The 121,896-nt window shown below is 37.2% G+C and overlaps 5 protein-coding genes and 1 pseudogene across 8 annotated transcripts; 4 read left to right on the plus strand and 2 right to left on the minus strand.

Moving 5' to 3' along the window:
- The first annotated feature begins 55,062 nt into the window (after positions 1-55,062).
- LOC121328094 (hydroxyacid oxidase 2-like) lies at positions 55,063-62,860 on the plus strand. Its single transcript, XM_041272578.1, has 8 exons — positions 55,063-55,151; positions 56,411-56,560; positions 57,299-57,450; positions 58,454-58,737; positions 60,026-60,244; positions 60,725-60,883; positions 61,890-61,959; positions 62,686-62,860. Exons 2-8 carry the CDS (start codon positions 56,430-56,432, stop codon positions 62,739-62,741), a joined length of 1,071 nt encoding a protein of 356 aa, XP_041128512.1. The 5' UTR covers positions 55,063-55,151; positions 56,411-56,429; the 3' UTR covers positions 62,742-62,860.
- Positions 62,861-65,515: 2,655 nt separating this feature from the next.
- On the plus strand, positions 65,516-74,373 carry LOC121328008 (kelch-like protein 13). Its single transcript, XM_041272427.1, has 8 exons — positions 65,516-65,666; positions 66,812-66,855; positions 69,447-69,585; positions 69,946-70,078; positions 70,666-70,862; positions 71,149-71,944; positions 72,106-72,219; positions 73,681-74,373. The coding sequence occupies exons 2-8, from the start codon at positions 66,851-66,853 to the stop codon at positions 74,169-74,171; spliced, it is 1,875 nt and encodes a 624-aa protein (XP_041128361.1). The 5' UTR covers positions 65,516-65,666; positions 66,812-66,850; the 3' UTR covers positions 74,172-74,373.
- Positions 74,374-77,722: 3,349 nt separating this feature from the next.
- On the plus strand, positions 77,723-93,422 carry LOC121327540 (annotated as a pseudogene).
- Positions 93,423-93,502: 80 nt separating this feature from the next.
- Positions 93,503-102,691, minus strand: LOC121327996 (popeye domain-containing 2-like). Of its 2 annotated transcripts, none has more exons than XM_041272409.1 (4): positions 101,661-102,625; positions 99,776-99,884; positions 97,970-98,351; positions 93,503-94,706 (listed from the first exon to the last, which is right to left on the minus strand). In XM_041272409.1, the coding sequence occupies exons 1-4, from the start codon at positions 102,152-102,154 to the stop codon at positions 94,621-94,623; spliced, it is 1,071 nt and encodes a 356-aa protein (XP_041128343.1). In that variant the 5' UTR covers positions 102,155-102,625; the 3' UTR covers positions 93,503-94,620. The 2 variants fall into 2 exon arrangements, with proteins under 2 accessions (XP_041128343.1, XP_041128342.1); XM_041272408.1 differs by having other exon boundaries at positions 94,615-94,706; positions 97,834-98,351; positions 101,661-102,691.
- A 4,032-nt stretch (positions 102,692-106,723) lies between these two features.
- On the minus strand, positions 106,724-112,051 carry LOC121328123 (cytochrome c oxidase copper chaperone-like). Of its 3 annotated transcripts, none has more exons than XM_041272623.1 (4): positions 111,962-112,051; positions 111,242-111,392; positions 109,291-109,412; positions 106,724-106,927 (listed from the first exon to the last, which is right to left on the minus strand). In XM_041272623.1, the coding sequence occupies exons 2-3, from the start codon at positions 111,364-111,366 to the stop codon at positions 109,328-109,330; spliced, it is 210 nt and encodes a 69-aa protein (XP_041128557.1). In that variant the 5' UTR covers positions 111,367-111,392; positions 111,962-112,051; the 3' UTR covers positions 106,724-106,927; positions 109,291-109,327. The 3 variants fall into 3 exon arrangements, with proteins under 3 accessions (XP_041128557.1, XP_041128556.1, XP_041128559.1); XM_041272622.1 differs by lacking the exon at positions 111,962-112,051 and adding an exon at positions 111,570-111,939; XM_041272625.1 differs by lacking the exon at positions 111,962-112,051 and adding an exon at positions 111,597-111,935.
- A 931-nt stretch (positions 112,052-112,982) lies between these two features.
- LOC121327695 (potassium/sodium hyperpolarization-activated cyclic nucleotide-gated channel 1-like) lies at positions 112,983-121,695 on the plus strand. Its single transcript, XM_041271844.1, has 11 exons — positions 112,983-113,537; positions 115,832-116,024; positions 116,437-116,544; positions 116,628-116,765; positions 117,781-117,942; positions 118,070-118,163; positions 119,073-119,200; positions 119,489-119,635; positions 119,791-120,031; positions 120,642-120,809; positions 120,889-121,695. The coding sequence occupies exons 1-11, from the start codon at positions 113,152-113,154 to the stop codon at positions 120,924-120,926; spliced, it is 1,803 nt and encodes a 600-aa protein (XP_041127778.1). The 5' UTR covers positions 112,983-113,151; the 3' UTR covers positions 120,927-121,695.
- Positions 121,696-121,896: the final 201 nt, after the last annotated feature.

Consider the following 121,896-nt stretch of genomic DNA (forward strand, 5'->3'; position numbering starts at 1 on the left):
AACTGCCTTTGTGAAACGTACAACAAATTTAGCTTTCTCATAAAACATTCACATTCACAGTAGGCTAAACTATGAGAGAATACAACAAACAGTTGTTTTAGTAAAATTAAACTTGATCATAACACAAAAAGACCATCGCGTAGTAACAGCTCCAGTTTAGACCATTTTTATCCATGAACTTGCAATGATCTAAGTAACTCTTGAGTGGTAATAAAAAAACACACAGATGACTTCTAAGGAAAAACTAATTTTCCTGAATTTAATTAATACTAAAAACTTCAAGCAAAAACTGAAAAACTATGCCAGGTCCATGTATATGCCTGAGCCTTGTGTGCTCTGACAAGCTTGTGTCAGCGCTCCAGTATTTACACAAGACTACCAGACCATGCATGATCCCCAGATGAGTGAGAGATGCATTTCAAAAGTTAGCAGCTCAGGAACTAGTTTTAATATAGATGTGAATAACATGCATTTTCATAAATATGTGCTATTTCAGTGCTGTACATGGCTGGAAATAGGACTCCCATTGCAGAGTAATTTAAAACATAACTGTATTTAGTGTGTATTTAACCTGAACTTTTACACCCTCTAGTTTTAAAGATTAGTTTCATAGTAAAACCTGGAATGGGTCAAACTGCAATGCAACGTGGATATTATTTCAATTTCTGATCATTTGGCTGCCAGTGTGTAGACATGGACTGACAGAGCCATCTACTGGTACAGAGCTAACTGACTACAGAGTCTTCAGACTATCCTGTAAACTTGATCTGTTTCAATCACTTACAAATGACAGGCAACAGTCTTTAAATTGTTTCACTTGAAATGAAGCTGTTTAAGTTTTATATAGGTATATCACTGTACGTGTTCTTGAGTTTCACAGCATCCAAGAGAATATGTTTATTGTTTAGAGCACTGAGGTAGGGAGAGAGATAGTGGTGCAGTTTAACAGTTTTTGACAGTAACCTTGGTATTGCAAGGTCTACAGTCATTTCTATTACAAAATTACTGACACTATTGTACAAAATAAATGCCACAAGCCTCTTACTAAATGCATGGATGGATAAAGGCATATGTTTAGTTACTCTTCTGAAGATAATAATAATAATAATAATAATAATAATAATAATAATAATAATAATAATAATAATAATAATAATACAGTGGGCAGAGGTTTTTTTTTTTTTTTAATGGCAGGAATTTGTGCTTGAATCTTGCATGGGTGGCATTCTGAGGGAAGATAGCTTAACCAGAGTATTACTGATGAAAATATATATTTAAAAAAACAGTTTTTTGTGCCTATGAACACATATCCTGTTTTTCAACGGACATATAACAGATATGGCACATAGAAAATCTGGCTTTACTGGGCCTCACTTTGTAGATGATCAAGGACAGTGATTAAAGAATCTGTTACACTTTTGGAGTTCTGTCTGAATTAAACAAGGTTCTCCTGGGATTTCAAACCAGAAAATCCAGACATTTGTTTCACAGAGCCTTGATTAGGGGCAGTCTCGCTTTAATAGCAATCAACAAGTCTTACAGTCTCATAGAGACCCTTTACATTCTCAGTAGCAGTAAGTATGCTTTTGGCTGTATATCACTTTTACATCTTGAGGGGCAGCAGAGCACCAAAGTTATAATACTTAATTAAATAATACTACTACTAATAAGTGTTTAACAATAAGAATGTCTGAAGTAAAACATTTTTTAAGTTGTTTTTAGAATAACACTTAAAACCATTTGGGCAAATACTTGATAAGTAAGTTTACGATGGCTGTGAGTGGTACCATAATATTGCGAATGTTTAATATCCTGATACTGAAACTTCAATTACATGTCTAGCATTGATGTAACTCATTTACAAGACTTTGCTAACTTCATGTAATTATCCACTAATGGCTTCAATTCGTATATTTGTTATAATCAAAGCTAAAAGTTACGATGTCCCCCTCTCCTCACAAGACAGTTTAATGCCATAGTGTGTTTGTCTGGTTGCTGGGCACAGTCAGGAGCAGCTGGTAACTATCTCAGCCGTAAAATCGCATATGAAACCATGCTTTTCAATGTGATTTGAAATAGATTAATGTGTGTCCATTTATTTGTGTCACAAAGGACATTTAAGAGGAAGTATAATTAATAATCTGTCATGACAAGGTGTATAATATAATATAATCTCCAGGTATTACATACAGTAACTCGGCTCATGAACAATACAATTGAATATATTGTATTTATTTATTTATACTTTTTTTTTTTTAAGCAATGACATGGACTCTGCAGCATCTCACATACAGTAAAAGCTGTTTGCTCTAGTTTTTGTAATGGTATTTTTTTCATGGCAGTTTTTCTTTGTTATCTGGATCAGTGCACTTGGAGAGTAAGGCATGTTTGAGTTTTGAGCAAGTTCTCTGTTTACTAAGTCCGCAATTTAAACCAGATTCAAGGGGCAAAGACCAGCACCCTAGGCTAAGACCATTACATTGTGACTTAACTAACACTCTGGAGGTCTACCTGTAATATCATGTGACTTAAAATAAGCATGCAAATTGGGAAGATCAGAAAAAAAGTTAAATATTGTGATACCCTTTTATTTTTAAACTGTATTTATTACAATGTTTGAACACATGACTATGTTTGTTTGATGTAGTTAAAAATCTGGTAACACTACACTAAGGGGCTGATGTAAGGATGCGTGCAAAGTGATTTGCGGCTGAAAAACACCCATACTGCACAAACCGTGTTTAGTGGCCATAAAGTAGAACTTTAGCGACCACTAAAAAATGTAAAGAATGGTTTTCACCAGGCATTCTGTACCCGTTCACAAACTAGCACTTTGCTAGTGTAGAGTGCACGGGGGAAGGCAGCAGCAGGGCTGGTAGGTGACGTAATCACATACAAAGACATAAGCCAGATATACGCTCCTTGCAAAGGAGCTGGCTCTTTGTACGTATTTTGAAATGTATTCAAATGTAGAAAAGATCATGGAATTGGGTGGGGATCTGGAATTCTAAGTGGGCGCGAACATTATAATAAGAGGTATTTTACCTTGCACTTGGGCGATTGCTGACCCTCCAAAAACTTTGCACCGCCTCTGACAAGATGCAAACCATTGTAGAAGCAAGTAATTAAGAAGTGTATAAAACCACACACCTGCAGAGACCTGTCATTGGCTTCAGGATGGCTGCTGTGGTACACTTCCTGATGCAGCGATGCTTGGCTCTTGTTGAGGACAGGCAAGAAAACCTTCAGAGGAGAAGGGAAAAATGGAGAAGACCCTGCATATTCAATCCTAGGGTCACTTTGGGATGCTGGAGGATGCGGTGGTAAGGTGTTATTGTCTCACTCTGCAGGTCATCCTAGACCTAATAGCTGAATTTCACCTTTTCATCACCTGGTTGACTCTCCTGATAACATTGACAGCATTGACTTTCTCCACTATAGAGCACCATACGGCCTCTTTTGTAGCATAACGGGTTTGAAGAGGCTTTTCCAAATAACTCAATTTAATGCTGAGTGACCTCAGTCGTAAGGACTCTCAACTCCTCAGAAAACTGTTCTTCTCTTTTCTGTGCGCCGCCCTTCCTCTGACATATTTTTTTATTTGGTTTGATTTTCATGCTCCACGAATCTCATACAACACCTATTGCTCTCTGTACTCCTAACTCACCTCACCTCTGGGCTGTAAGTGCAGCCGCTAAATACCCCGATGCACAGGCGGTGCTCATTGCAACCCTCATTATCAGGATTGCAGCTCATTATTTGTGTGTATTGAGTAATTTGCATTAATCTTAAGCTTACATAAGCCGCAGTGCAAAATAATTGCCTGGCCGCTAGTCAATATGGAATTTGCAGCGGTAACTGTTTGCACTAAGCCTATCTTTACATCAACCACTAAGTGTCTCTAATTACTGTGTATTTACATACATTGTAACTATGCATAATAAATGTGTAATTATGTGTAAGTACACATTTATTTAATAAGTAACTACTATGTAAATGCATATTAATTAGAGACACTTAATTTAAAGTGTTACCAGGGGCTCCCGCGTGGTGGTTCGAGTCCAGGCTATTCCAGCTGCATTGTCCTCCGATGCTGTAGCTCCTGGGTGGCTGCGCGGTGAGTCTGCAGTGTGGGAAAAAAGCGGTCGGCTGACGGCACATGCTTCAGAGGGCAGCGTGTGTTCGTCATTGCCACTCCCGAGTCACCTCAAGGGTGGTAGCGGTGAGCTGAGCCTAAAAAAATAATTAGACATATCAAATTGGGAGAAAATAATACAAATAATTGGCAACGACTAAATTATTATTTTTTTTTTTTTAAAGTGTTACTATTTTTTTGTGTTATTTTTTTTTAACCCCTAACCTGTGGAACCATGAAATTCCCATGCAAGAGTATGTCATTTAGACATACTAAGAATTGTCAAAGAATTAGATCCACGATCAATACAAGGTTTTTTTGAAAGTTTCTGACGGGCAGTAATTTTAATAGCTGTTAAAGGTTCTTGTTCTGACTACAGTAGGTACAGTATCCTGCTCTGAAGGGTTTCATTAAAAAAAAAATGTAATTTAACTGAATTTAAAAGTAAAGAAACTGTTTATGCTACTAGGTTTGTAATTGTCAAGTGTAAACTTGTCTCTGCCACGATTATTGTTGCTAAGTTGCTAACAACATTTAAGTGTAACATTTTTAACATCTTTGGCAGTGTAATACAGTCAAATCGTTCAGCCCCTGATATGGCCTGATACAGTCACGGTATCAGTATTGCATGCAGGTTTAAAACTTGACGTATTGAGCAGGCGTCTCAAAAAGTTTAAGCCTTGAGTTATGCATTAGTCAGTTCAAGTATCTGAATGTCAGTTCTTTCACAAACACTGTAGATACGCATTTGGCCATTAATAAAATGACTTTTTCGGTCTCACACAATAGAACCACCTAATTTTCAAAGTGGACTTGGTAAATTTGTAGCAGCCACACACACACACACACACACACACACACACACACACACACACACACACACACACACACACACACATGATTAGGTTTATATGTAATGACCTAATAAAATAATCAAAACAATATGAAAATGATGCCTTTACGTGACCAACACTGTTAAACAATTCAAATTTCTACATTGTTACTATTACAATCAATGGAGGCTGATTAAACCTAGAGATTGAAATACTGGCTCATCCCTGTAGATGGTAGCTGATACACACAGGCAAATGAAGAGAATGGATATTTTGGCACTGCTGTCACCTGTAACATGAAATATATACATTCTCTATGAAGCAGCCAGTGTATATCACATGCTTTAAATGCATTAAATAGAAGAAGAAGAAGAAGAAGAAGAAGAAGAAGAAGAAGAAGAAGAAGAAGAAGAAGAAGAAGAAGAAGAAGAAGAAGAAGAAGAAGAAACTGCCTGGGAAGTAATGTGTGGACACAAAGGTTTCTCAGATTGGTTACAGTGTCATGAATGTTATTGAGTGGACCCTACAACAACAGGTGATGGTATTTTCTAGCCTGTAGTTTTTCAAGTGCAAAGTGTGGTATTGCTAAGTGTATAAGGTGCTGCCAGGTCAGTAATGATTCGGATGTGCTTCTGTTGGTATGGTTTATGTATTGGCCTTATACGTGACCTATATTCACCTGAAACGATTTCATTTTATTTACATTTTAAATGATTAGTTGTGCATTAGTGAATAGTTAGATTAGAATATAATTAATTAAATATATAATATATGGATTAAGCCATTCTGGGCTATTTGGGGGAAAAAAAGGATAATACTGCTGTAGAGATGTCAAAATGGTATATTCCTCTAGAACAGTGGTACTCAACTCTGACTCCAGATCTATGCCAATCCTGGTCTTTATTCCAACCAGGTCCTAAATCAGTTAGTTGCCTCTTAGCAGCTTCAATTAGAACCTGCTTGGAGTAAAAACCCTGGACTGGATTGGATCACAATGGCCAGAGTTGAGTAGCTCTAGAAGATTATACTTGAACATTGGCCCATATTTGACTCCTGGACACAAATGTCTCATTTTCAATCACTCTTCAACACCCACAATAGTAGAGAAATTTTCAGTTATGAACAACAACATGAGAATACCTAGAAAAAAATCTAAATGTGTTGTAGCACTGGTACATTGGTATCACAGAGAATCTGGAGAGGAATGCAAAATGAAAGACATTCCTGTCATTTTTTAAAACAGGATAGCAGTGAGTATGAACCTGAAATGATGTGTGATGTTTTAGGCAGTGCAGACAGATACCTGTGGCAAAATGATTACTCACTGTATATACAGTATATATGTTATATACTTTTCGGTTTTATAAAGGATTATTAATGCATCAGAATGTAGCCATGAAATTAAACTTGGTGATAAACACCTCTTGAAAAAATATTAACAGGAGTCAGTTGAATGGATTTGTGTTGCTGTGGATACAAAACACAAGTAAATAAAGTGATCTATTGGTGCCATCTGGAAAAGATTTTCTCTCTCTCTCTCTCTCTCTCTCTCTCTCTCTCTCTCTCACTCTCTCTCTCTCACTCTCTTTTTTTTGTTTTTACAAGATCCATTACCAGATTTATTTGTATAGCTAAGCCAGCGTTCACAAACATGATTATGTGAAGGGATTTATGTATATACTGAGCTAGTATAGACGTCTAGATGGATTTTTAGTATATACTGAACATTTTATTGAAGGAAACCTTTTTTTTTCTTTCTACAATAAACTATTTTTTCATAGCCATACTAGACTACTTCATTGTATTTTGATATTAAAGCTTTCATATCAATTTTAAATTCTGACTGACTGTGTGTAAAAGATAAATCCATCCTGATTGTTTACCTAGATACCATCATCGCAGCTATGAACATTCATATACAAACCCCAGTCATGTAATAGTCCCATGTAAAAAAAACAAACAATGTTCTTGTTTTAGTTGAACTATTCTTTTATATACTGTACTAAACCAAGGGATCTGCTGGGATTAGGTTGGTTTGGCTTGTCAGAAGTAGTTCTGGGTTGTAGAAATACTGGAGCAATGGGGAGAACTACAGTATGGAGAGTTGTTTCTGGGCCACAAGACAATGAGAGACTGGTGCAAAGATAAGGAACTAGGTCTCTTGCTCTGGGTTTAGGGTTTGCTCTAATACAAGTGTCCTTAGCAGGAAGAACGTATTCCTTCATAGAAGATTCTTCATAATCAAGATGGACAGTGAAGCAGCATTTTCATCCAACACCTGCAATTTGAAAGGATCATCATTTAATGGATTTTCTATGTCCATGTTTTTTTATTTTTGCATTATTATGTGCACAAGAACAGCCCTGTCCACCTAAATGTTTTTATGTTTTAGATGAACACCTTTATTACGGTAAAATGAAACCATTTATTGTCAAATAATTGTACCAGTTTCCTTTTTAGGACTTCTACAAGCATCTCAACATAAATTAAAAAAAAAAAAAGTTAGTGTGCTAAAGTAAGGGGGGGGGGGGGGGTAGTGTATTTTTCTGCATGGATGAATTTTACTCCCCAGCCACTCATTCATTTCTGATACATTCACTCATCATATTTCATAGAACATAAGTCTTGTGGTAGTGGAGTTAGCCACAGCTGTGTAGCTCCACCTAAAGTGGTCAGACCACACAAGCAGTATGTGGATCCATGTTAAAGTAAACCACTTTCAGATATGTAGGGCCATATTTATCAACGTGCCTTTTTTAAACAGGGGATTTTAATATTTTTACCCATAGGACTTCAAAATTCCATCTCAGATTACAATTGTCTTAAAGTGAAAGTGATTTTCAGATCACTATTCCTCCTCCCAACTAGGCTGCATATACAATAATTGAATATTATAAATAATAGACAGTATGCACATTAAAAGGAAATGATTTATTCTGTATCTGTATTTTCAAAAATTTGCACCTGGGTCATCCAGTCCTGGGCATTTCTGAAAGAGTTCTGTTAAAAGTGAGCCTTAAGTGATTGCAGTGCTTACAAGAAAACAACAAGACAACCAAAACCCATTTAGAAAAAAATATCTGGGTGACTACTACTGGCCTGTGCTGGAATTGAAGCAACATCTATTTGAAATGCTGCTCGGCTTGCCATGAAATCCAATCCATGTTTCTAGCTCCCCTGTTTTCAGTTTCCGAAAGTTTCTATTCCACTCTCTTCCCCCCACTCACAATAACAGAAATGATGGCTGTTCTTTGAGGAAACTCCTGTGATATGAGAAGAAAGCACTGATAATGGTTGAAAAACAGACAAACACCACCACTGGCCAACACACCAGTGCCAGTTTATGTCGCTTTGCATGAGCTTTCCAGCATTCCTATCTTGAGTCACATGTTTACTATGAAAGCAGAACACACTGATGAACATTTAACCAATTTAGAGGCAAGTTAATGAGGTGTAGCCCTGCAAACAACAGTTCTTTACAGCCCTTAAAGAGTTTTAACTGCATTTTTTACCTAAAGACACAATGTGCTTCTTTAAGTGTTGTATGTTGTTTGGCTCTTATATTGATTAGGATGACAATTCAACTGAAAAGGCTCATTTTTCCCCTAGACAATAACCAAAAGTTCAGATCAAAGGTGATTAAAGGTTACCTTGTGATGCCATCCAATCACTTATATTTTTTAATTTTGGTTGGCTCCCATTGTATTAATTAAGTTGGGAATTCACAGGAAAGAAACCTTACTTCAGAGTTTAGTTTCTGGTTAGATATTTAGTTTCATGGCATGCCAGTATTATACAAAAGTTAATAATGAGTAGTACATGGGTAAGTGGAATAAATTAGATAATGTACATTTAAAAAGCACAGCCAAAAGAGCCTCTAATGTCCACTCTCTTCAGAATATAGATTATGCATTCCAAAACAAATTGTAAGATAACACCAGTTTGGTTCAAAAATCAGGGTGGCCGATGAAAAGGCTCTTGAGTAGTGGAGCCAACAAAAAATCATTATTCTGAGAAAAAAAAATAACAGGAAATATTAAGTATCATAATTCATTTTTGAGGTTGGACGTTTGGCCTTCAAAAAAGGTGTTGATTGCTTATATGTCTATAATCTTTTTGTAATGTCCTTCATGTGATTTGAGATGAGAATAAATATTGAAATGTATTTGTATTGACCGGTTTATGTGCTTTGTGAATGCTTTAGTCATGGGTGACATTTGGGCAACATTTTTTAAACTGCTAATTGCTCCAGTTCAACACCTCCAAACAACTTCCAACCACAAGCAATTACATTAATATGTACTGCTCTAAAGGTGCTGTCATCGTGAAAACTGAATGTTTTCCAAAAAGTAGAATCAGATGTCTTTATCATGGTGGTGGGGCATTAGTAAAGTCCAAAGAAAGTCTGACAAGTCCTTGCATGTTGTGGTGCTGGTAAGATTGCTGTGTCTCATGGGACTAAAATAGACCTGTGTATAGAAAGAAAGAGAAAAGCGTGAGGATGATTAGAACTTCCAAACATTGCTTTTCCTACTTAGCCAATATTGTAAGGGCGTCTATATCCAGATTATATTGCTATTTAGATCTTTATTTGCAAGTTATCATACTCATATTGTGAGAGAGCCAGCAAGGATAGGCACTGTAGACTTTATGTTGAAGTAAACACAAACTGATACTGGCCAAAAGGCAAAAGCCCATAAATGTTATCCTACTGGCAGCAGGCCTCCCTCTAGAATAGAGCACACTGCAGTTTATGCCAAATGTACTAGGAAGGGAGAGACAGAGGATGTCCATGTGTTAGTGAGAATGAAGGAAATATGAAAACTTTCACTATGTATACAGTATACAGAAAAGAGATTGAATAAACTTTGTTCTTGTGGAAGTAAAAACATCTGTGACAGAGGGATTTCTGCATCAGATAAGGCATGCAGACCCTGAAACAAATTTAAAGTGCCGGTCCCTGAGGCTCCAGGCTTTTTTGGAGGGCTTTTTTGTTAAAGAAGGACAAGAAGTTGACAGGTTCCAAACATAAAACCCAGAGATGCAGTTTGCTGATATCATTCCCATGTCATAGGGATTCAAAAAGAATTTGCACTGTAATTCTTTTTTTTCTTTTAGAAGTAGCCCCATAAATCATAAACCTTTTTCTTGGGTAATTGGAGAGAGAGAGAGAGAGAGAGAGAGAGAGAGAGAGAGAGAGAGAGAGAGAGAGAGAGAGAGAGAGAGAGAGAGAGAGAGAGAGAGAGAGAGAGAATACATATTTTGTAATCTTTGTAATTTTTTGTATTTAAAACTACTATCTGAAGCAATAAATACATCAGCTATGTATTTTAGCTCAAAGTGAGTATTTCAGTTCCAGTACAGAATACAGTCACTATCATTTCAATCGGACCGTTGTTGAAGGCAGGCTGTGTGAAATGAATTAATTTTAAACCATTCTTTGGTGAGAAAGTGTTGTGGGCATGTTCTTTTGTCCTTTGGATAGCAACCTGGTTTGGTGCATATACAATTTAACAAACAAGTCAGGTAAATTCCTTCAGTGTGGCTGTACCAAAGGGACAAGGCTAAATTACCACCTTCAGTGTTCAGTGATCCTGCTGGCAGAACTTATCTTTAAGAATAGACTTCATAAAGGCCCTGTGCCTAGCGCTTGAGGTTACAGCTGGCTCTGAAGAGTTCCCAAAGTTCAAGAGGCATAAGAACCCTCGACGTGGCAAGATGGGTTCACCAGGACAGAGATAGGGATAGAGCTAAAGCATGTAATCCATTTTAAATTAGTAATGATCAGTAATGTTTGATAAGCTTTTGATGCAACTATTCTACTTTCTATCACACTGGTAACATATTTTATCACAGCACAGTAGTGTAGTCACCTGGATAAGGGTGGATACTAAAAGGGAATGCAGATATTCTTGCAATTAACTAATAATACACATGGTAGCTGAAGTCTATTCTGTTCTTTTGTGTTCTTTAGCCTCTAAATTGATTACATTAATTCTTCTGTCGAGGTGTGATGCTATTTTACTCCCTGCATGTCCTCTGATCTCTCATTGCTGCTTCTGCCAGTGTCCCAACAGCTAATTATAATCACTTAAAAACAACTCACGTTACATTCAATTGCATTCAAATGAACTGTTATATTTCACTCCTGAGATGAACATTTTTTAAAGCTTAAAAAATGAACCCCTCTATTAAGAGATTCTACCACCAGCAAGAAAGCACTTAAAATACATTTTCTGTTTAAAACAATATATTTTTAGTTTTTTCAAGTTTTGGAACCCGTCCAAACACAAATGCTATATATATATATATATATATATATATATATAAAAAACTATAGAGACTGTATCCCATTTCTGCGTCGAATCAGCCAATATTAGAGTTTTTAAATGTTGTATTGATAGACATAGAATGGTTTTCAAATCCTACTTATTCTGCTTAAAAAATTGTATTTATTTATTTATAGATTAAACCCTATGCTGCTTAGACATGCATAGCCGAAATCATGCTATCACTCAAAAGTAATTTTGTAGGAACAATGACCAAATCGCAATGGGGATGGATTATTTACGACCCTGAGTTTGCCATACAGATCCAACATGCATACAATATTTAATTACAAACAATATTTAGATTTATTAAAGGAACAGTGCATATTGCATTTTTTATTTAAATAATGAACTGCTAGATAATAATAATGTATTCAGTAATAATATACATTTTTTAAAGTTTTACAGAATTACAACTGTAAAGGTGAACCAGTATTTCAAGGAAGTTAATGGCCTCTTCTCTGCCAAAAATAGGTTTCTCTCTGATCACTGTTACAAGAAGATAACAAAAAGGCAACATCTTGATGGCCTGACCTGGTAAAGGCACGACTGCGTGGTTTGCAGGGTGAGTCATACAGTCATTCCTAGTAGTGCAAAGTTGCTGACCTTCGCTGAAAATTCAACAGGGAGCATTGCATTGACTCTGGTGCTCCTACAGGTTAGCAAGGCAAAATGGTTAGGGACTCACCACGCTACTGTGTACCCTACTGGCTAGGCCCCCAGTAAGCTGAAGAGTATGTAACAGGGCAGATGCAAACAAAAATAGAGGATACTGAAAGCTAGTCCTAGTAAGCATGCTATTCAACTCTGCATGCAGCCCTGCAGATGTCCATTTTGAGCTCCATTTTTGAGGCTGCCAGTTTTGCCCCCTAACCCATGGGAGCTTCCTTCGGACAGTCAGGATATGAACCTGCGCTGTTCAACTCACTCTGCACACCAGGTGATTGTGCTTTTATCATGTAAGATACTCAAGGATCCCCTGATCTTTATTTTAAAGAAAGGAAAACAAGGATTTAATATATATATATATATATATATATATATATATATATATATATATATATATATATATATATATATATATAATATAATATATAATAATTATATATTATAAAAGACCCATGGTATTCATAAGATTTATAACATTAGGAAACATTTAAACAGACAAAAAACCTGAGGAATGAGTAACCAGAAACAGAAAAAACAGAAACAGAATGAGTAACCAGAAACAATAAAAACAGAAACAGAAAAAACAGAAACAGAATGAGTGACCAAAAACAGAAAAAAAAATGGAGGAATGAGTGACCAGTTCCACATTTTGTAGATGTGCTAATTTCATCTGTAGGTACTCTTTATGGATTTTCCTGGAGACTTTTTCATTGGATGCATCGGTGACCTGCAGGTGAGATAACTGCTTGTGCAAAAGGTCCTGGCTCTTTTGTGCACTGATTAAGATGCTTGTTTGGGAATTGTATAGTTTCTACTTTCAGCCCAGCCTCTGTCCTGTTCCCTCACACTACAGCATGACATATACAAAGAATACAAAACATTGATGTCACAAAGATTCTAATAAGTGCATGATAGTTGGTTCTTACAATTTCTTTAATATTAACAGTGGTCTTTTCCTTATAGATGCTGCAAGCTTAGCACTATGGTAATTTGTTTGTTAATAGAGCCCTTAGAGTGGTACAGTATAGTCATGTGGAAGTGTGGCAAGTTGCTTATGACTGCTAAACATTAAAAAAGAAAAAAATGGACTTAACTGAATAAATCTATCATTCAGCCAAAATAACAGTTATTGTGATGTTTTGTGGTTTCTGAATAAAATGGTATCCCATAAAAAGGTTTGGTTTGCCTAAATTACTTTGATATCATTTTTATGATGCCCTAGATGGATCTTTAAAAAACATATTTCACATGAGTTTAAAAGGAATAGAAAGAAGACAAGTGTTGAATTGACAACAGAACTGGTAGAAGGTGCATGTGTCATTGTCCATCCATCAACAGTACAAAGGTCACTCTTGAAATCAGGACTTAAAGGATGTGTTGCAGTAAGAATACCTCTGTTAAGAAAGGGGAACAAGACTAAAAGGATAAAATATCCACAAGAACACAGAAATTGGACTGTGGAACAATGGTCAAAGATGCTTTGGACTACTGATGGATGGACAACGACACCTGTGTCTTCTGCTAGTTCTGATGTTAATTCAATGTTTGTCTTCTTTCCATTCCTTAAGGATATTATCTTCAAGTATTGCTCATCCTTGTTAGACAACTTTTTGGGTCGTCCAGTCCTGGGTTTGTCAATTACAGGTGATGTTTCTCTGTACTTGTTGATTATGCTTCAGATAACACACCTTGAAAATCAAATGATGTGAGCTATTTCACTCAATGTTTTTCCTTCTTTATGCAAGTCAAGGTTGTTATAATAACAGAAAACACTAGTGGAGGATTTGAGTAAGTTGTTGAATCTCATAATGCATCAGAGTGGAAAAATGCAACATGTCTAAGACTTTTACACAGCACTGTATATATGAACTGCTCTGTAATCATTGGTTTGGTTTAGATGTCAAAATAAAAATAAGTCTCACCTTTTTGGTGACCTAATTATTTTAAAATATGGGAGGTTATGTTGAAATGTTTCTGTCTGTGTTCGGATTTGGTCTTGCGCGACTTCTAAATTTGTTCATCTTTATTAAACTAGGTTTACAAGAAGATTTACCCCAGAAGAAAACATTCCCCAGGAGTGCATGAACTTTACATCTTGCTATCAAAAAACAAACCTAAAAGTACTTGAGGTGGATAAGACATTAACTGATGATATGCATATCGCCTGGCACAAAATCCCCACTAAGATCAATTCCATCTCCTTGTCATGAACACATTGGTCACCAGAGGAAAACTTCATGTTCCAAGGGATCAGTCACTTGAAAAAGACATTGCATTGCATCCACTTTTGATCTGGGCTGGAATTCAACTAGAACTCAGAAGAGTAATACTGTTCTTGAAGTCCCATTTCCAATCCACTGGAACATGACCATTTCCAAAGTTTTATTGGTAACACGAGTTCATGCATGGCAGGCAGATAATACAGCTCATGGAGAAGATGAATCTGTGCAATTGTGAAGGAAAGAATGAAACAAGTTATTAGAAAATAAAGGACAGCTTTTTCTGCTCATCTGTTTTTGATTTCCTTTCCACAGCCTCTTAGTGCTGGAACATTTCCACATCAACACACACAGAGCTCTGCAAGCTAATTAGAATTCGATAGAGCCAGAGGAAGTAAGACTGCCAAGTCCCTTTTCCCCCCACAATTCCTCACCTTACGTTGCCTGCCTTAGGCCACAAGAGTAAGCATGGGCCTCTCTCTGGGTGGGTTGCCAGGTTCAATTTTCCCAACTTCTCCTCACCTTATCATGTCTGCCTGAGGGTAGCAGACTCATGGGGGATTTCAGTGGTGGTATATTTCTTTGCATAAACGGTATCTCATGTATAATATTACAGTGTTGACTTGTTAATCTGTTTTTTCTTTTAGATTTTACCCTGAAAGGACACCAAAAGAACGTATCTATGAGCTTTCTTTCTGCATTGCAAAGAACCATGGTTAACAGTGACCTGAGCAGTAAGTTAAATCAGCAGGCTATCTTTAGAACAGACAAGCATTTTCTGAAGGCTTGAACTAGACTTGTTTTTAATAACCAAACAAAAACAAATATTACAATTTGTGTCTATTTATGACCTAGTGATATGTGTAGTTATTCAATAGACATCACTGTTTTTGTACTGTGTTTTATAAAGTATATTTTAAACAGAAATTTAATTATTTGCAGTGGAAAACCTACTGCTTCAGGGGAAAAGGATCATTACAGGTGTACACCCAAAAACTGTATTGATTCAGTTAGTTACTCCCTTCCAATACACCATGACATGTTTCTTGTATAAATGTTTCAATTCTCATATTCTTTCCCTGAGTGTCTGTTATATGTTCCATCGCATTTGGGTTACCTAAAGCATTTTCCTACACAATGCTAAGGTTTTTCTGTAATGTGTTTGTTTTGCTGATAACGTGTTAATGACCCTAGAAATGGCAACTCATATCCAGTAATCCCAGTTATGGTAAGGTGCTGTAATGGTATAAAGACATTTCAAATACTGTTGACTGTGAACTACGTAGCTCTATTTTTTCACAAGCTACTATGGCTATTACATATTATACCTATACTGTGCTTATTTGAAAACAACAAATATAGACATGTGAAAGGTGGTGGGTAATTGTCATAAAGACGGCCGGAGTGGGTGGCGTCAGACCAGAGCCAGGAAATAAACAAGTGAGGTGGAGTTTGGTGGAGCTGAGCGAATGCTTTCGCTCAGCATTTAATAAATAAACAGAAGAGAAAATAAAAAGGTTGTAACAAACAAAAATACACGACACGTCACATTCTCCAAAACAAAAGAGACAAACAAAACGGACTATATAGACAAAACACGGTGAGCAGATATTTTAACGATTACGATTATTATTATAACTATTACTATTACCTCCGTCTCCAATCCCGTTCTCCACTCACCGAACACACAACCTGTAGCTTTTATGCAGCTGTACCATGACTCGATTGCTAATCAATCATTCCATTGGAGTCGCGGTACAACTGCACGTGAATTAATAAAGTGCAATTCCCCGTGCTCACATATTATTATGTTTTACTTGCACGTGAAGTGCTGTGCAATCCTCGTGCCTAAATATACATATACATTTTAAACACTCGTGTTACACAGACCCGTTTATATCCCGTGTACCAATGACTATACACCAACATTTTAACACACCACAAGCAACATATAACAGAAAATATACACAGGGCGTGCCCTTCGTCACAGTAATAAAACAATGTCCAGACTTATTTCTAAGAAAAAAAAAAAAACAATTTTAGCATGAGTTTATTTGCAGAAATCACAAAACAAAACAATAGGGAGAAGGGAGTGAAGGAGTAAACGATGCGGTACAATAGCTCCAGGTTCCACTGCAGTCCTTCTGCATGTCCTCTCTCAGTCTCAGTTTTCTCTGTACTCTGTGCATTAAATAATTACAACATTAAACCTGTACCATAAACTCCCTTTTCTCTGTCCCTGGTCCACACTCACCGGCTCCCAAACACCAACTAACAAGTACAACAGCTGTGTTCCTTTTTATTCTCTAAACCCCGCCCCTGAGAGCAGTGTAACACCAATCAGTCCCTGCAGGTGTTCTCAATATATATTTGACCTGAGTGACGGGGAATCGTATGCACATATTGTTGCCCCCTATAAAGATGGCATCCTTGGGAAGCGTGACATACATCACGGTCATGTGATCTTTGTAAGGAATTCTGAGTGCTGGCACATCACCCTCTAGTGTCGGGAGGTCGGATTCCAGCCCCAGATCTTTTCCTGTCATCATAGGACAATTAAGCATAGTTACTGAGCATTGCATAATATACCCCATCTTAGATTTATATATAACCTTCACCAAATGTATTTACTCTTTTGTCATCCTCAGGCACAGAATAGTCATATTTATTACTAAACCATTACTACATATGGACTGAACTTAGTAACCCTCAAGAACCCCATGCAAATTTGCTATTTATTTTATTGATTTTTAAAAATAGTTTTTGGCACTAGATCCAAATATGTACAGCAAAGCCATTACTAGAAGTACAAGTGGGTACAATATATTCAGTCAGCCACCTTTATTAGTTTGTTTTTTATTTATTCATTCTATATGTGTTTGTTGCTTTTAATACAATCAGAGAGTGAGATCCTTTGGATAAACTTTTGCTCTTTCAGGTTACCAAATAGCCAAAATTGTACAAATGTGAACTCAAATTCAAAATCCCATGGCAGATACTTACATATTAGCAATTCTAAATAGTACATTCCAAAAGAAACTGTAATATGCATGAATACATTACATTAAAGAATAATAAATGCATTACAAATGTTCCCAACTGATGAGTGAAATATGAAAAAGCAAACCGATATGTGGGCTACGATGCAAATAACTGACTGCTTCCCACTTATCTTTGCAGAGACTTGGCAGTTATGTATCAGTCAGACTAGTCAGACTAGTCAGTCTGCTTCACAGATGTTGTTCATCCCAATAACTGACCCAAATCATATTTATTAATCTTGGAAAGCATTTTGTTTACAGAGAGAAAAACTGCTGAATACACAGTGTTTTTCAGTATATGTGGAGGGTTAGGCTCAGGTAGATGAATTTACTGAAAATTGCTATTTCCAGTGCCATTGGGAATGGTTTGTATTCACTTTCATTCAGTGCTCCAGATAAGGTTTTGGGTCTGGGAGTAGCTTACCCTCTACTTTTAACACTGAGAGAGTAGAATGTATTTTCAGGGGGTAAAATGCAACATTACCCTGAAGTCCTGAATAATCTAAATACTGTGCAATATTTAATGGTGATGGGGTAGGCATTAAAAAAGAGTTGTCCATTTTACTTGCAATGTTACTTTAAACTACTGTATAACCAGGTGTGTGTTCTACAAGGTTCTTTATCAGCTCAGCACATTTTCTTCGAGGTGTCTCACTGGCTGCAAATGAATTATGTTACTTATATTTTAACATTCATTACACTCAGTGTACATGTTAATTTCAATGTACATACATATAAATAAAATAAGGAAATGCATTAATAAGTTATAAAACAGTTTGTTTAATATTCTAGGCACCTTTTTTTGGAGCGGTTGCCTCTGACGATGGTTCCAGTCTGATTTGTAGCTGGACTGGAATGTTTACACTTCAACCTGTGTAGCTTCCAATTTCTTAATCCCTTACTGTGATTGGCTGCAAAGGCAAGAGGGCTAGCCGGAGATTGGATAATGTTTGTTTTTTCTTGTGTTTCCTAGTAACTGAAGACATTGTATTCTGGGAGATGTAGTTGTTACTGGACGTTTTAGGGGAGGCAGACAAGCTGTACAGCAAAATTGCTATGCTAATTTAGTACGTATTTCAAATTTTTTAATGCAGTAAAAACACAGGTACACAGCTTATCTGAATCAAGCTTTCATATTCTCCAGCTGGTTTACCATTAGATGTTTCTGTTTTTAAACAAAGCAAACACAAAGTATATCTAACAAAATGAAATTGTTTAAAACTATGAAAAGACAGATATATCCCAAACCACTTGATTGCCATTGACTTTCTTCACAATTACCATTTCAAATTATGATGATCCTCCATTATCCAGACTGTGTGAATAGTGCTTCTGAATTTTATAGCTTTCTTTCTGATAAGTTTTGCTCCAGATTGGAAAATCCTTATTAATTTAATTAAATTAATGTTTCCACAATATTGCCAATATCTTAAATTACTTCTCAATACAAATTAATTTCAATTGCCATTTTCATCCAAAACTGATAATCAGACCCTATCAGTACAAGTTGTATTTTGGTGTTTAGTTCTAGAAATCTTTATAGTCAAAATGATATCAACATCACGCTTCATTACATTTTTGACAGGTTTGTGAAAGTTTTGTGTATATGATAATGCATTGTTTAAAACAACGTTGTTAAATGAATGCAAGTAACAAGCTCAATTGCAGTACCTCGTCTCAAACATTGTTGTTCCAGTAAACCTTTAATATTATTATGATGTTTTTACTCTGCACATGTTCCCAGTTCAAGTTTTTGGTAAATTAAAAAGTGCAAGCCAATTTAGTGCCACATTCTTCCCTATTATCCCTCAATCACTGTTGGTTTTTAAATGAATTAATCTGTGGTCCAATCCTGGTGGATGGTCCAATGTTCTATCTGTCTTCTTGATAGAAGGCATTTGGATTGATTTTTCTGGCAAGAGTGTTGCTCAACTGTCAGATCCAGTGAAGTTATGGCAAGGAAAAATGGCATCATCGCTCTGGAGATAAATAGAACCACATTACCTTGTCTGTTTCTGCTAACCAGCTGTATTTTTAGCTAATCTGAGCTTATCATTGAAAAAAAAGTCTTCTTAATACTTATGACACATGTTCAACCCACTCTGACTCCTTTTTCAGCTGTGGCAGCTTGGGGCTACGTTTAGAAGGGCGATGAAATTCAGATCATGTTGCATTGTTACCTTATGTTACATTAAGTCAAAACATGGCATGTCCCTGTGGTAAGAAACTCTTTCAAGTGAAAATAATGCAAAACCATTTTCTTTTTGTCCTTTTTTTCTTGAAGTAAAATAATCTTGTTCCTGTTGGGTATCCTATTCTTCTCTACTGAAGTAATTCACAAAGTGTTAAGACTAATTGTCAGGCATCAATGAATCCTTAAATTCTTCACTCATCAATAATGGTTTGGGTTGTTTTCCTTTCATCGGCAATTCTTGCTTCTGGAAACATGTGAAGGTGCCTGGTGGAACATAGAAAGTGAGGGGTCGTGTTATTGAGTGTTGGGATCCAGATTCAATTGCTTGTTTGTTTTGTCTTGTTATGATTCAATTTACAGCACAGGTTTCAAAAACTTGTGAAAGAAAAAGGACACTATATAGTAATTTTCCATATTTAGTAAAGCATGATATTTGTGGGCTAAATTAGACTTGTAGTGGTTTTGTTTAAAAAGAAGATGCAATAAGCAACCCCCTATTTCAGTGGTTGCAAAATAATTAGACCATTAATTAAAGTTTCATACCTTCTGCACAGTGTATCAATAGTGTATGTAAGAGCAAAACACACATACATGAGAACTGCAGTGCTCTGCTAGAAAAGAAAGTTATTGTTTGTGGTCATTTTGTATTTGCACATCTGTATTGCATCTGGCTGAGCATGTTGATGTTGTGAGGATTATCTTGTGTATCTGACACCAACACCCAGACACTCCATTGATGGAAGTGTGGAGAGGATGTGTGGTTGTGGGATCTTTTGATCATTCCACATCTGTATTTGTGACTCAGCACTATTAATGATTCTTTTGATGGTGCTCTGTGCTCTGTGTGTCCATAAAAACAAATCTAAAACTGAAAATATCGGCTTCTCTGCACATTGTATTTTCCTACACAGCATTTAATCATGTGCTCATTTTTATTTCTCCTGCCAGACAGTTATTTAATAAAACTCATGCATGTTTTCGTCATTGATTTATTGTTCTTTTTGCAGCTGTGTAACAGGGCAAGGACCCCTGTATATTGTTTATTTATTTTTAGAACGAGTTCTCCCCCCCACCCCTATATTGTGTTATTTTGTATTTTCTTGTTCATGTTATGATTTATTTATGGATTTTAATTATGACGGCGAGAACCGTGTTTTATGTATTTTTAAGGTGATCATCTCCCAAGGTTAATTAATTGGTTAAGTTGTTAATTGGGACATGGCCACCTAGATAAAAACCCTACTGTTTCCCCTGTTCGAGGTGGTGCTCAGAGGAGGAAATTTAAAACTAAGCAAACTTATAAGATCCGTGAAGGCTACTACCCAGCCAGACCTGTGTTTTTTGTTTGTGATTTGTTTTTGTTTGCCTTTTTATTTTTGTGTTCTGTGAGCAAGTGTTTGTTTGTTTAAATATTTTTTTTTTATTTTTGTTATTGAAAAAATAAATGGTGCAAGTATAATGAACCTTGGTAGAAATCTTCCTCCCGACCTGTGAGGGCTCTAAGCAGCGAAAGTAGTCCTTTGGATGGGCTGGCCTTTAAGTTCTTTCTCAGGGTCGGGAAGTCTGTCAGTCTGGAAGAAGGCGAGACTCTGTTGCAAGAACGTATTTACCATGAAGGAAAATGACTTAGCAGCTGCAGATTGTAGAGACAGCTGCTCGGTTGTTTACCAAGGGGTCATATGTGATGGCATAAAAGGGGCTGGAGAATTGCAATCTACTCCTTTGCTTGGTTTGTGTAATTGAACTTGAATGACCATGGGAGATGCAGTAACCACTGCTGAATAAGCCTGTGTATAAAGAATATCCATGAGTGTTTTGTTTGTTTGTGTCTATTAGTAATTGTCTGTGTTTGTAAACCACCAAACATGTATCCGGAGCTGTTGACTTGGGCCAGACAAAGCCAGATCAGCACTTCACCACAGTCACTATAAATGTTATCACAAACCACAAGCACAACTGCATGCACTTGGACTGGTGAACATGGCTACTATTATTGTGGGGTGGATAACGTGTGTATTATTTGGACAGCAAACCCTGTCTTTTGTTCTCCGTGCTTTACACATTGATGTGTAAGGCCTGAGACTATTGTTTGGTTGCCAGAACAGGATTTACACAAGTAAAACGTCCCTTTTCCAAACCAGTTTACAATTGTCTGTCTATCTTGCACTGCATCACATCTGCACTTGTTCACAATCAGCAGCCACTTTGCCACATAGGGTCAAGCAAATACTGGGAAAAACATCACTGAACATGTGATGGATATGGAGAAAAAAACTGTAAAAATCCCCCCTCCCCTTGTAACAGCATTTAACGAAATCACAGGCAGTCCAGTCCCACAGTTACTGTACAATGTCCTATTGTAAGTGACTCTGCATATAATGCACAGTTCACAGCCTTCCTCTGTAAAGCACTTTGTGATGGTGGTCCACTATGAAAGGCGCTATATAAAACCGTTTCTCCTCCAATCCGTGGTTGCCACATCGATTCCGTCCTGGAGCGATGACTTGGTGTACCATGACACAGCCCTAGATGGCTGACTTCCACCTTTCCCGGAATGAATTGTCAAACTATCCAGTCCGAGGCACTCTGTTCCCTTTGCACAGCAACGTAACAGATCGAGAGATAGATTTATAACCGACATTCATTCTCTCTCTGATTCCAAGAGTAGACGAGTTATTTGAGAAGCAGGGAAAGGCTAAGTACTTGTCCACACTTGACTTGACTAAGGGGTATTGGTAGATCCTGTTAACTGATTCTACCAAGAAAAAAACCAGCCTTGGTCTTTAACAATATAAGGTGATTTTGATTGGATTCTAAAGCCTCATCTAACTAATGCGTCTGCCTACCTCAACGATAGTGTTATAGACCTAGGAAAATCAGTTGGTGAAGGTAGAGACAATGCTAAACAGACTCCGTGTAGCGGGTCTCAAAGCAAATCCTGAAAAATGTTTTTGTAGGCTTAGCTGAGGCTGGCTATTTTGGATATTGGTGGGTAATGGTTTAGTCAAACCCGAAATAAATAAATTTGAGGCCATTAGGAACTGGCCCGACTTTTTTAGGTACTATAGAAGGTTCATTCCAGCTTTTGCCACAATAGCTTACCTCCTAACAGAACTGATCTGGAACCAAATAGGGTTAGTTGGACAGAGCAATGTGAGCAAGCATCCATGGCTCTCTGTAACATTTTGTGTAGAGACCCGATGTTAATTGTTGTCTAGGGTACACTGATAGTTAAACTGTTACACTCCAACCTGTAGGTCTGAGCTGGAGTTGAAGGTTATGTAGTGAAGTGATTCAAAACGCAACCTAGTTTAAGAATGAAAAGAGCTCTGTTTCCTGATTTTGGGTTACTAAGTGTAATGTTCTGTCACTAACTCCTGTAAATCTGTGTGTATAAAAGTGCTTGTTTGCCTAATGAGACAACAATCACTTTTTTTAGGCATGCCTGTCGGGGATCAAGACAAACCCTGGGCACCTCATTTGCTTAATTAATCATTGTTGCTCGGAATTTTATGTTATAAAATTTGTTAAAATTTTTAAAACTGTAAAAGTTTTTAATTTTAAAATGTTTTACAATTTTCAATGTTATTGAAAAAATATATCATATATGAAAAATCTTGCGAGAATCTCTTACATATTAGTCATGGGTGAAATAAATGTATTTTTGTAGAATGGTACAGAGGGGAAAAGAGAGCCATGAAGTTCGCTATCCCAAGAATTTGGCGGGAACCCACTGACCACTCAAGCAACTGCTACTTCTGCATGGTGGACCCTTCCAAACGTCGGACTGGCAAGAATGCACCTGCTATCACGTATCCGGACCTTCCTTCATCCATTGCCCCGGTGCCACACCGCCATGAGCTCCCCGTACCCACTCCTCCGGAGAGAGAGCAGCCGTCTTTAGAAGAGAGCAGCAAGTCAGAGAGCGAGGAAGATGTTGTAGATCCAGATGACAATTTCAGAGGTGGAGCTGAGGAGAGAAACCCATACTACCCCAACCAAAAAGACCTCAACAACTTGATTAGAGATCTTGGTCTCACCAAGTCCAATGCCAAGCTTTTGACGTCTAGGCTCAAGCAATGGAACTTGTTGGATGAAAGTGTGCAAGTTGAAGATCAGAGGAAGCGTCACCAACCTTTTTCCAGCTTCTTCACCCGTCAAGATGGGCTCTGCTTCTGCCACAATGTGACCAGTCTGTTCGAGGCAATTGGAATCGCCTGTAACCAGAATGAGTGGCGCCTCTTCATTGACAGCTCATCCAGGAGCTTCAAAGCCGTGCTGCTCCGTAATGGTAACAAGTACCCGTCTCTTCCCCTGGCTCACTTGGTGCACTTCAAAGAGGATTACAACAGCATCGAGACCTTGCTGGACGCCTTGAAGTATGATGAGTATGGCTGGGAGGTCAGAGGAGACTTCAAAATGGTGGCATTCCTGATGGGTCTCCAAGGCGGTTTTACCAAGTTTCCCTGCTATCTTTGCCTTTGGGACAGCAGGGACACCAAGGCGCACTACCACAGGCGGGACTGGCCACAGCGGACCGAGTTCTCTGTGGGGAGGAACAACGTCAAGTGGGAGCCACTGGTGGACCCCCGGAAGGTGCTGATGAAACCACTGCACATCAAATTGGGCCTTATGAAACAATTTGTCAGAGCTCTAGATAAGGAATCGGCAGCCTTCAAGTACCTTCAAGACTTCTTCCCTAAGCTGTCTGAGGCAAAGGTCAAAGCCAGTGTCTTCGTCGGACCACAGATAAAGAAGATCCTGGAGTGCAATTAATTCCCCAAGAAGCTCACTGGTAAGGAGAAAGCAGCTTGGAACAGCTTTGTCACAGTGGTTCGGGGCTTCCTGGGCAATCACAAGGCCGAAAACTATGTGGAGCTGGTTGAGACTCTGGTGAAGAACTACGGCACAATGGGCTGTAGGATGTCCCTCAAAGTCCATATCCTTGATGCTCATCTTGATAAATTCAAGGAGAACATGGGAGCATACTTGGAGGAGCAAGGCGAGCACTTCCACCAGGATATACCCGACTTTGAACGTCGCTACCAAGGACAGTATAACGAGAACATGATGGGAGACTACATTTGGGGGCTGATTCGTGAAAGTGATTTACAGTATAATCGTAAATCTTGAAAAAAACTACTCACTTCTAAATCTTTTGTAGTCATTTTTGTATTACTTTAGTATAAATACATGTTAATTTCGATTCATATGTTGTTTTTTTCTGACTTTATGTGAACGAAAAGACACAAATTCGCCCATTTTCTCATTGGAAATAGGTAATTTTCAAAATATCACTGTCTTGGTCACAAAAGCAAAGTTTGTCGGGAATAATAGCCATTTTCTATACTTTTTAGGCATAAGCACTTAGGAAATAACACTTACTACCCAGAAACAAAATTGTGTTACATAGTGTAATTTATAAAATGGCTTGGATAAATTAAGTGCTGTGATTGGCTGACCAAGATCACATGACCGTGCGGTAATAATACGGCTATGACATCATAGACAAACTTACTTACCTGATCGATTAATATTACTATGCCTTAATAGTAACAATTATCTAAACAGTGTTTCTGTAGGTAGAAATGTCAACATACAACTGAAACAGCATTTAAATCACTAAATCAGTTTTTTCATCTGTTACTAAGAATTACAGCAAATATACTGTGGTATGCACTTAGTCAGAGAACAGAAGAAAGAAAACTCAGAGGTAAGCCATCTGAGAAATCACCACACAAGTATCACTCAGTATGTAATATACTGTATACGCAGCAGCTGCATCTACTTATTAAACTAAATAGCGCCTTATGAAACTGACTAGTGAGTATGCAATATTTAAACTAGTTACATCTCACCACTACCCTCCAATTTCAGAAACATATTTGAAACAAAATTAAAATCTCTCCTGCTCTCTGCTGACACAACCGTTGGGCTTTTAAACAAGGTCGGGTTCGGCATTCAATTCTATTGTGCTCGCCGCGGACTGGAAGGACTGCGGCACTGCACAAACTGAACCGGAAGTCGTTTAGTCCACATATCATCTAATGCTGGTTTACAATCTAGGGAAATTATGCCTGTTACCGGCCATTGTTGTGAAAACAGCCTCAGAAGTTATTCGTCAGCTTCTCTTGAAGACTGCAAAGCCTGAATAGGATAATTTCTTACCAAAAAACAAAAAAACAAACACTCAGAAGTCCCTCCCTCAAGTGCCAATGCAGTGCAATGTTTGGCTGTTCCTTGAATCATCCCTCAGAAGTGGAAAATAAGTCTGCTTTCAATTCACAAATGTCATTAAATCCCCAAAAATGTTACTATAAATGGCAGTGTTCAATGTGATTATTTTCAATTTTTTTTTTTGCCATTTTATAAGCGAAATAACCCACTTCAGGGTGTGCGGCAAGACCATTCTTACCGCACTTCCCATGTGGCTGAAGGCATTCTGCCTGCAGTCTCGTGAATTGTCCTGTCGCACACCTCGTCGTGGGTTACTTCTTACATGCCTCCTCAACAGAATTTGTTAACGGTAGCAAAATCTGACAGCTATAGGTGTCATAATGTGTCTCCCAATCAGAAATTACAACCCCTGTTTTTTTTACAATGGGGGAAAAAGATGATAATACATGCTGGCAGATCGTACTGTGGTATCAGAAACTGCTACCCTTGTTTATACAATGAAAAAAAGACATAATACAGTATCGGTATATACAGTATCTTATAAAGAGTCATTTTACAACAAATGTAAAAGCAGAAGAAATGCCACCAACACATTACTTTATGATTAGGAATACACACTGCCCATATTTTTGAAACAGTTAAGATGAATTATCTGTGTTTGAGAATTAGTCAACAAACACTGTTCATACTACATATTTTCATTTAAGTTGAACAATCTTAAGAAGTGGGTTATTTCTTACACACATCCTTTTTCCAGCACCCACACTAGTCTCCCCACAATCCTGTGTAATGGTGGGTGGTTTTGCTCTTCTAGATGGGTAATCCTAGTTATTACTGCTATTAAAGTTACAACCCTTTACAGGCTCATAAAAAGGGTCAGTTTGTTTTATTTGCAATGTAGGCTGTAAGTGCATCATTTTATAGTGATAGTAAGACTATGTTCAGACATCTAAATCCAAGAAAGGAAAACTGCACATGGCTGACATGTTACACTGCTGCTTTTAGTTTACCATATGAAACCACATCTTCAATTAAAGGGTGCCAGAAGATGCTGTAGAATCTTTGCCTCTTTTTTATTTAACTTGATGCCTGTCATAATTGCATTTCAATTGAAACAGTTCAAATAGACTGCTGAATCATGAAAAGAAACAATGTGCAAGCAATGTGCTACTATGCAACTATAACCTTAATCTAGGATGAGGGAACCTTGTTTTAGTCTATTCTACAGGGCTTTGGATAGGTTTAGCATGGAACCAATTACTGACACCTGATCATTTTAGTAACCCATTTCAAAGTCGTTTTTTAAAACCAGAACTGGTGCAGGGTAAGAAAAATAATTTTCCCTTTCTGTGATTGACAGCGATACACCAGATTCTCGCCAACTTTTCACTGAAAGTAACATTTTTTAAATTAATTTCTGTTTTTTAATAACCGTACACAAATAATGCCTTGGAAATATCGAAGCTCACGTGAATAGAAAAAGTAGCTGCCGTGTACATCGAATCAGTCAGGGCTAGGGTGAGGGTGAGGGTCATCTTCAGTTCAGATGACGAAGATGTGGAGTTCAGCAGTTTATTGATTACGTATTCCTGTTCTTATGCTACAATCCATATTTTGAATTTGATTTTTTTTCACATTAAAAAAAAATTAAACTGTAAGAGCTTGTAACTCGGGCATTATTTTTACTGAACATTTTAATGCTCTAGTGCTTCGGCTGTTCATTTATTATTTCATGTTGTGTTTTCACACTGGACACTGCAATTTTTTACTTGGAGAGATTATGTAAAGCCCTTTATTTTAGTGGACTGAAAATTTCACTCGTTCATATGTATTTTTAAATGTACCAATATTTATTTTAGCGTTCACCTACAAAATATGGGTTTTCATGACGTGGTTTTGCACTGGAGACTGCAGCTTTAAAGTTTAATGTTGTTTTGTGAAAAGATTTGAAATGACAAAACAGAAGACATACTGCAGCAGCTTGGAATTGTATTTCACCAGTCAATAAATATGCTGACTGCACTTGATTCTTTAGCGTGACTGTATGCTGTGCTCTACCTTTGAATTTTAAGTTTAAAAAAATTCCCTCTGCAATAATGCCTATAATTTTGCCCCTGCCCGAGTCAACGCCCCCAGCACACTTTCCTTAACGACAACTTTGCACCACCAGGGCATTGACTCAGCAGAATCCCGCAATTACACACACACACACACACACACGCACACACACACACACACACACACACACACACGCACACACACACACACACACACACACACACACACACACACACACACACACACACACACACACACACACGCGCACACACACACGCACACACACACACACACACACACACAACACACACGCACACACACACACACACACACGCACACACGCACACACACACACACACACACACACACACACACACACACACACACACACACACACTCACACACACACACACACACACACACACACACACACACACACACACACACACACACACACACACACACACACACACACACACACACACACACACACACACACACACACACACACACACACACACACACACACACACACACACACACACACACACACACACACACACACACACACACACACACACACACACACACACACACACACACGCACACACACACACACACACGCACACACACACGCACACACACACACATATATAGTGATTTGCAGAAGTATTCACCTCCTGCAAAGTTTTCACATTTTGTTGGCTTACAAATCATGTGTGCACAGTTTTTCAAATGAACTTTTTTTATTCAAAGCTGTAGTGGCTAAACTGAACACTTATATGAGGAGGTTAAATGTCAGCAAAACCTGCAAAGAAAATGTACAATATGAAATTAACTGGTTGCGTAAGTATTCAGCCCCTTAAGTCGGTACTTGGTAGAAGCACCTTTTGCAGCAATTACTGCTATGAGTCTTTTTGGATAGGTTTCTACTAGCTTTGCACAGTAGGATGGTGACATTTTTGCCCATTCTTCATGGGAAAATTGCTCCAGTTCTGATAACACAATGAAGTCAGGACAGCCTCTCCCATATACCACAGGCACCTGGAGAAGAAAGTGCTCAAAAGAAAGAAATACAAAATAAGTGATTCAATACAAATAAACAAAATACAACCAGACAGTAATTAATAAACTAAGTGCCAACACATCTTAAATATGCCAAATCATAAATACCTTCAACACCACACACACACACACACACACACACACACACACACACACACAACAAACCAGGAGGCAGTGTGATCTGGGGGAGGCTGAAAACAGAACTCCACAAATGTCCACAAACACAATATATACTCGTCGTTACAATTCTCTTTTTAACCCAAAGGGTTGCACTTAGATTCGTCTATTAAACCTATATAGAATGCCATGTATATTCTGTTCTGGTTATTACAACCAAACAGAAAAAAAAAAAAAAAAAAAAAAACACAAGACAACCAGCAAACAATGTTGACAATAATGAAAACTAGACACCATTCAACAGAAACAAAACAGTGGCCAACGCATTTCCTTTAAAAATAGAACAAACAAATATGCATGACCACAAAAAGAACACAATTCAGACAGTTTACTTCAAACAAAAACACCAAAGACATTCTTTTTTATTATTTATTAAAACCAAATACACTGTCTAAAATAATTAAAAACAAAACATAGATTACCTCGGGTGAACTAGACTGATCAAATCGCCTCTTGTTTCACTGTTCACTCTGTATATGTTTTCTTTTATTATGTGTGTGTTTATAAATTAATATCACAGTTCCCTTTGATGCAATACCAAGCATCGCCTTCAAAGCCACCGCTATTAACTGAAACAGCTTTTTAACGTGAAACAAATACTAACTAAATAACTTACACATTATGAAGGCACATATGTCTTATCAAAATTAGACTTCTTTTTTTTTTAGCGAGCATTATTTAAAAAGCAGATCTACATCTAGCATTCACGTAAATGCTCATTCTTCACTACTCAGGAAAACAACCCCCCGCCTTTTCGCTCGCGTAAAAATAGCGTACCACATTAAATGTTTCAAACTCGGTTGGAATGACTAAATAAATAAATAAATAAAATAAAAAATGAAAAACACATATTTAGTACTTTTCATTTTCAGTAATATAAAATATATGCTACAGTGTTGGGGATACAGGAATATACCCATTATTTCCATATGTTTTTGTAGAGGTTAGCTGCATAGTAACAGAAGTTAATGTAAAATAAAATATTGATTGATTAATGAATGATCGATTTCAGTTCCACGTTATTATATGGGTTCAGGGTTCTCGCCAGGCCTTTTCGTCCAGCTGAAAAAAATATCTTGGAACCACATGCCAGTTGTGTTACTTCTTTACACAACATTTAACTAATCAGAGAGTTGAAGGGGCGGGTTTTCTATATTAAATAAATAAATAAAAATAGTGACAATCGACGCAATCCACCGCCTAATACTATATTTACGCCGGCTACTTTATTAAAAAAATATTAATTATATAAATATAATATTATTTTAAAAATAATAAAAAAACGATTATTTTCGGGTATTAACATTCAGTCCATTTTACATGATATACTACTGTATGGTGGTGCATTATAGTAGTATGTAACAGGGGGCCTTATACATATGCACCCCCGTAACAATATCGTAACAATATGTACCCAGGTGCTTGTGAGAGGTATTGGGGGTTCATAAAGAGGCTGTACGCCTTTAAGAAGAAACGCGTGATGCGATATCAGCCGAAATCACAACTGATATAAATGCTTACGTTCAGAGGTGCTGGATTATTACACTCTGGTTTCATGCAACAGTTATGATGGTGACAAAACGTGTGCGAGTACTGTTGTGTAAAAAAAAAAAAAAAAAGGTTAAAATGAACATTTAAAAAAATGTAGAACAGCGAAAAACTAAAATAGACGTGCATTAACAAAATGCCTTAAAACATAACATAAAGAAAACAATTTAGATGAAGTAATAAGCTCAATAATTAAGCTAACAAGAAGTTACCGTTTTTTTTTTTTTTGTAAACGCCAATAACCCTACTTTATCTTTCCTTAGTCAAATCGTAGAGTGCCTAAATAAGCAGAGTAGTTTACACAGTAATGAAAAAGAAAATGTAGAACATAAAAAAGCACAATCAGAGATAGTCAACGAAAGACAACACACTATTCAAAATCTTTGTCGTATTATATATCTAAGGTAAGGCAAGTTTATTTTTCCGTTAAAAGTGCTCCCGGCTGTAATGTTCTGCACAATTCCTGGGTAGAACCCTAGGGTTTATTAAGCCAGGTTTAATATCTCACAAGACTATATGCCAAACGGAAATGATATTAACACTACTTCTGGAAATAACGTGTATGTCTGTTCTTGGGATCAGCACACATTTACATTTACTGGATTTGGGGACAACTTATTTCTCAGGAGGGTAAACTTGCAAAATTGAAATGCCATTTATCTACAAAGCATTTAGAATATGATTTATATGATAACTCCTAGTTCTTCCGACGGACTTGGCTGGACATTGCCTTCACAAGTACTGTGTTGCAGTTTCAGGGTTATGAGTAGTCATGGTTCCTGCAGTGCACCCCTGACTCTCTAGCATGGCATTGCAGTCGGCTAAAGCAATCCCCACCAGATGTTTTTATGCCGACGGACACTCAGTTGAGACCCGCCCACCTGGTGATTGAAGACTGACAGAGCAAATCACTTTCTGCCCTTCCCCTCAACCAAGTCTAGCAGGCATCAAGTCTCAATAGAGGGCCCATTTGTAAACAATAATTTGATCACACAGAACAACTCCAAAAAGTACACAAAACAAACCTGTTTCCCCATATTAATTACCAACACTAATTTCCCTGTGCAATATCCTTATTACTGTAACATCATATAGCAGAGCCAGAGCTAGGGAGTGTGAATGAGGGTAGCGACACTAAGGAAACACGTTCACAGCACAGAAAAGGCGCTTGTATAGCATACAATGTTTAGTTGCGGTTCTACTCTGCATCCTACATAAAAACAAGGCACTGATCATGTTCAGCCATGTGTTACCTCAGATGATCGCTGATAAACTCTGGAGACGGTGAATTTGATACTGTCAATAAACTTTTAAGGCTCTACCTTATGTAATGCTACTGCTGAGTGCAGCGTTTCATCCCTGACTCAACAACGTTAAACCTTGTCCTCTTCTTCGATTTTCAAAACATCTGACTGATTTCTATAGATCTTAAAGAATGTTTTGAGTGACTTTTGTGTTGCCAGTGACACACCCCATTTTTGGAAAGATCTGAAAACATACAATCTAGTGTTAATGTTAAGTTGCCAAATCCTGAATACTGCTGTTTGCTAATAGGTTGTGCCTCTGTAACAAGCAGCTGTGTTTGTGTCTGAACAGCAGTGCACATTGTTTCAAGAGCAGGGCAACAGTCCAGTGTGAACTCTGTAGGTTTTCTCAAAATATTTCAATGCTATTTGTTCTTATAAACATATTAGGAAAAGATGCATTTTGGTTGATGACGCTTATCTGGGGAAAGCACTTACCTCCTCAATATTGTTTAGTGTCAATATATACGGGGTGCCATGTGTAAAAAAAAAAAAAAAAAAAAAAAATTAAATGTGTACATTCAGATATAATTTATAAATCTATTTACAAGATTTAACATTTATCTAAATATATAACTAAATCTTAAATCTTTAAATTCTAAATCTGGACATTTTAAAATATTAACGCTTTTTTTTCTTACACATGGCACCCCATAAATATAAGCATAAGTTCTGGTAAAGTATTTTTGTTTTGTCTTTTTTTTTTTTACAAAAAGACTACATCTACTATTATGCTATGGCGTCATTTTATAATCTGTCACTCCATGAAATGTTTGGTCGAAATAAAAGTGCATTCTCAAAATATCACTTTCATTTATTCCTGAAAACCGCTCCAGCGCCATTATCAACATGGAAATGTGCTCCATAATTTGATTGTTTTAAAATGTATTAATTAGCTCAGAACAGTAGATGCAGTCAAATTATATGTCATAAATAGACTAACCAGTTAAAACAATGCTTCTTTGTTTTTGTGTTAATAATCACAAGGGATATTAAAACATTCAGCACAGTGTTTTCGTACATTACTGATATGTGGTATGTCTCTTTAAATGAGTTACCCAGGAGTGAGCCCTACCTGTCCACCTCTGATAAGAAAATAAAGGAAACAATAGTCACACATTTTGGTTTGAATATGGCAGTTGGGCCACTTAACTCTGGGAACACCCACAAAAGTATGTGCTTTGGTACTTAGGAAAGGTAAATCCTATTATGTGTGTGAATGTGGTTGAATATAGCAAATGGACAACTGCACGTCTGATTCATATGGCTCCCTTAGGTGCCTAATTCTTTTGCATATGGAGCCCACATACAGTAAACAAACTCTTAAGATACATTTAAACAAACCAGTCATTTTTTACTTCCAGAAGCGGTGGTTAAATTCATATTTGTTCCAAATCTTTACTAATTTTGGCAATTAGGCTGTGGTTTAAAAAGTCCTACAAAATAAAATAAAAAACAGACATTGACTTAAAGCGTTGGTAATACCATCTAAACCTAGAAACTATTATTGTTAAACATCCTTGTTTCACAAGTCTAATGAGATGCTTCAATGGAATGTGCTTTAAGAGATGCACAGCGAAGTCCGGATGTAAGGAAGGCTTTGAAATTGAAATATTGGAATTGCAACTTACAAAGGCCATGAAAAATGATACTGTTTAAAGACACTTCAGAGAATAGAAATCCCTTTGTTGTGGGGCTGGTGCTATAACTAAAAACATATCTGGTGTTTTCTTTTTTTTTTTCCCTCTAATGCTTGAGCACATATCCAAACAGTATTAATTATTTATAGGCACAATGCTTATCATTTAGTCTTGCTCCTTATTGCGAATGACAGCTTTTAAAATGTTAAGTGCCAATTACACACTCGTCTTGCTGGGAGAAAACTTTTTGTCCTGTGGTGATGAATCAGTAGTTTAATAATCGCTGCCCGGGAGCCCCATACCAAGGTGAATTACAACCAGACAGGTAGACGTGATGGCCTTCAGAAAAAAGTGCGTAAATCATAAAAAAAAATTCTCTTCTTACCTTGTAAATCTGTCAGCACACTCTTTATGTTTTTCTTTTTAAACATTGTTGGCTTAATCAATGCTTGGCAGAGATCTCCTTTCCGCTCAAACAATGTGTGAATTCAGTTTAAAGTTGCCATTTCCCTTTTATGCATGTATGTATGCATTTCTCTCATTTTCACTTCTGCAAAATCGTTCCCCTGTTTGTAATTGTATCTCTAAAAGTGCATTCATAGCTCTTTCATAATGGTATGTACAGCTATGGCCAGAAGTTTTGTGTCACCTACAATTTGAGTATTGAGACAAAAGAAGACAAAAAATAGATATTTGATTTAACATCATGTAATCAAAGAAACTACAAAATTATATCCCAAAAATCAACCGGAAGCCATAATAGCAGTACTGTATTTCATATTAGATTTCGAAATGTCACATTGTTCCATTTTTGTCAGTTTTTTTGTTAAGTATATGGTAAACTACAAAACAGTATGTAATTCAATACATTAACTTAACATTAGTAAGCAGGTTTCATTCGACTTTATGAAGCAATACTATAGTGTTAATTCTATAGTAATGCAAAACTTTTGATCATAGCTGTACTTAGTTACTGAATGTTGCATTCGTAGACATTCAAGAATCAGAAGCCAAGAAATAAAATTCTGAATAAACAGTTAAACTGACTGTTGGAGTTATTCATATTACAAGTTTAGAACATTTCTCCATCAGTTGCCAGAGAGATGACCCTGTGATAAGTCCATCTTGCTTATTCTTCTCTACAAGTAAGTGCCTGGATCCTTCATCCTGGATAGCAATAAACCCTATTAAATTCCTGACCTTGTGAAGGTTGCAAGATCTTTAAGTGATCTGACTTGAGAAAAAAACATCTAGGGACCTATGTATGGCACCTTTTTGATGATGCCAGACAGGGTCCAACATAGGACCGGAAAGGAAAAACTATAATGTCAGACCTGGTCCGACATAAGACTGCAAAGGGTTAAATACCTCTCGGGGGCGTGATTTATTTTTACCACAAGGTGGCAGTGTTGCAATGTTATTACCAGTGATGGTAGAAGTGACTGGCAGTTCACCTTTGGTGCACATGTAGGTGCACAAAATAATAATCAAAAACAGAAGGCACAAAGATAAAGAGAAAATAAAACACTATTAACAAAATTACAAAATAAATGTGCTACGCACAGCCCGGGTCTCCGTCCTACACACCACCATTCCCTCAAACTGTGTTATATATACTTTTGGTGGTCTGCCCAAGGTTTCCCCCGCTACTCCTAAATTTCTTTTCTTTTCTTGTTTGTTCTTTTGTTGCTGTTCTCTTGGTGTAGGAGCAGAATTTCCACTGGCTTGTTTTTCATTCTATAGGGGCAGATCTGAGGGAAGAATAGCATGTTAGAGGCCCAGCACCACCCCAAGGCTCACCTTCCAAACACTCAGAGAGAGGGAGAGACTGCACACCTTCTCCCAACCTCTTCGTGTCATTATCATGACTGACAGGCAGCTCTTACGAGGCTGCTGTCCCCTTCCTGCAGAACCATGCATGCACCAGGCAGCCAGCACAAACCTCTCCCTGTTACAATGACATACAGGCAGCCATTTTCAAAGAAGCGGAAGTAATTGTCTGGAAGATATCAAGTAATAAAGAGGACTCCTCCAAATCGGAGGATGATGACTAGGAGAGATTCTTTGTTGTTACAGGCATGTTCATGTACCAGTATACAACATGCTTTACCAATATGCCTAATAGACAAGGTTTGTAGCATTTAATTGCAAAACATTGAGTATTCCTTTGTATAAAGGGCTCTTATATGTGAAACTGAGGATATATCTTTGTAAATGCATATTTATTTGATGTTTTCCTCAAATTCAGGGTGGGAAATTTCGCCTGCATTTTAAATTCGAGGGCGTCTTAAATTCGAAGGAATACAATAGTTATTATCAGACAACATACTGAAACTCATATGTACGTTGGAGTTTTCAGTAATATTTAGCAAATTATAAATGGGAAATCATAATTGAATGTGTAATTTTACAGCGCAAACCTTCAAATATTTTTGTTTTCTACCCTCTACTTTGAAATAGATTGTGTTGCTCCAATACCTCCCAATAACAAAAAGAATGGCAGAGTATCTAAGACTGTCATCAGATTAACAAGAGTGATATGTTTGCAGCCAGTGTAATTCAGATTCCATTGACTTCTTCTCAATTAACTGTTAGTTGTATGATTTAATCATCTTCAGTGGAGTGCAGCAGCAACCCATTTAGCTTAGTCATTGTTGCTAAATTGTTCTATCAAATGCCAATAAATAGATATGTTAGTATTTGTGTTTGTGTATTAAGGATCCACTTCTCCTGTAAACAAGCATCAACTATATGAAATGCAGTAAACATCTGACAGACAGTATATGCTTTTAATCTTGTTTGTCTGAGTAGGTAGATACTAGTGTACCAGCTGTTATGTGATGCGATAATAAATGGAGTATAAAAAATTCTATAAGATCATGGGTATGCTTTGTTACCACCAACCCCCCCAATCTCAAAAAAAAAAAAAAAAAAAAAAAAATGGTGCATTTCTTTTAAAAAAAAAAATCTGTGCAAACAATTTACTTGAATTAGTCCTCCAAGTTCAATGTGTACGTCGCAATCCTTAGTGTCCTGGAAGGAATTAAGTCATCTAATCAAGGATAACTAATTAGATTTTTTTTCCAGGCCAGGGTTCTTTGAACTGAAGAATGAAATATGACCTTGTAATGAAAAACAGACCAAGGGTAGAGAAAGTGTGTAAATCCTGGCTTCAGCAGTTATACACAGCAAAGCCCCTGTAATCATTACAGTTGTGTTCAGCCAAATAGATGAGAATATAACCAAAGTACCCCTAAATCAGGGAGGATTTCAAGCTCAGGCCAGAAATTGTTATATGGTTGGTTTCTGGCTGCAGCCCAACAAGGATTTTGGATATTTCCCATAGAAATGTAATGAGATTCAAGTATTTGTGTCAGGAATAAGCAGCAAAAGGTGAATAAAACCCCTACCAATTTCTGATTGCCCTGCTTTCAGTGTTTTTATTTCTAAAGCAGTTTTTTTTTCTATTGTTTGTTTGTTTTTAAACACTGCTTTGTCACTTAACATAATTAATGTTCCTAAGTATAAACAAATACAACATGAAATTAATTATGTAAGAAGTTAGCACAATGAGGAGCATATGGTTAATTTAAATAGTTAATGGCTTTTAAATTAGCCATCTGTCAAATACCATCCCTTAGGATCTTTGTTTTGTAAATTATTTAGCAAGTTTTGATATAAAATCTTTATGTGATTACTGAAATAATGTTGTTTCATTTAATTATTTGTCAAAGGTTGTTTACAAACATTGATGTTTAACAAGACTATGAAAAAAAACAATTGGACACAAAAAAAACCAATGATTTCCCAAATATTAGGGCATTAATATAGTCCTGTAAATAATTGTACTTTACTCTTTTCAACTTTTGGTAGCTATATTCACAAACAATCTCTATGCAAACAGGATTTATTTATAAAGATATTATTCTTCATAAACTAAACTAAAACTACATGTTTAAAAGGGCTACAAGGTTGGGAAAAGGGCTTAGAAATTCATAGATATCATTCCAGCAACTGGGATGTGTGGTAGTGTAAACCTTTGCTTAACCTCTTAAATTCAATCAGAGGGAGAACATGTCTTTCCAATCTAACCTTGGAAAGGTTATGAGTGTAACTCATAATTCATATTTGAGACAGAAAATATCATAAATCAGGAAGTATTAGAGGATTTAAACATGTGAAACTGCATTATTCAATGAAGCAAAACAACATCGTATTATAGTAATACCACAGGAAAGCCGAAACCTAACAAAGCAGTAACTAAATAAATTCCTCATCATACACACCATCTTTTTGTTGTCGTGCCAGCACTATATACAGTATATATATATATATATATATATATATATATATATATATATATATATATATATATATATATATATATATATACACACACACACACACACACATACAGTGCATATAAAAAGTCTACACCTCCTTGAACTTTTTCATATTTTGTTGTGTCAGTGCCTCAGAGTTTCATGCATTTAAATGAGGATTTTTTTCCCACTTATCTACACACCATACTCCACAGTGTTAAGGGGAAAAAAGTTTTTACTGAGAATAAAATTATATATTAAAAATACAAAACTGAAAGATCATATTTGGACAAGTCTCCACCCCACTGAGTTAATATTTGATGGAAGCAGCTTTGGCAGCAATTACAGCTGTTGGGATAGGTCTCTACCAACTTTGCCCACCTATATTTGGCAATATTTGACCATTCTTCTTTACGAAACTGTTCAAGCTCTGCAAAGTTCCTTGGGGAGTGTTGATGGACACCAACCTTCAAGTCATGCCACAAATTTTTGATTGGATTTAGGTCGAAAAGGGCAAGAGAGGGCAACGAGGCCTGAACCCTCAATGTAAGGTAATGGAAATGCATCTCAAGCGGGCGTATGCCTTGAGGTGCAGGCAACTTGCCTGTCTAATACAGCGAGTGTGCTTACAGCTTATATGGATGGTGTATTGTGCAAGGCACCGCTCCCTGAGCCGGACTTACATCTCCTGTCCAGCACACTGCTGCAGATCTCCGGTCTCCATGGACAAGCTCTTGACCGGAGCCTGGCTAGCTTGATTGTGGCTCGTAGACAGCTGTCGTTGTCACAAGCAAGAGTTCCTGATGCGGATAAAGCCACGTCGCTTGACGTGCCTATATCTCCAGGTCATACCTTTGGACAGCTGTGGAGGAGATATTACAAAAATCCCACCACCAACCATCACCTGCGAGGTCTCTTCGGTCGCGCTTAAGGGTTCGAAGTAAAAAGAAGAGCTTCCTTTGGGTGACAGTTTTATTCCCTCATTGGGCGGGACCAAGTGCATCATCCCAGGAAGGGGCCTTACGGCAGCTCTGGTATAGAGAGCTCAGCAATACCTACATGAAGGGCAGGAATATCCCATACTTAATGTAGTGGTGGTCATCTTCTCTTTCAGGGAACCAGGGTTACGGTAAGTAACCTAAAGTTATCATGTACACAATGTAGACCGTGACAGACAGACAGGCATGTGTGTCCGTTAAATAGTTAAATGAAGTGTAACAAAAAAAAACAGTTTTTTGTGCCTCTCAAAGTTGCCGTCTTGGCCTTAGTGAGGCATTAAAGAATAAAGAATAGAACTATTGTATATAACATGCCATTGAACTTTAAATTCTTGTATGTGAAACAAACTGGGGAAGATTCACTATGCTTTGTGCTCATACAGTCATGGATTTTCCCTCTTATTTTGTCAAATGCGTTTCCCTAATTCTGTTATATTTTTGTAACAAACAAAAACAAAATTTTGCAAGAAATGTACTGAATTTACAGTATATTTTCAACAGTGGCCTGTAGAACTGCTGAATGTACCATGATTACTTATAGATAATATAGATATTTTTGTTGTTATTGTGTAACAAACAAGTATTGTCACTGTGAGCTATCAGCATTGGAATGTTCTGGAGTTGTTTTGTAAAAAAAAAAAAAAAAAAAAAAACTCTCTCTCTCTCTCTCTCTCTCTCTCTCTCTCTCTCTCTCTCTCTCTCTCTCTCTCTCTCTCACACTGACCCAAGGCACTGCACAATAAAATGTCCACAAATGTATAATAATAATAATAATAATAATAATAATAATAATAATAATAATAATAATAATAATAATAATAATAAACCTTTATTTATATAGTTTAATTCATGTATATTATAATTCAGTGCGCTTTATGTATAGAAAAAAATACAAAAATGCAATAATAAACAGTAAGAAAAGAGTACAGTTATTAAAAACAGAAGTAACAATAAAACATAAAAATTTTATGGAAAAAAACATTGCAAACTTAAATACAAACAAGAGAAAAGCAGAACACATGTAGTTCACTGCATGTCAGAGAGAGAATCTATAGAAGGGAGCCTGGCTACTGAATAAGAAAGCAAGTTATAGCATAATACTGTAATACAATACTGCAATACATCACTGTATAATTTTTGAATCCAGAATGGCAAATGTTTGGACTAAATGTGTAAACTAGTCTACTGAATTTAGATGAATGATATTCTATATATAAGTAATATATATATATATATATATATATATATATATATATATATATATATATATATATATATAATTTTTTTATATAGCACCTTTCATAGTGGACCACCATCACAAAGTCCTTTACAAGATACTAGATTAGGGTATGTGAACTATGCATCAGCTGTAGAGTCAATTACTGAACAACAATGTCTCACCCGAAAGACAGAGCACAAGGAGGTTAAGGTTGCTCGGGCTCAGGGTGTTTGATTGGATTAGTTAGGAATAGTTAATATGAAAATAACAGAAAAGAGTAAGCTTCACCATGACTGAATTCTAAATAAAACATATTAAAACCAATAGAAAATGGTGCATTTATACCACATAATCCCTTGCTGAAGTAATGTTCCCAGAATGGTTGTAATATATGCTACCCTGTTCTTTCTTACAGCTGCTGAGTGATCTAACAAAGGATGATTTTTGCTTCCCTCACTGGGTCGGGCTTGTGGGATTCCATCTGTGTTCTGTTGTCCACACATGTAGATTGACAGAAATAACCACCCTTTTCCAAAGGAAATGAACAAACAGAGTGTAATTTGTGACTGTCATTGCTGATATTTGTTTCACTGTTAGATCAACTGGAAAGGACAGTTCCTGACTAGCAAAGAGGCATGCTGTGGGACTGAGCTCATAATGTGACACTGGGAAGCTCAGAAAATATGAAGGCCCTCTTGTGTTAGCGATAGATGTTTCTGTTGCCTGTTTCAGGCATTCTAAGCACTACTTATTACTGAGTTGATGTTGGACAGGGATCTGTTGATGTTGGACAGGGCTCTGTACTAGAACACAACAACAAAAAATACAAGTGTGATTCTCAAGGCATTCAATATAATGCAGACATCTCAAGCAGAAGTGTTTGGATTGCCATTAGTTTTACAATATTGTCAAATATCCCAGTAACCAAGGAAACTAAAGCAAAACAATTAATATGGATAGACTTTGGTTTTAATGTGTGAAAGTTAAAGCATGAATATTCATCAGTTCCTCCACCTCTGATATTAAAGTATGCAAGTTTCTGGTTCTGATAAGTTTGTTGGACAAATTGTGCAAGCAATAAACAGTTCCTATAGATACCAAGTCAAGAAGAAAGACCTATTGTATACAAATAACAGATAGTCTCTGTACTCTGTTGCCCAGTGCGGACCCCAGTTAACTGTATACATTACAAGAAACTGCATCTTCTTTCTCCACCTGCTTGACTGCACACTTCTCTTTTGGATTTAGTTTTTCACTGTGTTTGTTTCATGTTTTTGTCGGCTCCCTTTGTGTAAAATGCACCCTGCTTTCACACTTTACCATCCTGACCATTACAACCCAATAAGTCACTCCACAAGACAGCGTTGATTGTTTGGACAGAGACACGGGTGCTCTACTCACTTGATTTTTGGGCAATGTCATTTTTAGTTGGTGTTGGCAACTGTGAAAACCTTCTCATCGATTGTGTGGGCATGACAAAAAAACTGCTGAAAAGGGTTTGAGAAAAAGCACAAGATGAAATAAAAGATACACTAATATAATGGTTCTCTTAACTCTGCAAAGCTAAAAGGGCAACATATGTTAAAGATTCCATATTTTGTATTCGTAAGGATTTGAAGTGATAAATTATCTCTGATAACACTGATATCCCTTTCCTGGGTGGCAGCACCTGCTTGCTGTAAATCTGAATATTATTTTTTTTCTGCAGCAAATTTGACTTTAATAAAATATAAAAATAGAGGTAGCATGCAACGAAAATCCACCTGACCCTGTCCTTTATTTTATAGTTACCCCTTCTCACTCGGCTAAGATAAGGATGTTTATTTCTGCCTCTTTAAAATGACCCATGGTACAATGTTAATCGAATTAAACATGCACTGGCTTACCTGCTCCAGGCATGCATGACATTTCTAAATCTAGAAAAGGATAGTGCAATGACAATGTGATGACATCAAAATTATTAAGCTATTGAGAAGGAAAATGCTTTATTATTTATTGTTGAACTAAACCATTACTGTTGTCAATTCTTGACTCAATAAAAAGCTCAGTCTTGCCATTGTCATGGTTAACACTTAAAAAAAAAGTGTACGTTGTTCTTACTAACACCGACTCTCTATGTCAAAGATATAAGCTCCTGCCCACATACTGTATAACCGAGCAGCAGGTGATGGGGTCACAGCAGTCAGGGTAGAGGTGGAGTGATGTATTGGATTTATGCTACACAGCCACTCTTGAATGTGTATACCTTGTGAATGGAGCACAATGTACTGTAGGCTGAACACATGTTTCTGGAATTGTATTTTGGTTGGATGTTATTAGCTGTCCAAACCAGTAGAAAGAATGTGGGTCAGGGTTAGTTAAGTTTGTCGTAAGCTCTATTTGTATATTATCCCCTCCCCCCCTCGTAAGCTCTATTTGTATATTATTCCCCCCCCACCCCCCCCCCCCCCCCCCCCCCCCCCCCCCCCCGAAGAAGGGAAGTAGACATTTTTGGGTACAATTCCATTAAGAATGTATATTCAGAATACAATTGAGTGGCACAGAGCTTTGGGGTTGGCCAAGTTTTTATCACTGTTTAAATATATATTTTTAAAAAATCTATATTCTTACCCCTAAAGATGTTGTCAGGACCACCCTGGCAATGTAATTTACACAACCAAATGCTCTTCAGTTTACTCCAAATATTGCCTCAAGCTTGCTTAAAAGTACCTACACATTTTGTATGAATTAACAAAAATAAAATATAAAAACAAAGCCCCAGTTTAGTCTGGCTTTGCTGGGAATTTTGGTATGGACAGGGTTAGGGTTTGGTTATTACAGCCACAGGTAACTCCAGAGCTGTCAAACCTCAAAAAGTGAACATGGTTTCTATCGTATAACAGCTCCAGTAATTAAGATTTTCACAACTGTCGGTCAGCAAATTTAATAAGGGTGGCATGAAAATAATGAAATGCACTTAACAAAACCACAGCCTACAATGGTTTTGACATGGAATCCTTTGCAACCTGAGGAAGCGTTAAATTTCCCTGATTTCTTTTTTCCTCCCAGTCAAAGGCATGCATGTGCACTGGTTGAAATATAATCTAATTTTACTCTAATGGAGCGGAGGTGCTGGCGGGGCTTCAGAGGGTGCCAATAAGAATGCTTCTTCACTCCTCAATAAAACAGAGATCTAATGACATGGCAACATTTACACATTTCAGCATTGGCAAAGGGAAGAAAATAGCACTCATAAAGCTGCCCTCAAAAGCTTTAGGGGTGAACAGGCCTGACACATTTTACATTTTACTATACCTTGTAATGATTTGAACTCATTGAAGTTGCTTGTTTGTTTCTCACAAAGATGTTGGGTAACCGGTTTATATTCTTCTGTCTTAGAAAACCTAATATTGCAGACTCTAGATCGATATGCTACCATTAAGGAGACCCATATCCTTGAACTGTTAAACAAATAACAAATGACCACAGTGAAAAATACATTTCCAAATGCAGCCATCATTAGTGTAAAACAAAGATAGAGAAGAACTTTCAATAGTGTTTGAAAGCTGAGCTTCAAGTTTCAGGTCTTCGTGGTACTGGTACTTTGATCGTAGTCTGAAGACATAATCAAAATTGAGGGAGGCTACAACTGGAAAAGCCTATAAAATAATTCCTGGCACTGATTTGTCCTCAGAAAAGTGATCAGACAGTTCTTTGAGATTTTTAACAAGGGTGTTTTGAAGTCCTAATTGGATTTTTTAAAATATTTATTGTGCAAGATTTATTATTAATTATTTTCTACATATTTGGGGATTTAAGTGGTTTGTTGCAATTATGGTGGTGCTTAATAGCCACAGTTGAAGTGTGATCAGATAACTAATCTGGAAGATTTATTATTTTGTATTTTTAATAATTTTTTTAGGTGTTTTATTATGTAGATACAAAAGATGAAGAAACTTCAAATTCAATATTAGGCTGAAAAGTGGCAGCTGCTCCATGAAGCCCAAACGGCATCATGGTGAACTGATAAAGCCCACTTGGTACCTTGAACGCTGTCAGCAGACTCTTTTAGAGGCACTTGCCAATAACCCTTACACAAATCCAGCATGCTTGGGTATTTAGCTTTTCCAAGCCATTCGATGAGTTCATCAACCCTAGGCATAGGGTATGGATCATAAGCTGAAATGGCATTCATCTTGGAAAAGTCCACACAAAATCGCAAACTTCCATCCTTTTTGGTACTAGAATGACTGGGCTGCACCATTCACTGTGTGAAAGTTCAATCTGCAACATCACCTCCACTTCTTTCTTTGAACAGGGTATGAGCTTTTCAGGAACTCTGCTACACGTTTGTCAAGTTAGTCGTGGACTTAATAGACTAATGTGGTGCTTAGCCAACTCAATCAGACCCAGTTCCTCCTGAAACAACCCCTCCAGAATACACTGCAGTAACTGTAAGTTGAGTCGGAGACAAAAGAGTCATCTCGGGGTAAGTTGAAGGTACCTGAGCAGTGGAAAAGTACTGTTCCTTCAGCCCCTCTACCTCTGTAATAGAGCAATGGAACAATGGAACTGGGTAGACACCGACTCATTCCCAAGCCCCCATTCCTTCAACAGGTTGATGTGATATACCTGGGTTTTCTTCCTTTTATCTGGCATGGCAAGTTCATAAGTGACCAGGCCAATTGCCCCCAGGACCTCATAGGCTCCTTGCCATATAACCAACAGTCCACTTTCTGATGTTGGTAAGAGCAACAACACTTTCTGTCCTGTTCTGTAAGATCTGGCACGTGAAGAGCGATCTTTGTGCTTCAGCCATGTTCTCATGAACAATAGTTGAAAGTTGATCCAATTTCTGCCTCATTTTAAGCACATAGGATAGACTATTCATGCGTTGTTGTGGTTGGTCTCCTTCCCAGGCCTCTTTCAACACATTAAAGGGACCTTGTACTTGATGACCATACAAGAGTTTGAAAGGTGAATAACCCGTCGATGCTTGTGGGACCTCTCTATAGGAAAAAAAGAAATAAGGGAGCCAACGATCTCAATCGCAACCAGTGTCAGAAATAAACTTCCGCAGCATACTCTTGAGGATTTGGTTAAAACGTTCAACCAGCCCGTCACTCTGTGGATGATATGGCGTGGTTCTAATGTCTTTTATCCCTAATAACCTATACATCTGTCCCATCAATTTGGAATTAAAAGAGTGCCTTGCTCAGTAATGATCTCTTGGGGAACTTCCACCCTTGAAAACAACATCAATAGAGCATTTGCTACCTACCTCTTCTGAATCCTCCTCAAGGGGAATGTCTCCGGATACCTTGTAGGATAATCACAGATCACTAAGTTATAGCGATAACCTGAACTACTTCTCTCTAATGGTCCTACAATATCCATAGCCACCCTGGTGAAAGGAACATCCACAACAGGCAAATTTACTAGAGTTGACCTTTCCCTTTTCTTCCCTGGGGCTGTTAGCTGACATTCATGGCCTGACTGACAAAACTCTATCACATTCTGATACATTCTGTGCCAATAAAACCTATAAACAATTCTAGAAAATGTCTTATTTTGTTCCAAATGACCTGACCATGGTACTGCATGCCCCATATCCATCACCTTCATTCTCAAACTCTGTGGCATCACTAACCATTAACAGTTACATTAGTCTGTCGATACATTCTCTCTCCTATCAACATAATTTTTTCATCTTTCAATAAATTAACTTCTCCTACCTCCATGTCAGGCACTACCTTAACAAATAAATGCTTAATCATTTCATCCTACCTCTGCATAGCCACTATAGCAACAGGAATATCTTCCTCATCATCTATAACAGAGTTGTGCACCTGGTTAAAAGCCGAACCAGGTGCAGGGCCTGTTCGTTCTTCAGCCTGTTTGTTCTTCAGCTACTTGCACACCAAAACAATCCTCTCAAAAGTAGTTTAAAATGCTCTATGTCCTCATCGTCCAAAAAAGGATGCATTTTGGGTCCTTTCCACCCCATGGAAACTGAAAGCTCTGTCTGAGGCATTACTGGTACTGGAGCTAGAGTTGGGCCTGGAGCTGGTACTGGAACTGGACTCATCACCGCTGTTTGTGTTGCTGCACATCCTGCTCCAGCCGCTCTTCTCTCATTTGTTGAATCTTCATGAAGTTGTGAAACATGATGCTTCACTCTGCGATGCCTTCTTCCGTTGACGACTCCTCTTCGGCTCTCTCAGCGCCCCAGTCTGCTGTCACCATGACCTCTTCTTCAACTTCACAACTTTCTTCACTACGTTGTCGTTTAGGAGGCATCCTGATCTTGAACAACACCACCATGTCAACTACTGGCCAGTGACCCCACCATTGCCATCAAATTTTGTAAAGTACAGAGGACTTGCGACCAAGGGAGGTGATAGGAATGATGTTTCAGAGAAACCACCATATAACAGGTAGGTATGCAATCATGACTTAAAAAAAAGGGTGGTGGGCAATTCACTGACACAGAGACAGAACTTTATTTGTAACACCGCTCAGACGCACTGATTTATTTCAACCCACAGTGGGCGCTGTTGTCCGTGGCCAGGATACTGCCAACAGTAAACAGGACTACGGGTTTACCAATTGTAGTATAGGGTCTAGTGTACATGCAAATACTAGAAACAATAATGAAAACAAAAGGCGAAAGAAAAAGGGAAAATATAACACAGTAATAAAACTACAAAATAAAGGTGCTGCACTTGGCAGCGTCACCCAGGAATCTGCACAGCCCGGGTCTCCGTCCTACGCTATGGTGTTCCCTCCACCTTTGCACGTTTTGGGGTCTGCCCAAGGATTCCCCAATTTCTACAATCTTTCCTTTTCCAATGGTTTTTTAAATGTATTTTGTTTGTTTTGTTTTGTTTTTGTTTCGCCGGCCATGCTTGATCTGGCAGCCCAGCTTCCACCAGCTAGCTCGTTTCATCTTAGAGGGGGCAGACCCGAGGGAACCCCAGAGCGTCATTTTATCAGTGCAGCAATCCCCCGAAGCCAGCCTCAATCACTCAGAAAGCCTACACACCCTATTTCCCACCTCTCCGTGTCAATGCCCTGACTGACAGACGGATATTAGAGGGCTGCTGCCCTCTTCCTGCAGCACTATGAATACACCAGATAGTTAGTACAGACCTACCCTCTTACAGTGGCCATAAAACATTTATGTTTCTTTTAACAGAGAGCTCTCAAACAATATCATATATTTACATTACAATATAACATACTGCATATCAGGGTAGTAATACCACATTAATATTTAAAGGAACAAATCTTTAATGGTAAAAACTCCCCCACTGAGTAACATTGGGCACGCGTATAGAAAGCTGAATGCCTGCGATGCATCTACCGAACAGGCTACTAGCAATGAACACACGCTGTCCAGGAAGCCTTCTGCTCTCCCCAGGTAAGTATTAAATATAGATTCAATGAGAACACAACTAAAAAGAAAATACTGTTACTGTTTAAGTAGCTAAACAAACACTCTGTTTGAAAACAGATGTGTGCACTCATCTCTTCCCATAAAAGAAAGCAGATTGCCATATAACTATTGTTAAAAACATAACATGTTGTTTTCTTTTTTTTCTTTTCAGCGAAACCCAGCAGAGAAGAAACTCAGCAGGAACGAAAAGACCACACAAGCAAGTTTAAACATTTTCTTTTTTTTTTCCACTGCTATTTTAATTGCCCACGCAATATAAATGTTTTTAGCAGAAAAAAATGTCCGTGGTGACTTCAGGGCTAAACCACATCATCACACTGTCTTTGCTGTTTCAGTGTCTCTAAATTCCAAACCTCAGATTTATGTCTATATTCAATTTTGTCATCCTCAATTCAGCATGTGAGTACACAAGGAAGCTTCTTTTCAGGGGCACACTAAAATTAATTAATTCTATAGGGTGATAAGGTGATGTAAAATTTTTGGTCATAGCTATATTGGTCATATTATTTTTTGGACCATCAGGCTAGGCATTTAAAATGTATCATTAGTTGTTTCTTCATCTTCAAGCTGTAGACCATAAAGTGTCTCCAAGCACATAGAATGCAGTTAGCATTTCCAGCAGTGTTTATCCTTTTAACTGAGTGCACATATGCAAACCTTTTAGTGTGAGGAATTTTGTCTTCAGGGGCCGGTTTTTCAAAACTTTGGCAATCAGATCAACACGTTTGATCTGGATTGTATTGTGCAATTGTGTTTTTCCAAACATCGAAATGCGATCGGGATTACTGTGATCCACATTTCGTTTTGGTAATCCGATCGCACTTTTAATCATGATTAAATGTTGCAATTGTTTTTTTCAGAATTTAAACAGGAGGTCAGGATTATTTTGATCCAGAATACCAGCATGGATTTAGATTTTAAATGATCATAGAACTGATATTGTGTTTGAATTGTCATAGCAAACACATGGTATATGTCCAAATAAATATCCATATTTGCATATTTATTTAAGTTTTGTATCCATGGAAGCAAAAAGAAAAATGTATTTAGTGGTATAGCTTTAATAAAAAAAAGAATACGCATGCGCCTGCGTATACAACTCCTTAAAGCTTGTCTGAGAGATGCTGGACTCCCGACCAACGAGGATGATGATGAAGATGTCTAAAAACACATATTCTTTTCTCAAAAGTTTTATTTATATTCAATTTAGGTTTAGTTATTTAATTTCTGCCAAATAGGCATAAATAAAGTAAGCATTATTTGCATGTGATATATGTGCACTAACACTAAAAGTGATTTAGATTTTGTTAAAAGAAATAAAGTTGTGTATTAATCATTATTACTTCGATCTTATTTATTTTGTTACATTAGGTTATATCATAAATAAGGCCTCTTAAAAATATATATATATATATTAAGAACTAGCCTATAAAAAAACTGGATTTCATAATTGTGATTATTTATTATCTGAATAAATGTAATCCAGCAGTGACATTTTCTGAAATCCAGATCAAAATGATCCAAATAAAAATAATCTCAATCACAAAATGCAGGATTACAAAATCCGGATCATTTTGATCCAAATTAAAAGTTTTGACAAACTGGCCCTAGCAGACCATAAGCTCTTTTAATGATCGCCCTAGCTGATGATACATTTTGATATCACTTCCGGGTCAAATATCCGTTATCACGGAAAGGAATCATTAGGTATTGTGAAGGTATGCGGTGTTGCGCTTTCCTTCTGTTTTGCTTTTTAAAGATAGGCATTCTATTTCAATGTTCCATGGTCATCTGTTGTGCGGTAGGGTCCTGCAATGGAGCTTCCTGATTAGTGGATGGAGGTCTGAGATTTTAAAATTTCCAACTTATGCCACTGTTGCACATAAATATTTGTCAGTGTAACATGTTGCATGTTTTAGATTAATAATTCTTAATACAATTTGACAAAAAAGTATTATGTTTTTGTTATAATGGCCTTGTTTAGGTTTTCTCTGAAGTATATGTCTTGGATTTGAATTCACGTAAGACACATGTTTTCTTATACTTTTCCTTGGGGAAATGTAAACTATATATATATATTTTTTTTTTTTTTACATGCTGAAACAGTGGTCTTGTATAGATGTTGTAAAACAAAACATATTTCTATATAGTGTCAAATGAGAACAAATGTTAGGAGTATTACTAAATTCCCATTACAACATGCAAAATATTTATTTTATATATTTTCAATTCAAGTTTTTTTGGTCTTGCTTCTGTTTTAACTTTGACAAGTGATTGCACATCAAACATCAGTTTTACAAATTCAAAATCATTTCTTTATCGTTTCTTTAAAAAATATAAATGTATTTTATTTAGTATGTGTACTGTTTGTGACTTTACTTAGGCCATTGTTTTGTTTTGAAGAAGTCTTTTGTTTTAGCCTTTTATTTTTATTATTACCTTCTCTCCACTCCCGTGCCACTCCTTCTCTCCACTCTCCATCCTCCCATGCCTCTCCTTCTCTTCACTCTCCTTCCTCCCATGCCACTCCTTCTTTCCACTCTCCATCCTCCTGTGTCCGCTCCTTCTCTCCACTTCCATCCTCCTGTGCCCACTCCTTCTCTTCCCTAGCCCCCCTGTAGTGGAACCAGCTACAGGAGAACCTCAGGACTGCTCTGTCTCTCACCGCCTTCCGCCGACAACTGAAGACCCACTTGTTTAGATTTCTAGACCCCTTCTACTGTGAACTGGACTTGACTGACCTAAACACCATGTTCCGGACCCTCACCTAACGCATTACTCTTTGCACTACTATAATGTAATTTTAGATATAACTTGTAATCCTAACTTGTTACTTCCTAGTTCATATTGTATTGTATATTTATATTTCAGCTGTACTATTACACTTACTGTAAACTACTGTATTTAAATTTTAGGCTTGCATTGCAACCCTGTACTGCCTTGTAAGTTGCCAAATAAATAAATAATTATAATAATAATTGACCTCTTGATGGTCAGCCCCAGTGTGGAGTCCTTGGGAACCATAATTACCACACACTAGGGACCCAGTAGCCAATGGAGTGCCAGTCTGAACCCGCTGTCCTGCAGCATCTAATCTAATGGGGGGGGAGACAGTGCTTGCAACTGCAAAACCTTCAGCCTTTTTCCGTGCTATTTCAATGTGGCAGACAATGTCCATTGCTTTTGACAACGTAAGTGACTCTGGTTCAAAAGGAAGATGTCAACAATTGTGGGGACAATTTGTTTTTTCTATTTTTTGATCACGCAACATGTCACCATGGGGTTGGCCAAAATTACACATAGCAAACATCTCCTGCCAAGCAGCAACACAATGTAGAATAGACACACCCTCTGGTTGTGTTCTCTAACTGAATCAAAACAGGTGTGCCAGTGTTGGTTTTGGGTCCAATATATGCGCTCAGTTTCTGAACAGCCTCATTATACATATCTGCCAGTGAATCTTGTGATTACATGGCATCAGAGTGGCATAGCCCATTCAGTATACAGGATGATGAACAGCCAAGTATTGTCTCCAGTTGGGATGAGGGGGGAAATTAAGTTGAAAAGGAATCCCCCTACGTAACATTAATATGCCTTCTGTATTCAGCACATTCATTATTATTATTATTATTATTATTATTATTATTATTATTAGTCCTATTTAATGTCCAGTAGGGTGACTACACTAGCTGCCCACTAGCAGCTGGTGTGCATCGGCTGCTCAAAGGCAACCCGTGAAAAAATTCAGTTTAGCACCCCCTAATAAAAAGGGGGTGCCAAAAAAGACTGGCCATTAACTAATTAATGAAAAACCAGTTCAAAAGGACTGCAAATTAAAAATGTAAAACAAAAGGGGGGTGGTACAGAGCACGCCATCCAGAGCCCACTGGTCGACAAAGGCCGACATGCAGACTCTGTTATTATTATTATTATTATTATTATTTATTATTATTATTATTATTATTATTATTCTGTGGAAGTCATCATTAATATTCTGCTGAGTCAATTACAGGCTGGTTATAAATGGTAAAATACAAAAGCCATACTAATGACACATTCAGAACAAAAAAATAGTACTGAAAACGCTTTTTACTAAGGAAGCTTGTGGTTGAAGTGGATCTAACATAAATAGTTTCTCTCTAAACTGTTTCCTCTGCATGCCTATGAATCATCCCACTCCATCAAACTATATCAGATATAGTAAAAAAAGGGATGGTGTAACAAATGTTACATGCTTTGTATTGTCTGTTACATGCCAGGTATGGTACTTTGTGTTGCTGCTTAGGTTGCAGGTTACAAGTCAATCATTTCTATTTCTATTGGTAGGTTTATAATTTTGTGACACAAAGCTAATTCATTGTGGTTGTTTACAAGGAAACTAGGAGGTATAAATTACATTTGAAATATACAATAATTTCTGTCAGAGCACAGATATAAATAATCATTCAAATATATATTCTACCTATGAAAATATTACAAAACATGATGTGTGATATAAGAGGTAAGACACAAAGCTTTCCATAGATGTATAACTCACATGATTCTATAGAATGTTTGAAAAACCATACACATTTTTATCAAAAGGGGACATTTGTGACACCCTGCCAAAACCTAATGGTAAAATACAGATTAAATCTATTTGGTAAAAAACAAACAAAAAAAAACAAAAAAAAGACAAACAAACAAAAAAAAAACTGACACATAATCTGAGGAATATTATTAATCTTCTTCATTTTTTTCACATTTTTGAGCCATTTAAACCCAAAAGGACCAAAACAAGAGTGCATGACCTTTGACCTCTGATAGTCACGTGACCTACCCCACACTGTGGCATATTAAATAAAAACACAGATCTCGTCGATGCATTAAAACCACTATTGTGTTAAAGCAGTGTGTAAAACTGTAGTTATTGCCATTTATCTTACCACCACGCTTAACTTTTTTAAATATTAATTTCAGGAAAGTTAAATGAAAAACAGCCTGTATTTTTATTTTATTTTAACACATTGTCAATGACACACCCACCCTAACAGGCTGCATTAGGACCCAGTCTGTACCAAAAACATGATCTCTACTGGGGTTGAAAAAAGACCAGAGAGTGCTTCAGAGAGCTTGAAATATATCACTTCATTGTTTGGTAAAGACTGGAGTGATGATTAGGAAAAAAAAAAAAAAAAAAAAAAAAAAAGCTTAATTTGTGTTTTAAAAACAGACAAAGCCAAGGCTACTTTACCATAGTAGAAATGAAAATGTCTTGTGATAGAGTGCCCCCATCAGATATTTCTGATTATAACATACACATAACATACTTAAAAAAAAAAAATCTTTAGGTTGCTGTGTAAAGTTTATTAACTGATTCAAATGGATTGTATGGTGAATAACAACCAGGCAATTAAAAGGATAAAAATGAAGAGCTTACATTTTTAACCAACTATATACTCAAATTACACAAAAGGTAATCAACACTAATATAGATATATATTATTATATATATATATATATATATATATATATATTTATATGTATATGACATGTATTTGCCTTTTTGTTTCAATCAATGAATGCTAAATAAACCATAACATAAAGAAACACATTATAATGTTATAAGTATGAGAACATGTTACAAATGGTTAATCCATACAGTACTCATAATAATGGAGGCACTGCAGTATACCGACACAATTGAAACACAAAGTTGCTATCGGTCCTTTTAATTCGCGTACAAAAGAGAACTCTGCCTTCAAATGCTGACCGCAGTGGTAACTGTTAAAACACTATTGAGTCAAACAGACAAAAAGGGAGACAGAATGGGTTGCTGAAAATCAAAGCAGCGTGACATACCTGACTGAACATCTGATGGGAAAGTAAGTAAGATATTTCATTCATAGCAAACAAATCATTGTAGTGTTCTAATAAAAATGTTTAGGATGAGCGTGTATTTAAAAATAAATACGCTTTCTCTGAAGAGGATAAAAAGAACAGGAAATACATACTTACAGAAAAGAGTGTTTTTTTTAATGATCTTTTTTTTTTTTTGTTGTTGCTACTTCCATGTGTAATCTGTTTTATCATAATACTTTTGTTTTAAAAATATATTTATATGTTACAGTCCTGTACTAAAAAAGCAGAAAGATATTGTATTTGAATACATGTGAAAAAACATTAGTTCTTTTATGTTTGTTTGTGACGAAGTGCCCGCCCCGGGTGTGTATTTTGTGTTGTGTGTTAATGTTGGTGTATAGTCATTGTTACACGGGATATAAACGGGTCTGTGGAACACGAGTGTTTAAAATGTATAGGTGTATTTAGGCACGAGTACTGCACAGCACTTCACGTGCAAGTAAAAAGTAATAATGTGAGCACGGGGAATTGCACTTTATTAATTCACGTGCAGTTGTACCGCGACTCCAATTGAATGATTGATTAGCAATCGAGTCTCGGTACAGCTGCATAAAAGTTGCATGTTTTCACCCAATCGAGGGTTTGTGTGTTCGGTGAGTGGAGAACGGGATTGGAGACAGAGGTAATAGTAATAATTGTGATAAGTAAAATATCTGCTCACCGTGTTTTGTTTATTTTATATTTTTATTTTGGCGAATGTGCTGTGTCCTGTTTTTGTATTGTTACAACCGTTTATTTTCTGTTTGTTTATTTATTAAATGCTGAGCGCAAGTAAGCGCTCAGCTCCACCAAGCTCCACCTCTGTCGTTTTATTTCCTGCTTCTGGTCTGACGTCAGCTGGCACTTTTTTAAACCTGTATTTTAGTGAATAAAAAAAATATTCTGTGGGCCGGATGACATCACTACAGGGGCCGGATCCGGGGCCATGTTTGACACCCCTGCTCTAGGCGGACCAATCACAAAACCCCATTTTTCTCCCATGTAATTAGCACTATTTTTTAAAAGATAAAAACCCCTATTAATTTGATTAAATTAACTATTCCTTCTGGAGGCTTGTTAAATATTCTTTAACTAATACATGAAATAAAAACAGTTTTAAGATTGAGATTTAAAAAAAAAAAAAAGTTATTTACTGTAGTTTCTCTTTTCAGAAAATTGTCCTGATGGTTATTTTGCGTTCTTTTCCTTGTCCATATTTTATTTACTTATTGACTGGTTCTCAATATTTTGGAATTTGCTGAAGGATAAAGGATGAGCTTTCAGCCATAAATTGCAACAGGTTTGTACCAACTTAAAACAGACCTGTTCATGAACATTTTGTACATGCTTAACTTAACTACAGGGAGAAGGACAACAGAGGACATAGACTTTTTTACTCTAAAGAAACCCAAATGGGTTAAGTTTCCTCTTTATTGGTTTCAATTTACAGAAGGCAGGAGCAACCTAACTCATTTATAACTCTTCCAGGCACCACACCATAGCAGTAGAGAGGTGCCTGTTTGTCTTCACTCACACGTGCAGCGAGAAAAAGCACAACAGGTGGCACGCTTGGCTATAACACACTTAGGTAGGGATTTGATTGACAGGTAAACACCTCTAATTTTGGTAGCTTTGGAAAGAGGACGAGAAGTATATGGAATGGCCAGAAACATTGGAATGTCTCGTTGTCCAGTATGACTAATTAACAAATTGTTTCTATCTATCAAAAGCTGTCACATGTTGTGTGTGTGTTTTTTTTTTTTTTTAGTTAATCTGTAAATATGCTCTTGTTCAAAGTCCTTTTTGTTACCTTGAAAAAAAAGTACTGTTTAACAAACTGAGGTGCTGTGCCTTTGCATTCGAGGGACACACAATTCTATTGATAGCCTCCTCTCCAGTCTGAAGGTAATGTTAAAATCAATTTTCATTTCTCATGCCTGTTTATCCACTATAGTACAATATCATTGGACTGGCTTTGACTATTTGTCCTGCAATATTCCAGTTTTCATTGTACCTCAACTATATTGTTTTTGTTTTGTTTTTTCTAAACAATGTTTTACTGTTGAGAGATTATATAAATTGGATCTCATTTTTGGAATCTATCTTCCATGCATTCAAATCCAACAACTAAACGAGGGAAATGTCACTGTTCTAGATTACACCATGCTAAGAATGCTTGATTTAAGTTTAAAAATGCTTTTGTATGTTATATTAGCAGAGTATGTCAGTGTGGGAGGGCAGGCAGTGCGGTGTAGCTCTTAATGGCTTTACAAATAGCAAGCAGATATGAAGAAGATCAGAAAGTTTACAAATGAGAGGAGCCCATTCGACCCATCTTGCTCATTTGGTTGTTAGTAGCTTATTGATGCCAGAATCTCATCGAGCAGCTTCTTGAAGGACCCCAGGGTGTCATCTTCAACAACATAAATGTTCTGGAGGTAGTTACCAGCATTCAGTCAGTGAAGAAGAGGAAAAGGGACGGGACGGCCCCGTCCCTTGTATCCCAGTGCAGAGACTGCTCCTTATATACACCTGTGGCTGGTCTTAATTAACCGTTAATTAATCAATTATCCACAGTCTGCATGTGTATTTGGCAGGGATATCCCTACCAAACTGGAAGAACATCAATGCAACAGTGCTTGCACCCTGTCAGTCAGGAACATTTTGATAATTAGCATCTCACCTTAACATAACAGCCCCTATTAATCAGGATCTGAGCTACAAACTGGTTTGTTCTAATGACTAAAGCAGGGGTTTCCAACCCTGGTCCTGGAGAGCTACTGGCTTAATTAGTCCAGATTAACAGGTGTTCCAGATCTTTAGCCACTGATGATGTAAAGACACCTATAAAACCTGCTGGATAGGGACTCTCCAGGACCAGGATTGGAGACCAGTGGACTAAAACATTCTATTTTCTGTTTTATATTGTAACTAGTGAGAGAGAGGAAAAAAAAAAAAATCCTGAATCTAGGAAGCAAAAATCCCAGCTCATCAAATGAGTTTAGGTAATAGCTCGAAATAGCTGGGAAGCAATTCCCAGACAGACTGTGAAGACAAAAACCAAATGCAAGTTCAATTTCCAGACTAATGAAGATGTTCCGACAGCAATGAGAGAGAGTTGGAATAAAGAAATATATATGTATGTGTGTTTTGGTGTTTTGTAGACACAAGCATTGCCCTGAGATGGCCATGGTATGCCTGACCGATTTTGAGGAGTACGCAAAAGAACATCTCCCAAAGGCTACCTGGGACTATTATGCAGCTGGTGCGGATGAGTGCCGTACTAGAGATGACAACCTGTTGGCATATAAGCGGTATGTGTAAGACATGCAAATATTAGTTTGCCGTTTCCTGTGGTGATGCTGTGCATTTACAGTATATTGCTTTACCGCGGCAAACCATTATTTAACAACACCATAGCACACTTATTTGTTATTTACCATTGGCTCTGGTGTTTTACCACACTTTTCTATTGAGAGTGTGGTATGTTAAGTAACACAGTAAACCTGTGTGAATAAGAGAAAGGATTACAATTGAAAGCTATGAATAAATAACAGGAATACCAAAGAGTCAATAGACTTGTATGACTTCTACAATGGCACTGTTCATTTATATAGTTATTACATTTTCAAATGTATACCGCAGGTTAGTTCTGGCATTGCTTGGGCTTATTTACTGTTCCGTGTGCAAACAATTTAACAGTTATAATGCGTTGATTGCTGCCCTCATAGAGGCTACACAAACTCTAATAGCTTTTTCAGTTGGAATGGTAAATTAGGCCAATGACACCCACATGGGTTTGAACACCTGTTTGCTCAGTCCAGATACTCGAATATTCAATATACTACAATAAGATACTACAAAAGGGATGAAACCATATAAAGAAGCACACGTACAAAGTCATACAGTATAATTTATAATAAAGGCACAGGTGTTTCTCTGGAAACCTCATTTCAGTGTGCAATAAATACCAGACCAAGGTTCTTTAACAGGCTAAAGGCAGCCTCCTGGACCCTACATTATCGTTAATGGTGTTTTTTTTTTTTTTATAGAATTCGTCTGCGCCCCCGGATGCTGCGTGATGTGTCCGTCAGCGACACCCGGACTACAGTCCTCGGCACAGAGATCAGTTTCCCTGTAGGCATTGCGCCTACTGCCTTTCATTGCTTGGCATGGCATGATGGAGAAATTAGTACTGCAAAAGGTGTTGAAGATAAGCCAAAAAGACTATCCTTTAAAGGATTCAATGTGTTGTGAGAACACTATTGCAGATTTCTTGTGTGGTCCTTTCATCTTCAAGTCTTGGCATCCACTTCTACAGAGACTAGATGTATGATACACACAGCACAAATGTCAAATTTATTTTGAAGTACATTTTACATTGAAGTATAATTTTCAATCTAATTACAAAGAAATGTAATGCTAAATTCACTTTATTCAGCTTCAGTGAAGCATCTTAAGGGGCTATTAATATTATAATAAGAATATTTGTAAATAAGATGGTGTTAGAGGCAGGCTGTAGGCAGATTTGCAGACAGAAGACTCTCAAAAAAAAAAGTTAACCACAAGGTTGCACGCTTTTATTTAGAAAAAAAGGGTGTTCCTCTGTATCAAATTAAGTCTACTTGTGATTAAGACTTATTGCCAAAACGCATTGAGATTTTATTTGTGCTTTTTTGTTTTCTAAAAAAAGTGTAGAGAAAAGCTAAAATAAAAAAATAATGGAAATAATTAGCTAAAATTATTTTTGTGAAGAATTGGTTGACTTTTTTTCACTCAAATCAATGTATATGGGCCTGTTGGCAACCAATATAAGTGGCCTTTTTTTTCTCATTTAGAAAATATAAAAATATAAATTAAAAAATGAATGTGCTGGCCTTCTAAGCAGGGTTGTGAGTTTGCAGCATTCACCCTGATAGGTGAAGGCTGTCTCAGTGCACAGGCACCGAACTGACCCTTACTCTTAAATTAGCAATCGTCTCGCATGGCTTTTCAGTTCCCCTCCAATTAGGTATGAGCTAAACAGCAGCCACATTCTCATGTAGCTGGCTTAGCCTGCCTGTAGGGTGGGAACTAAACATAACACCAGAACTTAACCCAAATCCCTGCCCTAATACCAAATACTCTGTCCTGCCTTAGTTGGGTATAAACAAATAGCTGTAAATAAATGTGTCTTTTTTTTTTTTTTTTTTTTTTTTTTTTTTTTTTCACTGAGGCGGTGAACACTTGTTACATCACCAGCACCTACTCTACCTGCTCAGTGGAGGAGATTGTGGAAGCTGCTCCCAACGGCTACCGCTGGTTTCAGCTGTACGTCTACCGGAACCGTCAGGTCTCGGAGCACATTGTCCACCGGGTCGAAGCACTCGGTTACAAGGCTTTGGTACTTACAGTAGATGTTCCCTACACTGGGAAAAGGAGGAACGACCTCCGGAACCAGTTTCGGCTACCGCCACATCTTAAAGTAAAGAATTTTGATGGTGTTTTCAAGGTACAACTAACTTTTTTTTTTTGTAAAAGTGTTTGTTCTTAATGAGTTACTTATTGAAAATAATTAATTTAATGTAAGCGTTACCACATTGACCTTTAAAAGGCAAAATAAGCCCTAATTTACACAGAAAACAGTGCACCATTAATTAGAACACTGAGTTCCTCTGTTTACAGGAAGCCAACATCAGCTATGTTGGGAATGAATTTGGTGTAGGTCCAATGCTATGCTTATCCTTTTCCTAGAATGACAGTTACAAGAGAGTGTATAATGCGTAACTTATGTTTCTAAAGGTCTAAAAAGGGACAGTAAAAGGTCCAGTCACACACAATCCCAAAACAGTGTTTGTTGTCTATCAGGAGGCTGGGTCTGATGTAGAGTGCCGCTACAATGTACAGTAAGTTCCTATGGAGACTTGAAAAGCTGTCAGTTTACTGTAGGTCAGGGATACCCTAAATGACTTTATTGAACCCCCCTTTTAGGTCTTAAGCAGTTACTTGTTTAATGATGATACTGTACATATAAAATTGGGGAGCAGACCAAATATGAAATAAAATTTATTAAATTGGCCATTCAAATGTGACAAGTCATGTAGCAATGATCATCCTCCTATTCATTAGGGGTATGAGACATCACAGCCATGGAGATATCCCCCGGACATCGCTGTGGTTTTCTTTAGTTTTGTTCTTTTGTTTTTTGTTTTGTGGCTCCAATTTGCGTTTGAAATGACCCCGTAGCTGTTGTATAATCTCAATATGGCACTCCAGATTGTATGCATCATTCTGCGATGTCCCCACTTCTCACATGTCAGGCCACATTATTGCCATATTACTTAGTTATCACATGATTTGAGAGGAATGACAAAGTCTGTTAGGGTTCTCCAGACAAGCTCGAAGCCAGAAAGACAGATAGAGGAATGATGATAATGTAATATTATCGTCAGAAGTACTGTAGCCATGACTTAACCTGGAATACACAGTGATTCACCTAGGCTTTAGTGACCTTCAAAAAAGCAGCATTCAGGATAGTTAGTTAGCATGACAAATCTAATCAGAAGCAACAACGGAGAAGCACAAAGAACACACATAATAGGAATATAATCAGCTAAGAAGTTACTAGGAAAATATAGGTGACAAATCTCTTTTAGTTTTGTCTTCCAAATAAGATAGATGTTTATTACTAAAGAAGTATTTATAAGCCATGTAAATTACATGCAGAAGAAAACATGTCTGGTGATGCTGACATCTCTGTCGTCCTTGTAGTAGCGCTAAACTCCTTTGGTGATCTGCAGGAAAAGAATGGTCCTGAAGAGTATGGCATTCCAGCCAACACTCTGGACCCGTCTATCAGCTGGAAGGACATCTACTGGCTGCAGTCCTTGACCCGCCTGCCCATCGTTATCAAGGGGATTCTGACGAAGGAGGATGCCGAGCTGGCTGTGGAGCATGGGGTCCAGGGCATCATTGTGTCCAACCATGGGGGCAGACAGCTGGATGGAGGGCCTGCTACAGTAGGTTGAGTGTCCTGGTTCCCTCTTGAAAACATTGCTCAGATTTTGGACAATGAAAAGAAAGAGAATTATAGTTTCCGTTTGTTGTAATGAATTAAATAAAACTTGCTTCCAATAATACAGTACTGTTTAATATAAGTTAAACACAGAAGATTGTTTCCTCGCTGAAGTTGTATTATTACCAACAAACTCACATTACCCTCAAATCAGCACTATTGTAATACAAAATTGAATGTTTAAATATTGTATTTACCTTTATTTGTGTCTTAAGCTGGGATTACAAATATATATTGAACTACCTTTTTTCTGTCCACCACCAACCACACCCAAAAAAGATACATTTGTATTAATGGATTGTGTTATAACCATCTCAGTGTTACAGTTGAGTAAATACATCTTTAATTTGGCTTCATAAGAAATATATATATTCCTGATATTTAAAGGTTCTCTACTTACTAAGTTCATGTTTGTTTTGTATAGATAGATGCCCTTGCAGAGATTGTGGATGCAGTCCAGGGTAGAATTGAAGTGTATTTAGATGGAGGAATCCGCACAGGAAGTGATGTGTTGAAGGCAATTGCAGTTGGAGCAAAGTGCGTCTTTATTGGGAGGCCTGTGGTTTGGGGCCTTGCTTACAAGGTAAGGCCCAACAAAAATTATATTTCACAGCCGTATACATTTTGTATGTTTTTTTTTTTTTTTTTTTTTTTTTTTTTTTTTACACACAATCCTTCTAAGAGGCCCTTGAATTTAAGACACTGACCAAATTTCCCACCCATAATTTGAGGGGGAAAAAAAAAAAAACATCAATTAAATATGCATTTACAAAGATGCAACCTCAGTTAAGCATATGGAGGCAGTTTGAGACTGTCTGCTATCACACAGAGCATTACAGTTGTGTGCTGCTTTTCTTTTCAGCGGTGATTACTCACAACTGTGGTATTACTTGGCCTGTCAAAAATACGAGGGTCTAATCAGCATTTCTGACCTGTCCAAGTTGGAACCCTTTGTTAGAAACGCTGAAATTGTGAAAGCTTATTTTCAAATTCCGCAGGAAGCTAGTGACACTTCTTAGAAAATGGCTGCCTGTGTGTCATGGATGATTCGAGATCGGACAGCAACTTTTTGGTTTGTCCTTTCTCGGCAGTATATCACGTTGGTGCTTGTGTATTCCGGCAGTGATGTCTTTGTTCGTCTTTTCTCGGCAGTCAGTCACGTTGCTGTTTGTGTACTCAGGTAGTCGCATCTTTTCTTGCTGATTTTTAAAACATGCATCACTATACTTTATTTGAATTTAAGATACAGGATATTTGAGAAACAAAAAATGGTTAAAGTGCATCTTAAATTCAAAGGAGTATGTTAATTAATGTCTTATTGTAAGTGTGCGCTATATCCTAATCTGTTTTTGATTTGATTATCAGTACAAAAAGCTGAATTTCTGAGGTGAGGTGGTTTTAGAAAAGACGACTGGGTTGTGTGACTGTAATTTCTGCCCACTGTGCTTTGGCAACTATGAGTTTGGATATGGAAACATCTCTATATAAAAGTTTCAGAAATGGCAGATGCAGATTCTTAACGGTCATTTATTATACCACTTCACTTCTACTCTTTGTGAAGTTGTGTTAATGTATGTGTGTGTATGCAGGGGGAAGAAGGAGTCCGGGAGATTTTGCAGATTCTCAATGATGAATTTCGCCTGTCCATGGCACTGGCTGGTATGTTTTCCTGCTATGATTTTCGATTATTCTGACCCATGGTTTATTGAGCAGAGCATTGTGTAAACTGCAGAGTGGCTGGAACATGACAGACACAAGTATCAGTTCCACAACCTTCTTTTGTTCACATCCATTCATTATACATATGACCCTACATCAGTTTTACCCTTGTATTTCATTATTAATGATAAGTAAAAGGCAAAATGACTGAGGTAGAACATCATCTTTCAAATATGTTTTATTGCAGAAGGCCACAGCTTTGTTTTGTTTTATTTCAACATAGTGTGAACAATGGTTTAAAATCCTTACTTTGTATTAGCATTAACAGCATTATCACTGGTCCCTTTTCATCATGTGTTGAACATATTTTGGATTGTTGCTTGTTTTTAGACTTTAAATTGACATGTACTGTACAGGTGCTTCAAGTACAAGAGAACTGTTCCTTCCTGATGTCTTGTGTGGCACTGTAAGTCACATGGCCTTTGCAACTAGGTCATTGGAGTGAGACTGAGCCCCAGAACAAGAAGTGACTAAGTACAAGGAAGCTTCAGTAACTCCCACTTCTATAGGCCTGTCTTTTAAATAGGTGCATATTCAAAATTCAAGCAACAAACCAGAATATCTTCAACAGAAGTAAAGTTACCAGCTATAATCTTGCTCCTTTAACTATAATATATTGAAACAAACTTAGTATAACACTTGAATTATTCTTGTTTTGTTTTCCAGGTTGCAGAAATGTTTCTGAGATCAACAGAAACCTAATTCAGTTCTCCAAGCTTTAGTCTACATCCTGCTTCTTAATCTGAGAATGCATGGGGAGTAAAGGGGAAGAACATCATCATCATAATAATAATAATAATAACACCGTGTAACAATTTTTTTTTTTTTTTTGTTCCTGGATAGCAAGTGTTAAAAAACAACATATGAATCCAAATTAACATGTATTTATACTAAAGTAATACAAAAATGACTACAAAAGATAAATATTTACAGTGAGTAGTTTTTTGAGATTTACGATTATACTGTAAATACAGTATAATCGTAAATCTCGAAAAACTACTCGCTTCTAAATCTTTTGTAGTCATTTTTGTATTACTTTAGTATAAATACATGTTAATTTGGATTCATATGTTGTTTTTTTCTGACTTTATGTGAACGAAAAGACACACATTTGCCCGTTTTCCCATTGGAAATAGTGATATTTTGAAATATCACTGTCCTGGTCACAAAAGCAAAGTTTGTGGGGAATAGCCATTTTCTATACTTTTGAGGCATAAGAATTAGGAAATAACACTTACTACCCAGGAACAAAAATTGTGTTACATAGTGTAATAAATAAATACAAGAAAATACATTATGTTTTTGTATGTACTTTGTAATATTATTTGATACATGTAAAAATTACAAACATATTATACACTCTTTACGCATGTGTATGAACAATGGAATATGCGCGACGCTGTCAACATACATACATTTAATACATCTAAGATGTTACAATGGAATTTGGGCACCTGCTGATGCAAAGCAGTCTATCTCTCAATTTTGGATATACAGTATGGATCCTTTATAAGTGTAACAACTTGATAAAGTCATAAGAATGTAGTAAAGCAAGGTGAAAGCAATGTAAAACCAAGATAAGCACAGTAAAGTGTGGAAACAGGTGAAAACAAGATAAATTGTGAAATGACCATGGAATACTTTTATAAGAACAATGTTTTCCATGATTACAAATACAAAAGGTGGGATATAGCAAGAGTGTTTCATAAGGTTTTGTGTAGGGTGGGTTGAAGATGTACAAGCAGCAGGGCCTAGTTTTACTTTGTCATAAAGGTGACCATACAGTATAATTTACACAATGTTCTAATTATTAATACCACAGCTATCTGAGGATTTGTTAGAAATTATCAGCAGCAGTATAAAGATTGAGTATAATTGCAGTCTACAGTTCTTAAATGTAATGAGATGAATTGCACAATTAAAAAAAAAAAGTGAACTAAAATAAACTGTTGCAACATATTTCTTTGTGCATTGTGTTTACTACATAGGCTACAGTCATGCAGTCTTAGAAAGGTACAAAACAATATGGTGCATGAGAACAAACCTGGGAAGCACAGTTTAATACTATAAAAAGACACATAGTTAAGAAATTCGATTTATGTTTTGGCAAGCAGTCACTACATGAGAGTTGTGCTGGTCTCAGTCCAACTCTACAATGTGGACTTCAATACAATTGGCAGAAATATTTAAAGGTTATTATGGATTTAATGGCTGTAGATTTAGCACTAAAGTCAGGAGATAACATTAGATGCATGTCTCAAATAAACAATTGAAAACAATAAATTGTGTATGATTCTACATAAGTATGTCTGTTCACTTTCACAATGATTGAACAGTGTTTCAAAGATGGCTAGTCTAGACACTACAAATATTGCATTTTTGGTTGCTAAATATTGTGGTTTGCATAAACTTTCATGACTATAGTGTGGCTTGAGAAAATGACATTTGGTAATGTGTTACCATAAGAGAATGGGTCCAATCACCTCATGAGATGTAATTGAAATTGGACTTGAGACCCTTCAGACTAGAGAAATCAGAAGTCGTTAGTTGACCAGCAGATGACTGCGGCAGAATACTAATATGCTCATAATATTATTGTTGTTTCTTGTGATAATTATAGTAGCTGTAGTAGTATTAAGAGAATGCAGTACAGTTCACCTGTTATACAGTATATGTGAGAATATTGTGTATGTGTGGTGCAGTTGTTTCTCACTCAATTCGCTGTCAGTCATTCTGTGGCAACCACATCATAGTAAAAAGGTTAGTTTAATAACGATTCTGGTCTATGATTATTCTGCAGTAGTCACCTGTCATCCAAGACTTTCTGTCCCATTTCCCTTGTTTGAGAGGACTTTCCACCAATTTCATTATTGTCTGATTTGACTGTGAACTTACCTAATGTTTGTAATAATACATAGTTATGTATGTTAAACAATGTCAATGCTAATGTTTTCTTGGCATAACCTAGTTACAGTACCATGTATGAAAGCACTAGTACTACACCCACTTGCTATATTATGTAAATAACTAACCTTTTGGCTTAACTCAAATTTTGCAGAGAGTTCTTTTTTTATATGTGCAGAACAAAGCACAAGAAGATTCACATTAAAACCCCTTCATGTTAACAGTCTGGGATATGGTCCTGTTCTAAAATTAACCAATGTGCTACAGTAGAACAAGACATTCACCTTGAAAGAGCTGCACAATACAAGCTGTTCAGACTCACACTTTATTAAAACATTTATACTGCTTTTAAAAATAAAATACATAAATACATTTAAAATAGAAGTCAAAACAATATCGTTACTAAAGGTCAGTGCAATCAAATCCAGCCGATTTATATCTTGAATAAACTAATCCAACCAGATATTGTTTTGTAGGCAAGTATGCTCAGGTTTTTTTTTATTTTTTTTTTTGCAGTTGTATTTTTCTTCTTTTCTACTTCTTCTTTTGAGCTCGGGCTGTGCAGAAAAGACAGGAAGTCCAAATGGTTGTGGTTTAGCTGTAAGTATACAGAAACAGTTTTGCTTCACAGAGTCTGCAACATCTTACACAAGGTATAGAACAATGTGCAAGGGAAGCTCATGTTCATGTGCAAAAAAGAGATCATCAAATAAAGTTGTGTTTTTCTTGAAATATAAAGACAGGTAAGTTGAAAGATTTTAACAAAGATTTAGTTGTTTGTTATCATTAAAAAAAAACATTTGCATGACATGTATTATTAAGGTAGCAATCTGCATTTGATTTATTTATTAGTTATCAAATAACGGAATAGCAAGCTATTTGTTACCAATGAATACTAATTATGTACAATACAATTTCAGTTATACTTACCACAGTTATATAGGTTTGTTTTTATCACTGACTTTTGGTGCTGCGAAGCTACAATGACTTCGTTTGACAACTTAAACGTACTCAGCAACGTTGCATTTAAAAATGACTCCTGTTGTTTGGGTATTGCTGGTTACTCAACAGGAAACAACTGTCACTTCTAAAAGTAAGACTTCTTAGTTGCAGTTGTCTTTAACAAATATGTTCTTTGAACTGTTGAAGAATATTTACAGAAAAGAAGTGTATGAATATACATACACAGAATGATTCTTGGTATCATATTTACTGTGCATACATGCTCAAACCGCTGTCACAAATTCAAAGATCTATAAATTATATTTTAATGATTAATGTTTTAATTTATATATATATATATTATATCTATATATTATATCTATATATATATATATTGTATATATATTATATATATATCTATATTTTTTTTTTTAAAAAAAAAAGGAACCAAAATGGTTTTTTAACAGATTGTCTATTTCTAGCCAATTATTCAAATAAATTTCAGTCATACCCGAAAATGTGATTTAACATTTTACGGTAAGAAAGTTAGACACTTTCATTATCACTTATCATATTAAGAACAAAATCAAGCCAGATCAAGTAGAAATATTGTGCATGGTCATTTGTTAGAAAATGACTGATTCTTTGCAGTATTTTCTAAAACATTTTGGGTTGTGAACTCTTTGCTATCCATACTTCTGATTAAATCATTAAATTTTCTTTCCTAACCCCAATCCTTTCTATTCTTGGACAGTCCTAATTGCCAGTGCTTTTCTGACACTCCTCTATGTGCTATTTTAAGCTGTTCTTAATACGATCCACTAACATATCTTTTAATCTGTATTGAAATAGTGCATACTGAAATATTGTTCTCTTGCTCTTTCACATACTGTACAGTGCACATCTGCTCCCAATTTTATTTCAGTTTCATTTCCATTCTTACTAGGACACATTACTGAAGGGGTTACCAGAGGGAAAAGACAATATGGCGTAAGTGTTACAGTTTTACAGCTTGCATTGTGAATATTCTTTTCATATTTCAAGTATATAGGACATGTATACATATAATGGATGTATAGGGTTGAAAAAACACACAAATGACTTTTTTCTGTCTGCATCACGTATTTCACCAAACATTGAACAGAAAAGGTCTCCACTAAAGGGTCAGTTGCTCTCTGTCACATGCTCATACACTTTTGTTGTTGCTTTTTGAAAGGTTCGGGTCCTCAAAAAGGCTTCAAAGAGCAACTAAAGTCATTCTATGAAAAAATTAAGATGGGATTTGTTTTTAAGCAGACAAAAGGCATTTACAGCAAACCCTCATGGAATGCAAAGGAACAGTGTTCTAACTTACTGTAGATCACATAGTACAGTGCCATAACTTACTGTAGATCATAGTACAGTGCCATAACTTACTGTAGATCATAGTACAGTGCTATAACTTACTGTAGATCACATGGTACAGTGCTATAACTCACTGTAGATCACATAGTAAAGTGCTATATCTTACTGTAGGTCACATAGTACGGTGCTATAACTTACTGTAGATCATATAGTACAGTACAGTGCTATAACTTACTGTAGATCACATAGTATGGTGCTATAACTTACTGTAGATCACATAGTACAGTGCTATAACTTACTGTAGATCACATAGTACAGTGCTATAACTTACTGTAGATCACATAGTACAGCGCTGTAACTCACTGTAGATCACATAGTAAAGTGCTATAACTTACTGTAGATCACATAGTACAGTGCTATAACTTACTGTAGATCACATAGTAAAGTGCTATAACTTACTGTAGATCACATAGTATGGTGCTATAACTTACTGTAGATCACATAGTACTAGTGCTATAACTTACTGTAGATCACATAGTACAGCGCTGTAACTCACTGTAGATCACATAGTAAAGTGCTATAACTTACTGTAGATCACATAGTACGGTACTATAAATTACTGTAGATCATATAGTACAGTACAGTGCTATAACTTACTGTAGATCACATAGTATGTGCTATAACTTACTGTGCTATAACTTACTGTAGATCACATAGTACAGTGCTATAACTTACTGTAGATCACATAGTACAGTGCTATAACTCACTGTAGATCACATAGTAAAGTGCTATAACTTACTGTAGATCACATAGTACGGTGCTATAACTTACTGTAGATCACATAGTACAGTGCTATAACTTACTGTAGATCACATAGTACAGTGCTATAACTTACTGTAGATCACATAGTAAAGTGCTATAACTTACTGTAGATCACATAGTACAGTGCTATAACTTACTGTAGATCACATAGTACGGTGCTATAACTTACTGTAGATCACATAGTACAGCGCTATAACTTACTGTAGATCACATAGTAAAGTGCTATAACTTACTGTAGATCACATAGTACAAACTTACTGTGCTATAACTTACTGTAGATCACATAGTACGTGCTATAACTTACTAGATCACATAGTACTGTAGATCATAGTACAGTGCTATAACTTACTGTAGATCACATAGTAAAGTGCTATAACTTACTGTAGATCACATAGTAAAGTGCTATAACTTACTGTAGATCACATAGTACAGTGCTATAACTTACTGTAGATCACATAGTACAGTGCTATAACTTACTGTAGATCACATAGTACAGTGCTATAACTTACTGTAGATCACATAGTAAAGTGCTATAACTTACTGTAGATCACATAGTACGGTGCTATAACTTTAGATCATATAGTACAGTGCTTTAACTTACTTTAGATCACATAGTATGGTGCTATAACTTACTGTAGATCACAGTATGGTGCTATAACTTACTGTAGATCACATAGTACAGTGCTATAACTCACTGTAGATCACATAGTAAAGTGCTATAACTTACTGTAGATCACATAGTACGGTGCTATAACTTACTGTAGATCATATAGTACAGTACAGTGCTATAACTTACTGTAGATCACATAGTAAAGTGCTATAACTTACTGTAGATCACATAGTATGGTGCTATAACTTACTGTAGATCACATAGTACAGTGCTATAACTTACTGTAGATCACATAGTACGGTGCTATAGCTTACTATAGATCACATAGTTGCCCCAATTGTTTCTACTAACTTGACTTGTGTTTTTCACACACAATAAAAGCAGATCAAATGAATAAAAAACACAAGCTAAGTTAAGAGAAACAATTGGGGCAACCCATTTGCTTGGTGCGGGACAAGGCTGCCCCAATTGTTTGGTCTAACTTAGCTTGTGTTTTTGATACAAGTTAGAAGAAACAATTGGGGTAACCTTGGCTATTTGCTTTGTGCTGGGCAAGGTTGCCCCAATGGTTTCCTGAAACATGGCTTGTGTTTTTGATATCTCTACTTTAAATGGCTGGGCACTTTTGATAACTTGCCGTTTTTTCACATTTCCAATGTATTTTTGTTTCAGACCACATATTACAGTGCTATAACTTACTGTAGATCACATAGTACGGTGTTCTAATTTGCTTTGGATCACATAGTACAGTATGGTACATATGATTCATACACAGGTTTGACATCCAAAATGTTTCTGTTCACAGGGAAGAAGACAAACTTGTCCGTAAAGTCTCCTGGGTCACCCGCAGGAGGACCTCAGCAGTCAGTAAGCCTCAGACCAGGAAGAGTAACAGGGGCACTAGAATCTTCAGCAGTGATGCTCATGGTTCAGCTGCTTTACAGGTATCACAACATGTATTTATTTTTATTCCAACTCCACACACATACTGTACAAATTGGAAACTGCAGATTCAGTGAGCTGAAAACTTACCTTTCCGTGCTCAGAATACACCAATGACTAATTTCAAGGTTCAAGTAACTCACCAACCAATCTATATCCATCTTCAACACATTTTGATGTATTTTATATTTCTTCATGGATAGGAATGCTTACAATATTTCGTATCAATCCCAGTGAAGGTCATGAGACATTAAATATTTAATTGCTGAGTCCCATGTTTGTTTAATCAAGGTTAACAGTGTCTAATGTCCTATTCCACAATACATTTGACAATAAACAATCAACAACTCTTCTTCTGTCAGGGTTTTGACCAGTTTCGTTCTGATGAAACCCTTTGTGATGTGGTTCTGGTGTCAGGAGAAGGATCTGAGTCATTTCCTGTCCACAGAGTGCTCATGGCTTCTTCCAGTGACTACTTCAAGGCAATATTCAAAGGTCCTCTTCTTTTCAATGTTGTGTTTATGAGCTCTGGACTGTCTTTATGAAAACATGCTTGCACAACTGTACAGTGTACATCTCCTTTCCGAATGTTATTACTAAAAAAACAAGAATAGTGTGTCCAGCAAAGTTATATAAATATATGAACAGAATAAGTCAGCATGCTCTAAATTAGTTTTAAATAAGGAGCTTCAAAGCAAAATTGAAGACTCCCTGTGAGTGAACAAATCATACATATTGTAGCACATCCGCTACAGTGGAAAATATGCTTCAGAAAAGGTCACTTGTATTTCAGTATGTAATTTAAACAAGATTTTACCCCCACAAACATCTGTATAACTGTATTACTAAGTTTTTCTTTAGTACTATTGAGTGTTTAGAGATTAAACGATGATAAAAAAAATAATGTTGTTGCAGAAAACCATTCCAATATACACATTCTATTTTATGAATATAACCCTTATTGTTTATTTCTGTCACATCCTCTTAATTGTGCAAAAAAAGTGCAACACATTTTTGCTATGTCCTTATATGGTATTTGCTTTGTATTGAATAAGTTTTCCCTGAATGTTTTGGACTCAAAGGTGGCACGAAGGAACAGGAGCTAAAAACAATCAAGCTTCAAGGGCTGAGTCGTGTCGGCTTGAAGAACATAATAGACTTTATTTACACAGGGAAAGTAGCCCTCAATATGGACAACCTCCAGGACACTTTAGAAGCAGCAAGCTTTCTGCAGATTATGCCTGTGCTGGACTTCTGTAAAGAATTGCTTACAAGTGAGGTAAATATACCACAGGAGAGGATGATTCATGGAAGTGTCTTGTGATCACTTAGCCACCGGATATTTGTAATTAATGTATTTCTTGTTGTACAATAGAGTCTGATACTATAACTGTGAATAAATGCTTTGAATCCTTTATTTTAGTTAGGCACTAATGCACCATTAATTAAAGCTGCTAAAATTAGAGTAATGTTATTAGTATTTGTCCATGCATTATATTTATTATATTTAAGTTTCTCTATAGTGAAAAAACTGCACTTACATTTTCTCTTGTGTGTCTCTTCAGGTTACGACAGACAACTGTGTGGAAGTGGGCCGAATCACTAGCGACTACCACCTTACAGACGTGAGCAGCTTCATCAATGAGTTTGTCCTCAGGAATTTTTCAGTTCTGTTGAAGGAAGGGAAATACCTGCAGTTGTCTGAGGATAGCATGGCCCATGCTCTGGCCAGTGACAACCTGAAGAATTGCACTGAGGTGGAGCTCTTCAAACACACCTGTGATTGGCTAAAGCATGACGAATCCCGCAAAGCACACACCTACAAGCTCATGAAGAACATCCGTTTCCCGCTCATGACCCCCAGTGACCTGCTGCAAATATCCAATGAAGCAGACTTCCTGCGGGTGGACGCAGCCTGCGTCAACCTGCTCCTGGAGGCGAGCAATTATCAGTTGATGCCCTACATGCAGCCCATCATGCAGACAGAGAGAACACGCATTCGCTCTGATGCCAACCACCTGGTCACTATAGGGGGAGTACTACGTCAGCAGCTAGTGGTCAGCAAAGAGCTACGGTTGTTCGATGAAGATACCAAGAATTGGAAGGCCCTGAAGCCAATGGATGTGCCAAGGTACCAGCATGGCATTGCTGTGATTGGCAACTTCCTCTACATTGTGGGTGGGCAGAGCAACTATGACACCAAGGGGAAGACAGCAGTGGACAGTGTCTATAGATATGACCCTCGTTTTAACAGTTGGTTACAGGTGGCCTCCCTTAACGAGAAGAGGACCTTTTTCCACTTGAGTGCCTTGAAAGGAAAACTCTATGCAGTGGGTGGAAGGAATACAACAGGCGAGATAGGTAAGCTACACCTAATTGTACTGCCAATAAGTCTGGTACTATACAATCTTTCTATAGCAATTACTACTATAAAATCTGTCCTACTGAATATATAGAATTGTATTGGCTGTTAACAGCATTATGATGCACTTTCCAATTGAAGTTCCTCTTGTGCTCCACAGCTAGCGTGGAATGCTACAACCTTCGCACTAATGAGTGGACCTATGTGGCTCCAATAAGCCAACCCCATTATGGACATGCTGGAACAGTTCACAGAGAGTTAATGTACATCTCAGGTAGGTGACCTTGAGTTTAATGTGTGACCAGGACAGTAAGAATGTATAAGAATGTATATGTCTGTTTACGATAACAGATTTATTTGCAACCATTTAAAGACGGCATTATGTTCAGATAATGTATAGATTCCATTGGTTACATTTTACTCCAAACCTTTTACTTATCCTTATTTTCACTATCAGCAAATTATATTAAAATATTATTTCTCTTTAAAAAAGCATGCCAGAGCACTGGACAAATCAATATCCTTCTGCCCATTGAGACAAACAGTTTATACATCACAATTCAAGTTCAAGCACTGCTTATGAAATGTTTTAATATACCTTGACAGTGTGGGTATGCAAGTATACAAAACTCAGCTGGTCAATGCAGTAGGTGCCGCTGTTGTTTTTGTACTCCTCTTACCACTTCCTTTCCTGTAAACTGAAGGGGATTTGTATCATCAGTGTACTAAAATTGAGTCATTCAGCCTCAAACTGCTTTCAGCGTGATCACTATTACTATTTCCAATGCATCTTTCCTGCAGTTGCAATTGTGTGATATATTTTGGAGATATTGCAGATACTGTATTTGATCTTTATTCAACTGACAAGAAGAACTGATTAATTATAATAGACTGTAATGTATGTGAAGTTCAAAGAATAGCTACTTATTTTCTATGCAGTGCAGTGCAAAGCTCTATATACTAGTTATTTATGGTTAAGGTATTTGTATTTGGCAGTTGTTTTGAATTTTATGATCGAGCTCATAAACCAGTCTGAAATGTTTCGTTTAGTGTAGTTTATTCCTGAAGTATTCGTACCCGATCCCAGATGCCCTACTCAATTAAATGAATGATGCACATCATTTTGGTATGTAATTTGCCATAGAAGAGTGTGTTTCTTGGGTAGCCTAATCAGGAAAATAAATTCACTTTTGTATCTCAGCCCACTACAGTTTTTACAGTGGCTTGTATATCTTTAAGGTTTTCATGTGCAAAATCTTCAAATGCTTGTGCGTTGCAAAACAATTGGCTCAAAGTCCACATGGGAGTAATGACCGTGATGCATTAACCCAATGGTTGTTTTTTTAACACAAAGGCATGACTGTGTCAATGCATGAGCAGAAGACAAAATAACTACTACCAATACAAAATGCAGCTACAGATTTACACAGCTATCAGCCTAATCATCCTTTCCTGTATCTGTAAAGTAGATCTAGTCTGCTCTAAAATTATCAAAATAAAATGAAAATAAATATCCTTATAATAAATTTAAAATATATTGTGTACATGTGCGTTTTTTTTACCTATTAGTTCCTGGTTGGGTTTCGGGGTGTAATTACATACTTTATAATTCATAGTTTATTGAATATAAAAGCAAAATTGTGCCCATTTAGCTGAAGATCTTAAAATAGCATTAACTTGTTAGATAATTAGTTAGTACTAGATCAGTCCTAAGAAACTATCTTTTTCAATTTAGGAGGCATAACACATGACACGTTCCAGAAAGAACTGACCTGTTATGATCCTGACACCAACACTTGGAGTCACAAAGCAGACATGTCCACCCTTCGAGGACTTCACTGCATGTGTACCATTGAGGACCGCCTTTATGTCATTGGAGGAAACCACTTCCGGGGCACCAACGACTACGATGATGTGCTCAGCTGTGAATATTACTGTCCAGGAACAGACCAGTGGACAGCCATCGCGCCCATGCTGAGCGGGCAGAGTGACGTGGGGGTGGCAGTGTTCAAGAGCAAGATCTATGTGATCGGGGGTTACTCATGGAACAGCCGATGTATGGTGGAGATAGTCCAGTGCTATGACCCTGAGAAGGACGAGTGGGAAAAAGTGTTTGATGTCTTGGAGCCTCTTGGGGGTATTCGGGCTTGCTCCTTAATTGTACATCCACCAGAGGGCACCGTGGAGTCACAAACACAAGAGTGCCCACTGTCCACTAAGAGCTGAGATAATATCGACTCTGGGGTGGAGTTGGGGGGTGGAGGTTTGGAGAAGATTCGGTTTGGACAGTTTTGAAATCAGTCACTCTTTGGGTATTGGGTAAACAAAGACCTTTTTGTGATTGACTTGGTTAGCTGTGTGGATAGCCAGGCTTAATTGAATATCAGACTTAATTGTAACTTTACTTAACTTTACCATGGCAGTAACATTGTGGGACTTATTGTGGTACCACAGCTCATTCTTCTTTAAAATAAAGGTTTTTGCATTACATAAATTAAGAAATTATTCACATTGTTAAAACAAAATGTCATCTTTTTTTGTTTTTTTACATAAAAATATATATATATATATATATATATATATATATATATTAAATACAGCAAATCTCAATGAAGCGTATTGATCAATCCAATCTGAATTTAGATGAAGTCGACCCACAAAAATGGTGAAATATATGTTGCAGGACTACGATAACTGTGTTTTGAGATACTTGATTTGGCTCTAAAAACCCTTGCTGGTTTGTGAATTAGATACCGCTTTATAGTTTTCATATAGTTAAGGAAAAACTGACATTTAAAAATGTGACTGAGGAGGCAGTGTTGTGGTCCAGCCTTTAATGGCTGTAAAATAGCAGGCAGGATAAGAACTTTTCTGCATGTTTATTTACAATGTGCAATGTCTCTTTAAATATTAAAACTATATGCAACTGAGCCCAGGTATAGCTAGGTACATCTGTATATTTGTAAAGTGGCAATCTAAAATTTAAATTAATGTTGGAAAATTCTCCCCCCAATCGATTTGCTTTTTCTTTGTTGAACGAAGACTGAAACTTCAGCTTTATCCATATTAACGTTGTACAAAGTACATGCCAGCAGTAGACTCTCTATTGCCGAATATGTCCGATTTTGGCAAGCATGCACACATGGCTTTCATGAGGCCATATATATGTGTCATATTTTAGTTGCCAATCTAAAATATGACTCCAAATTGCTCTCAAATCTTCCTTAGCATGCTCCCTGGTTGACTTTCCCAGTAATAAACTAATCATCCAGTCGATTTGGTAAAATTTATTTTCACATGTCGCCATTTCCACTGTTGAAGTAAATTAATAATTTACAGATTTGCAGGAAGAGGATGTTATGTGAGTTGTTTTTGTGACTTTATTATCTGTCTGTTGTCTTAAATAGACTCATTTGTTTTGACATGTTGACCGGCACACTAATACTAATTTGTCTGCATGTTTGCTTTAAAAACTGCACATTAAAAATAAAGTTGGAATATGGAAACATCTGGGACTTTCAACAGATCCGCACCAACTGCCTCACAAGCTGTCGATCAAACACAGCTTGCACATGATTCGTTGTGTGAGATGAAAATCCTACCCAAACATTGCATAACAATGACTGTTTTGCTTTGATTGGCTAAAGCCTGTGCCATTTTCCCTATAGCCTATTTGTCCTAAACTTGAGCTGCCGCCTTCAGGGTGCACAGTTTAAAAAAAAATAAATAAATAAATAAACAATTACATGCTTTGCTGCTGTGCTCTGCTGCACTCTGCTCTGCTGCACTCTACTCTACTCTGCTGTGCTGTGCTGTGCTGTGCTGTGCTGTGCTGTGCTCTGCTCTGCTGTATTGTTCTCTGCTGCACTCTGCTCTTCTGTGCTCTGCTGCACTCTGCTGCTGTGCTGTGCTGTGCTCTTTTGTGCTCTGCGCTGCTGCTGTGTTCCTTGCCCTGGGTTCGTCAACCTCAAGTGGAGAGACTGCTTCTTTTATACACCTGTCGCTGGGCTTAATTGATTGCTAATCAAACAGTCTGAACGTGTTTTTGACAGGGATAGTATTAACCCTATCCCTGCCAAACTTGAAGAACAACAATATAACAATACATGATATACATACAGGGGCTTGCGCCCTATCACAGTGAGATTTCAAAATACTGTACTACTATCATGGCTTCCGGTAGACTTTTGCAATATCATTTTGTACTTTCTTTGATTACATGATGTTGAATAAAATATCAATTTTGTTCATTTTTTTTTTTTAATTATGTCAATTCTAAAATTCTAGGTGATGCAAAACTTTTGGACATAGCTGCAGACTTAACAATCGACCATGTCTTTAACAAAGCTGGCACTGCAGATTCTTGTCACTTGTAATGTTTACCTTCTATTGCTGAACCTTTTGTTACAGAGCTATACCTGCACAACGCTCAAGCAAAATGCAAGCCATGGATTTTTATTATTTGCAGCTAATGATACATTCATAAAACCTACTAAACATATTGAAAAGAAAATGGCGCATTTATTCCATGGCCTTCCATGGCCTACACATGTTCATTTTGTCTGCTAAAAAGACTCTGGTGTGAAAGTGAAAAGTCAACAGAAGAAATAGTGTATGAAACAAATATATAATTCTGTGAAATTTTAGAAACTAGATTTTCACTTTGTTTTTGCAAATGTGCTTTTTAAAATCAACCCAAGAGTTTTTATTTTTTTTATTTATTTCACAATTATTGTTTCTAATAAATATTCAGTAAATAATATTTGCAGACAGGAGATTTTGATCAATGGAAGATAGGCATGTTTTTACTGGTGACTAATTGAGATTACTTTACAAGATTATTATTATTGTTGTTTATTTGATTTTTGTGATTTGCATTTGTTTCGACTATTTGTTTTGCTATCATTTTAAAGAGCACAGACCTGGCGTAGTTGGTATGACAATGTTGGGTCTATCACTCTCTTGCAAGAGCCTGGTCGCCACATATTAATAAAATGGAAAGGGTTTTGTGGCAGAGATGAGTTGCTATGCAACCAATTGAGCAGGTAGACTTGTCCGGAGCTGAGCTGATTGGGAGGTCCGGATTGGTTGGGGGGCATGCCCGGGGAGGCTGTGCGCAGCTCAAAAGGCATCTGTACCACAGCTCGAGGCGACTGCACGCCTTTGCTACACAGAGAGGTGCTTTGTTTACATCCAGGAGAAGAGCGTCCGCTCTGCAGGATTACTACGATGGAACCCCTCCACTGCAAGGCGGTGCCTGTGAAGGCTCTGCTCAGCCTGGACCGTCGCAACAACCCACGGCTGCTGGGAGGTCGGGACTTTGGGAGTAACAGCAGTAGGCTAGTTTAATGGATGTTGATCCCAAACAGTATAGAGAATGTTTTTGTAGTGTAGTAGGTTCCTGGAGGGGGACGTCTTTTTTAGTGAGACTAGCGCTTGCGTTGTGCTCTATGTCTCCCTCATTATAAGTGTAGTGGATGCAAGAACAATGCTGAGCGCCAACAATGCAATTGCGCTGAGTGCAATGCTAACAAGGAAACACTTGAATATAATACTAAGCAGATTAAACAAAGCGATCTGCTTATTTGCTGTACAAGTGTGTCGTGGGGGCGTTTCCAGGCATACGGGAACAGAAACGTAAAAGATTAATAGTAAATAATAAATGAAAAAAGAAGAAAATAAACATTTCGGAGGAGGATTGCTTCCTGGTTATTTAAAAAAGTGTGTGCCTATTCCGGCAATCATTAATCAGGTTGACTGGTAATTATTAAGCCAAACAGCGCCAGGGAGTGTGGGGTTTTGTCTTGTGAGTTCTTATTTCAAAGAATGGCTGGGATCCGGAAAATAGTTTTAACTCTGCTTGGGCTGCTTGTACTTTGCAGCCAACTTCTAGAAGGTAAGCAAATTATATACCTATGATACCTTTTTATTTAAAATGTTGGCATTCATTTTTATTAGATGGCATGCTATTTGGTAACTACAATAAGTAGTGGTAACTACAACCAAAGTAGAGGATACATAAGTAGGAAATACTGCTAAATAGTAGTTTATATTGTATTGTATATTTAGAAAAATGGTTAGTCCTTACAGAAATATCCATCAATAAGTAGTACCTTAAATGCAATAAGTTTCATTTACAATGTAATACTGCAAAATGTGTACTACTGCAAAGCTGCCATGTTCCAAACAGCGGTATTGTTTTGGTATGTTCAGTGATTCAAGACTAGACATAAAACATGTTTGCCTTTCCTACTTAAAATCAATAACCAAATGCAACACTTTTGTTTGTAGCTATGCATGCAAAGCATCCACACAACGGTTAATTAATAGCAGCCATGGCTTTGTGTATCTGTAGGGGCTGAGGAAGACCTTGCTGCTGCATCCAACTGCACTGACTTTCAGACTACCACCTGGAAGCAGTATCTTGGAAAAAACAAGCTGCAAATTCAATATTTCACCTTCACCCCCTCAGAACAGGAACTGTGCCAGCATCGTTAGTTGGGGCTCAATAGAGGAGATCCAGGCTACCAATTTCAATTCCTCCCTGGACACAAAAGTGATTATCCTGGGGTATAGGTGAGTCACTACAAGGATTTCCTGACATTTGAAAGCTCAATGTACAGTAAGACAGCAATGTAGTGGCAAAGTGGTAGCAGGACTGCAATTAATTTATATGTTGCTTGATGTTTCTTTTGGTTTTTGGTCATTAGTACTTTAGATGTCCACCACTAATGGCCTCTGTTGTGTGAAGGCTGTGGTGGATTGCTAGTACTGAGTCAGGCAGAAATTGGGTGGGAGACAGGAAGTCCCACCCATTTTAGGAATATAAAAATCAGGAAGTACTGACGTGGTGCATGTTTTGCAACGAACTACGACTGGTGAGAACCAAAGAATGGAAAATATGCTTTAGTTGGTGTCTGTCTCGAGCTGGGTGAACTACTTGGGCATTGAGCCATGCCTGCAAGGGGCGCATATTGAGGAGACTGAAAGGGAGGACAGAGGAGGCTGCGGCCAGCAGACCTAGCAACTGTTGGCACAGCACCACCTGCACCAGCCGGATCCCCAGGGAAACCGTCACTTGCGTCGGCTGCAGGGAGCTTTTCTCCAGGTTGAGTGTGAGCCCCAGCTGGGTAAGATGCTCCATCACTAGAGCCGTGTGAGACACGGCTTGCTCCCGCAACTGGCCACAGATGTGCCAGTTGTCCAAGTAATTGAGGACCCTGACCCCCTGCAGCCGCAGGGGTGCCAGAACTGCATCCATGTACTTGAAGAAAGTCCTGGGAGCAAGAGACAGACCGAATGGCAGAACACAGAACTCATACATGCTACCTCGAAAGGCAAAGTGGAGGTACTTTCTGTGGCCAGGACGTATCGGGACATGAAAGTACGCGTACCGGAGGTCTACAGATGGATCATGCGAGGAGCTCCTCGAAAGTGGAGCACAGTCTGTCCTCTTAGCCCTAGACCTCTTTTGAAAACTGGTGCACACAGCACAAAAGGTGGGATCTGCCAGCGCTCACCAGGCATAATCAGCACCCAGGCATTGGACACACAAATTATGGCCATCCTCTGGGGGTAGGCTGGCCCTACATCTCACATAATCGTGAAACGACATTGTACACCTGGATATATGAACCTGTACCAAGCACAGGGTAAGACACTGTTACTATCACTGTCGCTGGAGTGCTAAGTACCGAGGTGTACCGGGCACAGGGACACTGAGGAAGTGCACAGGGATGTACAGGAGTGTTATGTGTACCGGGGCTATGCACGGAGGTACTATGCACCAGGTTAATCCAGATGAGTACACAGGGCACCAAGTACTGAGCACCGAGCACGGGGCACTGAGGGTGCTATGTACAGCAGTACAATGCACAGGGGTGCTGAGTGTACCGGGACTATGCACAGGAGTGCTATGCACTGGGTAATGCATGGGGCACTGAGTACCGATGGATGTGAGGGGTACTATGCACGGGAGTGCTATGTACCACCAAAAAAAGGCGATGCACTGGGTTAATGTGCTAAGCTGCTGAGCTGGCGCTACGAGGAGCGGCACACTAAAACAACTGTGGTTTTACGAAAAACAGTCTCCAACAAGAAAGAGATTCTCACAGGCTGCTGTGTGACGTAGCATCTTGTTCCAGAATGCAACAGACACGTGGTCACACCGGGTCTATCAGGCAGCTTTTTGACTATGTGCTCAGGTCATGTGACATGAGAGTCATTTCCCAACTCATAATGGTTGACATTTCGAGATTGAAAAGGAACCCAGCAATTTACCTAAGCAAATACTGTGAGTACCACTTTGACCATCACCCTTATATTGTTTGAGTTGGTAAAATAAAATGAAACAACAACACACGGCTTCTCGCCCTCACATATATATAATTTTCTTTGTGATATTTACATTTTTTTAAGGAGTTTCTAAGCTATAATAAAGCTGAGATAGTTTGGTTGTTCAATAAGTTAAAAAAAATTTTAACAATTTTAAAGGGCGCTAGGGAAGAAACCTTCCTGGATTGATGACTTGGTCTAAGCTCTCCTGAATGCCGCTGATGTGAATGTTTTGGTGGTGGACTGGTTATATAGAGGATCTTCTGTGTATAGTGTTGTGGTCCAGAATTCCCAGGAGCTTCTGATCCAGAGTTACTCTACTTATTACAAATGCAATCTAAATTGCAATGTGTTCTCAATGGATTTTTAATTGTTTTAGGCACTTGGAAGTAAGCAAGAATCATTTCATTTTATTGAAGTGAGTCTAGGGGCTCATGTGGCTGGATTTGTGGGCAGTCTCTTTGGAGGAAAACTAGGGAGAATCACAGGTAAATCACTTTAAGGTATATATTATAATATAAATATATATTAAAAATATTATATGTTATATGACTGTGTTATTACATATTTGTGGAAAACGTTGCATCTGCTTTCACTGGATATCCCTAGCCTTGCCACATGGAAAAATGTAACCAGAATGTATTGAGATATTGTCGATGAAACCTTCAATGACAGTGGCTCTAGTGAATCTACTCCTAGATCCCATTAAAAAATACTGTGAATAATGATTGCTTGGGGATCTTAAGACGTCTATGGTGCACTGTGCATCACTTTTTCTTTTTTTTTCTTCTTTTTTTTACCACATAACGTATTTAAAACATCTTTGCAAATTATGACAAGTTTTAAAGCCATTAATTTGTATTTGAAAATGAGTAATACCAAAGGGTGTTCATTTGTATCACTCTCATCACTGTCGTGGTCGGCAAGTTTGGGCCAGGTAGGTTGAGGTTAAAAACTCATCTTCTTTTAGATTAGCTTTTGAATCCTGTTTTTTTGTATCGCTCTATTGATATTGTAACTGTACTCCTCTCTTTTTTAATTAATTTTATTGAATTTTTTTGATTATTGAGTATTAACTGTTATTTTACTCCTCTTGCTATCAATCTTACTATTCTTTCTGAACTCTGTGTTCAATTCTACTGTATTTTTATTGTTGATTGTACTGTGTTGTAAAGTGCTTTGGGACACTGTGTGAAAGGTGCTATATAAATAAATGCACTTTTAACCTTTATATATGGAAAGATCAAAGATGATATTTTTGTGGCAGCAATGGAAGCAAACCACTATTTATTCAAGCTGCGTGTAGTGTTCAGGGTTTTAAACTACAATTTGGTTTATGTTTTTTTTTTTTTAAATAGTCATATCCTCCCCTGAAAGAAAATGTCTATTTTAATTATTTTACAGACTGTGGATTTTGATGAAGGCTTTCAATGCTTCTTCAGTGAGACTATAGAGCAGTCGCCCCCAAGTCTCTGAAATTCCACATTACCCAATGTTATAGATTAGAGTAATGAAAAACAAACCTTGCTCAACAATGGAATAACTGTTCCCCATTCGTGTTTGCAGTTGTGGATTTGTGAATATGTTTAAGTCCCAGTAAAGCTTAAAGAAAAAAAAAACAGTAATCTGTAATCTCTTCAGGAATTTGGGTTTGTGGTCTGTAGATTTATCGGAACTTGAAGATAACAAAAGAACAGTTATCCTTTTTTTTATGTATAATTGTGCAGATTTTGGCATAAGGATTCCCATTGGCCATATTGATTATCAGATCAATGGAGGAAAAGACCAACCTGGTTGTACTACGTCACAAACGCCATCGAATAAGTAGTCATCGAGTTTCTACTGCAGGTGATCTGACAGGTTAGATTCTCAAGGCTGTTTACTCCAAAATGTGATTTGCACAAAATGTATTGGGGAGCGGATCGTATCTGTACATAAGCACCCGTATGTCAGTCACACGTGCATTTTTGAGGGACGTACGAAGATGCAGGTTCATAGATAAATCACCCTGTTTTGGGAATCCTGTTTTCAGGAAACTTTGAATTGCCATTTCATATAATATGTTACTTTGCACATGATGTTGATGCAAGACTCTGTGATCTATTTTCTGTGATCTCTTTCATTTTACATATGTGTTGAACTATTTATAATGAAACTTGGTACAAGGCTATGTTGGGAACTGCTTGCTTGTATGTGACTTAACTTTTGGAAGGAGCTGACATGTAATTGCAATTGAGCAATATGATCTTTTATTGATATGACAGGTGGGTTTTTGCGTGTGTTTCTGTAGATTTTTTTTTGTTATATGGTGTACATAAAAAATATATATATATATTGGTACAATGGTTCTGTCATTAGTATAGAAACTTAGTATAGAAGTAATTCCAAGTAATGTAAATTGGTCATTTTAATTTATAGTACTTAATATATAGCACCATTAAACTAGCACCTCATATGCTAACACAATGACATCTAGGTTTAAAGTACCACATTTATTTTTCCATTTTTCATTAAACTAGTCATTGACATCTCTTATGCTCTATACTATTCTGTACAAACTGTTGATATATGTCATGGTCATCAATTTCACCGCACTGAGAGCTCTCGTTGTACTTTTAGAGCTGTGTTGAGGAGGCATGTTACTCACAATTGTTTGATTTAAGCAGTTTTTGGAATGTATTACACATCAAAACTCTAGAGGAGTTACTTTTGGAAAATGCCACAAAAAGCCAGTCAATTCACTTTTTCAGACGATGGGATAAAATAAGCCAAAAAAAAAGGCTAAAAATGTAACTGAATAAATAAGCACTGAAAACAGAAACTATAATTCATGGTTTCTGTACCACTCAGGTTTGTTGTTTCCCAGTTTTGTGACATCTTAATAAAAGCAAGATGTAATAGCTGTAACAGAAAATGATATACAACGAACATTTAAAAAATAATAGAATAGTTAAGATAACTTGTTTTATATATAGCTCTACCAAACTGCTCTTCAAATAAGTCTCAAACAAGAATGGATGTCTTTTGAATGAATTGTCTTATTTGCCTTACCATGCTACACTGGAGTAGAAAAATAATGTTAGAGCAACATAACCCCAGATCTCTCAAAATGATTGCCAACACTGTGAATAGTAAAGGGCTAATAAGAAATCAAAATGGCATTTGAAGCTACTTACTGTTTAATATAACTAATATAACCAATGTCCTAGCGCTACATTTTCAGCAAGGTTAAAGATTATAAATGTACTAACAGCTCCTTTTATACGATATCACCCCTACCATATCAAGGGTTGGTAGCGCCCCATATGGGAATTTACACCACCTATGGGACTTCACATCCCTTTTTGCCCTTCTTGCATCCTGTACAATCATACAAATGTATTTCATGCTATACCATGTTGAAGTGGAATACCTACAAATTATATTTTGCAGCAATGCAAAAGAAACACCACAGCCATGAATGAAATTACTCTGAAATTATGAAAACATTGTTCAGTGTGGGGATGGACAGTTCCACAGTATAATGGTCAGCCTCTTAATCATATCTGTAAGGCTATATAAGAACATAAGAACATAAGAAAGTTTACAAACGAGAGGAGGCCATTCGGCCCATCTTGCTCGTTTGGTTGTTAGTAGCTTATTGATCCCAAAATCTCATCAAGCTGTTTCTTGAAGGATCCCAGGGTGTCAGCTTCAACAACATTACTGGGGAGTTGATTCCAGACCCTCACAATTCTCTGTGTAAAAAAGTGTCTCCTATTTTCTGTTCTGAATGCCCCTTTTTCTAAACTCCATTTGTGACCCCTGGTCCTTGTTTCTTTTTTCAGGCTGAAAAAGTCCCTTGCGTCCACACTGTCAATACGTTTTAGAATTTTGAATGCTTGAATTAGGTCGCCACGTAGTCTTCTTTGTTCAAGACTGAACAGATTCAATTCTTTTAGCCTGTCTGCATATGACATGCCTTTTAAGCCCGGAATAATTCTGGTCGCTCTTCTTTGCACTCTTTCTAGAGCAGCAATATCTTTTTTATAGCGAGGTGACCAGAACTGCACACAATATTCAAGATGAGGTCTTACAAGTGCATTGTACAGTTTTAACATTACTTCCCTTGATTTAAATTCAACACTTTTCACAATGTATCCGAGTATCTTGTTAGCCTTTTTTATAGCTTCCCCACATTGCCTAGATGAAGACATTTCTGAGTCAACAAAAACTCCTAGGTCTTTTTCATAGATTCCTTCTCCAATTTCAATATCTCCCATATGATATTTATAATGTACATTTTTATTTCCTGCGTGCAGTACCTTACACTTTTCTCTATTAAATGTCATTTGCCATGTATCTGCCCAGTTCTGAATCTTGTCTAGATCATTTTGAATGACCTTTGCTGCTGCAACAGTGTTTGCCACTCCTCCTACTTTTGTGTCGTCTGCAAATTTAACAAGTTTGCTTACTATACCAGAATCTAAATCATTAATGTAGATTAGGAATAGCAGAGGACCTAATACTGATCCCTGTGGTACACCGCTGGTTACCACACTCCATTCTGAGGTTTTTCCTCTAATCAGTACTTTCTGTTTTCTACATGTTAACCACTCCCTAATCCATGTACATGCGTTTCCTTGAATCCCAACTGCGTTCAGTTTGAGAATTAATCTTTTGTGCGGGACTTTGTCAAAAGCTTTCTGGAAATCTAAATAAACCATGTCATATGCTTTGCAATTATCCATTATCGATGTTGCATCCTCAAAAAAATCAAGCAAGTTAGTTAGGCACGATCTCCCTTTCCTAAAACCATGTTGACTGTCTCCCAGTACTCTGTTACCATATAGGTAATTTTCCATTTTGGATCTTATTATAGTTTCCATAAGTTTGCATATAATAGAAGTCAGGCTTACTGGTCTGTAGTTACCTGGTTCAGTTTTGTTTCCCTTTTTGTGGATCGGTATTACGTTTGCAATTTTCCAGTCTGTCGGTACCACCCCTGTGTCAAGAGACTGCTGCATGATCTTGGTTAGCGGTTTGTAAATTACTTCTTTCATTTCTTTGAGTACTACTGGGAGGATCTCATCCGGCCCAGGGGATTTGTTTATTTTAAGAGCTCCTAGTCCCTTTAACACTTCTGCCTCAGTTATGCTAAAGTTATTTAAAACTGGATAGGAACTGGATGACATGTGGGGCATGTTGTCAGTATCTTCCTTTGTAAAAACTTGTGAAAAGTAATCATTTAACATATTTGCTATTTTTTTTTTTCCTCTACGATTTTGCCATTTGTATCTCTTAAACATTTAATCTCCTCTTTGAATGTTCTCTTGCTGTTGTAATATTGGAAAAACATTTTGGAATTGGTTTTAGCTCCCTTAGCAATGTTCATTTCTATTTCTCTCTTGGCCTTTCTAACTTCCTTTTTGACTTGCATTTGCAGTTCTGTGTACTCTTTCTGTGTACTTTCTTTTTGGTCCTTTTTTAATGCTCTGTAAAGTGCCTTTTTTCGCTGAATATTTTTTTTAATTGATCTATTAAACCATTTTGGCAATTTAGTTTTACATTTAGATTTGTCTACTTTAGGGATATAATTGTTTTGCGCCTCTAGTACTACATTTTTGAAGAACAACCATCCTTCTTCTGTGGGTGTTTTCTCTATTTTACTCCAATCTACTTCTGTTAGTCTCTGTTTCATACCTTCATAGTTTGCTTTTTCTAAAATTGTAAACCTTAGCTTTAGTCTTTACTTTTGAGGATTTAAAAAACACTTCAAATGAGACCATGTTGTGGTCTGAGTTTGCCAGTGGTTCTCTGACCTCTGTTTTAGTTATTCTATCTTCGTTATTTGAAAAGATTAAATCAAGGCATGCCTCCCCTCTAGTGGGTGCCTTCACAAATTGTGTTAGGAAGCAGTCATTTGTCATTTCCACCATTTCTATTTCGTCCTTCGCGCTACCCACCGGGTTTTCCCATTTTATTTGGGGGAAGTTGAAATCCCCCATTAGTATGGCTTCTCCTTTGCTACACACATTTCTAATGTCATTGTATAACAGATTATTGTGCTCACCGTCTGAATCTGGCGGTCTATAGCATGCTCCTATTATTATGCCTTTTGAATTTTTGTCTGTTATTCTGACCCATATTGATTCGGTTTTATTTTCTTTGTCCAGGTTTAACACCTGGGCTTCAAGACTGTTTCTTATGTATAGCGCTACCCCTCCTCCTCGTCTGTCCTGCCTGTCTTTCCTATACAGTGTATACCCACAAATATTATATTCGTCCCCATCACTCTCAGATAACCACGTTTCTGTAACACCTATCACATCATAGTTACCTGTTAGTGCAGTAGCTTCAAGTTCTAGAATTTTGTTTCTGATACTTCTAGCATTTAGATAAATACATTTAATGGTTGTCTTACCTGAGTTGTTGTTCTTGTTTTGATGCGGTCTCCCTTCTGTTTTTTTGTTGATTTCTCCCCCCTTCCTTTCTAGTTTAAATGCTTCCGAACCTGCTCGCTATATGAAACTTACAAATATATACACCTCTAACAATCATGCTCCTATCACAGAGAATAAGAGAACAACAGGGACACTGATATGTCAATATCTGTGCCAATCACAGAACAGATAGTATATACTGTATTTTTTTGTCAGTTTTACATATCAAACTAGTTATGGTTTGTTGTCATTTGTGCTTTTAGTTTTTTCTCTATTTTTCCGGTAATTGGTTATATGATATGTGACCACATGAGGGCAGTGCAACTCTATATCAGCGCCATCTCTAATCATTGTTCACTGCTGGCTTTCCCCTGCCAGAGTTATGAAGATTTTGTCACTGGAAAATGTTTGAATTGTGACCACCCTTTCGGTGGCTCTTGTCCCAGAATAGGTAGAGTATATTGTTTTCTGATATGATGGTTTGCATAATTTATTTCAACCTATTTTAATGATATTTAAACATGTTTGTTTATCCTAATTGAGTTATTATGACTGAGCTGAGCACTGAAAGACACATTTTATTTAAGTTCCATTTATTTGAGCTAATATGTGTAATGTGTTTATGCAATTATGTATGGTGTATTTTAATTTCTGGTGAATATTATTTTATCATATACTTGGATTCTGATTTTAAACAGAGAGCCTGATTTATTGATGTGATAAAGGGGACTGATTCAGAATCAGTGCAGAAAATGTATAAATGTACAGTAAAATGTTTTTTGACTAAACTGTATCATACATTTCAGAAGGTCAGCTACTATAGGAGAAAGACGTGTACAGTACCTATTAGATTACATGACTGTTTTTGTTATGTACTGCACACAGTGACATCAGTTTTCCATTATTTATTAATTTACTAAGTTTGGTGGAACATGAATAACTGCATCCTCTTCTTTCCTTGTTCCCTTTGGTGTGTCTCTGTTTTACCAGGGTTGCTTAGAAATGGCGGAATTACAGTTAAGCCACTGCCAAAAGAAGAAGTCTTCATGTTGACAACAGCTTCAGCACCTTTCTGTGGTGAGTGATGGTTCTGTAAATAATGTAGGTCTTTAATATTGTACAATAAAGCTTTGTGTACACATCCTATAGCATATACGTATTCTTTAAAATTTAGTACCTACTTAATTTGAAAAACTCACTAAGACAACTATCAGTAAGATTAGCAGATTAGATATCCCCCTTAATTTGGAATGTCCAATTATTATTTTTATTTACATTCCCCTTAATTTGAAATGTCCAATTATGTTTTTTTCTTCTCAGGGCATCGAGTTTCCACACAGCACAAATGTTCTGAGGGCATGTGAGCCTCCTCCGATCTCACAAGCCAGATCGCTGTTACGCCGATTGTGGACAACATAGATCAGTCGTATTTTTTACCCACTCTGAATGTGCTCGCTGTCTGCCTAGTAGGGTTGGCTATTAAACGATGTGGAGAAGCAATCGCTGCTGGTTTCCCATCCCCCACCCCGGGAGCGTCAGAGCCAATGTAATGCCCCCCTTGGGGGCCCCAACAAAGTTCGGCCTCTTTGTACAGCTTTGAAAAGTATTTAATAGTCTTTTAAGATGTCTTGTGCAATACCTATTAACATACTATAGCAATCCCTTTTGAATATACACTAATATACTGCAACCTGTAGGATTTATAATATGTTTAGTCCTGTACTGAGTCCTATAGCAACAGGCAACCCCAGGCAATGCAGAGCAACAGGCAACCCCGGGCGAAGCGAGGCAGGGAGTCAGGACAAGCTGGGGTGCGGGTGTTGGCCCTCTTCTTGGCCACTGCGGCCGGGCTGTTCTTGCATGCGGACTGTCAGCATCTATTCCTGGTCCTTCTGGTGCAGGGAGAGGCAGCTCCTGCTCCTCTCCACCTGATGGTGATGGAGGCAGAGGCAGCTCCAGCTCCTCTCCTCGTGATGGTGAGGGAAATGATACAAGCAGGCATTCATCCTCTGCTGGTGGGGGAAGTGATACCAGCAGGCATTCGTCTTCTGCTGGTGGAAAGGAACCCAGCAGGCATTCACCCTCTGCTGGTGGAGATGGGGTCAGCAGGCATTCTTCCTCTGCTGGCGAAGGTGGCAACAGCAGCCCCTTGGGCTTTGGTTTCCCGCGGTCCCCCAGTCTAGGCGCTAGACGCACACGGTCCCCCCGTCTGGGCGCTGGATGCACGGGCACCTCCCACACAGGCATTACTTCCGCCTCTGTATATTGTGTGGGGCAGATGGCCAACGTGTGCCCATATGCACAGCTCAGCCGCGAGGTTCTTTAAAAAAACCTTCCAACTGTCATCCCTGACCTCCTCCTGCTGTTGCTGCAGCAGATTTTTTTGCCCCTCCTTCGCCTCACCTTCCTCTCCTGGGCCGGTTCCTCCTCCCCCTCTTGGAAGGGACAGAGCACCACAGGGTGCCTGAACTCCCCTCAAGCAAGGCACCAGCCTTGGCCCTCTAGACCACCGAGGAGGTCCTCCAGATCCTGGCAGCCATCTCTCCAGCTCCAGCCTTCCATTTCTTTCTTTATTTTTATTTTTTTATTTTTATTTCTAAAAGAACTGCGGTTCCTGCTCTGGTCTGCGTCTAGGAGGCGCTGGTAATCCCATGATGACAACACATGTCACAAAGACGGCCGGAGTGGGGGACGTCAGACCAGAAACAGGAACCAGGAAATAAATGACAGAGAGGTGGAGTTTGGTGGAGCTGAGCGAATGGTCTCACTCAGCATTTAATAGTGCACAGACAGACAAAAAATAAACGGTTGTAAGACAAACAAAAACACAAGACATGGCACTGGTAATCAAAATAAACAGACAAACAAAATGGACTAACACTACACAAACACGGTGAGCTGATGTTTTACTTATTACTATTATTATTGTTATTACCTCCATCTCCAATCCCGTTCTCCACACACCGAACACACAACCCCGAGTGAGTGAAAACATGCAGCTTTTATGCAGCTGTACCGAGACTAGATTGCTTATCAATCATTCAATTGGAATCATGGTACAACTGCATGTGAATTAATAAAGTGCAATTCCCTGTGCTCATATATTATTACTATTTACTTGCACATGAAGTGCTGTGCAATCCTCGTGCCTAAATACAAATATACATTTTAAACACCCGTTACACAGACCCGTTTATATCCCGTGTACCAATGACTATACACCAACATTAAAACACACAACATACAACACAAAATACAAATAGGGGCGGGCACTTTGCCATAGATGCTCACTTGCAAACCATGTAACTTGATTACATTACCATCCGACTAAAGCCTTCTACTTGTTCTGTGTCTTTTTTACTCAGCTCATCACATTCTTGTGGATCTGCATGTAACTCAGCTGAGAAGAAGCAGTCAGATCCAGGTGACTCTTAAAAGTGAAGGGGCTACTCAGTCGCATAGCCAGGTTAAACTGTAAGTATGTTGGGCTACATTATTCATACTATTGCAGTATTAAAGCAAATAAAATAAAATGTGAAAATGAGATAACCATAAATGCTGATTACAGTGCTACACCGATGCTATATTTCACTATCTGACCTACACATTAAAAAAATTATATAGTGAATTAGTGTAAGGGCCTTATATAAAACATTTTTAGTGCTGTACAACATGGTCTAACTGTGAATTTATGAAATTGTGAAACGATGAGGAGCACTGTACTACTTTTGCATGCATGCCATCTATGAATCTACAATACAGATCAAGAAAAAGGCAGTTCTGATTTAGAAACAGACTCAAGCTGGACTTCCTAGTAGGAGCAGTCTTGGTGGGCTGTAGACTTTAGTCATAGGGAGTGTGTAGGGTAGAAGTAATTCCATCTGTGGTCATCATCAAAATCTACCAAACATGGTGCACAAATATACAGAGCAGATATCCATTCTGATTTCTTCCTGTTTCAGACAGAAAGATGTTACAGAGTTTAAAATGGTGATGGCTCCCTCAACGATGCTGTGTAAAATAGACTCCATTGAACTGAAGAATACAGGCACTCGGTTCTACAGAAAAGATGAAATTAACATTGTGAAAATCTGCATTTCAGAAGTCCCTTCTGACAGGTAAGAATATATATATATATATATATATATATATATATATATATATATATATATATATATATATATATATATATATAGTGAGATAGCAGGGAGGGGGTTAAAATTCCTCCCTGCTAAATTCATGTGAGAATGCACTGTGGGTGAACGGGCTGATTGTGTTAATTGTTTTTATTGTCTAGTTAATCCCCTGCACCCGGTGCTAATTGTAAATTGGAGCCAGGTGCAGGGTATTTAAGAGAGGCAGCCAGACTGTTCTAGGATGCTGAGTGAAGAGCCCGACTGAGTGTGTGTGTCCAGTCATATTGAAGGTGAAGTACTGAGTGAAGCCTGTGTGAGTATGTGTTTTTGTGTTGCAGGTTAACGGCTTAGCCGTCCTGCGTATTAATCAGGGACATATTAATGTTTAGTTAGAGCTCCAGGAGAGAGCTAGGTGTTTGTTTCTGTTTTGTTATATTCATTTGTGTTTATTAAAAAATAGCGCGTAAGCGCTTTAAAAATCCATTTCCGTGTCTTGGGTCTGGTGTTAAATCTTTCACAATCTTTCACAATATATATATATGTATATCAAACAGAATAGTCACCTGACCCTGGAATTTCCTGGTTGATGGAATCATTGAAGAGCGAGCCACAAAATAACTTCACTGACAGTAGATGCAGTGATTGTTTGCAAGAACTTGAACCAGCAATCTTTGGAATGCACTTCCAAATTGTGACTTCTAAGATTCACACGATTACCTCCACTGAATCCAACTGCTGGATGAAGATGTTTGCCACCAGCTTCACTAGGCAGTAAACCAGCTCAAGACGTCACTTATTTAAATCAAAGGTCAAGCCTCTCTCTCTCTCTCTCTCTCTCTCTCTCTCTCTCTCTCTCTCTCTCTCTCTCTCTCTCTCTCTCTCTCTCTCTCTCTCTCTCTCTCTCTCTCTCTCTCTCTCTCTCTCTCTCTCTCTCTCTCTCTCTCTCTCTCTCTCTCTCTCTCTCTCTCTCTCTCTCTCTCTCTCTCTCTCTCTCTCTCTCTCTCTCTCTCTCTCTCTCTCTCTATATATATATATATATATATATATATATATATATAATATATATATATATATATATATATATATATATATATATAGTATATATAGAAATCAAATAAGTTTGTGAATATATTTGAAGATTTATTTATTTATCTTTTACTGTTTCTCTTCCAGATATTTGCCACTGTTATAGTCATTTGCAATCTTCTTTTCACCTTGTATGTTATACCATGTACATTTTTATAAGGGGATGGAATGGTGCTTTACAAGAATGGATGTTATATCCTTTTAGAGCACAGTGACATTAGAAGACATAGTACCCTTATCATATCTGATTTCTGTTGCTGCAGGAAGGAATCTCTCTGCATTGAGAACATCGAGCTTAAGGAAGGTAATCCATGGTCCCAGGACTTTGTGACGCGCTGTAACTAGGAGAGAACTACTGAGCTCATAACACAGGACACCCCTGAACAAAAATCAACATAACGAAGGCCTTGCTGACCCAGTTCAATGTGTATGCTGAAGAAATAATGCAAAGTAATAGAAGTTTGCCTTTTTTGTTATACAGTAGTTGCATTTTTCTGTATTATCTATCCTAAAAAAAATATTTGTGCAAGTCTTCTTGAAAAACTAATATTTCATTTGTATGCTGCTTCTCTTCCGATAGTGGTTATAAAGTTGCTTAACTAATCCCATCTGTCAATACCTCGTAACAGAATATTTTTTCTATGAAAAAGCCACAACTACTGTGGATTTTTCTTGCAATGAGCTTTGGCCTACTTCTTAGTTATAAAAAAGACCTCCCTTACATTTATGTAGACCAGTGTGAAACAAGCCTGTCCGTGATGTGCTGTCTCACTTTCTTGACTCCATAGAGTGTTTGTGATAATATTTTACAGATGTACCGTGGTGTCATATGCATACTTGCTGGATGGAAGGTGGCTATGATCCAGGGTTGCTTCACTTGGTGTCATGACCAGGTGCTGCAATGCTTGGCATTAATACTGAAAGATCGGTGTAATAAGAGCAACAGCTCACGTCAATATCAGCTATAGCTGCACGCAGAGAACGACATTCCTCCATCCAGGAAATCAACCAGCAGGCAGATGTCTGCCAGTGCCTTGTTTTCCCACCAGCATCTCTGTCGAGCCGTCCTGAGGTGTCATGAATAAGTTGATGAAACACCAAAGATGGGAGGTGCCTGCCTGATGACCCTGCAACGTGGCTCATCCAGTCTATTTCAGATGGTTGCCACGCTGAGGCGCTACAGAGGCCGCATTTAATATGGTTTTAATTTCCCCTGAAACGGACAGTGCCAAATTTATTGCTGACTACTGATTTTGTGTGTGCTGATGCGCTTGGGAAGCTGTAAATAGGCTGATCCCTGGAACCAGCATTAGACTTCAGCCATCACCACCGGACCAATGGGAAATCCACATTACCTGGAAGCTGCATCTTGGTTGGTTCCCACCACTGTTATCTCATTTTATCTTGGCGAAAGTCAGTATTAGCATGAAGTCAACAACAGCTACTCTCATGTAATTTTTTTTTTTAAAAAAAACATAAATATGTGCTCAGGGCTGTCTTCAAGCAGCCGGGGGAAATATTCTGCCCTGATTACTGCTACAGAATGCAGAACTGCAATGATTAAACAGACAACACAAAGTAGAAACAAAGTAATGTGTTTATTGCTTTAAAACCAAGTCTCCTAGAAAACCTGCAGCTGTATGACGTAACCCAGAAAACATTGCTATGCTGAGCAGTGGTTCTGTGGTGCACATACTGCAAACCTTGTTGTGATATGTAATGCTTATAATCAGATGTCAGTATATAGTGTTAGTTCATTAATTAATATGTGTTGCTTCCACACCAGAGCTTGTGTTTTTGCCCTAAAATGTGCTGTAATCACCCTAAAACAAATATGGAAGAAGATGGGTCTGGAATTATTAGCCTAAAATAATATATGGTTGTATTGCTTTAATTGAAAAAAAAAAACAGTCAGCTAGTAAACAGCTACTGTAGACACATAATATCACATATAAATATGGCCAGATCTATCATTGTACTTATGCCAAAATCTTATTTTTGGTAAGTCAACTAAAACTAAAATATTACAAAAAATAAGGGTTACATTAAATACTCAAGAGTGTGTCTAAGTTATGAGTTACCAGCTGTGGAACGCTATCGTTAATGTTTGAAGTTTCAAGCCACTATCATTGTGTGACCTTAAGTCTACGTTACTTGATTGTGTTTGTGTCCTAGTTCCACCTACCTTACCCCCCACCCCCCATATATAAAGAACTCTCCTTTGGTTAAAACAAATTTGAATATCTATTAATAGTTCTATAATAAAGAAAAAAAACATTCTTGAGTGTCCCTTAGTAGGAATCTTAGAAGGAAAACAAACTTATATTAAAAACAGCACATATAAACCTTAATGTGATTTTAATTTCCCCTGAAATGGTCAGTGCCAAATTTAGCAGAAGAGTGCATAAACATTATAACAAAAAGCAGTTTTCTTCGCCTCGATACCAGCAATATATTGCTATACACTTTTACTCTGAAATAAATAACTATGAGCAGGCGTTTAATGTTTCCTTTAATGTTATATACTGTTATATACTCAAGTAAATTAAACCAAAGAATTAGGGACAGCTGTGCAGGGCTGCAGTTAAAGCGCATTGTTGATGAGGTTCTGTGGAAATGATTTGTGAGGTTGTGCGACTCTTCCGCCCTCAGTAAAAGCAGACGTCCATATGCGTGTCTTGGTCGGGTTGGTGGGTCTCAGAGCTCCGGGGTTTCAGTAGGAGCCAGAGGGGCCCGTCTTCTCTGAAAACGGTTTGGAAAGCTTCCTGGTGGCCTTTCACCAGCTACAGATGATAGAAAACTGGTTAGCTTACTTTACTGTAACGTGATGCCGAACATTGTGTAGTATTTAAAACAAGCCTGTTATTCACTGTTGTCTCCTACAGTGTGTATATTCATAACATCTTCAGTTTTAACGTTGGTGTGACAATGACATGTCCTGGGTTATTCATCCACAGGGAATGCAGCCTAACGTATTCCATACATTGTATTTTTACCCCTAGTAATTGGGGTATTTCATTTTTCTGCTGGACAGTTTTCAAGTAGAAGCCACCCTTGCAACCATAAGGTGCTCGTTATGACTGTAAGGAATTAGTTTTGCTGAATTCCCCAGCTGATTAATGAACGTGAACATGTGAATAAAACACTGAAGCAATTGCAATTGAAATGGTTAAAAATGTATTTTACAGCGCAGGAGACACTATCAGTAAGTAAAACTTTTTGAACTCTATACAGGACAACATTCAACACAGCAGCTGCAAAGCAAATATAGCTTCAAACAGTGTATTTTCTGTTCTGCATCTGTAAGTATCATGCTATCAAGAGATCACTGAAAAATGATAGAATTTTCTATATGATATTATAAAGTAGAAATTAAATGAAAAAAACAGTGGTCAACAATAATAGGTTTGTGATTACTATATACACATATTCAGTAAAATGGTAACATATCTTGTCAGGACTAACTGACAGTATTTTAAGAAAAAGTCAAAGAAACAAGTATAAAGGTAATGGAAGGAAATCTAAATCTAGTGCAATTTAATTATGCATAAGGAAGTAGTAAACATGTGCAATTGCAGAACTGAAGAACATAATCATTTCAGGCTTAGTGTCATTAAATTGTTAGTCAACTGTTAGTTTAAAAGTCAAGGGTATTGGAGACCAGCTCAGGAAGTTGGGTCAAAGTGAGATCACTATTTTTAAATCATTATATTATGTGTGGTCATGTAGTCATAATAGCCAAAATTGAAGAAGGCTTCATAATGTTATTAATACCTTTATCGGGCTAGATTTCAACGAGATGCTGGGGTTTTTATGAGCATTTACAGACCTGATGTATTCCCTTTAAATGCATTACCTCATTTACACCTTGTGAATCAAGCTTGTACGAGGGCTTTGCTTTCCCCTGCCAGCCTGAAATCCATCCTTAGACTTTCCACACCAGGTGATAGACTGGGGTTGTCTGCATCAATGTAGCAGATTCTAGCAGCATTGAGATTCCTAACACAGGTATACCCAATGCACAGTCTAAAATGTGTTACAAACTCTGTGCCTAGTACTGACCAAGATTTTAACCGCTGTACAAAAAAGCCAGGTTTGTTTGTACAAACAGTTACAGACCTGATAGATTGTCTCCCTTGATTTGACTTAGATATTTGCATTACAGCAATCAGTCTCTAATCTTTTTTTCCCCTGCATATCTTAACGTGCCTGCGCTACACAAGCACACAATCCTGCAGAAACATAAGGAGGACACATGTCTGGGACCGCACTTGCATTGTAAAGCTTCATGAATCAACAAGAAATTCTTCACTTATCTGAAATTACAGTAAGCAGCAGTGACCCCCAGCATTTACTATCAATGCTAACGGTCATAAGCTGTCCTTTATCCAAACCCATTTATACAAATTTAACATACTAACATAAAAATTCATACATACCATTTTTACAGCCATAATATATTTTCACTTGGTTACACAGTACTGCAGTAAAAATGTCAGCACTCTGGATAAAAGGCAAACAATCTTACCTACTAAAACTAGGAAATCAAAGTTGGAGAAGGAATCTATGAAAAAGACCTAGGAGTTTTGTTGTCTCAGAAATGTCTTCATCTAGACAATGTGGGGAAGCTATAAAAAAGTCTAACAAGATGCTCGGATACATTGTGAAAAGTGTCGAATTTAAATCAAGGGAAGTAATGTTAAAACTGTACAATGCACTAGTAAGACCTCATCTTGAATATTGTGTGCAGTTCTGGTCACCTCGCTATAAAAAAGATATTGCTGCTCTAGAAAGAGTGCAAAGAAGAGCGACCAGAATTATTCCGGGCTTAAAAGGCATGTCATATGCAGACAGGCTAAAAGAATTGAATCTGTTCAGTCTTGAACAAAGAAGACTACGTGGCGACCTAATTCAAGCATTCAAAATTCTAAAAGGTATTGACAGTGTCGACCCAAGGGACTTTTTCAGCCTGAAAAAAGAAACAAGGACCAGGGGTCACAAATGGAGATTAGACAAAGGGGCATTCAGAACAGAAAATAGGAGGCACTTTTTTACACAGAGAATTGTGAGGGTCTGGAATCAACTCCCCAGTAATGTTGTTGAAGCTGACACCCTGGGATCCTTCAAGAAGCTGCTTGATGAGATTCTGGGATCAATAAGCTACTAACAACCAAACGAGCAAGATGGGCCGAATGGCCTCCTCTCGTTTGTAAACTTTCTTATGTTCTTATATTCTAAAGACTAACAAATCATGAATTATGTAAGCTAAAAAAGGTAAGAGAGCTATTTGTAGCTTCAGTTCTACCGCAATAAAATAACACTGGCCCTAACACCGCTGAGTGTAGAACCAAGATTAAATTGGTGGCCTTTTAAAATACCCAAATTATTCTGTTAACTATAATTGGCAAGCACAGCTGTGTACAAGTGCTAACAGCTGCTGAATATGTAATCTCTTCTTTCACAAGCCCCACTGAAAACAATATTAAAGGTCACTTGAATGAGACAGTGGGATCCTCCTCAGCTGTTCCTATAATCAGTCTCAAAATCCAGGACACAACATGCAATCTGGGCAAATGGGGCAAAAATTGTTCTCGAGTTACCTAGAAGGCTATACCTACGGGTTTGAATATTACCTGTAGTTAATTCTAAACATACTGTAAGTTTTTTTTTTTTTTTTTTTTTTTTTAAATATAAAATTTTGCACAATTGCCCACAAAAATGATTCAGCAGGAAACAGCATTTGCAATCTGCAACTCTCTTGGTAATATATCCCAGTGTTATATTAAATGGCACAGGACAACATCCTTGTTAGCAAACGTTAATATTAGCAGAAACATAAATCAAAGGTAGATTAGTAACGGTGTATTAGAAAGGTTTACTTATTTCCTTTTGAGCAGGCAGTGTACTTACATGTGACTTAATAACTGGCCATAGTGTTAGCTCCTATAAAACCTCTACTTCAAATAATCTCTTTCACTCCCATATTCCATAAAGGATCCTGTCATATCTGCAAAGTCATCCAATACCAGACTGGAAGAATCCTCACCGGGCAGCTCGGTGTCTGTCAACCAGTGGTCCTGGGAAGAATTGCTAGAATGGGGCAGGGGAGCGGCAGCCTTTCGGGACGCAGACAGTGGCGGTGTCATTTGTTCGTCTGGCGTGATTGCGTCTCCTTGCTTGTGACCCTTCTCACAATCCATATCCGTGGAAGGGGCCAGGACATGGTAGAGGCTGGGCAGTCGAATGTCAAAGCGGATTCCACTCTTGACAAATAGCTTGTCATTGAGGGAGTAGAGCTTGTCAGTGATGTCATTCCCCAGCATGACCGAGAAAAGTCGAGCAATATATCGCTCTCTGGACAGTAAGAGGTAGAGTTTTCGTCTCTTCCAGGTTATGTAGCGACAGTCTGTCTCTGCAGTCAAGGTCACCTAGAGATTGTGCATAGGGCTTCAGTCAAAAAATCATACAAGGTAGCTAAACCTAAAAACATTTACAGCCGAAATGTGGTCCTACTGTAATTCATTCCCAGAAGTACCCTTAACCGTTAGCGGTCCATTTATTCATCGCTTGTCAGGCGAGTCAGGTCCAATTTATTTTCATACACACTGTTTAAATTTTTTTTTCAGAGTAAAACAGGTTTAAGGCACTGAATCGTAAAAGGACACTGAGTACTGCATCTTGAGCCAAGCCCCACCCCTTGTTTGCTGCATTTTTTACATACCTCTTTATAGATGTGCATTCTGATATATCCTCTCCTGATCAATTGTTTTATCACCAAACTCCTCAATAATGCGATCCAAGTCATTATTTTATTAATATAACATCTCAAAAAGCTCTGCAAACGTCCGTAATATTCTTTCAGCACTGGATGCAACTATCTTCTTTTTTTATGTCCATTTTATCTCTGTGGTGCAGGGGCTATCTGTATAGCTCAGGTATGCCCTTTTTATTTTTTTATTTTTTTCTGGCTTCTATCGGTCTTACTCGGCCATTGAAAGGTTTTCTCGGCTTTTTCCAGAGAGCAAAAACGAATAGAGACCTGTGCTTTACTTCTTTTTGATGATGTCGGACAGGGACCAACATCGGACTGGAAAGGGAAAACTGTAATGTCGGACCTGGTCCGACATAGGACCGCAAAGGGTTAAACTGCTGTATGTCATTAAAACAATGTAACTACCAACATCCGCATCATCTCTGTGTCATCGCCTACAATATCTAATCAAACATCCAACTTAGTCTCTTCAGTTTAGTTTTACCTGTTAAAATATGAAATAATTAAGGATCATATTTTAAATTCGTGAAAAGCATTTTTTTTCTGCTAGCATTTTAATAATTTTCTTTGTGTCAATTACATATTATTGTGAGGGTATTGTGCTGAAGAATCTCTCTGTCACTAGAAACAGGGATTGGTGTAGTCGGCAATCTGTTTATTCAAGAGTACACCATATTAGAGTGTCTGCTAAAGTTTAAAATACACAGTTACAAATACACAAGGAGGCTGGTGGTACAGTGGTTAAAGAAAGGGGCTTATTACCAGGGCTCACTATGTGTGACCATGAACAAGTCACTTAACCTCCTTGTGTTCCATCCTTCGGATGAGATGTAAAAACCAAGCTCCTATTGTAAGTGACTCTGCAGCAGCAGTTGTGATGAGTAGTTCATCCCCTAGTCTCTGTAAATCACTTTGGATAAAAGCACCTGCTAAATTATTATTAATAATAATAATAATAATAATAATAATAATAATAATAAATAATAATAATAATAATAATAATAATAACCAAGACTGTTCAATCTTATGTTGATTGTGACTATTTCATCTCTAATCTTCATCTTTCTCAGTGATATTTACCTGGAAAGTCCCCTCTTCTGTGGGTCGCAGAGACTCCCACTCTGGAGAGTCAATAAACTGGTATGGGAAAACATAATGGAGAAACTGGCCTTCCAAGGAAACCCGGATCCTGAAAGAAACAGCAACAGTGTGCTTCAGTCAATCTGTATCGAAAGCTTTATTTTTTTTTTATAGCACAGTATATACGTTGTTGTGTATAATGTCTAATCTTGGAACAATGCGCCCATGGCAGAAAAGGAAAAATGTCATATATATATATATATATATATATATATATATATATATATATATATATATATATATATATATATATATATATATACACATTAATATATTATATAATTGTAAATACAAAAAAAAAAAAAAACATATGTTATAATAGTAAATATATTTGCTTGGCTCTTTTATTCAGTTTTATTTTCCATAAGGATAAATACCAGAACCTCTTCAATCATTTCCAATGTTCCTCAAAATGTCGCAGCCACTTGCAGTATCATTAATCTAACCATCAGGGTTAATAAGTTAGCCTAGTTACCGTTAATTGAAGTTCCCTCATGCCCACCACTCACTGTTGTTTTCACAAAGTGCTTTATGCAGTCTGAAAGCATGGCCTCTAGTGTCAGTAGTGAATAACATATATCCAGATTGATAACCAAGGCTTTTGAGTTCTGGGATACTGAGGCACTGAATGAAATTCCATTGCCAAGACATACAGTACACTGAATTGTACAAGCCATACTATAAGACTCATTAGGTTTCACATCCAGCCACTTAGCAGAACCAAAACATAGTCATTAGTAAGTGAAATCTGCAAAGCAACACACTACACTGACAGAAGTCAAACATGGGATAAAAGATGCATTTTTTCTTAATAATCAGAATATAACTGCAAAATCAGATAGGCAGGGAACAATACTGAAAGCTAGACAAAATCATACTATTGAAAAAAATACAAACTGTAAACTATATGTCCCTCATCAACAAATGGGGAATCATTAATACCATGCAATAGAGAAAGTTACTTTTTTGTTTTGATGTGACACATGACAGGCACCTCAAGGGACTTCAAAAAATAAACTTCTGTCACAACATGCTAAAATGATCCAGGAAGTGCAACAGTAACACATCCTGAAAGTAAGGCAAGCAAACCGAGCACTTTCTTTAACTTGGTGTGGTAACATATTTCAAGTTTTCTACTGTGCTATAACATTTCTTTTTTAAAACTTCATATTTGAGACCTGTTATCTACAATCCCTTTAAGGACCATTTGTCTGTGGTGAGCACTCAGATGAATATTTTTAGACAGTCCTTCGACAGGATGTTATAAACAGTGTTTATTTTAAAGTACATCCAACTTTTTCATGGATTGCTACATTTTTCTGCAAATGTCCAAATTGCCAACAAACTCCCATAAAGTTACTTGGCATACATGCCCATGAGTGAAATTAATACTGCACTCAATACCTGCTAGTGTAGCATTCTGTTCAGATAACAATTATTTGAAAATGGAGGAAAGAAGTCCTAACTTTACAGTTTTTAATGAAGTAAACGTAGCTTAGCAACACACTGTAATTTGGAACCGTGTGATTTGCCCTTCAGTATTTCTTTGAAGATGTTAGGACCACTTACACTAACAGCAGGATCATCAAAAGAAATTAAACATAATATTCTCTTTTTTAATTTATTCAAGGTAAGTTTCATGCATTCTGTGCTCAGTGCACAAACTGAAACTGGAAAATTGAACAGCTGTTAATCAGAAATGGAAGAAATTCCAAAATTATATCTGGCAAAAACTGGAGCACTGAATACTAAATATACTGAACACAATACTGTATGTTTCAGCATTCATTTTCTGCTTTTTAATGCTAAGAAACTTGCCACCTACCTCCCAGAGAGAAGGAAGGAGAGTCTGTCGATGGGGGTCTTCCCTTCCACGGCATAGTTCTGGTCCTTTGCCAGGGACAGGGCCTGGCTTTCACAACCCTTCACAATCTCCTTGAAGACAGGGACGGGCACCTCCAGGGGCAGGTAGATGCACTTGTAAAGGCTGTCAAACTCCTCCTCAAAGATGTCTTTACGCAGCTTGTAGACCAGGTGAACCAACTGCAGGAGACACAGGAGCAGCAGGAAGAGACTCCAGGAGAAAATGTCCGCCCCACAAGCCTCCAACCAGCCCCACAAGGCATAGCACAAGAAACCAGGAGCCAACAGGCTGTAGATGTAAATGGTACCGAACACCCCGCTGCCCCCCATGTAGCCCAGTGTAAAGATGATGCTCCCCAACTGGTATATTGCGCCTTCCGTGCCATTGTTCCACTCTGTGCACAGGGAATGCCCGTAGATCATGGTCTCAAACACCGTTAAGTTGTCTTTCCACATCTCTCCTTGTATCAAAACCCCCAAACCACGCTTAAAAAAATAATAATCCACTTGGAAAAGTAAACGTTTTCTCTGCAATAATAATAATAAAAAAGTAGCTACACTATATTTTGAACACAAAGAAATATCAGGTTTTCTTCTGCAAAAAAATACAAAGGTTTATGTTAAAAAAAAAAAAGATGATTAAAGGTTTGCTCCCTTTCCTTGGTGCTGACGAGGACTCAATATTTGTGCTGCTGAGTTTCAAATCAAACTTAAAAAGAAAACACGACTGACTTAATTAGCCACTGGAAAGACTTAGGAATCTAATTGAGGTTTCTCTCTCCGTTTGTTTCCTTCTCTCACTTTCGCCCTCTCTCTCCCTCCTCCTCTCTCCCTCTTTCTTGTTCTTCACAGTGTTTAATTTGGAATGCACATCCCTTGGCACCACTGAGTGGAGTGAGACACCAGAAGGATAACCATGTTTGGTATTGAAATCCAAGGAGGAATGAGCCATGGATAGAAAGCAGACAGGCCACTTAACATAACATCGCTTTGCAGAGGTGAAAAGATATGGCGGAGCAACCCATGCCTGTTCAATTAGCCCTGCTTTGGTGTGTCCTGCCCTAGAGGGCAAACTAGATTCTTGATTATCCCCACAAAGCAAACAGAAAGTTGTGTAATAGGTCATTAGTGTTTGTGAGCTGCTTTTGTTATGGAAGGGGGAGGCAAGGGGGACACTGACCCTTTCTAAAATAGATAGGATTACACAGCGGGTCAGGTTTCAGATCTAACCCATTCCAATGCTTAACATGCCAAATCCTAGTAGTCATTACCAGTTAAAGGGGTAGTCATGCATTTAGAGGATAGCATGAAGCACTGTTATTGATTCATGTTCAAGCAGCCTTATCACAGATCTAGTGTTGTCAAGATAACAGGTCTGCGCTGCTGCTTTCCAATACAGCTGCCTTGTGAGCCCAGTTGCAGCTATTCCTGTGCTAATTATAGCATGCTAAAGTACTCTTGCAAACCTGTCAGTAAGTCTAACAGTACGCTCTTGCCAGTCTTTCAGCTAAGTATGCTTATATTGAGCAGTAATAGAATTTGATTTAGAAGGTTAGAAGATTAGATCAAATACTGTAGATCTGAATCTGCTCTGGATTTAGATAGAGGTGAATACCTCAAGCTAGAAGTGAGTGCAGTCAGTCATGGATGTGCCCTTAGTTGTCAGACCATGCAGCAATCTTGCAAGCTTGCAGGGAGGTGCAGGTGCTGAAGAGGAAGAATGACATTCCAGTCCACCCGCTGCAGTGCATGCCTTAGCTTACAAGATTGTTGAGATGTCAGGGTAGCTGTCCCTTAGTCCTAGACGCATTGGATTGGAGAGTGGGCTGGCAATCACGCTCCTATATGGTACTGAACCCGAACAGGATCACAGCTCTCTCTGTCACTATCTAATGTTCACTCAAGGAATCCCTGCAGTTCTATACAAAATCAAAACATGACGGCACAATTGTGGATGGCAATGCACCTGCTGACAAAGCTACACATGTGAAAGTCTGATTTGAAAATCACGATGCAACTGTACCGGCCCTCCACTGGACCTTTATGGCATTAGTTAGGTAATACAAGTCATTGTCCAAGAACTATACAGTACAACTCTACATTGATTTACAATGTATTGGTTGACATTTTTACAAGTGTTCAAAGGAATACATGAAATAATGAAGGCAAAAATCTGTTTAGTCATTAGCATTCCTAACACTTCAAGAGAAAATTCTAACTCCCAATTCTCAGCAACAATAACATACAGCGCTGTGTTCATTGCTGCAAAAAAAAAAAACAGGACTGAACTGACAGAATGTCATTGTTAGACTGCAAGGTACCCAATTAACTGCTTAAATACAACTAAGAAAGCTGATGATCTTCTGCATGGGAAGCCTTCAAGCATGCTGTATATCTACTGGGCCATCATAACCTCAGTAGAGACATTGAGATATACTTAACTCAAAATGACTTAAAATAGATTTTTAAAAAATAGCAATTAGGAAATATAATTACTTGGTTATTCCGCACAAAGGAAAAGTGCCCAAAAATAGCTTTAAAAGTGGCACGTTATTTAAATCCTCAGTGGTTTGAGTTGCATTTCTTTTGTGTCATGGGATTTTGAAAAGTCATAGAGTGTTATATTTTCTGCTTGTAACTTGTAACAGTTAATAACAGACTACATGCTGTTCGACTTAAACAGCCAAAAGTGTAAGTAATAACGTGTACAAATACAATGTACATACAATTGTGAATTAATAAAACATTTAAAAACTAATACTCAAATAAATGGCATGTGATCATCTGAATGTATACAGTATGTCTATCTGTATGTCATACATTTTTACATATACCTAGAGAGCTGCTCATGCGATTATGATGAAACTTGAAAACAACCGTCTTTGGCACAAGCTATTGAGGGTAAATTAATTGCAATCTGTGTGTTTTTCAAACTTTCTTATCTTTGCACACAGTATATAGAGGCCATTGTGATCTACTTTTTCATGATACTATTTCTAAATTGACTGCATTGGGAAATGGATGTTATTAACATGCTTGCTTCTTTTTTATTAAAAAGCTTTAACCCCATAGATTTCAGGCCATTGTAAGCAGTGCCTCAGTTACGTTGCTCAACCCTCATAAAAAGTGAGATATCTTGTAAAGGTCAAACTCCTGCACATGTAAAGTGCCTTTCACTGCATGACAACAATACAATCCATTAACAGCCATACGAGGTAGACAAGGCAAAGAAATGCTAGATAGGGCCCATCCATCGAGTATCTCTTAAAGAATGCATTCTGATAGTCAAAGATCCCCCATTGATTTAAAAACAAAATGGGAAGAGTTCCGATTACTGCAGTGCTGACTTACGAGTGCCTGTTCTATTTAAAGCTAGAGTGATGTTTGCACCAGCAGCCATTGTTGCCAACCCCTGGGACAGAATTTAAAGGCAACATTTCTTGTATGTAAATTAACTCAACCCATTAAAGGAATAATTAGGGTCAGCTGCTTGAATACTTTGGTTAACAATTAGGCCTGATTACCAGCCCTGCCCTTACCATCAGAGTGAAGTTGTCAGCACACAGGTTCTAGAGGCACATCATGCCACGATCACAAGAAACTCCTGAAGACCTCCGGAAAAAAAAAGTTGTTGATGCCTATCCGTCTGGAAAGGGTTACAGAGCCATATTGTCCAAATGGAGAAAGTTTGGGACAGTAGCGAATCTTCCCAAGAGTGGCCGTCCTACCAAAATCTCTCCAAGAGCAAGGTGTAAAATCGTCCAGGAAGTCACAAAGAACCCTAGAACAACATTAAGGGATCTGCAGACCTCTCTCGGCTCGATTAAGGTCAGTGTTCATGGCTCCACCATCAGAAAAACACTGGGCAAAAATGTGATTCATGGCAGAGTCGCAAGGCGGAAACCACTGCTCTCAAGTTTGCCAAAAAGCACCTGGATGATCCTCAAGAGTTCTGGAACAATGTTCTATGGACAGATGAGTGGGGCAAAAACCAAACACTGCATTCCACAATAAGAATGTCATACCAACAGTCAAGCATGGTGGTGGTAGTGTCATGATTTGGGGATGCTTTGCTGCATCAGGACCTGGACGACTTGCCATCATTGGAGGAACCATGAATTCTGCTCTGTATCAGAGAATTCTGCAGGAGAATGTCAGGCCAACCATCCGTCTGTGAGCTGGAGCTGACGCGCAGCTGGGTCATCCAGCAAGACAATGATCCGAAACACACAAGCAAGTCTACATCAGAATGGTTGAAGAACAAGAAATTTTAAGTTTTGGAATGGCCTAGTCAAAGTCCAGACCTAAACCACATTGAGATGTTGTGGCAGGACCTGAAACGAGCAGTTTATGCTCAAAAACCCACAAATGTCATGGAGTTGAAGCAGCTCTGCAGGAAGGAGTGGGCCAAAATTCCTCCACGGCGCTGTAAGAGACTGATCAACAACTACCAAACGTATCTGGTTGCAGTTATTGTCAGTTATTGAGTCTAAGGGGGTGATTACTTTTTCACACATGGCCATTGGGTGTTGCATAACTTTCTTTAATAAATAAATTAAATGAGTGAACAAATAACACAAAAGTTTGATACTTAAGGTCCCTTTTTATCTAATATTAGATTTTGGTTGAAGATCTGATAACATTCTGTGTCAAATATGCAATAATGCAGAAAATCAGACGGGGCAAATACTTTTTCATGGTAGTGTATATGCATCTACTGTTCTACTATAAAGTTGACAATTACACAAAAACCCTGCAATTAATCCTAAGGTACGCAATATACAGTAATATATACTGACAGAAAGCATGTAATTGCATTTTCATACACTCTACACTCAGGAAAGTCGTGTTAAGTGAATAAATATTATAAAAGTCATTTTCAATAAGTGACTGCTAAATTTGGCCGGGACCATTTAGAAAATTCAGTATCAGGAAACGTGTTTAATCAGAGCTTGTTTTATTGAGAATTAACTATGTAACTTTATAAAATTCTGAACAAAATGAATACAATTAATAAGACAAGAATGTTTAGAGAGCTCTTTTTATTAAAATTTTTTGGTAAAGAAACATCAGAATAATATGCAAGAAAAAAAAAGGTTAAATATTTTATTCCAGAGATATCTGTTATTTTTTTATTTCACTCTGACACAAAATCTTTCACAGTGCAAAAATCAATTATTTCAGTAGGTAAACCCAGAATCTCAAAGCCACCCAGCCAGCAGGAACTCACTGGAAGAAAACAAACAAACAAACAAACATTAGATTTTTCAGATTTAAACTCCTATTTATTTCACATAACAGCCATTAAGATTCTAATGTTTCAGATGTTAACAATCGCTGATGTAAATTACAATATCTATTATAAATCATATACGACAAACAAACTAATCACAGTTAAGCACGATAAAAGCGGCCAATGATCAAACTCCTGGGGCAAAAACTCAAGATATATATATAAAAACACAACAACTATATGAACCCAATTTAGATATTTTATTTGGCATCTGCAATCAAAGAAACTACAAAATTATATTGCAAAAGTCTACCGGAAACTACAATAGTAGTACTGTATTTCATGTTAGATTTTGAAATTCACATTTTTCAATTTTAGAAAAACTAGAAAGTGATACGGAATTCAATAAGTTAACATAACATTTTAGGTTTCGTTTGACTTTATGAAACAAAAATAGTTAACTCTAGGGGGTGAACCAAACCATTTGACCATAGCTGTAATGCTCCCCATATAATCTACTAAATACAAATACTAGTTTGTTTATCAAACTTGTTTTTCTGTCATTATCAACAGTATCAAATCAGCTTCAGGAAGGATGCTTATCAGGGGCAAATTATAAAATACTGACCTGCCTGTGCTTGTATCAAATACGGGAGGGATCAAACAATTCAGGGTGCTTGGATACCTCCGTAGACAAGTTTCATTCAGGATTTTTCCTGTCACACACGTGCTGTCACCACTTGGCTGTGATTGGTTACTGTACTAACGATACCACACAGCAGGCAGAAAAAGTGGGCTGGATTTTATTTCAGCAGTACCGCTCAGCGTCGCAGCGGGACTAACGGTATAGTCCCGTGCTGACTTGTCTAACATCATATTAAAGCAATAGCAGCGATACAGGCGGAAATTTGCCTTGTGTGCCACACTGCACCTGTCTGTTCTGGGCTTTACTGTGCTTCACTTCCGTCACTGTGGTATCAACATCAATTTCAAGAACAGCATTACGTTCCAAGGTAGATTAGTTCTGACATCCAACCATGAATGTTTTTTTTATTTTTTTTTTATTTTGTTTTTAGAAACACACACTTCTTTTGCTGTCCTTATCAAAAAAGTTATGTTTCTGCAATCATTCGCATTAAAAATTACACTTGCATTAATCACAGTATAAGCCATTTTACTGCTTATTGGAAGTACAAGTGTGGCCGGGATGTCTTATTAGCAGTGTTCCTGTGAATGAATGCACCTGGGAGAGGCCATTTTGACGGAATTCATTCTATAGACGGAACCCTTTCAGCCATGGCTAAGTATTCCCCAAATTTTCAGGACATCTCTTCTGTGAACACCTCACCTAGTTCCAAAAAATATTACTTAAAATAGCAAAAATATTGATAAAGAAATAAAATTGCTACAATTTGAAAAAAGGTAAATGACATTTAATCCTTTAATGCTTTAGTTCTTAATAAAGTCTCAGCAGGACACAGCAAGCACCTGTAGGTTTACACGCCATATTAAGGCACCGTGGCAACTGATTCTGGACTGAACCATTTTAAGACTAGGGGGGGTATAAAATATTTTTCACTTTAAAGTTATTCAATCTTCTTATGTGTGATTTATATTAATAAATTAATATGTCGCGTGTAGGGTTTCTCTTATTGGCTAAGAGATGTCATTTTGCAGTTTGAGCACCCAGAACCGAATGAGATGACATCTCTTACACAGTAAGAGACACCCTACACACAACATATTCACTTATAGTATAAAGCTGCTGTATAATTGATGCACACATATCAGATCATATCAGATAACCTGGGAGAAAATGTCCTAACTAACCAAATATTATAATACATAATTTATCACCTACAATGAATAAATCTTCTGCTGAATAAAACTGCATATTACTTAAAACGAGAGGCATTGGACACTGTCTGTCCATTTCTGGTTTATAACATTAAACAAAATGGATTAAAATACTGTAGTGAAATGGTTAATTTCTACTGGACACCACTTGTAATGAAACATTATTGAGAGAATCATAGAATTCAGCAGAGTACCAATTTTAAAGATACTGTCTAAAAGCAAGTGGTCTTTATGCTCATTGAAATGGTTAAAAGAGTGTATTAAATATGGTGCTACGGAGAATGTTTTTCATGTCTGGCCATCAGACATTGTTGAGCATAGTTATCACAGTGAAATCAGCTGCTAGAACACAGGGCAATGCTTAGTGCTAATTGGTTGAAACAGTTGATTTGTGACGTTATTAGAGACAGCGCACAACTACCAGTCTCATACAAAACTAAGGTTAACAAGTGAAAGTCATAAATGAATACAGTGTAAATATATTAAATCTGTCAGTACTCACTACAAACACAGACTCGCTTTCCCTTTGTGATCACTCATCAGACTTTGAATCCCAGTGACCTCATGCAGTCTTTATGAGCTTCAATCAGATCCTTGCAGCTTTCTTCTCCTCTCTCTATTATACTGCAACACACAAAGAGAATAGTTGTTTTAGCAGCTGCAGCAGTTTCTGAAATTGTTCACTGTTCCCATTTAGCACCAAAGTCAGTGGTGTACAAGGAGAAAACATCTTCTACGTGGATCAAATATGAGACGGTAGGGAGGGAAATAAGACTTCCACTGCATAGCAGTTTGATACGTTCCTGGTTTTACTAAAAGTTTAATATCACACCTAAGCTTGTAGTAAAACCTGGAATGGGTGAAACTGCTACTCAGTAGGAGTTTTATTTCCATCCCTGAAGGGGGTCTAAAGGCTTTTTTGAGGTCCTTTGTTTTAGTAAAAACAAAAACATAAGTGTCCGTTAGTCATTCAGGTCTGCTGGCGCAATGAATAGACCTTTTGTTTATCTAAGCTATGCATAATCTAGAAGGGATCAAGTCAGACTGCAAAATAAATAGAGGCTTTAAACCCCTGCAAGTAATTCATGTAAAAGTAAAGCATGACATCCCAGTTCAGTAACTAACTTAAAAAAAGTGCTGACAGTTCTTGTTAGTCTAAACAGAAAAAAAGAAAAATATATATGTAAAGGATGTTACAATAGCGCCCCTAACTCTAAACACTCAGTAACAATAGTACTAAAGACAAACGCATTTCTCCGAGAAGCCTCAACGTATTTTATGGTATACTGCAGTAATAAAATAACGGGTGTTTGATGATCTCAATTTGGTAGGTTTTTTTGGTTTGTTTGTTTTTTTGGCTGTGTTATTGGTTTATTTAAAAACCATCACGTACAATTGTTAAACGTATTAAATATAAAATAGTATTAAAGCAAGACATTCAGTTTCTTTAATGTGCTGAGCAGTGCACTTTATACAACACATACTGTTGACACGCTCTGGGGTTTAAGTGGCTCACTGGTGAGAGTCTGTGAGCAGCACTTGCTCAATACAGCAATTAGTCACTTTAATACTAATAACTACACCAGTTACAGCAGGCAAAATACACAATAAGGCAACACCTGCATATATTCTAGACCGGCTGCAGTCTTTATTTCCTTCTTCCTGCTCCACCAATAAAAGCTCTAAATAAGCCTGGTTTATAGAGCTCTTAATGTCTACAGCTTTCATAACCACGTCTTAGTTTCACCCACCAGTCTACATCCCTCTGGATACATTATTATGTTTGACTGAAATATTTATCACTTAATCTAGCAAAATAATTAGATGTTGTGGCTCTGCAGGTGCCTGGACTCTCTAAAACTCGGTACATTCTCCAGTGAACATTGTATTCAGTTCATACAACTACATTATACTATATCTAATTATGCAGTAAGCTCAATCAACTGTCCCACGGATAGATATACCGGTATAATATCTATCAAGATATAGAGTTATCTCTCTCATATAGATAGATCTGTGTCACACAATATATATATATCTATATTATATATATTATATATATATATATATATGTATAGACATTATATACATGTGTGTGTAGTATGTGTATGGTGTATGTATATATAGTATATATATATATATATATATTATGTATATATATATATATTTTTGCAAATGTTTTGCCAATACAATAAGGTTATGTATTAATGGTTACACGTATGTGTCTGCAGTTGCTAGCTAACACTGTTACAAACATTTCAACACTGCGCTCACATACCATAGTATATGTCCTTAACTTTCACAAACTTGCCTTTGTCTTGTGGAAGGTCATAGAAAACTCTTGTTTTAACCCTATCCTGATACAACCTTAAAATTACAACAAAGCAAACAACATTCCACGTGTTTAACTGAATTCTGGGGTAGAGTTACAATTATAATAAAAACACAATTACCAGGCATCCCTTGTTTTCTTGGTCTCGGGACAGGCACAGCAGGGTTTAAGCGGCTTCTTTTCCAGAGGATCCCCTGCATTTTGGGTCTTGGAGGACTCACAACTACCAGCTGCTAAACTTGACATTTTCCTTTTTGGCGTTATACTGTATTCTGTTACAAAAGCAAATGACCATTTTAGCCTGTGCACAATGTAAAATATCAAGCGACCACCATGATAAAAATACTAGAATAAACTACGTAATAAAACGTCTGCCAAAATCAAACTGATGTATGCAGGTACAATCAACTATGCCAATTATCACTACGCACTCACAATCCTCTACTCACGTTGGTCTAAATACATAGACAGCGCACCTTATTTTGGCTATAGCTTGCTTTTTTATATTTAAATGATACTGGAGCATCCATTACTCGGTGTAACGTCGGGTAAGTTTACCCGGTCACAGTCTACATCACTTTTTACAAAGTAAAACTAAATTATATGTAGTGTATGAATACGCCATACTGGAGCCGTTAAACTACAAATACATTTCGACAATTTCACAAGTGCTAGTTTCATAACCAGTAACCTGGCGTGGTACCGAACGTTTTATTTTCTAGTAAAATAACAACATCATCTGCACAACTAACAACAAAAGAAAAACTGAAAATAGAAAATAAAAAGCCTTTTTTTTTTGTTAAATAAAATGTTGCTTAGATCTCCTTATGACCTCACTCACATGTCGTTCCTTACGCAATATCAGGAACTGTACACATCCGTGTAGATTTGCTAAGAACCCCGGGAATTGTAGTTCTACGTGACGTAATGAAAGAAAAATGTGCGTTTTGGAGGAGACATAAAAATGCAACTCCCATAATGCAATAATACGGAAATGCTGTAAGATGGCATCTGCTGTAAAAAAAAAGAAAAAAGAAAAGGTTGTAGGTGATCGGCTCCTAAATGTAACTGAAGTGTACAGTGGATTAAGCAATGTTTTAAATACACCGGGTGTCAAGACCTATTGGCTAGAGCTCCAGATTCCATAGAGAAACAATAACCGTTCATCTTGTTTTGCAGATAATTGAACTGTTTCTCCTCTTGTTTAATATTGTGCTATTAATAAGACATTTACCAACACATATTTTCTAATGTCTTTTTGTTATATAACATTTATAACAGACATGAAGTCTTGTTTAAAACTTTTTTTTTTTTTTTTTAATGTTTGCATGTTCTTTGTTAGTAAAACTAAAATGTCTGAATGTTTAAAGTTGTGGACTGGAAAGCAAACAAATAAATGACAACAACAAAAAAAAAAAACATCATGAAACACTTGTACTGAGCTTTTTATCTAGTCTGTATAATGTACAGCAATAAGATGGCGATTATTTTTACTGACACATTTTATCACGAGAAAATACGTTTTACTGAAAACAAAAGCAAAAAGAACTAATGCGAAAATAATCCAAAAATAAAAATATATATTCAAGCATCACTGGTTCTGCATGGACATTTGACCCAGGTAGAGTAGGCTGCTGCGGAACTTTTTTTAATGATACATGTTATATTTTTTGAAAAGTTAAAACAAAATATACCTGCAGACAGCAGGTTTAGTTACAGTTAGTAATACTATAGGTTGGTCTCAGGTGACTTTTTATGTTATCCGAAACCTCTCACTTGTGTATTTTAATTTAGTCCACGCCAGCTTGCATTCATACGCACAATATTATCATGTATTTATAGAGAGATAGCTGATACACCGCCAGGCTCCTGGTGTACCGGTCAGAGAATTTCAGAATGCCTTCGACTACCATGCGCAGTCTTCTCAACGAGCGAGCGACTTCATTTGTATCTAAACTAGACGTACATATTAGTACACAGAAGAGCACTTTGCGCTTGAATCTTTGTATGTAATATTAACACAGCATCAGGATGGAATCTAATCTTGAAAAGGCAACTACTGAAACGGCTGGTTGTAGTGATGTTTATAATAGCCCCACTAATTACCAACAACTGTATAACTGTATATTTGGTCCGCAGAAAAAACAAGTTAACCCAAGTTCGACGGCGAGCACAGCCTCGGCTCCTGACAACGTAAAACATGACTTGGAATTGGAGGAAGAAGTGAATAATGTTCCTGGGTCGGTAACAGACACCAACATCGGGGTATCTAAGAAATCCCGTTGGAGGAGACTTTTCTATCCACAACTTAACAAACATTCCCTGCACGTGTATGGTAGTGTCACAGCTCTGCAAAAGGAATGTGCAAGACAGGAGGCGGCCGGTGTATGTATTATCCATCCTTTTAGCCCAATTAGGTAAGAAACAAAGTTGCCAGCAAGCTTCTGAATGTGTGTGTTGTGAGTCTTTCACTAGTGGCCGAACTGTAGGTTTCCCTTATATTCCGGAGGGGGTCACAGTGACTCACACATATTACTAGAATTGTAAACTCATAAACCTGTATGGTATATCATCAGTTATGTTTTTGTGCTGATCAGTTGAATTTGACAACGTTAGTTTAGTGCTTGTGATTACTGAGTTTACCATGTAATGTTACTCGATTATTTGGATATTTAATGTATGCAAGAATTCCAGTATGAAGTTTGCGGTGTTAGCAAGGACAGGTGAGAGCTAAGCATCTAGCAGTAGGCTGAACTTTTCTAACGAAACCAATGTGTTGGATTTGAACTGGACCATTGCACATACATTTGGTCTAATTATTACGTAATCCAACTTTAATATGTGGCTGTGGTAGTATAACTGTAAGGTTGTGTTTATAATTAAGCGATAGTGCTCGTCTGTGTAGTTCTGCTGTGTACCGTAGGTGACTGTGACTGGTGTTCTGAGTCTGCGCGCCAGTCGAGCTGTGACAGACTGTGATTGGCTGACCCGGCAGTTGCAGGTATAGGATTGTTTGCGTTCGTCAGTGCAAAGTATGAATTGGACGGTTTTGGTGGATAATAAAATACATTTTGACCAAATGTGTATTTGTTTAGTATTTACTGTCAAATAGATGTGAACTAAACTGAAAATACAGCAAGTCAAAATGAAAAAAAGCCGGTACCTGCTCCGATTGATTTGAAATTTGATTCACAAGTGATGCCGTGACCTCCCATTCGGCTATAGCTGGAAGATGATTTTCTGATGATACTGAATCGTTTTCTAATACATGTTTAGTAATACAGTATATCTGCAAGATTGATGGCATAGGTTTGTGCTGGGTTTATTATATTAGATTTAAATGGCTACAAATAACTGCAATTACAGTGTAACTGTAGTTGAACCTCGGCATGTCATTCTCGTATTTTCAACCACTTTTAGTGACCCCATTTGTTTGAAAACACATTATATACTGGTAGTATATATCTGTATTTGTGCCTGAGATTACTGCTCGGTAGAATAAACAGAGTAAATATGTTAATGTGTGTAGCTATTTATATAACGTTTTAGTGTAATTATATTATAATTACAATTACTGCAGCATAATTGTTACTGTAATTGTAATTGCACAACATAGCACTGTAATTGAAATCGCAATTACAGCAAACAATTATGCTGTCATTGTAATCATAATTAATTGACCCCATGCCTGATATTTACAGACGCCCAGAATTTGTAAATAACAGCCAGAGCAAGGCACTGGCCGTGTGTAATCACACCGATGTTACCATGGGATACTGCTGAATTATTTCATGTTTGCAACACTTTCATATTTGTGCAGTAACAATAAATTTGGGGTTCAACGCTCAAGGTGTAAATATTCCCTCTGTAACCAGGCGCTGCTACTTGATTATTCACATAGAAATGTGTATAAGAATATAAACGGTGTTACAGTGCGACATTAATTGATTAAATACCCCTCTCTCTACCTTATACCATAACAAGTTTTTTTTTTTTTTTTTTTAATTATTTTATTTATCTTGAATTATTATAAAATAAAAATAAAAAGACTTTGGGTACTTTGTTCTCTTCATCTCCAGTACATTATAAACCAGCAGACCTTTTAATTAATTTTTGAAGTTGTTAATCGTGTTAATTAATTTGAAGACTTATAATATTGTTTATTAGATATGCTGTATTATAAACTTTTTTATAATATTAAGTGTATTTATTTGATGACACAACACACAGCTTCAATAAAACATTGTAAAGGGCATGGTTTAAATTGAAATGTTCCACCACATCTTGTCTTCTTAGGGTGAAGGTAGTTACAAATCAGTTAAATTATGTACGTGGGCAGTGGCTTGATATCAAAACTAATAGTTATCTAGTGCTTTGAGCATTGATGCAGAGGCATCTGTGACAGGATGAAAGCCTTCCTGGAATGCTGGCCCATTCAAAGACAGCCCCATCATTTATCAGACCGTCTCAATTTGTCTAATGAGGATATCAAAAGATTCAGCTGGCATTACCAAATGATGAACACATGACAGCCCCTTCCAACGTGTGTTTTTCATTTGTATTTGAAATGTAATGTACTGCTCTTGCTAACTGCTTTTTACAGAAGGCCAAACCATTTTTAATTAAATATCGGATCTCATTTACATAACAATATTTTAAATCAAGTGCCGGTACAAAATAATATTTATTTTAATTTTATTTTATTTTACAGGAATTACTACATCATGTTCATGCTGTTCATAACATTCATAAACCTAATTGCAATCCCCATGGAAATAGCATTTATAGAAGGACATCATGCAGAGGCGTTTTATATGATGGTATTTAACTTATGTTCAGACACTCTCTTTCTACTTGATATCGCTGTAAACTTCAGGATGGGTGTGATAACTGAAGAGAGTGAGGTAGGAGCTCATGTTGTTTTAGGTCTCTGTTCACAAACTCATAAGTGTTAAATAGTCATAAAAGTGTTCCAGACTTCTTTAACAACAGTATAGAAAAGTTTCATGCATAGAAACTGGCATGACTATGGTAAAATAGTACAACTTCATTGTTGCCAGTTCTCAAATGGGTTTATTCAGATAATGTATTATGCAAATAAACAAAAAGTGATAATTTTTCACTTTGACCTGATATTATATTAATGCTAGTTTTAATATTAATTATGTTAAATGTTAATAACCAACTGCAATGCATAAAATGACAGTACAGTACTCAAAATACATACTAAGTCAAGCAGTAAAAAAAAAAATCAAATAAAAAAAAAATCAAAGGAAACATTCTCCAATATAATCAGCTGTTTTCCTTTAACTTCAGGTGGTTCTTTTGGATCCAAAGCTGATTGCATGTCATTACCTTAAATCCTGGTTTGTTCTTGACCTGATTTCTGCGTTTCCTGTCGACTATGTTATACTCATTGTAAAGGTAAAAAACGTGGTTTTGTTTATTGCATTCATTGCATGAATTACCAGCAGATATCACTTTTTTTTTAATACCTGTTTTTTCAGGAACTGGAAGAAGATCAAAGCACCACAACATATACAGCCTCCAAATTGGTGCGAATTGTCCTCTTTGCAAGAATCTTTAGTTTAATACGACTTCTCAGAGTCTCCCGCCTGGTGAGGTTTTTCAGTGAATGGGAACAAGTAAGTACAATTTTAAATGATTCAGATTCTCTCAATAATTTATGACATATGTGTAAATTGTAGTGTTAGTTATGTTGTTCAGAGATGAAAAAGAAGAAACAGTGTTGAAGTTAATACCTTTTATTTGACCAACACAAAAGATTAAAAACATACAGTCTTTCCAGACCACAGACTGTAGGCCTCAACAACAGGTAAAAATGGATTTGAGAAGAAATAGATCTATTCTAAGTGGTGATCTTGAAAGATTGAATTAGTTCAACTCCTATACAAATCCAATAAAACTTCAATAACATGTGTTAACTTATAACTGTTATTTATGCCAAAATGCAAGTGTGACATACATACATAAGTAACGACAAAAGGTCCTGTGGCTCCATCTGATATCCACAGAAACTGATACTCTCAATAAGCTGTGTTAAAGCTTCATTGTGATTGGATCAGCAGTTCTCAAAAATATGTACAAAAACTATACATTTCCAGCAAAGGATAGTAAGATATTCTGGAGAACAATAAGGATTAAGGTTAAGAAACACCCACTTTCTCCAAGAGTATACAGAGAATGAGATATACTACTTTTTATTGGACTAAGTAAATAACAATTACTCACAAGCTTTCAAGACCTCAAAGGCCTCTTCTTAATATGGTACCATTTAATCGATCAATGTCTAAGAGTGTACAAAACGTATAAGTGGAGGATTGTCATGTTTCCATTTGCGTCATAAGTTTTAAACTATTTATAAAGGATAATAAATTTAAGTATGTAAATAAATTTTTAAGTATGCAAGCGAAATAATCATCGTTTACAGTTAACCTTTTGTGAAATTATAGTCTCCCACAAGTAAATTGTTTTATATTTTTCAATTATTATCATCAACAAGGGATGTCCTATTAAAGTGTAACTTTTTTATTGGCAGATGTTCTAAATTACTTTCAAGTGATATTGTATGTTTTGTAGTCGATTTAGAAAATAAAAAGTTTATCTGTTTTGAGATTAATCGGTTTTCTTTCTTGTTAGGTTGCAAATTCCAACATGGAAGCAGTGAGACTGTTTATTCGAATTATAAGTCTGTTTGCAATGATCCTCTTGCTTTGCCACTGGAATGGCTGTATCCAATATTTTATTCCCTCTTTGCAAGACTTTCCAGAGGATTGCTGGGTTGTTCGACAAAACCTCACGGTAAGATGTTTTTTTTAGATCCAAAGATTATCCCGTGTCCTTAAACCCTCTTTTGTTCACTACCTGTTTTTTGCTTTTCCTGTTGGCTGTGTTATACTCATTGTATATATATATTTATATTTACCAGCACGCTCCATGGATTGAGAAGTATTCATTTGGAGTATTCCGTGCACTTTCACATATGATTGCAGTAGGATACGGCGCTGCTGGCCCTCCAAAAGGTAACCTTAGCTGACTGAATGACTTTCAAATGTAGTGCTCTTTTAGCAGACCCCTATTTTCTAGCATTCATAGTTTTACTGAAATGTTAGGTCCTATCCACAAAGTTTTAACTTTAAACAACACATGCGGTAAAGCTTTATTCATTTTAAACCTCTATAGTGTGTATTTTCAGGCAACCGCAATTGCTGCTCACATTTCTATACTGTAAGTGACGGTAACAACTGAAATTACTTTGAACAAAAAATGCAGATGACCAGAGTTTGGGTTGAGTTATGTAAATGAGGGAGATGATTTTCACTTTCAGCAGCTATTGTTTTGCAACTACGAAGTTTAAATGCCTCATTTTCATCTCTGTAAAATAATTAAAATGTTAAAAATACAGAAAATGCAGTTTATTTATCTTTGCAGTACAGGTTTGTTAATATTTAAATGTTAACACTTAAAAACAGCACCCTTGCTTATTTTTTCAATACGTTTCACAGGCTTTATTACAGTTATTTTTGTTTAAATGTATAATTCACAAAAACAACATGGTGGGAGATCTTTCTTGTTTACTGTAGCAGGATAGCATCCGAAATGAGAAATGGAAAGCTGCAGTGAAAGCACTGTTGCACACGCTTATTTACAGAAACAGAATAAACAAAACAAAGAAAAAAGGCACAGGTGGCCAAAATAAAAGGTTCATACAAAACAAATCCTTACTGTCAAAAGAATGCTTCTGCATGCCCTGGCGGAGCTGAGCTGAGCTGAGCTGAACTGATGAGTTGAACTGTTTCTTCCCTGGACATATCTGTGTCATTTCCTTTCAGTCCATCCTATGCTGTGAGAGCCCTTATCACCATATGTACTTATTTCTCTGAGGATATACAGGTTTTTTAATGACATTATTGTTTCTTTGATTTCTGCAGGTGAAGCTGAATTGTGGGTTGTCATGACAAGTATGGTTTCAGGAGCACTGATGTACACCATGATGGTTGCCAATGTGGCAGCAATGATGTCAAATATCGATGCAGCATCAAAAGCCTACACAAGCAAAGTACATTTCTACAATTAGTGGACTATTGTTTCTTTCAAGTATCACATTGTACAGGGGTGGTGACATTTATATTGTATACTTAAATGCATGATATTTGAAGGCCATCAGCAGTATAATGATGTAATTCTGGAATGAAGACATCACAGACTGGGCAGTGATATAGGCTACAATAGCCAGCAGTTGCAATTTAACTTATGTGGAGACATTTACTAAAACACAGCATTTTAGTAACATAGTACATTTATATGTATGTGAATTCTTTCTGCCTGCTTACTCCCTGCTCTCTAGTTTAATCACCTTGAAGATTACATGTTATACCGGAAACTGCCAAAGAATTTGCGTAGTCGGATCTCCACTTATTACCAGGCCCGATACCAAGGAAAGTGGTTTGATGAGAGAGAGATTCTTAATGTGCTCTCGGAATCCTTGAAAGTGGTAGGTGTGCAAGTTTGAGATGTGACTTTTTAAGCTTCTGCTAGTTTACTTTAATAGTCTTCAATTCATTCCTAAGAAGACAATTCCATGTTAATGTTACAAAAATGAGAAACAACTACTGATCTTGAATTGTACAGATCCTGCTTTATTTTCAGGAGATTCTGAGCAACCTGTGCACAGACCTGGTGAAGACTGTACCCATGTTCCAAGGTCGTGACATAAACTTCATAAATGCTATGCTCTTAAAACTGGAGTGTGAGGTTTTCCAGGAAGGAGACATTATTATTCGCGAGAATGCTGCAGGAGACCGCATGTTCTTCATAGAGCATGGAAGAGTCATGGTAAAGACTGAGCAGAATTTCTGCACGGAACTGGCTGATGGAGATTACTTTGGAGGTTTGTAACCAGAATTTAAAAAAAAAATCTTAATAAACAGCTTAGGCATTCTTTGTGTGTGCAAAGCACTTCCAGGCCAATTTTCAATTGTTTTTGCTTATGAGTTAATTTTGCACTGCTTCAATTTTCAGAGCTTTGCTTCAAAATACTATTTTCAGAAGCGTTTTGTAACGCAAAGCAATAGCTTGCTCCACTGACCCCATTGTTCCTATGCACCTCATTATCTCGTGCCCCCATGTGAGACCAAGCGAACAGCATACTAGCATACAAAAAATAAATAAAAAGTTGACCTACTTTTTAAATACATTTTCTTGAATTGTTTGGTTGTTATTTTCTATGAAAGCCTATGAACTTGAAAAACTTTGTTTTAAAAGTATGAGCATAATCATTAGTGTCAAGTTAGACAAACCCCCCTTTTATTTTATTCTCATTTAATCAATTTCTTAAGTTTCCATTTGTACAATTGCTTGTGATAGTTGTGGTGGTAAAAATTAAATAAAACATAAACAAAATACATGATCATTTGCCTTCACTGGCAGTGCATGTGAACTTGTTAAGTAAATTAAATATGCATTATGTTATTGCTGGTGATTTTTTTATGCATTTTTAGAGATCTGCTTGCTCACCAAGTACAGACGGACTGCATCAGTACAAGCTTTGACTCTTTGCAACCTTTTCTCACTCTCTGCTGAGAAGTTTAACGAGATGCTGAAAGAATTTCCAGACATAAAAGAGCAAATGTTAAGGACAGCATCCCAGAGACTGTGGACTTTACAGGGTGAGACTCTTTAATCTCTGTGCCCTAATTTCAATTCCAAGCCTAAAAAGTTAACTTGTGTGTCCCTTTATATTTGCAGACTTTGAGGCAGACACCTCTTCCAGAAAATGGAACTAAGACTAAGGAAGCTAGCACTTTGGGAGTAGAGAGAATCTACAGTATTTAAGAGAGGGATTTCTTACTGAGCTTTGGGTGGGAAGCTGCACTGATGAGTACATATTAAGGTGTTTGTGAAACTGTTTTGTGTAATGTTTGAACACTACCAATGAAGGGCCGACTAATCTGATGAACAGGAGAGACGACACGAGGACACGACGAACAGCTGTTTTTTGGCGGCTGTAATTAAAAATAGTAATTTTCTTACTCCTAAATGTTGCATATTGTTACAGTACACTTTTGTCATTCAATTGAGGAAAGCATTTTTTTCTGGTACATGTTATGTATATACAGACTTTTTTTTTTTTTTTGTTCATACGGTTCATCATTTGCAAACTACATTATCGTCTGTCAGAGAAATGAAGGTACCGGATCTGTGATCAGATGCGCTCCGCCAAAAATTAACCCTGCTTATTCCCATTCAAAGTGTTCCAATGAAATCCGAAATTTTTTATAAATATACAGAATCAGCATACCATCAGTTTTCAAGCTATTAGAAAGACCCATTTGTTCAAGATTTTCTCTAGTGTTTATGCTTGTGATGTGTGAGTATTATCAATGTCACTGTATGCAAACATTTAACTGCTTTAAAATGTACACAAGGTTAAAGCCATTCTAAAATAAGTTTACCTAGGAGCCCATGGGTGATTTTTGTAGCAATGCAAATGTTTCAATAAATATGTTTTTGTTTGTTTTTTTTAGTTATTGTTCTGTGTGGTTAGAAAAATGCACAAACATACGTTTCGTACTTGTGGTGAACTCAAAGCGAATATAAACTTATTTCAATAGCAAATATGTTTCCAAATACTTTTGTCTGTACAGCCCCTCGTATTGTTATGATGGGCTATTTTAATGCACACAGTGTTCAAACCACGACAAGCTTCAGTGCACTGCGTTGTAAACATGGCAAGGTAATGAGACATGACAACGT

Source organism: Polyodon spathula, chromosome 15, assembly GCF_017654505.1.
Source record: "Polyodon spathula isolate WHYD16114869_AA chromosome 15, ASM1765450v1, whole genome shotgun sequence".
Lineage (NCBI taxonomy): Eukaryota > Metazoa > Chordata > Actinopteri > Acipenseriformes > Polyodontidae > Polyodon > Polyodon spathula.

Coding starts and splice junctions, on each gene's coding strand:
- LOC121328094 (XM_041272578.1), top strand. CDS start 56,430: ATGGCCATGGTATGCCTGACCGATTTTGAGGAGTACGCAAAAGAACAT. Junction 56,561..57,298: donor AACCTGTTGGCATATAAGCG/GTATGTGTAAGA, acceptor TTTTTTTTATAG/AATTCGTCTGCGCCCCCGGA. Junction 58,738..60,025: donor ATTTTGATGGTGTTTTCAAG/GTACAACTAACT, acceptor GGTGATCTGCAG/GAAAAGAATGGTCCTGAAGA.
- LOC121328008 (XM_041272427.1), top strand. Junction 70,079..70,665: donor CTTCAAGGCAATATTCAAAG/GTCCTCTTCTTT, acceptor TTGGACTCAAAG/GTGGCACGAAGGAACAGGAG. Junction 70,863..71,148: donor AAGAATTGCTTACAAGTGAG/GTAAATATACCA, acceptor GTGTCTCTTCAG/GTTACGACAGACAACTGTGT.
- LOC121327996 (XM_041272408.1), bottom strand. CDS start 102,154: ATGTGGAAAGACAACTTAACGGTGTTTGAGACCATGATCTACGGGCAT. Junction 99,885..101,660: donor TCCTTCCTTCTCTCTGGGAG/GTAGGTGGCAAG, acceptor TGTTTCTTTCAG/GATCCGGGTTTCCTTGGAAG. Junction 98,352..99,775: donor CAGAAGAGGGGACTTTCCAG/GTAAATATCACT, acceptor CACAATCTCTAG/GTGACCTTGACTGCAGAGAC.
- LOC121328123 (XM_041272622.1), bottom strand. Junction 109,413..111,241: donor AAGAAAACAAGGGATGCCTG/GTAATTGTGTTT, acceptor TGTGTGTTGCAG/TATAATAGAGAGAGGAGAAG.
- LOC121327695 (XM_041271844.1), top strand. CDS start 113,152: ATGGAATCTAATCTTGAAAAGGCAACTACTGAAACGGCTGGTTGTAGT. Junction 113,538..115,831: donor CATCCTTTTAGCCCAATTAG/GTAAGAAACAAA, acceptor TTTATTTTACAG/GAATTACTACATCATGTTCA. Junction 119,636..119,790: donor TCTCGGAATCCTTGAAAGTG/GTAGGTGTGCAA, acceptor CTTTATTTTCAG/GAGATTCTGAGCAACCTGTG.